This window comes from Enhydra lutris, unplaced genomic scaffold, assembly GCF_002288905.1.
Source record: "Enhydra lutris kenyoni isolate GAN:26980312 unplaced genomic scaffold, ASM228890v2 scaffoldscaffold34, whole genome shotgun sequence".
Lineage (NCBI taxonomy): Eukaryota > Metazoa > Chordata > Mammalia > Carnivora > Mustelidae > Enhydra > Enhydra lutris.
Genome location: NW_019154118.1, coordinates 23,730,660 through 23,874,838, shown reverse-complemented (window position 1 = coordinate 23,874,838; position 144,179 = coordinate 23,730,660). Strand labels below are relative to the sequence as shown.

General features: G+C 42.3%; 1 protein-coding gene across 1 annotated transcript; it reads left to right on the top strand.

Annotated features, from left to right (window-relative positions):
- The first annotated feature begins 78,331 nt into the window (after positions 1 to 78,331).
- On the top strand, positions 78,332 to 124,098 carry LOC111154022 (chromosome unknown C11orf87 homolog). The gene is given in 7 exon segments (XM_022513368.1): positions 78,332 to 78,576; positions 87,157 to 87,344; positions 99,741 to 99,827; positions 121,228 to 121,642; positions 121,893 to 122,053; positions 122,434 to 122,650; positions 122,652 to 124,098. Coding segments are annotated over 7 exon segments (1,965 nt in total). The 3' UTR covers positions 123,304 to 124,098.
- Positions 124,099 to 144,179: the final 20,081 nt, after the last annotated feature.

The following is a 144,179-nucleotide window of genomic DNA, read 5'->3' as shown; positions in this document are numbered from 1 at the left end:
AAAACATGTTCTTATGTTCTTATGTTTTCATAAGAAAGCTACTGTTTTACCTTTGTTTGGTTCTCAGTTTATAATGTGCTTTGACATTGATTTTCCCATGGGCTCCCCCAAGAAGAACTCACAAGGTATCTCCCTGGATTATTCCAACCAGAGATTGGTCTATGTACCTCCAGACTTGTCCACGCAGTTTCTTCCTCCTCACTGCTGTCACAAGAATCTTTGAGAAGGAACAAATCTGTCCAGATCACTCCCTTGCTTAAAACCTTCCAGTGGATAATCATGTTCTTAGAATCTGGCTGTTTTCCACCTCTAGCCTCACCTCCCAACCTCCTACCCCAGCCCTCTCTCCTCACCACATGACTCAGCAGTATTACCTAAGCACAGTCCCCAGAACCCATCACAGTGTCTTACCTCTCTGAGCTTCATTCATTCCCTCCCTCGGGCATCACCTTCCCACCCCCTTGCTTTTCTGTCTCATTCCTATTGTCCTTTACAATTCTGGAACCTGTTCCTGCACAGTTTCTCTGTCTACATCTTTGCTTTGAGGTCATGCTCCCTTAGGTGCCCATCCACATCCTAACACTTAACCACTTGTCCTTAGAATGGTCTGTTACATGTCTTCCCTCCCAGACTAGAATTTTCCTGCCCTGCATAAAGCATATCAAATATCCCTTTGAAAATTTTCAGTCCCCAGGTCTTAGCATTCCTGAATTATGCTAAATAAAGTATGTCAACCTGAACTGAACAGCGTCCCCATTTCATTGATCAGTAAACTGAGTCTGAGAAAGGTTAGATCAACTTCTGCAGGTCTCATGGCTAGAAAGGGGCAGAACTAGGACTAGATTTCAGGACTGTGAGTATTATAGGACTTTTGCCCGAGTTGTCCTGTCTCTCATCTTTACATCAGGGACTGCTCCTTCTTTTCTTTCTGCCTCATTGCCTAACAAAGTACTCCCAGTGGCCCCGTCCGTGCTTGCCTTCTGAGTAAAACACATCAGAACAAACCTCGGTGCACGTGGACAGCACTCTTGCTCAGTTCGTGGAAACCGTTACTAAGCCCCACTCTGTGCCTGGGGCTGGGTGTACTCTGGCTCTCCCTAATTTCTTCCAGTGAAGCATGCTGTCAGCGCCCTACTGCAGCCCCTGTTTCTCCGCGACGTCTCCACGGGGCTGAATAGTTCTGGCATCTGACAGAGTCTTAGCAGGGTTTTCTCCTTCCTACTGTGCGGCGGAAAACACAGAGGCCTTGCGGTCAAAAGGTCTGGGGTTGTGTCCGAGCTCGTGGGCTTCCATTCTCCCATCCAAATGTTGGGAGTTAAAATAGCATATGCTCTATTTAAGTTCCAGAGTGATTGTAGGATGAAATGAGATATTTCCTGTGAAATGTATTTTGTAAATTTCAGATGCACACATGAATATATAACACAGTGGGTCTTTATGATTTGTGGATTCTGTGTGTGCAGATTTGCCTAAAACTTATTAGTCACCTCTGCCGCAGTACTCACCGTGCTTTCGTGGTGATCTGTGGGCACACGCGGGGCTGTGGAAATCTGAGTCGTTCCACCTGCATTTCCCAGCCGAGGCAGAACGAGGCAATGCCCTCCCTGCCTTCTCCTTTTAGCTCTCTTACTGTAAACAAGTGTTTTCCTCACAGTCTTGTTTAAGTGTCACATCTTTTGCATTTTTAGGCCTTTTGCTAGTGATTTCACAGTTTAAAATGGCCCCCAAGCCTTGTGCTGAAACGCCGTCTTGTGTTCCCAAGTGCAAGAAGGCTGTGACTTTTCTTACGGGAAAAGTACATGCATGTGCAGTAAGCTTCCTTCAGGCATGGGTTATAGAACTGTTGGCTGTAAGTTCAGTCTTCGTGTGCCAACAATACAGAATTCAACTAGGTGCCTTTACATGGAAACACATGTAACACAAAGTTACATGTTTATTGGTTGATGGAAATGTTATGACTGGAGCCTCTGTGTTTAGAGAAGCAAGGTTTAGTATTTGCTAGCTCAGTGTTCACAGTAACTTTATTAAACATAACTAGTATGAATAGTGAAAAGTGGGTATAAGATTTTAAGAGAATCTTCTCATTTGAGGCCACTGCTCTTCTGTCTCTGATCACTCCCAGTTCTTAGCCCACGGATTCACAGTTTTTGCTCCTTTAAGGTCTTGGAGGGTCCTGTTAAAATCCGCATTGCAACCACAATCCCAGAGATGCAGACTGAGGGACTATAAATGCAGGTTACTGTCCAGCAGCACATGCGGAGAGGCCCGAACTTAGACAAGGACTCTCGGGGTGATGCGGTGGGGTGGGGGCTGGGAGGACATGGACAGCCACGAACTCATCATGTTAGGTTCACTCAGTTATCCGAAGACCGTCTGTCTAATCCGATGCTCGGGGAGTCTTTCCCCCCTCCTGACCCATATTCCTATAGGTAGCCTTTATATCTCTCACTGAAGCTGCTCGAACCGGGAATAAAAAGAAGGCCTAGGAGGAAGGAATGGAAGAGCCACACTTGGTACCAGTCACTCGAGCCTTTGATATTTTGGAGAATCCCAGGCACATCCTTCTCTTCAACTTTTTGCTAAATGGTCTGTTGAGACACGGATGAGGAGAAGGCAACTTGCATCCCCCTCTGGCCTGCAGACCTCAGACTCTGCAGCTGCGTGGCCACTGTGGTAACAGTAACGCTTCACACCAGTAGGAGGTAACGCTGGCCAGCACTTAAATCCATTGCGTTCTGTCAAGGGAACACCAGCATTTCCTACAAATACTCACTTTTCCAATTAATCTCTGCTCCCAAACATGACAAGAATATATACATACATATGACAAGGACTTCATGTGGTGTCCAGCTTTTTAAGAACTCTAGAACCCAGAGAGCTGGTGGGCCTCATTCTCAGGGAAGGGCACAAGGACTCAAGGAAAGTCTAGTTGAAAAGGTGGTTGCTGGGCCCCTGGGTGGCTCAGTTGGTTAAGTGTCTGGCTTCAGTGCTGGTTGTGATTTTAGGGTCCTGGGATCGAGTCCCATGTCAGGCTCTGTGCTCAGTGGGGAGTCTGCTTAACCCCCTGCCCTTCCTCCTGCTCATTCTCTATCTCTCTCTCAAATAAATAAAATCTTTAAAAAAAGAAAGAAAGAAAAGGGTGATTGCAGTGGAAGATCTTGCACTGTGGGCATTGACCTGCCTAGATTCAAACTCTTGCTTTGCTATTTTCTAGCAGTGTGAGCTTAGAAAAAAGTACCCAAGCTCACAGATTTTCCTCTTTTAGAAAAATGGAACCAATGGCTTCTGTAAGGGTTGGGAACAACACTGAAATTTTCCTGCTCAGTGCACCTTGGAACATGAAAAGAGCTCCATAGATGGTAGTTTTTTCTTCCCTCTTCCCACCTTCTTGTAGATAATAGGAGGTCTTCTCATTTCTTTTTTTTTTTTTTTTTTTTAAGATTTTATTTATTCATTTGACAGACAGACATCACAAGTAGGCAGAGAGGCAGGCAGAGAGAGAGGGGAAAGCAGCCTCCCCGCCGAGCAGAGAGCCCGATGCGGGACTCAATCCCAGGACCCTGAGATCATGACCCGAGCCGAAGGCAGAGGCTTTAACCCACTGAGCCACCCAGGCGCCCCAAGGTCTTCTCATTTCTTGTCTGTCCGTGTGTACTGGCTAAGTTCCAATTCTAGGCGAGGTGCTTCCTCCCCCCACTTCTCCCTTGTCCCTTCCTTTGAAAACTTCTTCCATTTTTTCAGAGCCTTTTGTGGAGATGACCTTGCTGATGAACCATTTCAGTGCTGATGTGGTCATAGTTCAGAGGGAGTTCATGCATCCCCCTTCCCTGTGACATAGTTCCATCTTATCAGAGATTTTCTGGAATGAAAGCAGGGAGTTTCAGACTGACATAACTTGAGAGTGGGGGTTCTTTCAAGTCTGGAGGTGTTTAGCAGATGTGAGGGGGCTGGCCTTGACTGACGTCATTCGTCTGACCTTTACCGCTGGAGGATGATTCAACTTTAAAGAGAGAATACTAGGATTCTGGGTTTTGAAACAAGACAGCCCTATACATAAATCTTGACTTTACCACTTACTGTGTCACCTTGGGCAAAGAACAGCCTTTCTGAGACTCAGATTCTTTACCTGTAAAATAAGGATAACATGACGTCTGTTAGTGAGGATAGGCAGTATTTCATGTAACTGTCTGGCTCACAGTACAAGATCAACAAATGGCAGCTCCAGTTTCAGATCAGAGAAGGTTGAGCTGGAGATGGCTAACAGCTAGGAGGCTTAGTGAGTATGAACGATGTCAGTAGTTTTCAACTGGTTTTATTAGTTTTTACCTGTAATTTCACAACTAGTTGTGATAATTTGGTGTCATGTCAATTTCAGGATGAATCCTAAATAATTTTTTTTTTTTTACTAACAAAGAACCAACATTTGGGATCACTTTTTTTTTTTTTTTAAAGATTTTATTTATTTGTTTGAGAGAGAGAAAGGGCACAAGAGGAGGAGGGTCGGAGGGAGAAGTAGACTCTCCACTGAGCAGGGAGCCCAATGAGGGACTGGATCCCAGGACTCCGGGATCATGCCCTGAGCTCTGAGGACATTTGCTCAACCACCTGAGCCACCCAGGTGCCCCAAGGTCAGTTTTTGGTTATTACTTTTATTTACTTATCTTCTAATATGCTTTCCTACGTGGGACAGAATGGTGTGGATTAACAGCCAGTTACCAGGAAGGTATGTATATGAAAGTACATCTTGCATATCAACATCCTTCATTATGTATATTAAGATAGTAACAAAAGTTGAAAGTCACTGAGGTGAGTCATAGAGCCAAAAGAAGCAGCTTGTCAGGTGGATACTGACAATACCTTTCGGGTTTGTGTTTCTCCCAGCATGTATTTCTTTGTCTGTAGGTAGTCATTTGAGTGCTCGGAGTTGAATAGATGGCCTGTGCTCTCTGTCTCTTTACCCTCATTCCTGTTTTGATTAGTGTGAAACCATTGCTTAGACCTTTCTCTGGGTCCAGGCTAGTTACAACTTTGGTTGTTTGGATAATGCCTGGAAGCTTTCTAAGTGCCCGAGACCCCTGTCTTCACTTGGCTGGACTCTGACCTCATCCTCTGATGTGTGAGCTTGAGAATTACCATTAGTAGAGTGAGCTCCTTCTTAGAGATAGGACTTATTTGTCTCATGGAACAAGTAACAGTGCATCCTTTCCCCAAATTCATTCAAATCAAGCCCTCTCTGAGCTTCTGTTGAAAACAAAGAGAAGTCGATCGACCAGATGAACCATCCACCTTCTCATCACTAGGCTGAGCTGGGAACAACTTCCATAGGTGTTGCCTTTGCCCCTTTATTTCTTCCTCTCTCCTGATTTTTCTTTATAGCTCAGACATAGGCACACAGCAGGCACCAAGCAGGTGCTTCACTTAAACAAATGACCAGGGAAGTTTATGTTCTTTTAATCTAATTCCAGGGAGATTAAATGCAGGAAGACTTGTTTAAGGAAAATCAAAGGAAACTGTTAAGAAGGGTTTCTTATTACACTAACCAAAATGAAGCAAAGTAATAAACAAGTGAAAAAAAGGTTATTGAGTTCTGATTGCTCCAGAAATGATTGCCCTCAGTGACACTGACACGTGATTAGGTAACAGGGAAGGCAGGCAAGAATGGTTATGGAGCAGGCACTACCGGCTGGCGGGATGCCAGAGATCTGCACAGATCTTTTTCCCTGTATTTTCCAGATGTGAAAACCAAGGCACAGAGAGCGTAAGTGATTTGCCCCAATTTCCATGAGTAATAAGTAGAAGATCCAGAATTCAAAACTAGATTTCTTGTTTCCCTCAACCTACCCATTTAATTCTGAGGAACGAGAGGATGTGACATCAGAAACCCTTTACTTGTAAAGGATACAAATAGACTGGGTTGCTCCAATCTAAAAAAAATAAAATAAAATTGCATGCCTCTAACTTGAAATCAGGCTGTGAAATAATATGCATTATGAGGTAACTGCTGTATTTAATGCATCAGTGCTGAAGATTTCTATTCAAGGGGGGGGTCAGACAGAGTTAGCGGACATGGTAGACTTTGAGGATGTTTTGATGTCTAGAACCAAAAAGCAATTCTCATATCTCAAAAATACAAGGAACTTTTCCATTCAATAGGAAAAGACAGGACTCACAGTAGTGAAGGGACAAAACCCAAACCAAACCAACCAAACAGAAAAAAACAGCCTGAATTTTTAAAAATAGATGATATGGTCCCAACTCACTAATAATCAGAAATGTGTAAATTAAAACAATCCCTTTTTTCATTTTTATAAACTTTAGGTGTAAATTGAATACCACTGGGTGTTAGCAAAGATGTGGGGAAGCAGGACCTTATTTGACTGGCAGATCTACAAACTGACACAAGCACTGTGTAAAGCCATGAGCTGGTGCTCAGGGAAGTCACCTAGGCCTCTGCGCCATGACTCAGCAGTCCCACTCCTGGGGATGTACTCCAGAAATAGTAGGTCCACCTGAGGATTTGGCTGACTTGTGGTGGTGAGGTCTTGAAACAGCTTTGTGGTGGATGCTGTTGGACAACACTGGCAGCTGGGAGCAAGAAGCACACACAGCAAGATGGAGAAACCTTAAAAATGAGATGTGACGTGAAAAAGGTAAAGAGAATGCGGTCTGTTATGCAATACTGTTCAGGTAAATTAAAGATATTAGATATTATTCAGGTATTTTTATGAGAAAATGGCTTTTTTGCCTTTATTGAGGTATAATTGACAAAGCTGCAAAATATCCACAGTGTACAATGTGATGACTTGATGTATGTACACACTGTAAAAGGTTGCTCTCCATCTAGTTAATTAACACATCCATCATCTCACATGTTTTTTTCATAGTTTATTTTTTTAATTTAAATTCAGTTAATTAGCATATGATGTATTATGGCTTTTGGAGGTGTCATTCATCATCTCATGTATTTGTATTTTTTTGTGTGAGATCATTTAAATTCTCTCTTAGCAAATTTTAATTAGTCAATACAGTGCTATCCACAATAGCCACCATGTTATACATTAGATCCTCAAACCTTGTTCACATTACAACTGAAAGTTTCAATCCTCTTACCAGCCTCTCTATTTCCTTTAACTCTCAGCTCAGTTTTCAACTCCCTGTTTCTGTGAATTCAAGTGGAAACACTTTTCTACTCTTTGTTTCTATGAGTTTGACTTTTTTTTTTTTTTTTTTAAATGTTTCTGAGTATAGGTGATACTATGTAATACTGGTCTTTGTCTGGCTTCTTTGACTTAGCGGTGCCCTTCAGATTCATCTATATTGTTGCAAATGGCAGAAATTCCTTCTTTTTAAAGGCTGCATGGTATAATATTTTGTGTGTGACATTTTCTTGATCTGTTTATCCACTGGTGAACATTTAAAGTGTTTCCATTATCTTGGCTATGGTAGATAATACTGCAATATGGGAGTAATGACCATTTTTAAGATAATAGTTACATTTCCTTTGGTTGTATACCCAGAAGCGGAATGTCCGAATCATATGGTAGTTCTAGTTTTAACTTTTTGAGGAATGTCCCTATTATTTCCCGTAGTGACTATACCAGTTTACATGACCACATATCAGGTACAAAGGGTTCCTTTTTCTTCACATTCTTGTCAGAATTTGTTCTCTTGTATTTTTGATACTAGCCATCCCTACAGGTATGAGATGATATCTCATTGTGGTTTTGATTTACATTTCCCTAATGATTAGTGATGTTGAGTACCTTTTCATATAACTGGTGGCCATTTGTGTGTCTTTTGGGGGAAAAATGTCTATTTGGGTACCTTTCCATTTTTTAATTGTGTTACTTATTTTATTGCTACTGATTTGCATTGAGTTTTTTATGTAGTTTGGATATCAACCCCTTATGGATAGTTGCAAATATTTACTCCCATTCAATGATGTGCCTTCTCATTTTGTCGTTGGTTTCCTTTGATGAGCAGAAGCCTTTTCATTTGATGTTGTACCATTCGTTTATTTTTGCTTCTGTGGCTTTTTCTTTTGGTGTCAAATCCAGAAAAATCATTGTTAAGACCAACGTCAGGAGCTTACATGCTGTGTTTTCTTCTAGGAGTTTTACAGTTCTAACATTTAAGTCTTTCATTCATGTAAGGTGATTTTTGTATATGATTTAAGATAGGGTCCATGTTCATTCTTTTGCAGGTAGCTGTCCAGTTTCCCAACAGTGTTTATTGAAGAGACTTTATTTCCCCCATGGTATGTTCTTAGCTACTTGGTAGAAAATTAATTGACCATTATGAATGGGTGTATATCTGGGTTCTCTAATCTATTCAGTTGATTTTTTGTGTCTGTTTTTTTATACCGTTTTGATTATTGTAGCTTTGTAATATAGTTTGAAATCAGAAAGTATGATGCCTCCAGCTTCATTCTTATTTCTCAAGATTGCTTTTGTTACTTGGGAATCTTGGTGGTTCTATAGGAATTTTAGATTGTTTTTCTATTTATGTGAAAAATGTCACTGAAATTTTGATATGGATTGCACGGCATCTTTAGATTACTTTGGGTAGTATGAACATTTTAACAATATTCTTTCTACTTAATGAGCATAGAATATATTTCCACTTATTTGTGTCTTCATTTCCTTTCATTAATGTCCTCTAGTTTTCAGTGTACAGATATTTCATCTCCTCCTTGTTAAATTTATTCCCAACTAGTTTTTTTCTTTTTTAATGCTACTGTACATTCTCTTCTTGTATTTAACTTTTGATTATTTATAATGTATCTTGTTGTAGGTCTCTTTAGAGTTATCTTATTTGGAGCTCTCTGGGCTTCCTGATCTGCATGTCTGTTTCTTTTCTCCAGGTTAGAGAAGTTTTCAGCCATTATTTTTTTGAATAAGCTCTCTGACCCTTTCTCTCTCTCCTCTTTCTGAGGCCCCTGGAATGCATATATTGATCATTTTTAAAAATTTAATTATATATTATTAACATATACTGATCATTTTTATGGTGTTCTGTAAGTCTATTAAGCTATCTTCACTCTTTTTCATTCTTTTTTCTTTATGTTTCTCTTTGATGATTTCTAATGCCCTGTCTTTATTTACTGATCCTTTCTTCTAGATGATCTAGTCTGATGCTTAACCCCATATTGATTTTCTTTTCTTTAGTTCATTTATTGATTTAAAAAAAAGATTTTATTTATTTGAGAGAGAGAGAGAGAGTGAGTGAGTGTGGAGGGGTAGAGGGTGAGGAAGAAAGAATCTGAAGCAGACTCCACACTGAGCACAGAACCCAATGTGGGGCTTGGTCCCACAACCATGAGATCATGACCTTAGCTGAAACCAAGAGTCAGATGTTTAAGTGACTGAGCCATTCAGATACCCCTCATTTATTGTATTCTTCAGCTCTGTAATTTCTACATGATAGCTTTTAATATTTTCTATCCCTTTATTAAAATTCTTACTTTATTCATACATTGTTCTCCTGACCCTGATGAGGATCTTTATGACTATTTTGATTTTTTTATCAGGTAAACCACTTAACTCTATTTCACTGAGATCTGTTTGTGGAGTTTTATCTTATTCTTTCGCTTGGATTATTTTTCTCTATTTCTTCATTTTCCTTTACTGTGTGTTGGTTTTTGTGCAATAGCTAAAGCAGCCATCTTTCCCAGTCTTGACAGAGTGGCCTTTTGTAGGAGTTGAGCCTCATCAGTCAGCCTGGCTTGAACTCCTGGTTCTCTTTCAAACTTTGTGATTGTCCCAGCAGCCTTCTTTTTTCTCTGTGACTTCTGGTAGTTGCGGGTATGCCAAGACCTAAGGATCCATTCCTTGGGCAGTAGTGTAAAAGCTGCAGTGTAGACATATGTATAAATTCCTACCAGGGAGATATTCTTGACTTAGAGTAGGCAAGAGAGAAATGGCAGATACACTGGTTTCCCTGCTATCTGGAGGGAATCATAACCTATCCCTAGATGTGTGCTAAATAATTAGAAGCCTGACCATCAGGCAACAATTTTCAAAGTATGCAGATAAATGCCTTTCAGAGAAAGACTGGAAGATAGGCATTTTCCCCCCTGTTTTCTCTGCACTGGGTCCCTGGGTATCAGAACAGCTGTGGCAAGTCCTCACATGCTATTAACAGCTGCATTTTTGTTTGCTGTAGTTTGGTGGTCTCATGAATGCAAACCTCACTGGTTTTCAGAATTAGGTGTTTTGGGGGCCATTCCTTGGGTGGGAGTCTTAAAAGTCACAGTGCTAAATGTGGGATTCAAACCCTTTACTCCTCAGGGAGAAGCTGGGCATTTGGAGTTCCTTCCTAATTGTGTGATGCTATCCTGGGGTGGGGTATATGTTGTGTTTCAGTCTTTCCTATCTGTTTAAGTGTGGGCATTTTCTCATTCACATGATGTGTAGGAGTTGTTCAGCTAATTTCCGGATTTCTTTCAGAAGTAATTGCTTTGTATGTAGCTGTATATTTGATGTGTCTATGGGAAGAGGGGAGTTCAGGAGCCCATGTCACTATGTTGGTTGACGCCCTCCCAAAAACCTTTTTTTTAAGGGAGTAAATAGATGTGGTTTTTAACTTCTAGAAGATCCAGTTTTTGAGGTTTCAAGTCCCGAAAATGGGGATGCCTGGGTTGCTCAGTTGGTTAAGTGTCTGCCTTCAGCTTGGGTCATGATCCCAGGGTTCTGGGATTGAGTTCTGCATCAGGCTCCTTGCTCAGTAAGGAAGCCAGCTTCTCCCTCTGCCTGCTGCTCCTCTGCTTGTGTTCTCTCTCTCTCAGACAAATAAATAAAATCTTTAAAAAATTAAATAAGTAAACTCATGAAAATGCATATGTACATATCACATAAACCTGCCTTAATAGATGCATGAGTCACTTTATCAGATATGTTTCTAATATATGTAAAAGTTGTGTATCTAAAAATCTTCTAAATGCATTGAAGTTTAAGTTCAGTGTATGAAAGGAGTCTATAATTTTTGTATTAGAGTGAAAAAAATTTTTTAAAGGTTTTATTTATTTATTTGACAGAGATCACAAGTAGGCAAAGAGGCAGGCAGAGAGAGACAGAGAGAGGAGGAAGCAGGCTCCCTGCTAAGCAGAGAGCTTGATGCAGGGTTCAATCCCAGGAATGTGGGATCATAACCTGAGCCGAAGGCAGAGGCGTTAACCCACTGAGCCACCCAGGCGCCCCAGAGCAAAAATTATTTTATAAACAGAATAATTATTATTATATTTACTTGTTCTTTCTTTTTTTTGTACATGGGATTTATGAATGCAAAACAGCAATTTTATTTCTTTCCTGAATAACCCTGATATTGACTATTCGTTTGATGAATCCGTTTATGTTGTCTCAAAAATTTTACCATATGCCTCATTTTTCGGGATGATTACTGAGGAATGCTAAAGTTACAAGGAACAAAATAAGAGTGAGCTATAATTGGCTCATTCTGTATGGGTGGTGAGATTGCAAAGTACTTTCCCATTCATGTAGATTTTCTGAGGATGGATTAAGAAAAGTAAATGGATGTATGTCTGTGTGGTGGAAATTCACCCTTATTCTAAATGAAATAAACAGGCATGCCCAGTAGAGTGTGCGGGTCAGAACCTGGTTACAGATGTGTTGCCAGAAAACTGGCAGAGGTGAAGGTAGGGCTCACATGGGGCAGGAAAATCTTAAATGGATACCAGAGAGAGGTAGACCATCTTCATGAAGGTCACTACAAGGCAGGTACGTATGGCTGGAAATGCTCAACACTGATTCCAGGGCAATTACCGAAGTGACTAACTCTTTTTAAACTCTGGAGCCGGAATCATTTATCAAGAACCTGAAATTGGAGGGGGATACAAACCATGAGAGACTGTGGACTCTGAGAAACAAACTGAGGGTTTTGGAGGGGAGGGGGATGGGGGGGTTGGGTGAGCCTGGTGGTGGGTATTAAGGAGGGCACGGATTGCATGGAGCACTGGGTGTGGTGCATAAACAATGAATTTTGGAACACTGGAAATAAAATAAAATGGGAAAAAATTATAAAAAAAAGAATCTGGAATGGTAGCTGCTCCATTTTTGAGGCAAGAAGATAGAAATCTCAGAGTTAGTGATTTCTATTAAAGGGTGACATCTACCTATCATTTCAGGGTGATCTAGCATCTGTACATCACTCAAGAGTAAATCCAATCAGATAGAGCACCCTGACCGCGCAGTGTAGAGTGCTTCCCACATTTGCTGCTGAAGACTTTCCCTTGCACTCAGCCCCGGTTGACACTGGGGGCTGGTGACTGGCAACAACTGTGGAATCTATTGGATTATATGTCATTCATTATATAATGTATATTTGTCACTTATTCTGGCAGTTCAGCATCTTCTCTTTGGAAAAGTCTTACAGGCCTGTCTCCCTCCATGCAAGCTTAAGATGCAAGATGTTCAGCCTGTCTTGCAGTTTGGGCACAAGCACAGATCTTGCGCTCCACCAAGCAGATATAGCTGCCTCGAATCTTGAGGCACGAACTAGAAGTGCTGAGAAGCCCAGAGGGAGGAGCATGAGGAGTAGCAACATAAATTTTGGGGGCAGCAGTCATAGCAGAGTGGCCCGACCCACTGACTAGTACCCAGTGTGGTGCTGGTTGTAGTAGGGTGTCTGGGGTTCAGAGTAATCGTGTTCTCAATGGTCTGGTTTTGTGATATGGGAATTTAGGTTGTGATCCATATTAACACATTAGCTTCCCTTTCTCCTGACTGTTTCCTAAGCCTGTCTTAGAAACTATTAACTACCCAGTAGCCTTTCAGCAAAATTGTTGTCTGCGTATGTCAGCCAGAGTTGGTTCTGTTGCAGCTGATGAAGTTGACTGATGCAGGATGCATCCCCAGGTTTCTGCTGGTAATTGCTTTCTGGAATCAAGTTTGTGGCTTGTGGCTTAGTCACATATGATTTGTCTCTGAAAGGGTCTGAAGCCATGTTATATATAGCTTATGGTCATAATCTTTTAAACTGTGATTTCTGTATTACATCTTTAAGTTATTCACAAAATCAGTATTAATTTTTTAATTTGAATTCCAGTATAGTTAACATACAACACAAAATCGGTATTTAATGAGCACCTACTATGTGCCAGATAGCATGCTAGAAATGAGGTTGACCAGTAGTCCCTTGCTGCCTTGCCTCATAGGGCTCACAGTCTGAGAAGGGAGATGAACATAAAATTGGGCCCTTGCAAATACAGTTATTGTGAAGGAACAGGACCATATAGGAGGATCATCTAATGCAGCCTTATAGGGGACCAAGAAACTGAATAGAGTATATCCTTACCTGAAAGTTCTGCTTTGTTTGAAACTCATTCATTTTTTACCTTTTCCCTCGTTTTGTAATTTCTTCATTATTTTGTTTCCATTATGACACCCTTATTCTCCACATTACCTAGATCTACATTTGAAGGATAATTTTTTAATCTTTATTCTGTATGTTCGCTCAGTTACCCATGCTGCAAACTAAATACACATACCTGCAGACCATGCACGGAGCAGTAGTTTCATGAGATAATACTTTATGTGATGGTCTCTGTTACTTTCTACTGTATTCTATTTTATTTCATGTTTTAAAAAATGCTATTCACAACCCACTACATTGATCTCATGACTCACTTGTGTCTTACCTGTTTTACTTAAGTATCGTTGGTGCACAGTGTTACATTTGTTTTTCAGGTACACAGTATAGTGATTCAACAATCTGCTGTGCTCACCATAAGTGTAGCTACCATCTGTCACCATACAACACTACTACAACACCATTGACTCTATCCCTATGCTGTCCCTTTCTTGTGACTTTTCCATTCCATCACTAGAGGCCTGTATCTCCCAGTCATCTTCACCCATGTTGCCTATCCCCAACCCCTCTCTTCCCTGGCAACCATCAGCAGATTACATCCTGTTTCTGCTTTCTCTGTCCTTAAAAAATTATTTTTAAATTCCAGTATAGTTAACATACAGTATTATAAGATTCAGATACCAATGCAGTGATTCTACATTCTTCACATGACTCAGTGCTCATCATGGTGAGTGTGCTCTCAGTCCCCTTCACCTGTTTCACCCATTCCCCCACCTCACTTACCTTCTCTCTGGTAACCATCAGTGTGTTCTCTATGGTTAAGAGTCCATTTTTTACTTTGTCTCTCTTTTTCTTTGTTCATTTGTTCTGTTTCTAAAATTCCACACATGAGTGAAAATAATTGTATTTGTCTTGCTCTGATTGGCTTGACTGCAAAAGATTTCATTCTTTTTTATGGATGAGTAATATTCCATGGTATGTATGTGTGGAGATATATATACGTACATACACACCAAATCTTCTTTCTTCTTTCATCTATTGATGGAAACTTGGGCTGCTTCCATAATTTGGCTATTGTAAATAATGCTGCAACAAACATAGGGGTACATGTATCTTTTTGAATTAGTGCTTTTATTTTCTTTGGGTAAATATCCAGTAGAAACTCATTTATGATTTGTTAGCTATTTTTGAAAAAGTCAGATTTCTTCTATATATTCAGACTTTACTTCCAGCTAGATCTTTTGTTTTAATTTAAGCATGACTGTTCCAAGCAGCTATATCAACAAGTAAATGTTCCTTAAACCACTTTCCCCTTGTCTCCTCCGTTTTTCATTTTATTTCTTCTCCATTCATTTACATTTAGCTTCCATTGCTTGTGTGCCAGAGAAACTGCTTTTTCTAAGGTCATCAACTACCTCCATATTTCTAAATCCAATGGATATATTTTAGTCTTTTTTCTACTGAGTATCTCCCTCCTTCAGAAACACTTTTTAACATGGTTCTTGTGACCTCCACCTACTGGTTTTCCTTTTATTTCCCTGATCTACCCTTATTTTAGGTCTTCTTTTCAGGCTCATCCTCTTCCATCTGGCCATTCAAAACTTCTCAAGACTCCAACCTAAGTTTTTCTGACTCTGTAGTCTCAGTATACTCACAACTTTAACTTCCATCAACATGCTGATGTCTCCCAAACAGATAGCTTTTGTCCCTGGGCTTCTCAACTTTGACATTATTGACATTTGAGGCTGGGTTATTCCTTGTTATGAAAGGCTGTTCTGTGCATCGTGGGAAGCTTAGCAGCCTCCCTCGCCTTTACTTACTAGATGGAAGTAGCAACCTTTACACCTCCAGTTGTGACAACCAGAGTTTCTCCAAACATTATGAGCTGTCTTCAGGGGACAGAGTCATCCCTGGTTGAGAATCATTGTCTGGCCCTGACTTCTCATCTGCAGATTGGGCAACATTTCCAACCACCTAATCAACATTTCCACTTGGATGCTTCAAAGACATCTCAAATTCACCACAACAAAATGGAATTTAATCCTGGTCCTTTTCTAATAATAAATTCATCTAGTGCCTCAAACCAGAATGCTGAAAGTCATGCTTGACATCTTCCTCTTCTCCCATCACCTTCTTCTCTTCCCAGGCTCAAAACTCATAGAAATCATTGAGAGTTCAAAAACCCTTGGCTCCTTACTTTCGGTTCTTTCTTCTAAATGCTCTGTGCAAGTATCATTATTTTTCACAAAACATCCTCCACACTTTCCCTTTCTTCTCTTTGCTGCTCAGCCGTTCACACTTGAATGTACCAACAAACTTCTTGCTACTCTTCTCTGGCTCCAATCTCTCCTCCCTTCTATATACATATAAGCCCAGACATCTTTTCCTGAGATTCTGGCAATAATTTTAAAGCAACTTTTTCATTATTCATTTCTCTGATCAATAACCAAAAATGGACCCTGCATTTTTCTTTGTTTAGATTCTTCAGTTCAGTTTTTATAGCTCTTCCTAATCTGACACCTCTCTATCCGGACCCATGACTGGCTCCCGCCCACATACGCCCTCTGCAGCGGACCAACCTCATCCGCAGCTTGTCCCTACAGCTACACGTGTTTGTCCTGTCTGCAACCCACCTCTTCTCTTCCGCCCATCGGAGTCTTTGCCTGCAAGGGCCAGCTCAGGAAATCTTTGCTCAGCTCACCTACTCCTGAGGCTCTCCCCTCAATAATCTCCCATTAATACTTTCAGTCAATACAAAATTTACTCTTAATTGCTTAATTTCTTTTTAATTCAGTGCATTCTAGGTTTTCTGCTCCCAACTTGGTGCATATTTCTTGAAAGCAAGATCTTCATCTTACATGTCACTTGTATTAACCATTTCACTGCTCAGAGTGACCAGCATATACTACATGTTTAATAAATATTTGAAGGAATGTTGCTTGGTTTTGAAAACCTTCTAGAGTAGGCAGAAGGACTCTTTCAATCTTTTTTTTTACCCCCTGAAAATTCTTCCTCAGACCTTTATAGACTCCTATTTTGCAGCTTAAACCTCATTGTCTTGTTTTAAACTCATAGAAATAAAGACAAAAACTAACTTTTTAATAAATATAAAAATCTATTTTCTCCTTTCACATTGTTGAAGTTACATTTTAAAAATATTCTATCACAATAAATATTTAAATGTTATTATCAAAAGAATTTACTCCCTACTTGAAAATGTTAGGACTGTTCTCTTGAAATCACTTTTGAAATCCCCTTTGTTTTCTTTTTTAAAAGAGAAATAAGAAATGGAAGTATCTTCGGAAGCCAATTATTTTTGGGATTAATGTCTACTGAGGGGGAAAAAACAAACAAACAAACAAACATCACCAGAGAATGAACCTATCTCAGAAGAGTGAGCAGGCATTCTGTTTAGGCCCCCGAAATCATTTTCTGTGGGGGTGAGTTTTAATATTTGAAGGTTAGAAAGGTGAACTTTGCTGAGCACAGTGTATGAAAACAGCCTACTTTTGCTAAGCAAATTACTTTGGAAGTGATTCAGAGTTGGATTCAGAAAGGGTTGTGCTGGCTCCAGAGGAGAAGGCTGGGAGGGAAACTAGAGTTTCTGCCAGTGAGATGCCAGTTATCTACCCAAGCCCATCAATCAGTTGTCGATGTCAGAAATGAGATGGAATGTCCCAATTCCTTTCATAATGGCCAGGAAAATGAAGATATCCTGGAGAATGTCCAGATGCAGAAAAGGCTTTGAATGTCAACATTCTTCCCTAGAGATGAATTCTGTAATGCTTTCTCTAGGATTGTACTTAGTATTCACTCTCAAACATTCTCTAAAGATCTCAAAAAATCTTGCAAATGCTATCCCATTTACTGTACCTCTTTGGCAGGAAAAACACATGCTGTGGACTCTTTTCCAGATTTAGGATGTAAGTAAATAAGGTTCATTTGCAGACTTTAATAAAATTGATCTGGCACCTACCAGTTATATGTGTGTCTGTGTTGTAGCTTTCATGTGTTTTCTCAACATTCTGAAATAGATGTGGATAGATATAATGGATATTCCCATCTCACAGATAAGAGAATTGAGGCACAGAAAAGTTACGTGGTTTGAGAAAGAAATCTTGTAAGAATCAGTTTTCTAGAGGAAAATGCATGTACTTTGACTTCGAGGGTCATCTATGTTTCATGTTGCTTTGGAGAAAGTCTTGTAAATGTACCAAATTCCATGAAACTCCAGTTTCCTTCCAGCTTAAATCTCACCACCACTTGAGAAAAAGTGGATGTGCTCTTCTTTGGTTCTCTGTTTCTCATATGTGAGCTAAATGGCATGTGGGCCATCTGACTTCAGGTCCAAACTGGGATCCAACTGTAATCTTTTCAGAGTACATGAGCTCACACATCTGCATATAATTGCACATGACAAAATAGTCCTCACAGGTTGTAGACCAGGGCTCTCACATTGGAGGACCTCAAGACACATGAGGGCTCGTGTGATTTCACTGAATAGTGTGGTGTTCTTCTGCTTAACTAGTTTTGAGATTACTGTTCGGCAAGGCAGATATCCCCATAAATTTGTCCCTCGCCTCATCACTCCCTGATCATTCCTTATAGTAAGTTCACACCATTTGTGACATCCCTGACCTTTAAAAGCACTGAGTTTAAATTCTTGATAAAAGGCTTCCGAATCATTATAACTTTATTTTGAGATTTAGTAGTTCTATTGCCTGAGGATTGTAGGCTTCACTACTACAGAGGACAGTATAATCATACAGTTGATTAATTTCACTACAGGCGAGACTCTGCGAGGTGCAGGGATTTGAGTTATATTTAAGACATGGTTCTTAGCCTCCAGGAGCTCATAGACTAGTGAGGGGAATAGATACATAAAATATGTATATATACCATATTATACAGGAAGTATGCTCAGGTAAGGAGAGACTCTGCAGTAAAGGTACGTATAGGTAAAGACTGAAGGCTTCAGCAGAGCATGCAACTTCTGAATTATGTCTTGAAATTATAGGAATCAGGGAAGAAAGTCCATTTTTGATGCATGAGATGGCATAAATGTTTTAAAGTACATGACCTGACGGGGAAGAGTGAACCGTCCGGCTGTGACTGTGACATCACGTGGATAGGGGATGGTGGTGAAAGTTGAAATAAGAAAGGGGAATGTTATATAGACCATCAAGAATGTTGTGTGTTGTCCTGCAAGTTTATGTTTTATTCTATATGTCATGGGAAACTGCTAAATACTTTTAATTGATGAAGTAACATGATCAGATTTCTGTTTTTGGAAGAAACTCTCTGGAGTTAATATTAGAAGGGAGAGAAAGTCAAGATGGAGGTGATGTTAGGAGCTTATTCAGTAGCCTTGGTGAGAAATAAGAGGGCCTGATCTCAAGAAATAGCAGTGGATAAGAAGAAGTATAGTTTCAAGGGATTATTAAGAGATAGAATGGACCAGACTGAGGAAAGGATAGCGGAATACGTTCAGGTCCAGTGACCTCAGCTGAAAACAAGTGGCCACTGCATTGTGGTCTTGCTCATAGATAACCACAGAGGCAGTGGTTGGGAAATCAGGCTTTCAGAGGATGGAACTTTGGCCACTATCCTTGATGAGTCACTTTGTACAGAGAGAGAAGTGGTCCAGGGTAGAGATACATAACCTAATTGACTGTGGTGAATGGTTTGGTTGATTGATCAGGGTCCTGGAAGGAGCAAGGTAAGGATATTGAAGACAAGAGGGTCTGGGGGAGAAACTCTGGAGTCACCTGGAGGAGTGTCTGGACACAAAATATGAGGATCTTCACGTTGTATGTTAATGTCCACCAGAGAGCATCTCCTGCAGAAGACACCAAACAGCCAAATGAACCAGATGTTGTAGATAGTACATGTCAGCCAGCCTCTCCTCGGCTTTCCCTGTGTTTGCCTATTGGGTTCATCAATGAAGTAGATAAAATGGGAGAGAAAGCTGCCCTGCATGGATCTGTTCTCATTAAAGTTGATCTAACTTCTGCTGTTGAATATCTAACCTTCTAGTAACAGAGACCAATGCTGAACCCCTTGATACAATATCGTATCTTGAGGAGACTATGTAGCTACTTAGAAGAAACTTTGATAACTCTAAACTATTTCCTTAGCAAAGATCTTTCATCCTGATTTGGACTGAAACATATTTTGGGTATTTGCCTTCCTCCCTCCTCAGGCTCAGCCTGCATCACTATCTGAGGTTCACAGTTGTCTCCTTTAGGGCTATGGGATGCCACATAGCACTCACTGTCTCCTAATCAAGGGACGGATTTACCTCAAAGAGTCACGGCAGTAGGCATGAGACCAAGGAGAATGCTGGTCCTTTCACTTAGCACACTATCTAGAAGGGCGTTTTAAAGGAAGAGCTGAGACATCCCTTAGGGTGACACCCTGTGAGGGTGAGCAGTTCTCATCCAGGATCCGACTCATGTATCCCGTAATCAAGGAATGAAAATAGGAGTGGTTCCATTTGCCATCATTCCCAGTGACCCATTTGAGCAATTCTGTGTTTCTTATCCCATTGACTTTAAGTTTGTGTGCCTAGAGGTCCTGGGTCCCAGAGGGGCAGATAGTCCTGAGTGGGCACAGTAAGAGTCCTGCAAAGCTTAAAGCCACAGCTACACCTGGGCACTTTGGGATCCTAGTATCGAAGACCACTGACCAAGAGTAATTGAATCTGATTATCATGAAGAGTTGAGGCTGCTGCTGCACGGTGGAGCCTACAGGGATATACTTAGGATTTCAGGGTTCTGCTAGAGTATCTGTTACTGTTAATGGCAAAGAACAAAAACTTTGATCTGACAGAGACCACGTCTCTGTGTCTCAGAATGCTTAGGCAAGGGGCTCCTGGTCATCCAACTAGGCAAACCACTTAGACCAACAGAAAAACTAGCCAAAGTGAAAGGAATCTAATATGCATAGCAGTTAAAGAGGGAGATAATGAGTATCATTTATGGTGTCAGGACCAACTGTAGTAGGGGGGTAGTGATACCTGCCATTAACTCTTCTCTTAGAAGGTTTTTAGAAATTGTAACCAACTAGAGTCCCAGAGAAGCTGTGCATGGTTAGTGTGAATAAACATGAGAAGTAAGTGGATCTAAGCGGTACAAGTGTTTGATTAGTTACCTTATTTTGCACAGATCCCCCTTCACCTGAGTACCAGTCCCACAATTGCCATAAGTTCTCGGTGCTAAGGACCCATGACTTCCCCTTCTCCATAGCATTATCATATGGTTTCACTCATAAGTGGAGCATAAGGAATAGTGTGGAGGACCACAGGGGAAGGGAGGGAAAACTGAATGGGAAGAAATCAGAGAGGGAGACAAACCATGAGAAATTCTGGACTCCCGGAAAAAACTGAGAGCTACAGAAGAGAGGAAGGTGAAGGGATGGGGTAACCAGGCGATGGGTAGTGAGGTCACGTGTGGTGATGGGCACTGGGTATTATGCACAACTAATGAATTGTTGAACACTATACCAAAAACTAATGATGTACTATATATTGGTTAAGTGAACATAGAAAAAAAAATTATCTTTACTGAACTAGAGCCATTTTTTCCTGGGAGATGTATCCCTAGCCCCTCTCTAGGAGAGCCAGGAGCCATAATTGAGTCATATGGGGGTACAAGAGGCTGGTTCCCTTGAGTCAAGGTGATACCGCTTATTTGAAGCAAAATACATATCCTTGTTTAGCATTTTCTCCTGTCTTGCTTTCTGTATTTCCTTTCTCATGAGAGCAGGCTACTAATAAATCACTTGAACAAGAGTCCTAGTTTCAGCCACTGCCCCTTGGGAACCTGACTTGAGTCAGGAGATCTGGCTTGGAGAGAGATAATATGGCATGAGAACCCGGAAGCAATAGCTGATGGTATGAATGGATGAGAAAGCTCAGAGTGAGTATATCAAGTGAGAAGAGGAATAAAGATAAACTTTGAAGAGCGTTGGGTTTGCATGGGAGTCCAGAAAAATAGTTTAGAGCAGAAGATAGTAAAAAAAGGAGGAGAGAAGTGAGAAAGTAGTAGAAACCGGTAAGAGCCTATTTCTGGTCTCCTCAACTTCTCTGGAGTATGAGTGCTAGTAACTCCTTCCTGTCTTTCCATGCAGAAGTCAAAAGATTCACAGTTATCATGGCGAGGGGTGAAAAGAGGCTGTCAGATCTGGTGATTGGAAATTCGCTGGTATCCTGTGAAGAAATAGTTTCATATTTACTATGGAAACTCTGTTTTTATGGATCGGTTGAAATTTATGACACCACTTATGGGATTCTCTGCTCATGCGTGCCTTACAGCACTGTTCAACATATGCCATTTTTGCTAAACTCAGGTTGTAGGAGTAGGGGCCAAGCAGAAGTAGCTGAAAGATTCTGTGTCCTAGTGTGTTACTGAGCATGAAGATTGGGCCATGAGAAAACAATGGATGATTTCACAAGTGATGTTGCAAGAAGTGGCTGGCCATCTGTAAAACAAAAAAAAAAAAGTGAGCTTTAAATTCATTTCTTGTATATAAATAAGCTCCACATGGACCAGAGAGTTAAGACTAAAAAATGAACTATAAAAGTCTCAGGGTAAAAAAAAAGAGCCAAACTTTTTGTAGTATTGGTGTGGGGAGTGTCTATGCAAAACACAACTCAGAAACTGTAGATGAAAACAGTACGTTAAAATTTAAAATTTCTGCAGGATAAAAGTAATAGTATTTATTAAGAGTTAAGATTTGAAAAAAAAAGAGTTAAGATTTGAATACCGTATGTGTGTTTTACAAGTACCATCTCATTTCTTTTTGTAAATAAATACTATTGTTATCTTCATTCTCAGTTGAAGCAATAGAAGCCCAGAAAGATTAGGCAAATACTTAACATTACAAAATAATAAGGAGCAGGGTTAGAACTCAACCCAAGTGGTATGCTTCCAGGGTCTGTATTTTGTATCTAAATTCTTATTTTGAAATAGTTTTGGATTTACAGTAAGTTGTGGAAATCGTACACTGGAGTTCTACACGTCCTTCTCCTATACGTCCAGCTCCCTCTAATGTTGACATCTTCCATAGCCACAGTAAAATTTTCAACCCTGAGAAATTAATATTGTTATAATACTATTAGCTACAGACTTTAGTAGACTTTCCTCATTTTTTTCAGTAAATAGCCTTTCTCTGTTTCAAGACCAGTCTGAGATCAGATGCTGCACTGAGCAGTGGTGTTTTCATAAATTTTTTCAACCTGTAACTTTTCTTCCGTCTTTCCTTATCTTTCATGACTGTGGCACTTCTGACCATTGCTGATTAGATATTTTGTAAAAATATCCCTCAGTTTGGGTTTGTCTGATATTTTCTGAGGATTAGATTGTGGCTCCCCATTTTTAGCAATAGTGTCACAGAGGTGATGGGGTCTTCTGCGTGCATAATATCATGGAGGGTGCGATGCCAGTCATCTTGAAGTTAACCTTTGTCGTTTGGCCAAGGTGGTGCCTGCCAGGTTTTGTCAGTGTAATATTAATATTAATACTTTTCCCCTTTGAATTGATAAATCTTTTGGAGGAGACCCTGGGCTCTATGCAAATATCCTGCTTCTCTTTCCTTGTTCACTTGCTAATTTAGCATTTCTTTGTGGGTCTTCCTGCAGCATTAACTACTGTGGTTTCTCAGTGGTGACATTTCTATTCTTCCTGAATCTATTAATTCAAATTCTTTTGTAAGGAAGAATTTCCCATTCTCTTTCTTATGTTTTTTAAATCATTTATTTAAATTAAGATGGACTCATGGCTATTTTATTTTATTTTTATTATTAATCTAATACTGTAGTTATTTTGTTCCCACTGAGAGCTCCTTTAGATTGGTCTATATGCCCCTTTAAAGTTTTATTTATTTGAGAGAGAGAGAGAGCACGCATAAGCAGGGGGAGGAGCAGAGGGAGAGGGACAAGCGGACTCTGCACCCAGCACAGAGCCCAGTGATGCAGGGCTGGATCCCAGGACTCTGAGATCATGACCCGTGTGGAAATCAAGAGTCAGACACACAACCCACTGAGCCACCCAGGTGCTCTGGCTTATACCTGCCTTTAAAATGCCCTGATCCTCGGCACTTGGGGAGCACAGTTGGTTGAGCCTCCAGCTCTTGGTTTCAGCTCAGGTCGTGATCTCAGGGTCCTTGGATCCAGCCCGCATTGGCCTGTGCTCAGGGTGGAGTCTTCGAGAAGATTTTCTCTCTGCCCCTCCCCAGCAACCTGCTACCTGCTCACCCTCTCTCTCTCAAATAAATAAATAAATCTTGTCATAAAAAAATAAAATACCCTTATCCTTTTTCTTTCCTCTGTCCCTCCTTCCCCTCTCCACTTCCTCCTACCTCCCTCCCTTCGTCCCTCCCTCCATTCCTTCTTCCCTTTCTTCCTTCCTCACTCCCTCTCCCTCCACTCTTCCCTCCTTCCCTCCTTCCTCCCTCTCTCACTCCCTCTTCCTCCTCCCCTCCCTCCCTCTCTCCCTTCCTTCTTCATTCCCTCTCTCCATCCTTTCCTCACTTCCTTGCTTCCTCCTGTCCTTCCTTAGCACTCACAACACAACACGCTTGAGGATAAGCATGTTTTCCCTGCTTCATACAGAGAATCAACCACTTCCCAAAGCAGCTCTGGCTATTTTTATTGGAAAAGAGTATTTAGAAACAAACTACTTGGGGGTTTTTCCCCTTCATTTTTGAAGTTTATTTTTCACCGCATCTAGTATTCTAGGCTGTTTTCTTTTTCTGTCTTATGGAACGTCATGCATGTTGTTCCACCATCTTCAGGTTTATATTGTTTTTGTTTAGAGAATAATGGTGGTTTTCTTTTATAAGTGTTCTCCGATACTCAGTGAATGTTTCTTTCTTAAGACTTTGACAGAGAGAGGCAAGAGAGAGCGCAAGGTGGGGGAGGGGCAGAGTGAGCCTCAGAAGCCGCTTCCCAGCAGAGCTGGGAGCCTGACACCAGGCTAGACCCCAGGACCCTGGGATCATGACCTGAGCTGAAGGCAGATGCTTAACCCACTGAGTGACCCGGCCAGCCTACTCTGGTTGCTTTTAAGATTGTCTACTTATCTTTGATTTTCAACAATTTGATTATATATGCTGGTAAGGGTTTTTTTTTTATGTATATGTGACCAGTGGTTTATTAGATTTTTATACATGTGATTTTATAGTTTCCATCAGTTTTAGAAAAATTTTGGGCATTCTTTTGTCAATTTTCTTTACACTTCATCTTCTGGTACTCCGGTGAATGTGTATTAGACCCATTGATATTGTCCCAGGGGCCACTGAGGCTCTTGCTTTCTTTTTTTCTTTCTTTCTTTTTCTTTTCTATCCTTAACTGATTTCTCTCTGTGCTTCAGTGTGAAGAGTTTCTACGGTGATGTGTTCAAGTTTATCAATATTTTATTCTGCATATTTAAACTGCTGTGGAATCCAGTGAATTTTTTTTCATTTCAGATATTATATATCTTTTATCTTTAAAGGCTCCATTTGTTTTTTTTAAACTTTATTTCCACACTCTATGTATATGCGTATGTATTTTCTTTTAATTAGATATCTGTGTTCTTCTATATATTTTTTCTTTTCAGTCCTTGAGCAGAATTATAATAGTATTTTCAGAGCCCTGGTGGGCTAATTCACATAATCTTTGTTATATATTGGTTTATGTTTCTTGATATCTTCTGATTATGGGTTAGATTTCTCTGCTTTCCTTGCGTGTCTGGTAAATTGTGATCGGATGTGTAATATTGTCAATACCATGTTATTCAGTGACTGTATGTTGTTGTCTTCTTTTAAAGAATTTTAAGGCATGATTTGGTAAGTAATTTTCTCTTAAATTATGTCAATCTGTTTTAGAACTTAAAGACATCATCTTAATTTTTATTGCAGAAATAAAGTGTACAATTTTAACCTGCTTTTTAAACGAACACTCCAGTGGCATTAAGTATATCCACCCTGTACCACCGTCACACTTCCCCGTCTGTGGATCCACACTGATTTCTGTGCTGTGCAACAGTAAGCCACCCGGTATCCCCTCCTCCAAACCCCTGGTAACCACTATTCCTCTGTCCATGTCTCTGCATTTGAAGATGCTATAGGCATCTCATGTAAGTGCAACCGTACTGCATTTGTTCTTCTCTCTGGCTTATTTCACTAGTGTCATGTCTTCAAGGTTCACCCATAGTGTGGCATGTATCAGGATTTCATTTCTTTTCAAGCTTAATAAGATTCCACTGTGTGTAAGTGCCCATGTTTTGTTTGTCGTTTCATCTGTTGGTAGGCATCTGGGATGATTCCACCTTTTGGCTATTGGAAATAATGATGTTCTGAACATTGGTGTACAAATCTCTGTTCAAGTCCCTGGCCTTAATTATTTTGGGTATTTAGCTAGAAGTGTAATTGCTGGTTCATGTGTTTAATTTTCTGGGGAATCACCCAACTGTTTTCCAGTGGCTACACCATTTTATATCTGTACCAGCAATGAATGTGTAAGTGTTCCAATTTCTCCACATCGTTGCCAACACTTACTTCCTGTTGTTTTTTTTTAATAGCTGTATTAATGTGTGCAAAATGGTCTCTCAACTGTGGTTTTGATTTGCATTTCCTTAATGATTAGCGATGTTGAGCATATTTTAATATGCTTATTGTCCATTTGTATATATTTGGAAAAATGTCTATTCAAGCCTTCTGCCTATTTTTAGATTAGGTTGTTTATTTTGCTGCGTTTTGAACTGTAGGTGTACTTCATGTGTTCTGGATATTAATGTGTTATTAGATATCTCGTTTGCAAATATTTTATATCATTTTGTGGGATCCCTTTCACTTTCTCTTTAATGGCTTTTGGTGTACCACAGTTTTGATTTTGAATTTTCTCTTTTGTTGCCTGTACCTTTAATGTCATATCCAAGAATTCATTATTAAATTCAACATCATTGAAGCTTTTCTTCTGTTTTTTTTCCTAAAAGTTTTGCAGTTTTATCTCTTATATATAGATTTTTTTTAAATCATTTTTTTAATTTATTTTCAGCATAACAGTATTCATTGTTTTTGTACCACACCCAGTGCTCCATGCAATCTGTGCCCTCTCTAATACCCACCACCTGGTTCCCCCAACCTCCCACCCCCCCACCTCTTCAAACCCTTCAGATTGTTTTTCAGAGTCCATAGTCCATCTTATATTTAGATATAAGATAGATATTTAGATATTTAGATATAAGTCCATCTTATATTTAGATTTTTGATCAGTTTTGAATTAATTTTTGTATATGGTCTAAGGGTCCAACTTCCTTCTTTTGTATATGGATATCCAGTTTTTCCAGCCTCATTTGTTAAAAAGCCTTTCACCCCTATTGATCGTCTTGGCAATGTTGTCAAAAATGATTTGACCACATATATGAGAATTTATTTCTGTGCTTTGTATTTTGTTCCCTTGGTCGGTCTGTCTTTATGCCAGTGCCACACTGTTTTGATTATTGTAGCTTTGTTGTTAAGTCTTGAAACTAGAAGTGTGAGACTTTCAACTTTGTTCTTCATTTCCAAGATAATTTGGGCTATCCAGGGTCCCTTGTGATTCCACATAAGTTTTAAAATGGGTTTTTCTTACTTTTTTAAAAACGTCACTGGGATTCTGTTGGAGATCGTGTTGACTCTGCTGATCACTTTGGCCAGCATTGATATCTTTCTTGATAGTAAGTCTTCTTACCTGTGCATACAGGATATCTTTCTTTAATTTATGTCTTCTTTAATTTCTTTCATCAGTGTTTTATAGTTTTCAGTGTGTAAGTCTTTCACACCCTTGGTCAAATTTATCCACAATTATTATTTTTTGATGTTTGTCAATGGGATCATTTTCTTAATTTCTTTTTCAATTGTACTCTATTACTCTATAGAAATGTAACTAATTTTTGCATGTTGATTTTGTATCCTGCAACTATACTGAATTTCTTTATTAGTTCTGAGAGTTATTTTGTGGAATCTTTAGGCTTTTATCTGTAAAAGATCAAGTTATCTGTGGACAGAGATAGTTTTCCTTCCTCCTTTCCAAATTGGATGCTGTTCATTTATTTTTTTATGCTGTGGGTTATTCATATAACTTCCTATTCAATAGGATTCATTAACAAAATTCAATAACAGCTTCCATTATGTTGAGGTACTTCTATTCCTAGTTTGTTGTGTGTTTTATCTTTTTTTAAAAAGGTGTTGGATTTTTTTTGAGAGGGGGGAGTGTATACATGCAAGTTGGGAGGGGAGGATCAGAGGGAGAGGGAGAGAGAGAATCCCAAGCAGGCTCCATGCCCTCACAACCCTGAGATCATGACCTGAGCTGAAATCAAGAGTTAGACACTTAACTGATTGAGCCACCCAGGTGCCCCAAGGTGTTGGATTTTTTTTTTTTTACATGCTTTTATGCATTAATTGAGATAGTCATGTACTTTCTTTTTTTCATTCTGTTAGTGTGGTATATTATACTGTCTAATTCTTGATATTGAACCATCCTTGCCTATCAGAAATAAAATCCAACTTTGTATCATCCTTTTAATAGCCTAGTGATTTGGGTTTCTTTTGCTGAGGATTTTTTTTTAAAGATTTATTTATTTATTTGACAGACAGAGATCATAAGTAGGCAGAGAGGCAGGCAGAGAGAGGGGGAAGCATGCTCCCTGCTGAGCAGAGAGCCTGATACGGGGCTCGATCCCAGGACCCTGGGACCATGACCCGAGCTGAAGGCAGAGGCTTTAACCCACTGAGCCACCCAGGTGCCCCTGCTGAGGATTTTTTTGGTCAATATTTCTAAGGTCTATTGATCTGTAGTTTTCTTTTCCTATAATGTCTGCATCTGGTTTTGCTAACAGAGAAATGCTAACCAAATATAATGAGTTAGAAAGTATTCTCTTCTTTTTGATTTTTTGGGAAGAGTTAGAGAAATATTACTGTTATTCTTGAAATGTGTTGTAGAATTCATCAGGGAAGCCATCTGGTCATGACCTTTTTCAGTGTTGGGTGATATTTGATGACTGATTCAGTCTACTTACTAATTACATGTCTATTCAAATTTTTCATTTCTCAGGATTCAGTCTTGGTAGTTTGTTTCTAGGAATTTCTCCATTTCACATAGGTTATCCAATTTGTTGGTGAACGTGTGCTCATAGTGATTTTTTTCTGATCTTAGCAACTTGAATTTTCTTCCTTTTTTCCTAGTCAATCTAGATAAAGGCTTGCCTCTTTTATTGATCTTTTCAAAGAACAAACTTTTGGATTTGTTGATTATTTTTCTATTGTTTTCCTATTCTCCATTCTATTTATCTCTGTTCTAATATTTCTTCTTTCTTTTCTTCTGCTAGTTTTGGGTTTAGTTTGTTATTCTTTTTCTAGTTCCTTAAGGTGTAAAATTAGATTGCTGATTTGACTTGAGGATCTCTCTCTCTTTTTTTAATATAAGCATTGATAGCTATAATTTTCCCTTTATTCATTCATATATTTATTTTTTAACATATTAAAAATGTCTATTATCTTCTTTTAAAAAAAGATTTTATTTATTTGAGAAAGGAAGAGAGAGAGTGAGAGAGCACAAGGAGGGAGAGGGGCAGAAGGAGAAGCAGACTCCCCACTAAGCAGGGAGCCTCATGTGGGCCTTGATCCCAGGACCCTGGTATCATGACCTGAGCTGAGGCAGACACTTAACCAACTGAAACCACCCAGGTGCCCAATAAAAAAAGTCTGTTGTCTTAAATGTCTCTATCCATGTTGAACTACACTGGTTGAAATAATATGCACTGTATTAAAATTTACCTTTTATTTATTTTATTCCATTGTAGTTAACATACAGTGTTACTAATTTCAAGTTTATAAATACCCATTTTGCCACTACTTTTTCCCATAAGTTTTTGTATGATCTATTTTCATTTTTATTTGTCTAAAGATATTTTCTATTTTTCCTTGTGATTTCCTCTTTGACTCATTTGAGGTTACATGTGTGTGCTGTTTAATTTCCACATACTTGTGGATTTTTCTCATTTTCCTTCTCTCAATTGCTGGTTTCATTCCATTGTAATTGGAAAAGATATTTTGTATGATTTCAGTCTCTTCAAGTTTATTAAGACTTGTTTTGTGACCTAACATGTGATCTATCCTGAAGAACATTCCAAGTGCACTTGAGAAAAACATATATTCTTCCTTTGGTGGATGGCGTGTTCTGTATAGGTCTGTATATCCATTTGGTTTAAAATGTTCAAGTCATCTCTTCCTCATTGATTTTCCTTTTGGTTGTTGTATCCATTATTATAGGTAGAGTATTAAAGACTCAAGCTATTCTTGTCAAGCTGTCAATTTCTCTATTCAATTTGTTTCACATGTTTGGGAGTTTTGATGTTTGGTGTTTATATGTTTATAGTTGTTTTATCTTATTGGTGAGTTGATCCTTTTATCATTATAATAATGTTCTTTATCTTTTGTGATAGGTTTTGAATTTAAGTCTGTTTTGTTTGCTATTAGTATAGTCATGCCAGATTTCCTTTGGTTACTATTTGCATGGATTCTTAGATCTAAAGCAAGTCTTTCGTAGACAATATGTAAAGGAATTCATCACTACTAGATTTGTCTTAGTCCTTCAAGTTGAAGTTAAAGGACACTAGATGTTAAATTGAAACCATATAAAGATATAAAAATATCTGGTAAAGAAAAAACGGGCAAACATAAAAATCAATATTGTAATTTTGGTTTGTAATTCCACTTTTTATTTTCTACAAGATTTTAAAGACCAATGCCTAAAATATAGGTAAAAATCTACTTTACTGCATATGCAATGATAAGGATGTAGTTTGTGGAGTTAATAACAAGGGGGGATGGGATAGATTTGTATATGATGGAAGTTAAATTTGTTTCAATTCAAAACAGATTATTATACTATTAGATGTTATATGTAGTCTCCATGGTAACATGAAGAAAATATGAATAGAATATACATAGGAGGAAATGATAAGAGAATCAAAATATTTCTAAATTGGGGCGCCTAGGTGGCTCAGTGGGTTAAAGCCTCTGCTTTCGGCTCAGGTCATGATCCCAGGGTCCTGGGATCGAGCCCCACATCGGGTTCCCTGCTCAGCAGGGAGCCTGCTTCCCTCTCTCTCTCTGCCTGCCTCTCTGCCTACTTGTGATCTCTGTCAAATAAATAAATAAAATATTTAAAAAAATATTTCTAAATTATTTCATTAATATAAAGAAAGGCAGTAATGGTGAAAATGAAAAAAAAAAAAGCAATTAGACATGTGAGAAATAATGACATGGCAAATGAAAACCCTTTCCTCTCAGTAATTACTCTAAATATGAATAGATTAAACTCCATAATCAAAAGACCGAGATTGGAAGAATAGGTTAAAAAGTCTTTTTTGTCCTTCTTTCTCTTCTAACTTCTGGGACTCCCGTAATGTGTACATTAGCCTATTTGATGGTGTCCTTAAGCTCTGTTTACTTTTCTTCATTTTTTTCCCCTATTCCTCAGACTTGGTAATTTCAAATGTTCTGTCTTCAAGCTTGTTAAATTTTCCCTCTATCTGCTCAAATCTGCTATTGAACCCCTTTAGTAGATTTTCGGTTCAGTTTTTGTATTTTTCAGCTCCAGGACTTCTGTCGGTTCCTTTTTATAGTTTCTCTTTGTTGGTATCTTCATTTTATTCATGTCACTTTACTGATTTTCTTTAGTTCTTCATCCAGTTTTTTCCCTTTAGCTTTATAAGCATAGTGAAAATAGCTTCTTAAAGTTCTTTCTTATAAGTCCTATACTTGTGCTTCTTCAGTGACAGTTTCTGCCAATTTATTTTCTTCTTTTGAGTAAGCCTCAATTTTGTTTCTTTGTACATTTTATGATTTTTTTTTAATGTGCAAAAAACAGCCCCCTTTCTCAGTCTTTATAGACTGGATCTGTACTGGGTAGTCATTCACTAAATAGTTAGATATGCTCTGAGCCTAGAGATCATTTCAAGAGAAAAGTTAAAGTCTTTTTAGGTCTTTTCTAGCATGAGTTTTACCTAAGCATATGTATGTCTTTTTCAGTTGCCTAATACATAGGGCTACTCTTGAATTCTTAATTTCCCGAAGCACCTCACCCAACTCTTCTTTGGGTCTTCAGGTGGTCTATTGTAGGTCTCCACCAAGAATAGGCACCTGTGGGCCTGTGGTACCTCGGCAGTTTTTGTGAGCCAGACTGCCACTTCTCCCAAATTTGGTGAGACAGAGACATGGTCTCAGGCAGCCCTCTGATGGGTTAGGCTGTTGCACATAAAATCAACTGTCTTCCCTCTGGTTTGAGAGAGAGAATTAGGAACTGGGATGCCACCTCCTCCGGACCAAGAGCACACTGTGCCAGAGTGTAGGTGGGACAAGGATGAGTAAAAATGCCACAACACTTCCTCCTGATTCTAAAGTAGCTTTTTCTGGATTGTGTGTTTGTTAGTTCCTGCAGAACTTTGACTGTTTCCCAGAGCTCCAGGTAAAGTTAATTTGGCCACTTTCTAGTTGTTTTTGTTGTTTGTTTTTATTTTATTTATTTTACTTTTTTATTATTTTAATGTTATGTTAGTCACCATACAGTACATCATTAGTTTTTGATGTAATGTTCCATGAGTCATTGTTTGCATATAACACCCAGTGCTCCATGCAATCTGTGCCCTCCTTAATACCCATCACCAGGCTCGCCCATCCCCCCACCCCTCTCCCCTCTAAAACCCTCTGTTTGTTTCCTAGAGTCCATAGTCTCTCATGGTTTGTCTCCTCCTCTTCTTCTTCCCCCTTCATTCCTCCCTTCTCCTAAGGTCCTCCATGTTGTTTGTTTTTAGAGAGAATAAGAGCTCAAGCGGGGGTGAAGGGCAGAGGAGAGGGAGAAGCAGACTTCCCATTGAGCAGGAGCCCAATGTAGGGCTCTTTCCCAGTACCCTGGGATCGTGACGGGAGCCAAAGGCAGATGGTTAACCAACTGAGCCACTTGTGTGCCCCCCTCTAGTTGTTTTTAAATATTTCTATGGAAAAATGAGGGCTTGAGGTATCCTAGTCCACCATTTTATTTGTACCATTTTTCTTGAGGACTGTTTGAGTTTTGTTTTGACAAGTTGTTTGATGTTATCCAAGGTGTAATCATTTTGGGGTTATTTATTGTGTCCCTGTTTGTTAAAAAAATCTCTCCCTTCTGACTGGCTAAAACTAGCATGTCTGTAATCTCTGTGATTTGTGGAAATTGTTCAGTTTAGGATTTCTTGTGGATTTTTGCCCAATATTTTGTTTTTCTACACACATCCTCATCTTTATATTCAACAGTAGATTCAAGAGAAATCTTGTGCAGATTTCTAGAGATATTTCTTTATGTAAATTGATCTTTTCCGATAACATATCTTTCAAATTTCAGCCCTGTCAGGCCCCCTGGTCTCTAATCTTTGTCTCCTCAACTCAGTGAGCTCATCATTGGTTCCCCATCCTTGAACCATTGTTCAGAGAATAGCTCCAAGCCGAAATACAGAGCTCACCTGTTTTTTTTCTTTCATTGTTTACATTCCTTAACTGATTGCCTATTGTCCACTCTCAGAAAAGAGCTACTTCACATGTATTTTCCTGTTTTCTAGTTACATACAATAGGAAGGCAAATTAAGCAATACCTACTTGCTTATGGTTAGAGGGGGAAGAGATCTACAAATGGCTTTTACTGCTGTGAATACATATTCAACTTGTTCATAATTAAAAAAAGTAAAATTGTACATTTATTACATTTACAATTCTGAAATTGAGACCTTTTTGTGTGAGGTAGTGGTGGAACACAGTTTGACGATCTTCCCTGTCCACAGCGCACAGAACAGAGACTCACATGTAGTTAGCAGTCAATATGTATTTGTCAAAAAATCCTCTCAGCGGTCAGAAGACAGGTCTATGCAGAACACAGTTACAGGCGAAGTAGATTTTGAGCCCAGATATGTCGAACCACCTCAGCTCTGTAGTCAGTTTGCTTCTATTTCTAACTCTGCTGCAGCGGGAGGTCCTGCATTGTGATTTGTTCTCTACTTGTTCATCCTTTAAGGCCTTTACTCTTGAATTGTCTTGGAGCACTCTAGAAAAATTACAGCTTCACTGCTATAGCTAATATGTTAGAGAAGGAGACCTAATTATTTCCTGCAGAAACTGGACTGTAAGTATAAAATATAAGAAAGGCTGGAGTGCATCTGGGGTTTGCCATCACCATTATCTTTGGGTAACATAATGCTTATTAAATTCCCAAGGGGTGTGTATGTGTGTATAATCATTTTCATCACTACTGGGGATGTCACAAAGCCCTGAGATGATGAAGGAATTGGTCTTGTGAGAAATATGGTTGTTGTATTTTTAAAATCATTTAAAGAATGTTTATATAGAGTAGTCCTGGCATTGGATTCCCATAGGTCTTCTCTTTCTGCCACTAATGTACCTGGAAAGATCTTACCACATTTCTAATATTAGCTCTGACCTCAGCACCTAAAGATTACTCTGTCTCCTTGATTGGTTGCTCACTTTTTGGAGATGGTGGGTACAGGAAGTAATTGGAATAGTTGCTTGGAATTTAGAGTTGGGGAAGATTTCACAACTTAGTTTAATCCATTTTAATTCTGTCGCCTTGGAAAAATTATCAATTCTTTCTGAGATTGTTTCTTCATTGGTAAAATGAGGGTAATAATTCCTTCTGTATAGAGCTGCTGTGAGGATTAAATGGAATAATTTATGTAAAGCTCTTAGCACAAAGTTTGGAATGTTATTAGAAACCAAATAAGTTGAAATTATTATTATTAGTGGCACCGAAGATGTATTACTAACTTCCAAGTAACAGTACAACAAATATTTTAGCCATAATTGCTGCTTTGTTTTGGTTCCGTCCTTCACATAATAGCCTATGAAGATATTTTTAGTTTTAAAGCCATTTTTTTTTTCAAGGCAACAGATATGCAGCCATTCTCTGTTCAGAGGACCCCATAGCATTTGGCACTGGAAAGACCCCCCCCCCCCCGCGACAGGAGTCTCTGAAGTTACAGCCATACCACAGTCCTGTTGCCACTTCTGTCTCCTCTCCTCCACAGCATTCCCCTGTCACACGGGTCCACTGATGCAAGCGCGAGCTCATCCTAAGGCTGAGGTTAGGATTTCAGGGGCAGCACTGCCAGAGAAGAGTTCTGACTAGTTTGTCACCGTCCATCCACATGGGACGCCATTCCAGTAATAAAACCGATCTGCATCTCTGCTGTGCAGGCAGATGGCAATTGATTGTTTTTACTAAAAATTACCGTCAGAATTGTTCTCTGAAGACACCACTGCTGAGCATGTGGCCACAGCCTAAACAGTTCAGATTATTGGCTAGTCACAGGCTTCAAGGGTATTGGTGAGGGTTCCTTGAAGCAGCCTGACTCTGTCTCCCCAGTGTGTGTTGATGACAGTGAGGAGCCTTGCAGAGTACAGACAGTTCTCCCTCATTTGGATTAATGCCTCTGCTCTCCTGAGGGGTTTGGGGGAAATTCTAAGTTGGTTGGCGATTAAGATGTTTGCCCTTCAGCTTCTGTGGTAGGTTGTGGAAATTACAGGTGATTTTTTTCCATTCCAAGGAAGTGTTTTCTTTATTTATGAAAACAACACGTGATTATTGTAAAAAATTCACAAATATAGCACTTGAAAAAAAAAAAGATGAATCTCCCTCCCCTCTCCCTACATGCGCGCGTGTGTGCAACGTGCACGCACGCGTGCGCGCACACACACACACACACACAATCCTGTTATCCTAAGATACTCACACTTCGACTTGGGATGTTTTTCCTTCTAGACTTTAAAATTTTTTTTCTGAAACCAGATGTTTGTGGCAGACATATTTTGTCACCCACTGAGCAGCTATTAGCCTTCCATTCTTGCTATTAGAACCCCCAAATTGTTTGAGGGACACTGTGCTCAGTCTTAAGTGGTGAGTCATAATTGTGATAGATTTAGGCCACTTCTGACCATTCTTTTCCACTTTGCTAATGATTGAATTAAGGAGGAACATGTGTCCTGGGACCGTGAAATGCACGAGGATGTCTCCCAGGCATGGGGTTAGGGAAAGACGCTTCTCTCTGATTAAAAGTAGAACCAAACAAAGAGTTTAGAATGTTGACTTTTAAAGACCTTCTGTCTGGACTATTAACAGCTACTTGTGTCCATAGAGCTATATGCCTTGGGAGGCAGGTCAGTGCCCCTAGAACGATGGAGTGAGGGGTTGAAAAGAGCTGGGTCTTTGATGACGTGGCTGCAGAGCTTTGGCTAACCAAGCTGGCATCTTGTTACTAAACAATGGATGTCAAAATGGTGCAAACCAGTGTTAGTTTTCATTGTTGTTATTGTTACGTGCTATTGAATACATACTCTCTGATGCACAGTTGTTCTGAAAAACCATGCTGAACAAAACATCAGCTGTGAGGCTGAAGAAAGACTTGTTTTTTGAATCAGGGGAACAGCTGGAATCTTCTGGATTCAGGGAGGTGTCCTAATCGAAGCTTTAGACACTACCTCTTGATTAAGTGTCATTCTAGTGAAGGAAAACACAGTGGAGCCGAGACCGCTGTGTCCTCATGTGGCTATGTCTTTTTGGAGCACACATTCTTCATAAATTATTTGTATTACTGGCCTGCTTAAAATATATTTTGCAAAGTGTTTGAAGGTTGGCAAATGTGATGGTGGAAATTAGGCTGGCCACATTCCATTCTGGAATAGGTGACTCGCCATTTGTCTACTCCTGGAAATGGCAGCACACAATTCATCTGCTTTTGAACAGGTGTTGTAACATCCTGTTAGGAATGTTGCTCTGGCTACTGGTCAAGTCTTATCTGATTCTATGGGGCATGGGAGAAGTCAGATAGAAGAGAAAAATGATGACCTTTTTCTCTGTAGGAAAATAAAAGAGTGGAAAGTGTCCTACTAAGATGAGAATTTGATAACCTACAGCATTCTGAACAGCTGTTTGTTGGGGTTGACCCTAGCTCCAGAGTGATAACAGCTACCACTTCACTTACCAGCGTATTCCTGCTATTTTACAGTTAACTCTTTCCATTTAGTCCTTACAGGTAAAGGTCTCCAGCTGGTTTATAGGAGAGTGTTGGTGCTTTCCACTTAAACACGAGAAGGGGCCTCACGTCGAATCTGCTCTACTTAATGTTTCTTCCCCATCATTCTCTCCTGTAATTCCTTAAGTATTCATAAATCCCCTGGAATTCTGCTGGTTGACTATGTGACTGATTCAGTTCTACTGATCTATTATTCTGAAAAGAGTCAGGAATCAATATGCAAAAATGAAACCTGATTCATAGTATACACAAAAAGCCAATTTCCAAGTAAATTGTCTCAGTATGCAAAAGAAACATATGGGAGAACATCTTCATGGATTTGGGTATGGAAGGATTTTTGAAGAGGAAATGAAATGCACTAAATAGAAAGGCAATGATTATTAAATTGGACTATACTAATACCAAGAACTTCTGTTTCCCAAAAACACCATTAAGAGAGTATGGTAGACCTTCTGAAGTGTCATTTAGATTCCTCTCCAATGAAGAACTTGTTGCCTCACCCCCTGGGAGTGTTGGCAGCCAGACTGCTGCTTATAGGTTGTTCAGGAATTGTCTCAGCCATGGAGATCTGCCTTGCCCAAGACACCTCTTTCTGGGGTGGCACATAGCCAGTGAGTGATGGATGAATGCATATAGAGATCTGGCTATCTTCACCAAAATCATGACAACTCTGAGAGATATTCTCATTCTAAAACTTCCTCTAGAGTCAACCTAGCTTTTTATTGGTCCTTTATCACCAAGTAACTTCTGCCCAATCTTGATTTTAGCTTTTCCCTTCTATAGTTAGTAAGCCACTCAGTGGGGGAACGCCTTAATAAATATCCTGTAATCAGAGTCTGTCTGGGTAACCCAGTCTGTTTCAGAAAATAGAAAAAGCACAGAGTCAGAGAAAATATTTGCAATTCATGTAACTTAAAGGAGGTCATAAGTGAAATTTATTAAGAAATTCAAGAAGTCATTAAGAAAAGGAACCCAGTATGAAAACGGGCAATAGATTCAAGTAGTCTGTTCACAAAAGAGGATATCCAAAATGACCAATAAATCTGAGAAAAAGCATTCAACCTTATTAACAACCAGACAAATACAATTTAAAAAACAGTGAAATACTACTACATGCTCACCAGAATGGGTAACATTGAAAAGGACTATCAGTAGGAAGTATTGGAAGGATCAGTAGGAACTGTTACACACTGCTGTTGCTAACGTAGCATAATCACTTTGGAAACTGATGCAACAGATTGGTATTATGTAATGAGGTTTATATGTATACACTATGATCAGCCATTCCATTCCTAGAAATGCCCCCAGAAGAAATTTGTGCATACGTTTGGAAGTCAAGATAATGGTTATCTTTCCAGTGTAGTAATAGGAATGAGGCATAAGCTGACAGTTGGGGTTCTGATGATGTCGTATGCGGTAATTCATTGAGGTGTACATTTATATCTTCTGTACTTTGCTGTATGTGTGTTAAATTCCACAATTAAAAAAGGTAAAAAGAATTCATCATGAAACCTAAAAAACTAACTCTAGTAAGATTTTAATACTGGAGTTACAAGAAGTTTTCCTTCCCCAGCATAACAAGAGCAAATCAAAGAAATAATGAGGACTGTAGAGGCACAAGCAGTGTCCAGAATGTTGTCAGTATTGCAGAGGAACAACAGCTAGAAACATGTGATGATGCTATCAAGGCAAGATCTTTGTTTCCTAGAGTTACATCAAGGTCATGCTACATCATTAAATTACAACAGGTTTCAGCATCTCAGATTATATGGTGGTGGAAAGAGGAGTGGTTCTATCACACCATTTCCATGGATAATTTATTTAACCTCTGAATCTTTGTATCCTTGTTGCTAAAGTGTGAATAAGACTCATCTTATTGCGTTACTGTAAAGAATAAAGAAAATAGATACATAAGCATCTGCACATCATAGATACCCAACAATAATAGTTTGTCACAACGTCCCTTCCCCGGTCTTCTTGCATTGCTGGCTCACCGTAGTGTGCATTCTGACATTGACAGTCCCCTGTTCAGTCTCCTCCCGTCCTACCATGAGGTAATGATGTGGCTTTAGAAATATGTTCTGGTTCCAGGATTGGATTCTGATTAGTCAAAGATATTCATGTCTTTCCCATATTCCTCGCCAGTGATTGGTTCAAGAACCAAGGTTAAACTTTCCTGGGGAGCTCCTTTCCTAAGACTGTGAAAAACTCACTATGAGCGTGAAGATGACCCATGGCAGAGGGCATTCCTGAGAGAATTGTAAAAAAAAAAAAAAACAAAGGTTAAGTCCTACTCCTAACACACCTGAAGTAACCTCCTAGTGCTCGACTTCTGGTTATATTAACAAATAAAATTCTATTTTTCTTAAAGCCTGTATGGATTGGGTTTCTATTACAGTCAAACCGTTCTAACACGCTCAGACTGATTTATGACCAAAATTGTTAGATCTTTTTTATAAGAAATGTTTTCCACATCCTGTATCTTTATAGTTGATTTGGGAATCTAAGGGAAATACAGTCTAATTATCCTGGGAGTTGCATGCCTATTAAATACTGCTTAATTGAAGTCAGGCTGCTCTGATCTGTTTGAAGTCTCTTTTCTAATCTAACACTCATATGAGCAGTATCTCTTCACAAAATCCCAAGGTTGATTAAAAATCCCTGAATGTGGCTTTGGCCTTCCCAACACAAAATAAGTAAGGTCCTGCTCCCTTCGTCCTTTCTAGTAACTTCTTGCTCAGTGTCGCTTTCTCTCTCTCACTCCTTTCTCTCCGGTCTGGTTGTGAGTCTCCCACTGTCTTTGCAACTCTGTCTTTCTGCCTCTATCCGGCTCTTTCTGTTGTCTTTCCTGATCTCTTTTTCCTGTGTTGCCAGCACAAGGAGACTGCTTTTCTTGTCCAGAGTAGAATAATTGCTAGAAGAGTAAGTGACTGACGTGTGTTTCTGACTATTCTCTTCTAACCTGAAGGACTGTGGGTGGGATGATGTGGAATAACATATCAAGTGCTGGGAACGCAGCAGGCACTCCCCATGGCTCTTCTCTCTTGAATCCTCTTCTTGGGAACAGCCAAAAGGATGTGCCGTGTTTTCTCTCCCCTTTGAATAACTTGTCATTCTAAAGTGTGGGTGATCCGTGACTGAGTAGACCTGATACTTCATTTCTCATTTATTGGGAACTCTTCAGAGGGCTTGGCTGCCCTCCCTTCTAAAGGTACTTCTCATTTCCACTGATTAACTCATTTTTCTTTTTTCCTGTGATGTGAAGGAGAATAGCGGGAGTCGACAGAACATGGTCATAGGAGCAATATACTCATGTGTTTCCTCTGTCCAGGTGGTTTGTGGAGTATTGCCACAAAAATACTCAGTTTTTCTGCTGTTTATCTTGTCCTCAAAGTTCTGTCTCCACCATGAGCTTCCGTACCCAGGTCCTGCATTTTATGAAAAGAATTTGTCATCTGGACTTAGAAACCTCTTTTTAAACCCACCTTTAACCCATCCTGTTTCTTTTAGCTACTGTATAGCCCTTACTTATGAATTCTAGTCAGGGTTTGAATGCTAGTCATGATTTCTGTCCAGTCAAATCTTGGGAACACTTGAAATATTTTTATTCTTAGATAAAGTATCAAATATCATTGATTGATGTAGTCTCTTAGTCTGTGCAGTGGTAATTAGACAATTCATTTACTAAATATGTATGTATGTGATTACATTTATATAAATATGTATATGTATATTTATCCATATTTAATTAAGTTCATCTCCTTCTATGTGCTAACACTAGGTGCTGGGGCACAATTGTGAATATGGTCAACCGTGTGTTTTCATCCTTGTGTTACCTCCTATACTGGGTTGTTGAATAGTGTCCCTCTACCTCCTCCAAATCTGGAATCTAGAACCTGTAAGTGGTGGAAGTAGGGTCATTGCACATGTAATCAAGTTAAGACGAGGCCATGCTAGATTAGGACAGGCTCCAAATCCAGTATTACATGTGGCCTTACACGAAGAGGGAAATGTAGATGCACCTAAACACACGAGGGGGGACACCAAGCAAAGATGGACAGAGAAGGAGGCCATGTGAAGTCAGGGGCAGAAATCAGTTATGGGTCCACAAGTCAAGGGATCCCAAAGATTCAGAAACTACAGAAGCCAGGATGGCCGCAGGGACCAGATTCTCCCTCAGATCTCTGGTGGAAACCAGCCACAGCGACACCTTGACTGCAGACTTCTAGCCTCTAGAACTGTATAGTCCTATAGTTTTAATCTACCTAGTTTATGCTTATTTGTCACAGCAGCCCCTCGGAAACTAATTAGATATAGAGTCCTTCCTAAGCTTTTTTTTTCCTTCTAATTTTTTTTTTAAATGGGAGGAGGTCTTTTATCTACTGCATCCCCTCTATAGTATTACCTTGGCGTTTATCTTCATTTCTCTTGGACATTTGTTTTAGAGCTTCAGGATTAGGATTGTAATCATTTTTTTCTTATTTTTCATGGGATGTGTCCTTTGCCTGCCAGTAGACTTTGATTTTGGCATCATAAATCACAGTCTGGAAACTTGTTTTTTGATGCCATCTATTTAATCAGCAACAACCATTTCCATATCTCGCAGCCCTAACCTAAAGTCTGACCTTCAACAGGAAGAAAAAAATGTACATTATCCTTTCTGTCATTCAATGATGTACTCGTTGCCTGTGTCCCCTTGACAAATGTCATCCCGTTTACTGTTTACTGCAGTTTGACTTGTCCCCTCTCTGTTACTTCTGTCCTTCTGGAGAAAATGTGTGTGCACTGAGGGTGGAAAATACTGTTTTCTCATTTTCTTTCTCCTCTTTTCCCCTTTCAGAATGTTGAGCACTGAGAGGAGCACAAAGCCAGAATGTAATACTTGGTTGACTGATGCGCTTTGACTCTTCTATTTTCCCAGGGAACTTTTGGCCAAGGACAGATCTTCTGAAGCTGCTGGGATCAGTGTACCAGGCTTCATTGTTAGTAAAAAATACCGAAATACTAATTTCTGTCAAGTGCTTTGCCATGTGCCCTAGAAGGTAGGGCCAGCTTCTAGACATGCCCTTTCGACTACTGTCATCTACACATATTTGAGGTTCTGGGAATACTCCTTGCACCATTATAAACATTCCTTCTGGAGTATGGTCTTCTTGGTAGCTTGGAGAGAGTCTTACAAAAAGTAACCAGTGAACATGTTCTATTCTCCACCTTCACATTCTCCACTTCCATCAGACTTTTTCTCCATGGAATTAATCCAAGCCATGTATTCACTTTGGAGATTTTCCCATCTGTCTTATACACACTGATCAATGGATTTCAACTCACAGTTATTTCAGAGCTTTTACGTGTGTCCAGGATGAAGCCTAAGTAGTCAGAGACTCTTCTTTCACGCATCAATCTGAACGAGGACCAGGCGTTACAAAGCATTGTTTACCTCCCTTGGAAGGCTGTGGGTTCTACTTACAGTCATGACTCCCTGTGCATTATGATTATGATTATGAAACTCTGCCATCTTCCCTCCTACTGTCCTCTAAAATGCCCTTAAAATACACCTATATACCATGCAATGCTAAAAACTCATCATCTGTTCAGTCAAGTATTGATCTAGCACAATATTTGTGTGATATGGTCATTTGGCTTATTATTTTATTTTGCAGATGAAAGGATCTTTGGGGATAGATACTGTACTTGTTTTATTGGGCTTGAACTATGTCTCTCCCTTGGATAATTTTAATTGAGGGTGATCTATCTATTCCAAATACATTCTTGACATGGGTCCACAAAGAAGGTAATGGACTTTTTATTTTTTTGGTATTTGATTTTTAAAAAGACAACATCACAACATATATGTATATACCTATGAACATGGTTCTCTTTCACTTTCTCAAGATTGTATAAAAATGGATGGCAGTTTAAAGGATGATTTGAGAGTCTGAGGTATAAGTATAGCAGGTTAATGAGAGATAAGATTGAAATGCTGGATTGGGGCAGTTTAGAGAGAGGTCTTGATTCTTATTCACACGAGTTTAGACATCATGTCATAGATGTAGGGAACGTGTTCAGGGTCTTTGAAGAAAGAAGTGATGTACTTGGAGTGATTATCTCTGAGTATATCAGTTATGCAGCCAAGTGAGGGTTGGACTGGAGAAGGTCTAAGTGTGCAGGTGAAAGGCAATGAGGTCCTACTGCTCTAGACACTTCTCTGAATTGCTGACCTGAGCAAACATGACCAAGAGTTACATTGTTGCAGACCTTTCCACCTAAAGGTTCTTGTTATTATTTCAGGACTGAGAAATATTATCTAGTTGCCTACAAACCAAAAGCTAAAACTGTGTTGGGTTTCCATTTGCCCATGGAAAATTGGGGAGCTAAAGGTGATGAATGAAGAATAAGTTGCTGGTGAGCCAGAGAATATGACTGGGAATTCTACTGAGCAGTGATTAGCCTTCTGTGGTATACATCTTGCATGCCTATTTCTGTCCCTACCTACACCTCCACAGGTCTTAAATACACATTTAATAACTAGGGCTTCACACAACCAGACAGTCGCAGAAGGGAGACTTTGAAAGGGAGGACGTCCCCGAGAATGGGCATTTGATGACACATGAGCAAGTGAGGAAAAGCGGAGGTCCTTGTTTTCTCACGGGTGGGGGGTTATCTGAAGATGCGGGAGTGGACTGAATAAACAGGCCTGGGAGAGCTGGACAGGAGAGCACTGGCTTTTACCCATGTCTTGGGCTCTTAGAAAATAGTGTTCGGTAAGAGATCTTCCCCATTCGCTTCTAATTAGGGAATTAGTTTTTGCAGAGAGCTTTTCTCCCTTATATAACTTAGATAAGACTGACATATGCTTCTCTTGGTTACCTGTGACAAGGTCAGACTCAGACCCTCTAACTTACCATTCTTTACCTCGTAAGTGATTAGCGGTCTTGTTTGTGCCCACTGCCAGACTGTGTAGTGGAAAGAGCATCTTCTGGCCTAAATACATCTACATTCGAGTATTACTAAATATTGGTCTTGGGCAAATAACTTAACCCCATAGTCTTCAAGCCAGTTCAGCTAAAAAAGGGCATAGTCATAGCTACCTCACCATGCTTTTATGAGGATTAGAGAAAACACAATGTGTGCATCACAGTGCCTGCAACATGGTAGGTCGTCAGTAACTGGTAGTAGCTCTTACTAACACTGAGGCATCAGTATTAATACGCTCTGATAGATACTTTGAGGAAATCTCCATATTGCCAGAATTTACTTCAAAAAAGAAAAGAAAACTTGCTACCTTTTCTTTTGACTGGACTTAGTTAAGCTTTTCTCCTTCCCCAGGCCCTTGAACTCTGACCCACCGTCAACCTGAGCCAGCCTGGACGCTCCTCCTTATTGTCCTGAATATAGACTGCCTGCAGGGAAAAAATTCCCCTTCAGCAGTCCCAGCAATCCAGCCCTTCTTTCCAGTTACTCATATCCAGTTCTCTCTCGCCTTGTGCGCTTCTCTTTATAAAATAATAGCCTTTGTCTGCCTGGCTTTGAGACACTTGCAGAATCTTATGGTCAGAACCTTATCTGTTGCTATAGTCTCCCTGTTTTAACAGTCCCTTCCCTCCCTCTTGCAATCATCCTTCCAAATAAAGTCTCTCTTCATCTAAGTCCAGACTTTTTTTTTTATTTGACAAATGGGATATGGAGAAACTCTTGAGAAGAGCCTGGAAAGGGGCTTCTGCTGACAACCTTGTTCCTCTCCTTCTGGAAATCCCAACAAAAAGGAGATCCACAGTGATGCCTGGGTTGAACAACCTATTGTTTTCCTAGAATCTTCTAACTAGAATGAATCTTGGGGATTAACCCCAATTTGCAAATAAAGAAGCCATGGCCCAATGTATCAGTTTTCTAGTCTTCTAACAAGCCACTCGAAACTTAGTAGCATAAAATAGTCATCACTTATTTAGCTCAGGATTGTGCTGGTTGGTTATCTAGGCTGGTTCCAGCTTTTCTGGGCTGGTTCACTTGTGGGTCTGTGGTCAGCCCCAGATCAGCTGGGGCCTGGCTGGTTTGGGAGAACCTTGGCTGAGACAGCTCACCTCTGTTCCGCATGGCATCTCCTCTCCCAGCAGCCTGGCTAGCCTAGTTCATAGGGTGGCTGGACCGGGTTCTAAGAGACTGAGTGGAAGTGTTTGAAAGTGTGCGAGGCCTCCTAAGGCCTGGATTCAGCAGTGGCTTGACATTGCTTCTGGCGCATTCCATCGATCAAAACAAGTCATAAGGGCGGCCCCCGTTCAGGAGGTGGAGAAACAGATTTCATGGCCTGATGGGGGCACTGCAAGGTGCTATGGCCATTTCCACAATCTGTAAAATCCCATGAGGTAAAATAGTTGGCCCAAATTTGGTTCACCCAGTCAGCGGCCAAGCTGGTGCTGAAAATACTGGTGTGTGTCTTAGTTCAGTACATTTTGCTGGTCTCAGCTTTGCAGTTTCCAGATGACACTGTTCTGATTATGCCTCTTGAACTAGAAGGAAGAGGGAGACAATCTCTTTTCAAAGGTTTTACCAATGAAGGCATGTGGAAAGAGGGAGACCGAGCGTCATTACTCTAGTTGAGTCTGCATGGGGGTGACTGGCGGTGAAGAGGGCTGGGAGCTCCCACTCAGTCGGTGCTCTGCCCCAAAGCCACATGCTCTTCTATGGGGAATTTTTTGCCTAAAGAAAGGATTTCCTTTAACTAATTTCTACAAAGGCACTGCAACTCAGTAAGCCCGAGGGGATGCCTGTCTCTAATCCTCTCAAAGCTCCCTGTGAGCAGGCTTTGGCTTTGGACAGACAGCTCTCAGTATTGCTAAGAAGCTGGATATAAAGGTGACTGTCCCAAGGTCTTCTCCCAAATCGACCATTTTGATGGACAGACCCGAGATGTTAACATTTGGAAAACAAGCATAGGTTCAGAGAAATAATTGATGGTAAGAGGCAAATCCAATTTTGAAAGCCTATAAAGGAATTTCAGGAACAGGAAAGGTCCTCCTCAGTGTTTTTGGTTCATCCCACACTTGGCTTCCTGTTCCTCTTACCACTTTCCTCCAGCCCCAAACCTCTCTAGAAATAGCAGTTCTGTAGGTGTTGTCGACCACATTGGTTAGAGCTTTGTCTCAGTCACCTACCCAGCGACTCATTCCTTATGTTCACTGATTTCTGTGGGCCGTTGGCTTGAATTTCCTCTCTGCACGTGGTCTGTTCCCCTATGAAATCTGATCTCTTCTGTGACTCCAAAGGAAAATGATTTCTTTGCAGGAGATTGATGATAAGAACAAAGTGAATGAGGGCACCTGGGTGGCTCAGGTGGTTAAGCAACTGCCTTCAGCTCAGGTCCTGATCCCTGGAGTCCCAGGATCGACTCTTGCATTGGGCTTTCTGCTCAGCGGGGAGTCTGCTTCTCCCTCTGACCCTCTCCCCTCTCATACTCTCTCTCTCATTCTCATTCTCAAATAGATAAATCTTAAAAGAAGTAAAGTGAATGATGTCTTCTCAAACTGGAAGATCTTCTTTAAAAAAAAAAAATCCATAAGTGTTTTCAGGCAATTGGTTCTGTGCTACCAAAATGTGCTCTGTGTGACCCTCACCCCAGGAGGCAGCTCCTGCAGTTAACTGAGTTTGGGAGACATTCCATTTTTGGTATTCTTCTCTTAGAGGGTCATATGTACAGTGGTATCTTAGAGGAAGGTCCTCTAGGAACAAACCCAATTTAACATTTTAAAAAATGTCCTGAAATATCTTTGTGTATGAAGCCCCTTATTCTCTTCAACCTGCTGACCACCTGGTAGATCTCGTATTCTGTGGTACACACCGGGAAATGCTGCTCTAGCTGATACTAGAGCATACAGAAACAGGGGCATGGCAGGAACTAGGTCGGATTAAGGACCACGTGGCCTGAATTCTGACCACACGTCACTGCTCACCATCTTTGTGACCTGGGGGGGCTAGTCACTCAGCTCCTCTAACTTCGGTATTACCTCCTTCATGAAGCCTTCCCTGATCACCCTTGGCTTCTGTGGCTTCTTATATTTCTGAAATTCTCTTGCATTCATTGGGCTACTCATCTTATCTTTGTCTTTCCCGCAGAGACTTACCGCATGCCCTGGCTTTACTCTGGCCCCTCTCTCCTGTTGGCTTCTGCAGAATTCTAACTGGATCCTTGCTTCTGTTGTGCAACTTTCACCCCCCACAGCATGTCTAGGTGACCTTTACTCTGGCACTGGAAGGATGATTCTAAAAACAGAAACTCACATATATAACTCTTTTACTTTAACAATCTTTTGTAAGTCCTTGTTGCCTACAAGAGAAATTCAAACCTGTTACTCTGTTCTACAAAGCATACACCAAACTGGCCCAGTTGAACTTTCCTGCTTGACTGCTTACTACTCTTGACCGAACACCTGCTAGTCTACCTACCCTGGACTCTATTGTTTCCTGAATGTGATGAGCATGCAGACATGGGACTTTCTGCTTAGAATCTCCTTATCGTCCTTCAAGGTCAGTCTAAATGTCACTCCCCTGAGCAGCATGCTCTCTCTTTGATGTTCGTATAATCCTCTGTGTTTACCCATGTAATACAGCAGTTAATCACATTGCATTACAGGTGGATGGGGGTCTGTATTTATACTATGAGCTCCTCGATTGCGAAGTCTGTATCACAGCCTTCATGGTGTCTCAGTTCGTAGCACAGCATCAACCATATTGAAAGTATTCATTAAGTCTGTGTGAACAGAGTGAAAGTGAACCAGCCCCTTCCAGCTCATGGTGATCTAGTCAAGGGGATTGCCTGTATATGGCTCTCCGTCTCTAACAGTCTCCCCTTTCAAACTCATGGTAGTCATTGCTAATCAAAAATGACACTTTTCCCACTGAACCCAGGTGTATTTTGGAACCCGTATCATCACATTGCTCTAGAAAGTCACTATTGATTGGTTAGAGTCGGCACTTAGCTTGAAATCTATTTTCTAACCTTGACATGTTTGGTCTCTCTTATGGATGAGAAGAGAGATGTAATGAGTTGTCTAAGAGGTCACACAGAAAATAAATATCAAACTTGAATCCAGCCTTCTTTATTACTGCCCTCGCGTTCTTCCCGCTATATCGAGATGCCCACTTCGTGAATTTTTATTTTATCCCTGTACTTCCTGGGCTCTTTAGTAGGTTCGCCACCCTCTGGGTGGGGAGAACTAAGGGTTATGCGTTCGGGCCTGCCTTCTGTTGTCTTGCACATTGTGGGAGCTCCGTGTGTATTTGCAGGAGCTGAACCGAGAGACGCGCCTTCTCTGTGCTTCTTGGATCTGCCAACCACTTTGCAGCATTGGCTCTGGCATCACAATGACTCTGCACTTAGGAAATTGCCAGACTTTTTGTGAACACTCCGTTTGCAATCATGGTTTCACCCAATACCCCCGCCCCAAACTCAGGAGGCTGTAGTAACACCTTAGTCGTCACAGCAGGGGAAAAAATAAAACACATTTGTAAATCATGCAACACATCAAGCGCACCCAGTCTTCCCTTCCCCATATGGGACTTGTGAACATACATTTAAATAGACAAAAAAATAATCTTTACCCTTTATATCCCTTTTTTTGTGTGTGTTTAGAATCAATGATAGATTTTCTTTTTCCTACAGCAGCTGCTTACGCATAGCTGTGAATCAGGAAGGCGCTGGGAAGTGTGATGATCCTAGGGCTGCTAATGTGGCTCTCTGCTTCGGATTATCCTTTTCTTGCCCTGACTGGGACGTATCAACATGCTGAAACGTCCAGCCCTGGAGTCATTTTTCAGGCCAGTGCATGTTTCCAGAAGGCAATTGCGAGAATACCACGAATGCCCATGAAGATTTCAGTATGGAAATATTTGAACCAGCCAATTTTCCTTGGAAGGATAAGAGTGTGGGTCCCTGGGTAGACAAGGTCTTCCAGTTTTTCAAAAATTGTTCAAGAATCGGACAGCAGGGAAGTCTAAAGCTTGGGAGTTTCCTGTGGATGGACTTTCCAAGCACCCATAGGACAGCACATGGGCAGTGGGTACCTATAATAGGAGGGTATTGAGTGGGGGACCCCAACACAGATGCAGAGATGCAAAAAACAATGGAAAAAAGGCTTGGTCTCAGGGCACATGGCTGGTCCAGTTGGTTAAGCATCTCACTCTTGGTTTTGGTCAGGTTGTGAGCTCAGGGTTATGAGGTTGAGCCCTGCATGGGACTCACAGGAGAGTTTGCTGGAGATCCTCTCTCCCTCTGCCTTTCCTGCTCTCTCTCTCTGTCTCTCTCAAATAAATAAATAAATAAATAAATAAATAAATAAATACTTGGGTGGGGGAAAGGATTGGTCTGAAGTTTAGCTCATGGATTTGATGATTAAATGGTTAGCAATTTGGGGAGTTATGGTATTATTTGGGGGATACACTTTTTACTATTTGTGTTTGGATTTATACAGAAACTTCTACCACTGACAGTTTGGCTCTTTTGTTTCTCACCTGAAATATTGTAGGTGATACTGTGGGTTTGCTGCCTTCTGGTGCCCCCAGCATGGTTCCACCCTATACTACCTCCAGGGTTAGCATTCTAAAATACAGACCTGATCAGGACACTTGGGTGGCTCAGTCAGCTCAGTGTCTGCCTTTGGCTTAGGTCCCAGGGTCCTGGGATTGAGTCCCGCTTTGGGCTCCTTGCTCAGTGGGGAATCTGCTTCTCCCTCTGCCTGCCCCTCTCCCGGCTTGCTTAGTGTCTCTCTCTCTCTCTGATAAATAAATAAATAAATAAATAAATAAAATATTTAAAAAAATAAAATACAGACCTGATCAATATCCACTTTGCTATCTTTCTGTTCCCTCTCCCTGGTGGGTTCCCCCTCCGCTTTGCCCGCTCCGTTCTGTCCACACTCCAGGCCCAGCGTGAATGCTACTTTCCCAGTGAAGAGTCCCATATCCACCAGACAGTTAAATGCTATCTTTTCTATGCTCCAGTTGCATTTTTCTGGCAGTAATTTTGTGGCATCACCACGTGGCATCCTTTTCGGTGGCCCATCAATCTGTTTTTCCCCATCCAAATTATAGACTCCTGTTTTCCATTTTCTATAGACTTTTGGATGCCTGGACCTTAGCACAATGCCTGACACATAGTGCGACTTTATTAACTGGTTTTGGAACTGAATTGGATGCAAAGCATTTGAGGATTCATAGAACAGACCAACTTGCAATTAAAAAAAAAAAAAGAACTGTACGTTTTGGGGGATTCTCAAGAGTTAGAAGCATATCTTTCAACATGTAACGTATTCATCTATCTCATTTGGGCATTTACAAATCTTTTTCAACTGGCTAGAGGAAAATTGAATCTGTTTGCACTGAATTCTTTCTATCTTGCTTTTTCTCGTTAGATCACTTTGGCTTACTTTTTAGAGATCGTTACTCCCCCTCTTTCTAAAGAGTTTGATCTATGTTCCTTCCCCTTCCTCCTCCACCTTCTCTCTCCCTCTCCTCCTGCATCAGTGCCGTTGCTGTCCTCAGTCATCATCACCATCGTCCTCTCCCATTGCCCTTATTCTGTGTGCCAGGAGCTTTACAGACACCAGCTCACTCTTAATCCTGCCAGTGTTTTGCGGCAAAGGTCTCATTTTCTTTTTTTAAAGATAAAGAAACTGGCATTCAGGAGGCTTAGAAACTTGCAGAGTCTCACAGAGCTGGGATTTAATGTTAGGACTCTCCCTCCTCCTCTTCCTCCTCCCAACCCCATTATTATAAAAGAACAAAGCTAGGATTTTAAATTCTGCTCTTTTATTTCTGGAAGTGAATTCCTTTGGCTGCTTAATACCTGTGCATGGTTCGGGCAGTTCTTCACCCACTTGGACAAACACGCTGCGGAGTCCAACTCAAGTTGCCAGGCTGGGTGGACCTCACTGCTGCAGGGATGGACCCGTCTCGCTGCAGGGCTTGCTAGTTCCCAGCCCTACATCCGGTCCAGGGCCGCTGCCTATTCGGGACTCACCGTGTGGGAGGCTCTTCCAGACACAGATTTTTCTCTTCACTTCGCTGGTTTGTTCTTCCTGCTCCCTTATTTTAGATCCAAATGTTTTCTTCTGGAAATATTCTATTTCATTGTGGTCTAGTTTCCCCAGTGCAATAGCAAATGGAATTTTTGTGGATTTCCGGACAATTAGATTTGAAACAACAGCACCAAAACAAAACAAAACAAAACAAAACACAAAACAAAAAACTAGTTTATGTCCCTAAAGCTAATTCTTCAACTCGAATGGATTGCCAGGGACCCTTAATCTAGGGATTCGGGCACACATACCAAAAGTGGGTTATAGATGATTCTCTAAGTGGGAAACATCCCAAATGAAGCTCAACAATTTTCCTTCTAACTTGTTAAATTCTGAAGTATCACTGACCCAGATAATGCTAACAGATGGGCCGAGAGCTAACTTAAGCCTCAGTGTGGCCGTCCTCACAGCCTCGTCTGAGCTCACAGATACTCTTAAAGAAGGGTGCTGGCACTGAGGAACAGCACTCTCTCTCCTCCCAGGGGGCATGCAGTGTAGACCGTGTGATGACTGATGCCCCTTCTCTCTGTTGACATTTTGTCCCCCAGGGCTTCACTGGCCCCAAACTCTGAATGTTCATCCAGCCGCCGCTCTTAAATCACTGTTCTGTTGCCTTGATTTCTTTTTCAGAGGTGGGTACTTCCTGCCGGGAGACATCCCTGGTGCCAGCATTCTTTTCTTCCGACCTGCCATCTGCTCCTTGAGTAGTTCTCCCATTTTCTGTGGTTTGCTTCATTGTGTTTCCAGGCCCCTTACACTGTGCATGATTTTTATGGAGTTGGTGTTTCTTGGGGAGGAGAGCGGAAAGGAAGGGGGGGGAGGTTTATAAAAATAATGAGACCAAGCTTTGCTTAAAGATGTTCCAAATCACCCACTTGTAAACTGACTGTTTAGAGAGGCAGCTTTCAAAATTGGCCAGGGAGCTAGGAGGAAAAGAAGTAAAAATAATTCAAGCTCAGCAGATATATATTTAGATAACAAATTCAAAGAACGGCAGATGAAGAAACCTGGATAAACAACTAAAACCCAGCAAATGAAAATAACATCGCAATTGGGCCACGCAGCTGACACATGAATAGTAAATCCTGACAAGGAGACGTTGCAGAGGAGGCGGCTGGGGGACGCAGAGATGAGCTGGGGAGACGGGGTCTAAGAGCACCGAAGCCGCAGTGTCCCCCCCTTGAGGACAGCTCTGCAGGCAGGGTAGTGTGACATTTCCTCTTTGCCTGCGCATCACAGGAAGATAAATGTACCACCCTGTCATGCCAGCCTGGGTTGCATCCTGGTTCCCCTCCTCTGCGGCCCCCCACGGGGCTTCAGGCCCTTCTCCCACAGCAGCTTCATGGCAGAGCTGCGTGCTTTCGTCCTCCCATCTATGCACCTAGTTGCCTGGAACCGTGCCAGTTGCATGGGCATACTGATTCCTAGTTGCAAGTGTTTTATGGGTTATGTCTCAGGATGTCCCAGGGTGTTCCCATCCAAGTATCCAAGCAGCTTGGGAGTTAGATTATAATGCTCTCATTTCATCGGTGGTTAGAGATCGGGGAACTCTCCCAGTGAGTTTGTGTAAGATTTACGGCTCTCGAGTGGTGGAACTGCCATTTAACGTTTGCCGTGCATTAGACAAGGCACAGTGTTTGTTGCCGAGACCCAAAAGGTGGATAAGACGTGGTCTCTGCCCCCAGGAAGGGAGAACAAAGAATAAAGATAAATAATAAAGGGATACCGAGGAAGAAACTAAGGATGCTAGGAGAGGTATACATTGAATAGGGCTGACGAGATTTTCAGGAATCTTCCCTTCCAAGGGCATTTGAATTACAGTCGACAACAGCTGGAGCCAGAAGCAAGCCCTAAGACCCACAGGAATTAGTCACAAATGGGGCATTTCAGGTACTGATGACTGGTGGGTGAGGAAGATACTTTGGGGCAGGAAATCCGGCCGACTGACTCCTGATTTGGACAATGTGGAGAGCTTTTGTATTGTTAAATCTGACACTGTGGCTTATGTTTTAGAGGCAGGTGGCTAAGGATAGACTCCCCCGGGAGTAGATTAAAAGTCCATCATTGGAAGTTCAGACTGTGGAAGTCATCTCCTCCTTAGACCCTGCTCTGAAATTGTGTATGTCCTGGCCTGTACTTGACCGTGTGTGTGTGAGCACAGTCACCCAACGGCTTACACACCCATCCCTCTGCAGTACCTCCCCTGGGTCTCCTTCTCTAATCCCATCCTCATGGCTTCTGCTCCGGCAGGGTCTCATTTTTCAACTACACCATGACCATGGCCTCCCACTGCTTCCCTCCAGGCTGTGAGCTCCAGGGCTGCTCAGCGACCAGTCCGCTCACAGCCACAACCCACAGCCCTGCCACGTTCAAAGATATCAGATGACTCCCCTGGTTAAGAGAAATCTATCCATGGTGTGATGCTGACGACCGTGCTTCTCAGTTTGCCTAGAAGCTGGGACATTTTATACCTGTGTTCGCAGCATCACAGCTCTGCCCTCAAATGTGCCCTGGGTTGAGTGTCACCTTACTCTCAGTCTTCAACCACCTGCTCGCTGCCTGCCTTTCCGGACCCATGGTCCACCCACCCCTGCTGCCTGGCCCCCGGGGCTATAGATCCAGGTCTTTTGGTCATTACCAGCCAGGACCTGTATGTCTGCAACTTGGCATGTTTGTGCTGGAGTGGCCTTTTCGCCTGTTCTACACTGTCTTATCTTTCAAACCCAGCTCCGATGCCACCATCTCCTTCTAGCCAACCCTGCTCACCCCAGAGTTAACGCTTTCTCCTCCTGGACCCAGAATACCACTTTGATCTCTGTCATAGCTATTGGGGCCTTAGTCCATGCATTGTGATTATTGTCTGTATATAAAGACCCATCCACTAGAGTGTGGGTTCCTTAAGAGCGAGGACTATGTTAACCGTCTCTCTTCCCATTTCTGTCTTCCTGGCCCAGGATTTTGTATATAAAAGGGGCTCTACAATGATGCATGACTTAGATGTTGACTGGTTCGGTAAGTTGGAAATGAGTTCAGTCCCAGTAGGATTTTCTCTTTTCCAACAGTTACATTTTCAGGAGCCTGGGGGACCCTTTGCCCTTTGCCAGAGAGGGGCCTCATAGAACTTCTTCTTACAGAACCAGGTCATGGGTTTCAACCACAGACACATTATCCTTCACCGGATAGCCCTTGCATCATTAATAGCCACTATCACTTTCTGTCTGCTTGGTTTATGGAATACTTGTGTCCTACTATGAGTCAACCAATATAGTCAACAAGGATCTGAAATATTGTAAGGGGTGATTGATTGGTTTGTGTAAGGATTCTTCATAGGATGGCTTTCAGTAGTCAATCCTGTTGGATTTTCTATTGATTTGCTTTGAAAATAGTTTGAAGAATGCATTTATTAGATAAAGGCAGAGCCAGTATTTTGAAGACTCTGAGTGGATTCGTGTCTTGATATCAGTTATCCCTTCTTAGACTCTTGATTGTTGTGAGGTAAATTCAGCTCATGTTTGACCATTCTGGGTTTCCGACCCTGTTAATTCTTTGCTTTTACGCAGACCAGTTCAGACTTCAGATCTAGTTGTTCCTGAAAGATCACCTTGCCAGGTGAACCCTTCTTGTTCTTTTTGACCATCTGGCATCTTCTAACACACTTCCACGTTCAAGGAATTTCCTGCCTTATATAGGTCAATGCCTGTCAGTGTAGAAGACACAAAATAATTGTTTTCTTATCTTCTGTTGTAGCCAGGGTTTTGGTGTGTGCCCTTCATGCATGCAAGCAGGATGTCTTCCCCAAACCTCAACCTGGAAGCTAGTGCTACTAAGTAAAAGGCCGCTGAGGGAAAATCACTGTGGCTTCGAGGGTGGCAGTCACATCTGCTTTTCCAAAGCAGCAGAGTCCGTGGCCTTGCCATGGTGGAGACGCAGCTGTGGGGCCTCAGGCCAACAGTGAGGGCAGCAGTGTTTCCAATGAAATGGACTTGTAGAGTGATTTGCCATTATCCCTGGCTGCAGAGCCTTGTCTTCTGCTTCTCTGGCCTTCCAGAACATTCTGTGAATGACCCAGGGCCCTTTAACAAACTAGCTAGAGTTAGGTTTTGTTATTCACAACTAAGAAAATCCTGATGGGTATAGAATCTGCATTATGTCTGGTGCTAGTTCATACTGTTAATTCTGTCTCTGAAATAGTCTGTCATGACAGAAGGGATGATGAGACAAGGGTGATCCTGCTGTGGCTGGTGTCTCTGTAGTGAAGCTGGTGTCTGTGGAGTTAAGTCCTGGAGGCTCTAATTTTTAAGTTACTCTCCTATCTGTTAATTTTTCTCTATCTCCACTGCCATCATCTGAGGCCAGGCTACCACTGAGCACTTCCTAGGCTATGGCACCTATCTGTGCACCTGCCTTCCTGGGTGCAGTCTTAGTCCTCTGTAATTCATCCTCCTGCTGTAGTCAGAGGGTGCTTCCTAGCCCAGGCCTTTGGTCCTGGTCTCCCACTTTGTGAGCCCCTTTAATGGCTCTCAAGTAAAATCAAAGTCCCCAAAATGGCTTCAAGACTTGAATGTTACAGTTCTTCTACCTTTCAAACTTTATATCTCACCTTTTTCCCTCTTACAATGGAGTCTGTGTCGGTTCCTCAAACATGGCTCTAATCTCTGGGTCACTCTGTTTCTTCCACTTAGAACCCTGTTCCCCTCCTCACTCTGCCTTTTTTGTTTGGCTTACTCTTTGCAGTGGGCAAGGTATTGCTGGCTCCCATGAAAATGCAAATTCAGACCCTCAAGAGACTCAACACAGTGGGAGCGCCTTTTTCGTTTGCTTCATAGTCAGTCCAGCGATGGCATTGCTCATCAGTAAGCTTTCTCCATGGCCATCTAGGATCTAAGCTCCCTCTCTCCCCATGGCTCCCATACTCTCTGGGTCCTCGGAGATGCCCCCTTTCAGTGGCGCAAGGGAAAGGGAGAGAATGAAGAACCTCTGAAACAGGCCTGAAGGATACATGACACTGATCCTAACTACAAGGGAAGTGGGGACTCCAGTCTGTTCGTGTACCCTGTCGGAAACAGATGTGGGAGTCTCTGCCACAGAACTTATTAATTTTCAAGGTTTCAGCTGTGACTGCCTTTTAAAGCATTTCTTTGATCTATTCTGTATCCCTTTCGATATTCTCAAACTAGCGTGTTTTCTAAGAGAGATGTTAGAACACGGAAGCTGAAAACAGAGCATGGAAGTGAGCCGCAGATGCACATGGATTTGCATCTCAGTTTCACTGAGTAGTCGCTATTGGATTGGAGCAAGTTGCCTAATTATGTTTTGGCCCAATTACCTTTTCAGTGGAACTGGGGTATGGCAGCCCTTACTTCAAAGTGCTAAAAAGTCAACGAGGCGACGTCTGTAGAGTCATGGGCGCCTTGCTCGCAGACACGGGGAGTGTTTGATGAGTATTACTATGCACAGTTTTCTCACTTGGGCACCTTGGCTCGTGAGAGAGTGTAAAGCACACGCTGGTGTGGGATGCAGTGTTGTGGGGCATGCTGACCCTGGTCCGTGAGGCCTCACTGCATTTATCTCTTCCCAGCTCTACTTTCAGTGACCCCCACATTGGCTGGCAGAAACAGGCCATCGCGTGAGGATTTATACCGTAGGAGCGAGCAAACACTACCAACTTTTTCTAACCTGCACACCCCTGCTTCTACTTGTGTTCTTTACCTTCTTCTGTGGGGGAAGATCTGTGAAGCAAAATGCCCCACATAGCCCCCCCTTTGTAGTAAGTGCTCAGCAACTGTATTTTGAGACACTGGCTCAGTGTTGGGAGAACAGGCCCTGGAGAAGCGTAGAGAAAGTGGAGCAAAGCCCCAGGAGCCCTGGAGACGGAGAGTGACACAGGACTGAAGAGTGACGCGTCTGCAGTCTCACTGGTGGGAAGAGGGCTTTCCTGTCTGAGCTGGTTCGGAGCCACGGACAGAGACAGCGAGGTCAGAGCACCCCAAGAACACAGATTCGTGCCCCCCATGTGTTGCATAGGGGTGCAGAAGGGGTATCAAGGAGAAGTTTTTCAAGAACTAAACGAGCTGGTAGTTCTCTGAGTGAGACGATGTGAGCAGTACAAGGAAGAGCAAAGCCCATCACTGACCAGATGTTGCCTCATTCTTTCTCCTCCTGGGGCCCGCTGAGGGGACACATCTCATCTTGTAGTAACTATTTCCCATGTTTGTACTTGTGTCAAGATCAGCTTGGGCCAGTCCCTTTGTTTTACATATACTGACTGAGCATGAGGAGAGGCTCAGTCGTCTTACATTATTTTAGTCCTTTTTGGAAGTATCATAGTGCTTAGGGGCAGGACCGGAAGCTGTTGCCTGGTTCCGTCCCCTGCCTCTGGTCAGGCTCAGCTTTGTTTTCTTCACAGAATCTGGCCCATGTTCAAAAACTATTAGTAAAAGAATAGTATTGACTGATTCCCTCAGAGCACTTTCATGCAAGAACTCAGTCTGATCTATTAGAAAAGACAGAGCAGCTTTCCTATCCTTACCCACTTATGTGAGGGGTTTTCATCCTTCCTTCCTTCCTTCCTTCCTTCCTTCCTTCCTTCCTTCCTTCCTTTTATTTCTAAAATTTCAACCTAACTCCATGTGTGTTACTTCGCAGATGTGACAGGGAGGGTGGTAAGTGGTGGTTAAATTTTATCCTTTATTTATCATCTCAAGCACAGTCCTTTCTGCCCATAAAGACAAGTTCAGTTTCAACACCGTCTTCTCCGAACCTTCAAGAATCCAACTCCCCCATCTTTTTTTGTGAGTTAGAAACCCTGCAGTGCTCAGACTCTCTGTTACGGGACTCGGGTCTCTCCACAGCCCTCCTGTCTTCGTGTTGAAATTTCTTCTGGGCCTGTCTGCTGATCTAAGCTCTGACTTGTGTGAGAGCTGGGGCTTTGCTTTATGACTCTGGGTTTTTCCAGCACAGTACGTAGTACCTGGCACACAGGAGGAGTTCTAGAAATAGGTACTGAATGTCTGTATGTTTCATCAGTGATTGAAAAGGCTAAGCCTTATAGTGTGTCTGAATGCCTTCTAGAGCAGAGGATATAGAGTTCTTAGACACCGAAGGGGATTTAGAAATCTTTTAAGTTCCCGAATTCTCTTTCACAGATGAAAAACCCAAAGGCTCAAAAGAACGGATCTTAAAACCGAAAATCAGTGAGTTTCCTGAGGTCACACAGCTAGTACTTGGCAGAGCTGAGACTTGAACTCAAGTCTCCTAGCCCCTAAACACACTCTAGGCGCCTTCTGGTGTGCACATTCTGCTCGACTGTCCCAGGCAGACTACGGTGATAAATAACAATGGAGCCAGTCCCCTTGGGGAGCAAGCGCACTTTTTTAAAGGTCCATTTGGCAGAGGAAGGGCCATGAATTGCTACTCAGAGGTTGCAAAGGTGTTTTCATTCCCGCAGGAAAGAGGATATATCACAAAATGGAGACTCCTTCCCACTGGGCGCTGCTCCTTCTGATCCATTACTTCAGCTCCTGAGTTTATCCTCGAAAGCACAAAAGACAAGGGACTAAGGAGGAGTTATTATTTAGAAGATTTAATCCAATGTGGGACTGTGGAAATGCCAGCCTTGTTCCTATTGCAGGGAGAACATATCCATTTACTAGGAGATTAAAGTAATGGCTATTTGCATTTCTTCCAAATAGTCTTCTAAAACCTGTGACGGAGTAATACACAGCCACACGAGAGAGACGCCTGGCCAGTCCTAAGTGTGTAACAATGATAAGGCAAGAACTAGAAAACCCTGAGCCCACCCCCATTCTGACTGCCGTGTTTGGAATCTCCTTTATTGAATGGAGACTCTGCTGAGCTCCTGACTTTTCTGAGTACAATGCCTGCTGGCTACAGGGTTATTGCTGCTGTTTGGTTGTTTTAGCATAATAATTTCCCAGGAGATAGGGGCTCTCTCTGATACCTGCTGCCCCATCAGCCAGCAGAAGTGTTTCTGAAATGCATCATTGTTTTTAACAGTCTTCCATAATTAAAATGAGGGGAGGGAAGCACACATCACATTTTTGCTGATGCATTTAACAAGTGTGTTTCATTGTTGATTTCACCCCCCTTCTACCTCCCCGATTCAATGTCCAGAGCTACTGGGCACTGTGGCATAGGTACTTGACAAGGTCAGGCTGGGAAACGTTACAGAGTTGTCAAGATAGCTCTCTCCTTTAGGTAACCTGTCGCCTTTTGAAAATTTCTAGGTACCCACTATAGATGCCAAAATCATTTCGGAACCACCAGTACAGCTGGTTTATGGGCCATGGGGTATATTCTTTTCTCTTCCTCTAAGTGCAGCACACAGTCCCGTACTTAACAGGTGGTCAGTAAATATTTGTTAAATGAGTAAATGAATCCTCTAGGTTGTTTTGGCTTTAAAGTGTTTTCACTGACATTAGTCAACTTGCTTTGTATTTCAACCTTAAGATCTGGGATCTATTAATGACATGTTACAGCTGTGAAAATTCAGCGTCAGAGAGATTAAACTACTTGTCGAAGTTGATACAAAAAATTCACAAAAGAAGCATAAAAATAATTAGTAAACATATTTAAGTGATTATAATTTTATTAATAATAAAAATGTACCAAATTGAACCCACCATTATTACTTATATTAGCAAAAATTAGAAAAAGCAATATTGAGTATTGACAAAAGTAAAAGAAAATGGGAACTGCTTATATACTTCTAGTATAAGCATAAGTTAATACAACCTTTTTAGAGGGCAATTTATCAATATGTAAAAATCCTTGAGAATTTGGAAACGTTTTGATCTAGTTATTTTGCTTAAAGACATTTATTTTAAGAAAATAAGTATACAAAGTATTTATAGGGTGATTATTAAAACATTATTTATGTTAAAGAAAATAAAAGTAAGTTAGAAATCCACTGATAAAAGATTGGTTAATTGATGTATGTATTCATTAATATGTGAATATCCATGTATTAGAATACCATTCAGAAATTTGAGGGGTACCTGGGTGGCTCAGTGAGTTAAAGCGTCTGCCTTCGGCTCAGATCATGATCTCAGGGTCCTGGGATTGAGTCCTACGTTGGGCTCTCTGCTCAGTGGGGAGCCTGCTTCCCTTCCTCTCTCTCTGCCTGCCACTCTGCCTGCTTGTGATCTCTGTCTGTCAAATAAATAAATAAATCTTAAAAAAAAAAGAAATTAAATTTGACGAGTTTGATAATTTGGGTATGGAAAAACTCTCATGACATATCGTTAAGTCAAGGAGGCAGTTTACAAGATAGGTGGTATAACATGAGTTTTCTTTTTGGTTAAAAAACCTTCATGTCTGCGCTTGTGAACATGTGTAGATTCTCATATGCTTATGTAAATGCTTTTCGTGTATCTGGAAGGATACATCAAATTATATGTTAAAAAATCCTTTGGTGTGTTAATCATTCTTTTCATTTTCTATAAGTTCTTTTCATTTTTGAAAGATGTTTTGATATCTCATTGTGGTTTTGATTTGTATTTCCCTGTTGCCGAGTGATGTGGAGCACTTTTTCATGTGTCTGTTGACCATCTGGATGTCTTCTTTGCAGAAATGTCTGTTCATGTCCTCTGCCCATTTCTTGATTGGATTATTTGTTCTTTGGGTGTTGAGTTTGCTAAGTTCTTTATAGATTTTGGACACTAGCCCTTTATCTGATATGTCATTTGCAAATATCTTCTCCCATTCTGTCAGTTGTCTCACCTCACACCAGTCAGAATGGCTAAAATTAACAAGTCAGGAAATGACAGATGCTGGCGAGGATGCGGAGAAAGGGGAACCCTCCTACACTGTTGGTGGGAATGCAAGCTGGTGCAACCACTCTGGAAAACAGCATGGAGGTTCCTCAAAATGTTGAAAATAGAACTACCCTATGACCCAGCAATTGCACTGCTGGGTATTTACCCTAAAGATACAAACGTAGTGATCCGAAGGGGCACGTGCACCCGAATGTTTATAGCAGCAATGTCTACAATAGCCAAACTATGGAAAGAACCTAGATGTCCATCAACAGACGAATGGATAAAGAAGATGTGGTATATATACACAATGGAATACTATGCAGCCATCAAAAGAAATGAAATCTTGCCATTTGCGACGACGTGGATGGAACTAGAGGGTATCATGCTTAGTGAAATAAGTCAATCAGAGAAAGACAACTATCATATGATCTCCCTGATATGAGGGAGAGGAGATGCAACATGGGGGGTTAATGGGGTAGGAGAAGAGTAAATGAAACAAGATGGGATTGGGAGGGAGACAAACCATAAGTGACTCTTAATCTCACAAAACAAACTGAGGGTTGATGGGGGGAGTGGGGTTTGGGGGGGGTGGGGTTATGGACATTGGGGAGGGTATGTGCTATGGTGAGTGCTGTGAAGTGTGTAAACCTGGCGATTCACAGACCTGTACCCCTGGGGATAAAAATATATGTTTATAAAAAATAAAATTTAATAAAAAAAAATGTGAGAAAGATGTTTTGACATCTCAGGGAGCCTTAGAGCCTGGGGGAGAGACTGTCCTTCCCAGGAGGGCTAGCTAATTCCTAAAGATAATAAACAACCTAGAAACACATGTTTCATTTACAAGCAAACTCCCCTCCCCCATACTCTTATCAAACTCACACACACCAAGCCAATATTTCCCCTGTCCCAGATCAACCCAGGGCCAGGCACTGGACAGCTAGAGACCCCCCCACAAAGCCTAGAGATCACTGACATTATTCAAACTGGCCATTCCTAAGATGTTTACTCTGCCCTGCCTTGCTTGTCCCCCAGACATCCCAATAAAATCTCAGGCCTAGGCTTTCCCCTCCTTCCTCCTCCTACCTCTGACTCAAACCTGATGCTCCCCTGTAGGCCTGCTTGGCTTGGCATGCCCCCTTGGGAAATATAAGTACTGAGTTCTTCTTTCAATAGTATTGACTTCTCCATGTCATCACTAGTCATCACAGTAAATTAAAATCCTGTGGGTACAAATGAGATGTCTGGGTGGTAAGAATTCAGGTTAATTTTACTTTATTCTTTCTTCTTTTCTATATTTATGTGTGTGGGCATTAAAAAAAAAAAAGCATCCTTTTTTTTTTTCTCCCTTATGGTTTTGATCTCTTCATATATTTTAAAATATTCTTCTTTTAAGGATTATCTGAGAGCATCTGGTGTTTGGGGAAATCTTATTCCTGTTGCTTCTGAGTTTGCTGGCTCACTCATGGCAGATTGTTTTCCTGTCTGGTTGATAGCTCTGTGGGCTCATCTTACCTGGGCCTTAGCAGAGGAGATCTTACATAGCTTCCTAGGATTGTTTCCCGGAAGGAGTTTTCCATTCTAACCTAAGGGTATCACTAGCTGCTGTTTCTCTGTTTGAAGCATTTCTGGCCACGACGGAGGTGTGCCTCCAATCATTGATGTGGTACATGGGCAGGGGGTTTTGAATTTCCTATCGAGAACACATGAAGCTCCACACAGACTTCATGTGGTCATCCTGAGCTGGTGATTCCTTCCTTTCCTCTTTTCTAGCTCGAACTTCCATCATCATTCAGACATTTTGCTTCTGGTCTTTTTTATCTTCACCTGGATCTCTTCCTCTTCCTCCCCATTTCCTTGTCATGATGACCTTCCTCACCTTGACCTCCTCTCCATTCATGCGAGAACCTAGCTCTCCACCTTGCTGGAGCCCAGGGACTCATCCGCCATATTCATTTGGGCATTCAGTGTCAAGATTCTTAGTTCCTGAGGATGGCCGGCTGCCTCACGGCCCATCATCACTGCCGTAATATCCGTGGCCACTTGAGCTCACAGACGGGCTTCTTTCTCTGGTTTTTAGTTTCATCTTTGTTTTTTTCCTTTCTTGGTCTTGTTTTTTTTGTTTGTTTGTTTATTTTTCTTCCCCACTCCTGAGGATTTCCCATACTCTTTTAAGAGCTCATCCTTGTATTTTTTTTTAAGCCCTATTTTATTAAGCTTTATGATGTGTTTTGGAAGGTGAGCTTTAAAATTATGTCCTGGAAATGTAACTCTTATACAAATAGTGAGAAAAACAATAAGCCATTTCATTTTGGAAAATGAAATGGTTTGTCCAGTATCATAAATTGGCAGAGGCAAGACTTGGGTGTAGGTCTCTGGCTCCAAATTCTATGTACTTTTCCATCGTCTGCACAGTAAGAGCATAGTAAGGCAGTGAGCACCATATGAGAAGGCAGAAGACCTAGATTCTTTTCAATAAATATACCACCTGCATGATCTTGAGCAAATTTTATTACTTCTCAGATTCTCAGTTTCACTACTGGCAAAATGGGAATAAGATCTACTCAGCTTGGAACCAAACCTGCCATTAGGGTATCCACTAAAAAAACAAAACAAAAACAAAAACAAAAAAAAACCCCAAACTTAAAGTTCTTTGAAAATATTCAGAAAAAAGGAAGGAAGAAAAAATAAGCCATTTGTAAAAGGATGTCCTATGATCCTTGTGAAGAGGTGTTGTTACACATTGATCCTTTATAGGTAACCTTTATAGGTAACCTTTTATATTACTTTATAGGTAACCTTTTATATTCCATTTGATCCTTCATCATCAAGATTTCCAGTCTCCATATGGTCCTTTCCTTGCTTTGTCTTCACAGTGTCCTCTGTAAACTGAAAACCTATTTTCCTCCTATGAGTTATTCAGATGTTTGTTAAAACCCCGTCTGTGGGTCCAGAGAGTTCTTTGACCGCCAAGGGAGTCATGAGTAGACACAGTCAGTGCACTGAGATGAGTTTGTGGAGGGGAGCACAGGGTGCTGGGAGACCCTGGGGGAAGGGAATCCTTTCCTTCCATCTGTCCCTCATTCGTTCATACTGGTTCTGTGTACTAGTTGTTGGGAGCCCTCTGCCCAGCTGGGTGAGTGGATGAGCCCGATGAAACTGACTGGTTTGAGGCTGTTGACTTGTTATTCTTCAGGAGCTGGACTTCCTAGAGATAAAGCCCCAGACGGCAAGGAGGACCCTGGTGGTGGGGGGTTCCGGCAGCCCTGGCAGGGAGAGGGACTGTTCTGGAGCTGGCAGTCTTCTGATGCATCCTTGGATCATATGGTTATTTGTTAGCTGGATCAACCCATGACCCAGAGGGACCCCAAATGGACAGCTCACGCGAGTTTCTCTTTAGAAGGACTATCTGACCAGCACTGACGAGATTTTTTTTTTTTTCGGGGTGTGACTTCATGTATAGGAGGGAAAATTTTCATCCTTGAAATGCTATTCATGTTTGTCACATGTACCCTTGGAGTGGTCCCGTCGAACAACACCATACCAGTGTCAAGTGCAAAATCACCTGTGTTGTGACCTTTCTGGGTGGCTTGAGACGCCTCTGCCTTTCAGGTCTGAGTTTATCAAACTTAGAGGCCACATTTATTTGTTCTGAGGAACCTGCTCAAGGAAACGAAATCAGGGGTGAAGAGAGTGGGGATGGCTGAAAGGGGGCGACTAATCCTAGAATAGGTTAAAAAAGCAAAACCCTCAAAGTAGAAATATTAAAAATAGAGAAGCCTCCAGGACCAGATGGTCAGAACTGTGAACAAGCCTGGGGACAAATTTAAATAAGCCCTTAGGGAAATATTTTGTCATCTTGTTTGGAAGCCTCTGTGGGCACTTGGAGCTGCTAGAAAGCTTCCCATGTCCCCTTCTCCATGTCAAAGCTACGGTGGCAAGAGCGCAGATCTGACCTACTTTCCAGGAAACGTTTTTTGGTCAGAAAGGAAAGTTGAAATGATATTGAGGCAGTGGGGTAAAAGATAAAAGGACTGGATTTGCTGCCAAGAAATCAGGACAAAAGTTCTGACTCTGTCAATAAAAATAAAATAATAAGATAACTAATATTTATTGAGTATCAAGTGAGCCACATACGTCACCTCATTAAATGTTTACGAATCCTGATATAGCGGGGCTGCTCTTATCCTATCCATGTGGATACCCTGGAAGAGGCCTAGCAGAGCAAAATTTCCTTGGACCCTCTTAGCTTCTGTGCTACCTTAAGAATTAAACTGATAGAAGATAGATTAACAGGAGAAAACATACAAATTTATCTACTATTTTCACGTGTACACGGGAGTCTTCAAAAAAGAGCAGGGAGAAGGGTTTCAGTAAGTGAAGGAGAGGAGGAAGGACAGTCCCTAACAGTCCCTTTCTTCCTCTTCCAGAGAATAGAGGGCTGCACACTAATTCCTGCTGGTCTCAGTAAAAAGGAACCTTGAGCTCCTGTTCTTACCTGCATGGTACAGTGTGCCATGGGGAGTACAACCCAAGGAGGTAGAATTCACTGCTGTCATTGCTCTTGCCTTGTAGATCAGAAACTGAGGCACAGACTGGTTAGCAACATGCTCAAAGGAAACGGCATTTTGTAAGGGGTGGAACCAACATTCAAGGCTGAGAACCCGGCTCACAAGATGTGTTCACGGGAGAAGAGACCGCAGCGTGGGTTTGTGGCGAGGACCTTCCCGGCTTTCAGGATGCCCTGCGCTGGAAGATACAGTAAGTGCCCTCCTTAGAGCTGGGCTTCTGTGCCCTTCGAAGCCTCTCTGATTTCAGCATCCTTATGTGTGTATTCTGTCTCTGGAAATACAAGGAAAGTGAAAATCGCAAACTAGATGGGGTCCTAGTTTGCAGATCAGAATTGCAGAAACCCCAAGGCTCAACTAGAATGGCCACAGTGGCGTGTGGTTTGGACATGCCTACCCTCATCAGGATAACCTCAGAAACTATGCAGATTAGGAGGGGGGTTGACAGACTCATGAGCTGCCAGCAGTTCAGAAGGGACTAGCCACTAAAATTACAGAAAGTGAGTGACATGTTGCTACCCCATCTCACCCCCATGGGAAGGGGATGTGTTTTTGGAAAGGCATTGTGGGGAGTTCTCCTGGTGAAAAGTCAGCATCATTTGGGACAGCCTAACAGGAAAGTGTCTGACACATGATTTATAGGGGTCCTTGGAGTGAAGAGAAAGGTGATCTGGAAGGTCACAAAGCTAAGGAAGAAGATGAAATGGCTCAGTGTTCCTCCTAGTTAGTGTCACTTTTTTTGGTTAGGGCATGGCTCTGCCTAGGCTTGTCTCAGCAGTGACTTTGCTAATGGCTTTTCTGTGTCTATAATGGGAAGCCTGCAGTTGATGACTTCTGTCTGCATTTAAAATGACTCTGAATTAGTGTGCATTAAGATCATAGAAGCCTTTTTACATGTGGGTGTCTTATATCCTTAATTTTGTAAATTCCTGAATGACCGGTACTGTACCTTAATTGCCTTTTACAGTCATTGTGGAACGGATGATTTCCAGACTCTCTTCAGTGCTAACATCCTGAGATTTATAATCGGTTCTACCCAGATTTTTAGGGGGTCCCTGGGGTTGGGGTAGAATAAAGAAAGCTGGGAAATATGTTGTGTCCTGGCAGCTGTGACTGTAAGAATCTCTTCCATTAGTTATCACTGTTAGGGATGAATGATGAGAAGCGGATGTCTGTTGTTTCACTATCTTTAAGGACCCAACTTGTATCTCATTTTCAAGTTCTATGTTGAGTTTAATGGCCAACAAATCTCAGTTCAGTTTAGGGGAGGATTTTTAGGGTTGTGTATAGAATTGATTTATTTCTCTTCTTGAATTTTCCTTTAATGCCGGAAGCCCAATTCTGAAACATTAGGTGATGAATAAAACATGCCTGCTTGTCAACATATGAATATGGAAAACCCTGTTGTTTTAATATTTTCCCGAGAAGATCAATATCTACAGTCACTTTCTTCATGAACAAAGAACATCTCCTCACTCTTCTATTAAGGAAGGGGTTTGCTCGCTGAAGGCAGGGCTGAGGGGGAGGGCAGAACCCATAATGACAAGAGCGACAAGATTAATGTATTTATATTGTGTGAATATCAAGCGCTGGTGTCTGATGCTCTTACTTCAGTGTCCCTGTTGTTGCTAAAAGTGTATTAAAGGAGACATATTGATTCTTCAGCCTTCATGTTCATAGTGTTTGCCTCTTTGCCAACAAATTCATTCTTGTGTATCTGTTGCTTCCAGTCTGTCCCCATAGCTCTCTTGAGCTGTGTCATAAAGGGCTCAAATGTCTGTCGATCTTCTGTATAATATTTGTGGAAACCGAGGGCCTTTGAGGGGGAAACTTGGTATTTTTCTCACTCTGAGTTCATTCTTTTGCATTGCTCAGTGACATTGGTGGTAATAGATATTAAAGTTTCGGAATTTATTGTTTGTTTGTTTTTTACTGTTAACCCACCAAAGAACATCTGTGTTGTATTCTATTTGGGGTGCCTGTAAGTGAAGCTGCTGTGAACATTTATGGACAGGTACGGCTGAGTATAAGTTTCCACTTCTTTTGCATAAATATCTAGGAGTGCAGTTGCTGGGATGTATGGTAGTTGCAAATTTAGTGTTATAAAGTCTCCCAAACTGTTCTCCAGAGAGGCCCAGCTATTTTATATTCCCACCAGCAGTGTGTGGATTTCTCCACATCCCTGCCAGCATTTGGTGGTGTTACTATTTTTTAATTTTTGCCATTTTGTAGGTGCATAATGATATCACATTGTAGTTTTAATTTGCATGTCTGAAATGGCTAATGGTAGTTAACACCTTTCCATATGCTTATTTGCCATCTGTATTTCTTCTTTGGTTAAATGTCCCATCTATTTCTTTGGTTAATTGATCTTTGAGATTCCTTTTTTTTTTAAATAAAGTATCTGTTCAACTTTTTTGCCTATTTTTTCTATTGGGTTTTCAGTATTTTTATCTTTCTAGCTTTAAGATTTTCTTATATATTCTAAATTTAACCCCCCTTTTTTTGGATACATGAATTACAGATATCTTCTCCCATCTGTGAATTACCTTTTCACTCTCTTCATGGTATCTTGTGATGAATGGGACATCTTAATTTTGGTAAAGTCTGATTTATCAAAACTTTCTTTTATAATTAGCACTTTTTTTGGTGTCCTGTGTAAGAAATCTCTGACTGCTGGGCCACCTAGGTGGATCAGTGGCTTAAGCCTCTGCCTTTGGCTCAGGTCATGATCTCAGGGTCCTGGGATCGAGCCCCACATTGGGCTCTCTGCTCAGTGGGGAGCCTGCTTCCGCCCTCTCTCTACCTGCCTCTCTGCCTACTTGTGCTCTCTCTCTGTCAAATAAATAAATAAAATCTTTAAAAAAAAATCTGTGAGTACCTCAAGATTGTGAAATGTTTTCCTGTATTTTTTCCTCAAACTTTTAGTGTTGCATTTCTATTGTCTTAAAGATTTTACCTATGAAATAGTTGGCAGAATTCATCAGAGAAGCCCTCTGGTCCTGGGGTTTTCTTTGTGGATAGGTTTTAAATAAACGGCCAAATTTCTGGGGTGCCTGGGTGGCTCAGTTGGTTAAAGCCTCTGCCTTCGGCTCAGGTCATGATCTCAGTGTCCTGGGATCAAGCCCTGAATTGGGCTCTCTGCTCAGCAGGGAGCCTGCTTCCTCCTCTCTCCCTCTCTGTCTGCTTCTCTGCCTACTTGTGATCTCTCTCTGTGTCAAATAAATAAATAAAATCTAAAAAAAAAACAAAAAAAAAAACCAAAAAATGGTCAGATTTCTTAACTAAAACAAATAAGTAAACTTAAATAAAACAAATTTCTTTAATAAAACTTAAAATTTTCTATTTATTTTTCTCTTGGCTTTGGTAACTTCTGTGTTTTGAGGAGTTTGTCTTTTACTTAAATGTAGCCTAATTTTTGGTGTAAAGTTCATAATAGTCTGATTATTTTTTTGATGTCTGAAAAATCTGAAGTTGTGTTCATCTTTCATATCTGTTAATGGTAATTTGTGTTTTCCTCTCTTTTTTAAAATCAGAATTGGTAGTTTATCAACTTTATCTGTAAGAAAACATTTGAGTCTGTTTTCTAATCCATTAATTTCTCTAATTTGTTTTCTTCTACTTTGCATAGATTTGATTTGCTATTCTTTTTTTTTTTTTTTTTTTTTTTTTTTTTTTTTAGAGAGAGCATGGGAGGTAGTGTGCAGGGTAGGGGAGGAGAGAGGAGAGAGAATCTTAAGCAGGCTCCAAGCCCAGTGTTGAGCCTGAGTAAGGCTTGTGCTTGATCCCACAACACTGAGATCATGACTTGAGCTGAAATCAAGAGTCAGATGCATAACTGACTAGCCACCCAGGCTCCCTTTCTTCACCTCATTCTTCAAATGAGTACTAGGAGCAGCTGGGTGGCCTGTGCTCAGCAGGGAGTCTGCTTGGATATTCTCTCCCTTTGTCCCTTTTCCCACTCAGTCTCTCTTTCAAATACATAAATAAATCTTTAAAAAAAAATCTTTAAAAATAAAGATTAGTGTGATGAAGCTTTAATGATCGATTTTCTGCCTTGCTTTTATAATATAGATGTAAAAAGATAATAATCTCCCTGAAAACACTACTTTAACTGTATTCCAAGAGTATTGATGTTTTACATGTTGTGTCTTCATCATCATCAAGCTCAAAATGTTTTCTGTTTTCTTTTTTTCCCCTTGAATCACACTTTATTTCTAAGTATATTGTTTAGTTTCTATGCAATTGGATTTTTTCTGGGAATCTTTTCATTACCGAAGCTAGTTTAATTCCATATGGCCAAAAATACGTTCTGAGTGATGTCAGTCTTCTGAAATCTGTTGAAGCTTTCTTAATGGCAAAATAATACTTTTTGTAGAAGGTTAAAATGGCTAGAATTTTAAGAATGTATGTTTTACGAATGCATGGAGATGCAATAAAGCAATGTAATAAGAGATAGAGAAAAATGACCAGCATGGATTTCAGGATGGTGATGGTTACCTTCTATGATGAGAGAAAGGTGTGTGTAAGGAAAGGACCGTGCAGTTGTGGCTGCGTCCTAACCACAGAGTAAGAAGCAGATTATTGTAATATCCCTAACTTCCATTTTGAATTGTAGACTCCTGGTGTTTATCATGTTTAATATAACCAATCATTATGTTTATCAAAACCTGCTTTGGGGGCTAAAAGCTATTTCAAACATAAAGAAAAGGGCTCCCCTCCCCCCCACAGGATTAAATTATGTTAACTATTTTGCTTTGTTTGTTCAGATCAGATTTTTCCCTGCATGCCTTTTAAAGAAATAATATGTTACAGGTACCGGTAAAGACTTCTAACATAATTTTTTCTTCTCTCTACTCACAAGGCAGAACAGTTACCCAAAAATGGTGTGTCTCATTCTCATGCAAGTTTATATACTTCTGCTACATTTGCATATATTGATGTTATCATTCCATTGTTTTGCGTGCTTAGGTTTTTTAAAAAACTAGTGTTGTATTTTAAACCTTATTGAAGAGAATATATTTAGCTTCTGCATAGAAATTCATTGTATTTAAAAAAATATGTTTAGACATTCCTCAACTTTTTCATTATTATGAATAGTAAATACTTGGTATGTCTTCTTAGGTATATTGATACATCTCTGAGTTAAGCACCTAGTAATGGAATTTTACTAGGTTAAGTAAGATTGTTCTTCAAAATAATTTTAATAAGTTGAATGGTTATCGGCAATGCATAATTAGTAACATATCTTATATCCTTGTCAACACTCACTCATTTAAAAAAAATTACATTTTACTGAAATCCCGATAAATTGAACATCTTTTCAAAAGTTTAATTTTTTTCTGCAATTACATTTCTATATTTTCCACCTTTTTTTTTTAGTCTATTTGACTTTTTATTTTTCATTTGTACTGGTGTGTAAATACATATACATATTGTATAATCTATATACTAATCTTCTGTAGGTTTCATGTATTAGAAATGTATTCTTCTAGGCTGTGTCTTATTATACTTTGTTTATGATGTCTTTTGTCATTCAAAAGTTTTAACTAACATAGGTGGATTTATCACTTTTTATTTTATCTTTTTAATGTATTACTTAATAAATCCTTTCATGCCTGCATATCATGAACATATTTTTATGTGTTTTCTTCTAAAAATTTTCAAGTCTTATTTTTCACAGATAGCTTTTTTTTTTTAAGAGAGTGTGCGTGCACACATGTACGTGGGAGTGGGGGAGCGCAAAGGGAAAGAGAATCTTAAGTAGTTTCCATGCTCAGTACAAGCAGGCTCCATCTCACCACCTGAGATCACGACCTGAGCTGAAATCCATAGTCTAATGCTTCACGTACTGAGCCACTCAGCTGCCCCCATATATAGCTTTCGAATCTGTTTGGGATTTGTTTTTACATGTCATATAAGGAAAGCCTTTTTCCCCCTCCTATTGATAAACTGTTGTCTGGTCACTATTTATAGGGACATTCCTTCATTTCCTCAGTGTTTTATAATGTTAGCTCTGTGATACACCCCGTTTCCATATACACGTATGTCTGTTTCTTTGTTGGTTCCAGTGATCTAGTTATATTTACATGAAAAAAAACACAAAACTAAAAATCATTATAGCATTATAGTGATTTATACAAGCAAAGAGTCCTGTGTTTCTCTGCCTCTTCAAATTTATCTTGGCCTTGTATTTCTAAAAATAAATTTAGGATCAACCTGTAAAGGTTTTTCTTGGAAATGAGATTAATTTGAGGGAGAATTACCTTCTTCATAATATAGTCTTCCCAGTCATGAACAGGATATGCCTGTTTATTTATGTTGCCTTATGTTTTATAATTTTATCCATAAAATTAAAGTATTAGTTTTTGTTATAATTACTTGTAGTTACTACATTGCTTTTGCCTCTATTATAAATGAAAATAAAATAGTAATAATTATTGGTTTAAAGAAATGCTATTGATGTTTTTTTCTTAATCTTGTATTCATATATTCTGTGTCAGGTCTATTGGTTTGTCTTTTTTTTTTTTTTTAACAATATCATAGTCTCTTGATAACTGTAGCTTTAGAGTTAACCTTGAATTCAAGTAATGTTAATCTGCTGACTTTCTTGTTTAGCCTCAATGTTGACTTGGCTATTTTGGGTCTTTTGCCTCTCCATGTAAACTTTAGTTCTGTTTGTCAATATCTACAAAATCACTTGCTGGGATTTTGCTCTGGTTGTTTCAGATCTATAGATCAAGTTGAGAAGTGTGGACATCTTAACAATATTGAGTATTCCTGTCCATGAAAGTGAAATAACCTCTCCATTTGTTTAATTCTTTTTTTATTTCTTTCATCAGAGTTTTGTAGTTCTTCTTATATAAACCTTGTACATTTTTTGTTAGAGTTATACCCAAGTATTTAATTTTGCGGGATACTAATATAAATGGTATTTGTAATTTTAATTTCAAATTCCATTTTTTTATTGCTGACATATAACAGAGCAATTAACTTTTCTCTATTAACCTTGTGTCCTGCAAACTTGCTATAATTGCTTATTAGTCCCAGGATTCTGTTGTTGTTTTGTTTTGTTTCATTTTTGTCAGTTCTTTCAGATTTTCAATATGGGCAGTCATGTCACCTGAGAACTAAGACCATTTTTTCCTTCTCAATCTATATATATTTAATTACCTTTTCTTGTCTTATTGCATTAGCAAGAACTTCCAGTGTGAAGTTGAAAAGGAGTGATGAGAGCAGACATCCTTATTTGTTCCTGATCTTAGTGGGAAAGCTTCTAATTCCTCATCATTAAGTGTGATGTTAGCTATAGGTTTTTTTTTTTGTAGATGTTCTATTGAGAAAGTTCCTTCTATCTTTAGTTTGCTTGGTAGTATATTGTGAATAGGTGTTAGATTTTGTTAAATGCTTTTTCTGTACCTAATGGTATGATCATGTGATTTTTCTTCTTTATCCTATTGATAGATTACACTAATTATTTTTTGGACATTTAACCAGCCTTACATATCTAGGATAAATCCCACTTGTTTATGGTATGTAGTTCTTTTTATACATTGCTGGCTTGATTTGATGATATTTTGTTGAGGAATTTTACATGTGTTCAAGAGACATGTCTTTGTCTAGTTTCGGTATTAAGGTAATATTGGATTCAGTGAATGAATTAGGAAGTATTCTTCCTGCCTCTATCATCTGGAAGGGATTATAGACAATTGGTATAATATCTTACTTAATTAAATGTTTGGTAGAATTCAAAGTGAACCTATGTGGATCCTCCCTCCTTTACTTTTTAAAGATCTATTTTCTGGGGGTGCCTACTTGGCACAGTCGGTTAAACATCCGACTCTTGGTTTTAGCTCAGGTTGTGATCTCAGGGTCTTGAGATCAAGCCCTGTATCAGGATCCACACTAAGCATGGAGTCTACTTATGACTCTCCCCCTCCCTCTGTCCCTCCTCCCTGAACATGTGCTCTCTCTTTCTCTCCAAAATAAATAAATGAATCTTTTAAAAAACCTGTTTTCTGTGCCTGTAGTGCACTTCTTTATCATTTATTATATCTAGAAAACTATGACTTACCCTTTAAAATTGTTTTCTCTTAAAAAAGTTTACCATATTTCTTTTTTTTCTGCCCAAAGATCCTGGCTCTGTGTTCCATTTCTACCACTTTTTGTTTTGCCTCCTGAGGTCTTTCATTTTATAAGCTTATCCACTGTATGAGGCACAATCCCCAACTACTTCCTTTCCTTTACCTTTGAAGACATGTGAACCATTCCTTTTTTGTGCAAGAGGCTTTATTGCTTATCACTGCAGAGAAAGAATGAGGTGGCAAAAATAATTAAGTACAAAATGAATCTTTTATAGTTCTTAGATTAATAATCTCTGGGCTGTGTTTCTTCCTCTTGACTTCTTATGTTTACAAAACAAAATAGACTAGGTTATGGTGTGGTAATAAGTAACCCCAAATATCAGTGGCTTATCACAACAAAGTTTATATCTTCCTCACACTACATATCTATCATGGCCACTCAGGGACCCAGACTCATGAGCAGCAACCATTTTTAACACTGCTAGCTATAATGCTGGAGGCAAAAGGACCCAGAGTGGAGATGGGGTCTTAAGTGACACATATCTTCCTTAAAATGCATTTGCCAAACTTAGTCACATGGCTTTGTCCAAAAACAAAGAATCAGGAAATATTTGGGGGAACAGCTTTAATAATAACCACAGTGAACAAAATTCTCCTTATATTTCCTAGGGAGAAGCACACATCTTAACTTCACCCAATCCTCTCTAGTCTCAGGGGCAAAGCATGCCAACCTCCTGCTTTCCTTCACAATATGAAACTAGCCTGCTAGAAGTATTTGGGTAAAACTATACATGTCTTCATGTTTTATTAAAAGACATTTTTTTTCACTTCTAAGAATATGAGATCAAGAGATACTTATTTCAGGAACTCTGATTCACACAGAAATCATTCCCTTTATGTATTTGAATTCCAGTCTTAACTGTAACTATCTCTACGACCTGGAATTGATGATGATGACAATAAATAGTGGTGATGATGAAAGCTGACAGACATTTGGTGATGACTGTATTCCAGACATTTTCTAAGAAGTCTACATGCATTAATTCATGTAATTCTTACAACAATCCTCTGAAGTAAATTATATGCAGTAATAATAGCCCATTTTATAGATGAGGAAAGTAAAAAACCAGAGAGTTAGGAACCTTGCCCAAAGACTCATAGCTCATAAGCCTGTGAGTAGGACTTCTATTTTAAGCAATCTGACTCAACCGCCAAGATAGTCTACCTTTCTCTTCTCTAGTTTCTGAACCATACTACTTGAGATGGTCTTTTATTTTACTTTGTATTATTCCGATGTTGTGACAATTTCCTTTTTTTCTGTATTAGTGCTCATGGTATATACCAGAATGCAAACAATGGCCATCCTGAGTCAGTGTCAAGCTTTACTGTTTTTTCCTTCTTTGCTTTCAAATGTATTATCTTTTGGTCTATTTTTAGGGGTTTTTGAACCATTTGATAGTCCTGGCTACATTGAACTAAAGGCACTGATAAAATGTCATGGCCCATGACTCTGACTCTCCACTAATATCCAAAAATATATTATGGGCTACAATATCTCAGTTAAGGTCTAATCAGAAAAAAGGTCCCCTTTAAGCACTTCATACAGAGAATTTGGGGAGAGGAAATGGCTGGCTATATAAGAGAGAAGAGGAATCAAGTAGGAAAAGGTGAGGTAATCAGAGCAGAAAACCACTAACACCCTGAGGACTAAAAAGACAATGGAAGGAAGTTTGTTTTCAGTATCCAGAAGGCTGGACCATTTTGGAAGATTTGGGCATAATGAGGGGCTGCTCAAGGACCTTGGAACACAGGAAGGGCTGACTGTCTGGAGGAAAATGGCTTTCCGTCAAACATGCTACCCAAGGTAGACAAGAGAGGGAAACAAAAATCATGGCTTCTCCCTGTCTCCTCTTCCTACTGTTCTACCAGTTCCTCCCCTTGGCCGAAAATTTCCTGATGCCAGCTGACATGTCCAAGACATATATTTCCTTGGGATCCAGAGGAAACCAGGGAAAGGGCAGGTAATGGTTTTGAGAACAAATAAACAAAAGTCTGATATACCGAACATCTCAGTAATTCTCTCTGGAAGAAAGGGATAAATTTAACATAGCTCAATCAGCACCATTAAAAATTCATTTCTCTCTTAAATTTATGTTATGTGATACCATGGGCTTGAATGAATTTTTCACTTTTAAGATGAATGGCTTCACATCATGTGTATGCAGTCATACTTACTAATAAGATTTACTAATTATTTAGGATTTGTAATTCCTGTAACATAGCAGACAAAAGCTAATTATTTATGGTCTGTTGTATATAATGATATGTCCCTTTCTACCTCTCTTCCCATTCTAGTTGCCTGAAATAGCAACATTTTCTCCCAGGGTTACTCACTCCGTTCTCCAGTGAAGGCCCTGGAGTAAGAGTTGTCAGCTGATGTGTTGGATTATGATTCTTAAGGGCCACATGGAGGTCTATGACTGTGTCTGTGTGACATAAAATTACCTTGTTAGAGGGAGAACAAAACCATCACAACTAGTTATGGTGAATCATAGACAATGATTGCCATGTTGTGTCTCTAACAGAGATCATGCAAGATGCTCTGTGGGAAAAACAAACTGCAGTAAAGCAACTTTGCAAAAAGCTCATCATGCGTCCCCTTCGAGGAAAGTCACAATGTCTAATAAGGGGTTGGTAAAAAAAAATAATTGTTTAAGCCAGCATTCCAAAACTTTTGAGTCTGGCTCCCATCACTGTCTAAGTGAGAGGGAGTAAATGTGTGAATGAGGGCTGTGACCACAGGCATGGTGTGAGAGATGGAAGTGACATTGAATTGAGGGAATTGCCCTCAGACTGGACTAGGGTGGTGGTACACTGAAGAGAGGAGTCACGAGAAGCAAGTGTTTTTAATGATCAAAAGAATAGTTGTGTCAGTAATACACATGGGGATGTGTAAGGATGTTTCTGAAGCATCATTTATAGTAGTGAAAATCTGAAAACAAAGAAATGCTCATCTATGGTAACTATCGAATAATATATGTTGCATATAATATTACATATAATAGCATATAATACACTGAATATGTTGATATACACACATAGAGACATATAGGATTGTTACCTCCCTATTAACAAGAATGGGTAGCCTCTATGCTAATAGATTTGGAAGAATATATATCATGTTCAGTGACAAAGGCAAGTATATAGAATATGATCAAATTTTAGTTAAAACAAAATATGAGAATGTAAAAATTATATTCATCATGAGAGGCTCCACTGTTTTAACAACTCCAACAAAACAATAGAGGTTTAAGATAAAAAAAGTTTATTTTTTTGATCTTGTCGTGGACTAGTCCAATGTGGGTCCATAGGAGTTCTTTGCTCTCTCCTTTCAGCTGGCCAGTGGGGCAAGAGGACAAGTGTCGCTTGTAGAAGTACGGTTTACTTCATTTTAGGAGTCAGGTCTGGCCATGGTGCATATTGCTTTCACTTACATTGCTTTGGTCACACCCAACAGCAAGGGAAGCTGGAAAAGGAAATCCAGGTACACGCTCCGCAGGGAGGGGGGAACATGGTGTTGGAAGCATTAGCCGTCTCCTCTTCAGAGCTATCACTAATAATGTAGCCGTGGTGGGGACTGAGAGACAAGGGAAATAGAATGATTATAACAGACACTGAGGTCAGGCTGAGATTTTGGGTATGCAGATGGGAGGTTCTAATGGTTTAACTTTGGGAACAGTTGGGGTACTGGTGTGTCCTTACTGGTGAGAATCTGGAGACCATGGGGAATGAACGTGGGTCATGGAAGAGAAGTTGGAACTACAGTGAAGTACAGAATTATTTCCCTGAGATAAACACGTGGATGTTGAAAAGGCTACCCAGAGACTGAGGGTAGAATGCTCACTGACTTCTGTAAGGAAGTAGAAAAAGGAAGAAAGCCAAGGAAGCAAGGGTGCACTAGCCAGAGAAATAGGAAAAACCCAGGCTTTTACAGGACCGTGGATGCTGAGCTTGATAAACTCTTTAGGTTCTGAGCAATAATGGCCGCAACGGATAATGTGGTTTTACATTTATTTTTCAAAATTTTTATTTTTTAAACTTTTATTTTAAATCCAGTGTAGTTAACATAGTGTTATATTAATTTCAGGTGGATGATACAGTGATTCAATAATTCTATATATTACTCACTGCCCATCAAGATGAAGTGTGCTTTTCATCCCCTTCACCTAGTTCACCCTCCCCCAGCCCCCACCATGTCCCCTCTGGCAGCCATCTGTTCTCTGTAATTAAGAGTCTGCTTTTTGGTTTCTCTCTCTTTTTTTTTTTCCTTTATTTGTTTTGTTTCTTAAATTCCACGTATGAGTGAAATCATATGGTATTTGTCTTTCTCTGAATTTTTTCATTCAGCATTATACTCTCTGGATCCATCCATGTTGTTGCAAATAGCAAGATTTCATTCTTTTTTTGTAGCTGAGTAATATTCTGTTGTGTGTGTGTGTGTGTGTGTGTGTATACACACACACACACATATGTGTGTATACATGTATGTATACACACATATATTCATATAACACACATATATGTGTGTGTATGTATACACACACACATACACACACACACACACACACACACCACTTCTTCCTTATCCATTCATAAATCGATGGACACTTAAGCTGTTTCCATATTTTAACTATTGTAAATAACACTGCCATAAACACAGGGGTGTATGTATCCCTTCAAATTAGTGTTTTATATTCTTGGAGTTAAACACTCTGCAGTCAAATTACTGGATCATGAGGTAGTTCTGTTTATAATTTTTCGAGGAACCTCCATACTGTTTTCCGCAGTGGCTGCACCAGTTGGCATTCCCACCCACAGTACACAAGGTTTCCTTTGAGATACGTTTTTATGAAAGAATTTAGGGTTGAAAGAGAGCTGAAGAACTCATCTCAGCAGATAAGAGGAAGAACCTTAAGAAGAATTAGAATGGTTTTCTACAGTAGAGTGTGCCTCTAGCAGCAAATGGTCTCTTGACTTAGCATTCCTCTCCCTCCCAGTCTTTTTTTGCCTGCTTCAATTCACTGTTCTACCGAGTGGCTGCCTCTCTTTCTCTGTGTACCTCACACTCGTCCCTTCCAGGAGAGCAGTCACTGATCGGGGAGGATGCTGTGTAGCACAGGGGGCTCGTGGAGGCAGAGGTCCAGGACCGGGCTTCCGCGAGAGCTGTTGGCAGAACTCGTGCTGCAGACATGGTCCATTAGCTCAGTAATCGATGCCTTTCTTCTCCAGGAATTAGCACAGAACAAAAAGAATTAAATAACACATACACAAGGTTCATTTTTAAAGAAACCAAGAGCTACCTTTTGTGTAATGCCAGCCCGAAGTGTGTGTGAGGCAGAGCTGTGGGAAATGGGTTTGGGGGTGGTGGGGCTGGGGTTGGAAGCGCCCAGGCCCAGGGTCTTGAGTGGGAGCGAGCCTCATGAGGGACCAGCACTGCGGTTCCTCAGGAGAGAAGCCAAACCTGCAAGTGAAGAGCTGAAGCGGCTCAAACAGGACAGGGGTCAGGCGGTCATCACCTGCCCAGGGACACATGAGCAGCGCAGGGGACGAAGTACCGCAGAGGACCTTGAGACTTCGGGTTGTAGAGACGCCAGGTAAATCACTGTGGAACAACTCAGGAAGAAATGGTTTTCTGAGTCCTTCCTAAGGAACCTACTAAGAGAAGAGAAGCAAGAGATGATGGAAACTTTAGCAGAAGACTGGAGGCAAGCACTGAGTGTACGCCATAGAACTGAGGGTGGAAAGCGGAAAAGAGCACCATTGTGGACGAGGAGGTGAAGGTCTTCATAAGCTCCTTGGTTACTTCCTCCTTGCCCCAAACAGATCAGCGGCATGAGTATGTTGCTTATAATTACTGCTCCAGGAGAAAAAAAGATTTAATGTGGAAAACGAACACTGAAACAAGGTGATCACAGGGGTGTCTGACAGAATATTCTAGAGATCTCTGTGTTTTGCAGGCAGAGTGGCTTCATCGCCTTAATTACAGCTGCGGTAACTTGTGTTTGCCCCTCCAGAGACGTATCAGGGTGGATGGGAGCTAGCACGTGACCTAAAGTCCCAGCAAGATCTGCCCCAAAGCCCGGCTTCCTGGGGCTTGCTTGGGATCCAAATGGTGGTTCTTCACAACCCCTATCTTTTAAAAAAGATTTTAATTATTTATTTGATAGAGAGAGAGCTCTGGGGGCCGGGGGGCAGGTGCAGGGACAGAGGGAGACCCAGCACAGGGCCTGATCCATCCCAGGACCCTGAGGTCACAACCTGACCGAAGGCAGACACTTCACTGACTGAGCCACCTGGGCGCCCGCAGACTCGCCTTCCTTTGTTCACTCTCAGGTGAGGTCTGGTTGACTGAGTACAATTATTTGTAAGGCTGATAAGTATCTGCTTTTTCTCTCTCCTTCTCAGCCCTGTATGTCCTCGATGGTCCCCTTGGACCCCTGCATCCCAGGCTTATGAAGATCTGAGGGCAGTGATGGCAGGATGGCAGGATAGATGCCCCGCTATCCCTCTGAGGAAACTTAGTGCTTTTATAGTATCTGCTGCTGATTTGTTATAAGCTGATTTTAATTAAGCCACATAGTGAGTACTGAATTGGCTTTACAGAAGTTCATGTGGAAAACAAACAGGAAGAGAAAAATGGCCTGCTAGTTTATTTCCCAGTGGCACCGCAACAAATTGGTCAGCTTAGTTGAATCAACCTGATTTTATTTCCACAAAATAAATGTATCAGTTCATTTGCTGGGCTCAGTTGATTGGTTCAGTAAGTGTCGTATGCATGAGAATGGAAAAGCAGTTGGCCTTCCTGCACGGCCAAGGAGTGACAGGTAGAGGGGAAGACTTGGCTCAGGGTGGCTAGAGTTTCTGTTCAGCCCTGAGTGATGGGAACTGTATTATCTGTGTAATTTATGGAATGGAGAAAGTTCACCTTGCCCATAAGCGGCCCCTCTGTGCTTAATGAAACCTTAACAGTCTGTCCTTACATTCTTGGGCCCTGAGGATGGAAACACAAATATAAACGATATGCAAATGAGAAATATAAATGCCTGTGGAATAATGCATCAAATCACTATGATGTAGTCATACCACAGCTCAAAATCACGCGCGAGTAGCTTCCTGGGCATCTACCAGGGTCCCAATAAATGGGTCAAAAGAGAAAGATTTTATTTTATGTTTTTATTATTATTACTATAACTTTTTTTTAAAAAGAGAATGATTTTAATGGATAAATGGGAGGCAGGAAATTGCAGAGGGCACAGGCACTACTTGAACAAGGTGCTACTCTAGTGAGAATTCGAGCCTTGGGACTGGGGCTAGAAAGAAGTCCCTAAACGGGAGCTTGGAGCCAGGGATGAGGTTGATTTATTTTATAATTCTGCAAAGGGCCAGAGCTGCTGCTGCCAGAAATGGAAATTTCACATCCACTGCACTGACCTCCTTTCCTCACATTATCCTGAAGGCCTCTTCTATTTGGGCTAAGAGGTGAGAATAAGGAGGACAAAAGAGCAAAGAAGGGCCAGTTATTTTGGGTAGGCAGAGAGAGAACATATGAAACAGTGTGGTTAAAATTGGACAGAAAGAAGCAGCAGTTAAAAGTCAACCTGTAGGAAATTAGACCAAAGGGTAAACTTCAAAGTTCCAGCTTTGCCTCTGTGGAGTGTCACCCCTCTTATCCCTTTTCAGCAGGGCTGGCCAGGAACCAGGCACGGGTGCTTAGAGTGTGATATTGTTTCTGTCTCAGGATAAAGCCCTGTGCCCTGGGCCAAGCCAAATGATGCATAGGTAGGTCCACAGAATGGCAATCTAATTGTTTTTCCATTGGGAAAGTCGCTGGAATTTAATCCTTTGCTTGGAGGGATCGTTGTGTGCTGACTGCTTTGTGGAGGGCCTGATCCTCTGAGCCAACATTCTGAAACGTCAGGTTGAGGGTACTAATGAGGGCTGAGGAGGGAAGCAGAGCCCCAGAAGTACAACCCCTCGGGATAAAAATACTACCACCACGCCTGTAAGTATGAGCACGTGGGGACAGGAGCTGTGCCTTCAAAGTTATTGTAGTTGGGTTCCCTGGAAAGCAGGCTGTGAGATGGAGATCACCTTGCAGCGTGATTCTTAGGGAGTGCTTTTGAGATCCTGGCATCCAGGGAAGGAAAAGGAAAGGAAGGGAAGGGAGCAGGATGGAACAGAGGGAGACGTTGAAGGTGCCCATGGGGAACTCCAGGGCTGCTGTGGCCATTCTGGTGACATGAGTAGGAGGGAATGAATGGACCTTTATATCCCCACAATGATTGGATTCAGACGCCCTGTGAAGAGGTGGGACCTTGGGTAAGTGGGTTTCTCCAGCCAAGGCAGCCACCACTGAAAAGGGACAATAGCTTAACGATGTCTTCCAGGAAAGCTCCCAGCAGCTGGGAGATGAATCTAACATCTGACATCCTCAGCACCTAACGCAACACAAGGTGTACAGTCAGGGCTGACACATATTTTCTGACCAGATGTTGAACTGGTTTCTTAAGAAACGAAAGAAATCACCCTCTCCGGACTCCATCTCCACAGCACCCTGGGACATCCCTCCACATTTCTCCTTGGCGGGGTGGGGTGGGGTGGGTTAAAGAAGATTTCTCGGAAACCACTGCCTGGACGTCACTGAAATTAGCAGTACCGTCTCTGAATACATCCGTCCAAAGTGAGAGTCAGGTGGCTCTCAGATGGCGGCAGTTCAGCCCACTGAAGGACACTTGCCGTGTCTGACAGACGAGGGTGAGTAGAGGTCAGGGATGCTGCTGCGTGTCCTACACTAGACAGGGCAGCACTCATAACAAAGACCCATTCAGCCAAAATGTCACGAGTGCCGAGCTTGAGAGACGCTGTCTTAGTCCGGAGAGTAGTAACGTGAGCACCCGACGCACTCACTCTCCCCTCAGCGTGCACCCCGTCCCCCTCACCACACGTGTTTGGCGACTTCCTGTCTGACTACAGCTAGCTTCTCAGTGGACTCAGTGTTGCTGAGGCCTCGTCTCATTCCCTCAGTAGACCATGAGCGCCTGGAAAGCCAGAATGGTTCTTATGCACCCTGTGTCTCCCGCACGTGGTAGGAGCTGGCTGAGTTGTAGTGAAACACTTTGGGAGAGCATTGAGTTCGGGGGCTGCTCCCTCTGTGACAGACAACACTGGTGTTCCTCTCAGGGTATCAAGGACTTGCTAAGAGATGTCAGGAGGTGGGTCCTGTGTGGGTTGTTTGTTGAGGGCGATGGAGGACGATGGAGCATTTGCAGTGTGCCCTGTAGACGGTGGCTAACCATGCTTTGGTTTGACTTTGATTCCCATTTATATGTCAGGGTAATCTGGGATGCTGGAATCCTGGCCTGAGGGGGCTGTGTGGTTGTTTTTTATTTCCCGGGGTCTCAAGGGGAGGCTGAGCAGTAAGGCCTCTGAAGCTGAAGACAGGAGAAAGCATCTTGGAGAAGATCCTAGGAAAAGAGGACTGTCTTGTATTGATCCTTTATTCCTTTGATTCCCCTGCGCAGAATCCAGGGGACAGATGGTCCTGTTCCTCATTTCCTTGTGTCTCTTAGAATCAAGACAGCTTGGAAGTTTATGTAAGGGGCTGCGTGCAGGGCTGCAGTCCTCTATGTAGAAAAAAGGGTATAAAAGCTTCTTCTTTTCTCTACCTGGGAGGAAAAGCAGAATTACTTTTAAAAGATAATGTTTTTCTATTCTATTCTATTCTATTCTATTCTATTCTATTCTATTCTATTCTATTCTATTCTATCTTATCATAAACTCCTGTGTAGTTAACATACAGCGTTATGTTAGGTGTAGGTGTGCAATATAGTGATTCAGCGATTCTGTACGGTGCTCAGAGCTCATCGAGACAAGTGTGCTTTTAATCCCCTTCACTGACTTCCCCCATCCCCTCTGGTGACCATTCGTTTGTTCTCTATAGTTAAGAGTCTGTTTCTTTCACTCTTTTTTTATCCTTTGTTCATTTTTGTTTGTTTGTTTCTTAAATTCCACACAGGAGTGAAATCATGTGGTGTTTGTCTTTCTCTGATTGATTTATTTTGTTCAGCGTAACACTCTCTAGCTCCATCCATGTTGTTGCAAATGGCAAGATTTCATTCTTCTTTTCTGGCTGAATGATATACCAGTGTGGTATGTGTGTGTGTGTGTGTGTGTGTGTACACACCACATCTTCCTTGTCCATTCGTGGCACTTGGGCTGCTTCCATAATCTGGCTAACATAAATAATGCTGCTGTAAACACAGGGTTGCCTCTATCCCTTTGAGTTAGTGTTTTTGTATCTTAGGGCAAATACCCAGTGGTATCATTACTGGGTCGGGGGTAAGCTCTATTGAGGAAGCTCCACACTGTTCTCCACAGTGGCTGCACCAGTTTACATCCCCACCAGTAGTTCACGAGGGTTCCATTTTCTCCACGTTCTCACCAGCACTTGTTGTTTCTTGTGTTGTTGACTTCCTCCATTCTGACAGGTGTGAGGTGATACCTCATTATAGTTCTGATTTGCATTTCCCTGATGTTGAGTGATGATGAACATGTTTTCAGTATCTTTTTGCCATCTGGATATCTTCTTTGGAGCAAGATCTGTTCATTTCTTCTGCCCATTTCTCATTGGATTATTTTGGTTTTGGGGTGTTGCGTTTTATAAGGTCTTTATATATATTTATTTTGAATACCAACCCTTCATTGGATGTGTCCTTTGGAAATATGGAAAAGCAGAATTCCTAATCAATTTTCAAAGCTTGCCTTAGAGAGAGCCTGGATCCTTGTCCCCATCAACAATAACCCGCAGTCCACGACTGTATCAGTGCCCCCAACCACTTGTCACTTTAACCTGCAAGCTTATTGGACCAGCCAGTACAGTTAGTTCAGAGTATTAAAATTCCTCGAGATTTAAACTGCTTCAGTAGAGGGTATGTATTACTGTTCATGGAGCAGTTTACTTTTCTGGAAGCAAACTGTAGGTATTTCCTACCCGTGGGGGAGCAGTTTGGCCTAGAATCCTAGCTCTGGAGCCTCATGGGATCTGTCCTAAGTGGGACTAGAATGCTCCTCCCTCTCCAGTCCTTGAAGACCTGCTTTTTGGCCTTCAGCCCTGGAGGAGACACTGGAGGCCACGTTTTGCCCGTGCCAGTAAAGCACATGTCTCCTTGTCCTGCGGAAGAATATGTCATTTACATAACACATTCATCCCCGTTGGCACTTAAGATCTATCATTCAGTTAGGTGTTTATGTGATATCCTAGTCTAGTCATAATAAAACCATTATGAAAATCCAGGGAGAAAAACATTTTTCTTGGGCAGATATTAGTTTTTAAATTGGAACATCTCCCTCTGTTATTAATTATTTTTGTATGAAAATACCATAAGTGATTGGATCAAATTGTAAATCAGTCACCTGCCAAATTAAATTCTTAAAATCACCATCATTACTGGGTTATGCTACTGTGAAACTCAGGAAACATTAGAATATTCTTACACATCTAACAAGTAGAGACATAGGCTGATGTTTCCCAGATGCCTCATCTCCTAAGCCACTCCCCTCCTTGCCATCCATCTAGTGAATGTTCATGCACGCACACACTCACACTCACCATAGATCAGAGTGATTAAAGCCCTAGATCCATGTCTCGTCACATTTGGAATAATGACTTGCAAGCCTCATCATTACTGATCAGTGATTCCAACTGGTTCCTGTCACTCTGCAAGTCTGATCCCAAATCTATCTGGTCTTGTACTTGGGGAGATACACAGAGCTATAAAGTAATTTAAGGCAAGGTGGGTAGGGGGAGTGTTCTATTAACAACAAGAGAAACTTCAGAAGACGTTAAGTGCAATTTATTTATTTATTGCTCAGAAAAATTAACTTGTTTAATATAAATTGTGTGTGTGTGTGTGTGAGAGAGAGAGAGAGAGAGCGTACATTAGTGAGCACAGGGAGGGGGAGGGGCAAAGGCAGAGGGAGAGAGAGAATCTTAAGCAGACTCTCTTCTGAGTGTGGAGCCTGACACAGGGCTTGATCTCAAGATCCTCAGATCCATGACCTGAGCTAAGATCAAGAGGCAGACGCTTAACTGATTGAGCCACCAAGGCACCCCTGTTCAATATAAAATTAAAGCAAATTGTATCCATGAAATTTGGGTACAACCTTCTGAAAACTTTATTTTTTCCAGATTTATTGTGATATAATTGACATAACTACATAAGTTTAAGGTGTACAACCTAGTGATTTGGTACATGTCTATTTTGTGAAATAAGCACAAGAAGATTGGTAACACACCCATCACTCCACGTAGTGGCAATTTTTTGTGTGCATTTGGTGAGAACTTCTAAGATCTCCTCTTAGTGGTTTTGCATATACAATACGGTATTGTTAACTGTAGTCACCATACTGTGTACTATGTCTCTAGAACTTACTCATTTTTTGCACCCTTTGTCCACCTTCCTTCACTGTCCTGCCTCCCATCCCTGACAACCTCAGATCTGCTGTTTCTCATGAATTCTTTTTTTTTTTTAGGTTCCCCATGTGAGTGAGATTATACAGTATTTGTTTCTCTCTGGGAAAGGTTTTAAATAATAAATTTATTAATATATGAATAATATAGTCAAGTGATTATTTAGAGACAGAGGCCAACTCGGAGTTCATAGGCGGTTACAGACGGAAGGAAGAAAGATGCCAGCTGTGGAACCGGAAGCTGGGGCAGGAGGCGGTGTTACGGGACAAGGTGGAGGCCGGAGTCAGAAGGGCCAAGTTAGCGATTCACTGTCTTTGAGACTCAGCTGTGAAACCAAATCTGCCTTCTAAGTTAAGATGGGAGTGAAGGAGGTGTGTGGGCAGGCGTTCATAACCTCCAGGGGCATTTCGGTTATGACTTAAACCATCATCGTCAGTACGTTTTTCAGTATTTACAATTAGACTGATTTTAATTGAGCGGGGTGCTGAGTTTTGGTCTCTAGAATCAGCAAGCACAGATTTTTTGAAAGGCGGGAATAATCCCCTACTCCATCTGACTTACTAGGAACATCTCTTTTGACAGATGACCTCTGATTTCCGTTCCTGAGGTGGCTTTTTTTTACAATGGCAGTAAGAGCATCTCTTATGGACTAGGTTGTCCGGGCAAGAATTTTCTAAGCATCACGCATTTTGCTGAGGAAAAGCCCTGTCTCTCAGGGGACACGGGAGTGGTCCATTTGGTAAGGAAAACGAGGCCATGGCCACACGAAGCCACCTGTGTCTTGGGGGGTATTGGGAATGGCAGAGAGTTAGGGAGACCAGGGAGTCCTGGCAACTGAGATTCTGGACAATATATCAGCAGGAGAGAGCTCAAAGCCCACTGCATGGCACCACGGGCCGGTTCTGCTCAGGAAGGATTTATACTGACGCGCCGCCAGTATCTCCCACAAGGAAAACCCTGCACGGATGTGGGTTTTACAAATCTGGCCTTCTCTAGCGCCTTCTATGTGGCTATTCCTGTTTGCTCTGTTCTTCTTTGGTGAAAGAGAGAGAGGGAGGGAGAGAGAGAGAGAGGCTTTCAAGCAGCAGTACTGACCAGCCCAGAGATGGTGATCTGATTCCGGGTGAGTCCGGGCTTCCGGTCCTGGCAGACGGAGGCTGAAGACCTAGACAGGGAACAGGCATGGACTAAGGGCCAGGAACTTCAGCTTGATGATGTTGGGATGGAGCCGAGAGGGTTAATTCTTTGATGCCGAGTCAGCAAAGGTGCCCAGAGCATGAACTTGGGGGAATCTGACGGAAATTGGCAGTTTTCCTCAGCTGTCCAGAAGCGTGACCTGATGTCAGGTCAGGGCCGCACGAGGGACGTGGCTTAGTGACGGGCTGCCGGACTCAGACTGACTGGATTCCAGAAAGGAGGTGGCAGCAGAGGATGTTGCCCACGTCTGCATGGGTGACCGTCTGGGCAGGGGCCTGATAAGCAGCCTCTGACTGGGATCGGATGGCCCCAGTGTTGGGGTCTCCTTGGGTGCTGGCATCTCGGTCTCTCAGCCCTGCCTTGCCTCACACAGCTCCTCGGTCTTGCATCTTTTCTGCTTGGTCACCCGGCCTCTCAAGCCCTACTTTTCTCCACTCCTCTGTTTGGGAGCCCGGGTCCTTCACTCCAGTGTGTGGACTGTCCCAGTGGCCCTTCCCTGCCTTCACAGCTGCCCCTTCACACCCTTCTGGAGCTGCTCGCGATCCCCAGACGCACAGGCCCCAGCAGGACAGGCATATTCCAGTGGCGCAGTCTTATCGCTGGGACGGAAGGCAAAGACACGCAGCCAGGAGAACCGATTGCATTTCTGCGAGATGCCACCAAATTCGGTTCAGCAGCCACTCAATTTGGCCACGGGTGAGGGAGAGCATGCGATGGAAATAAATCAATTAAACCAGTTGGATTAAATTGACTGGTCATTTTGGCCCAAATGCTCGATTGCTTTGCACCGGAGAGACATAGCCTTAGAAACACAGTTCCCATAGCAACCATACAAAGAAGAAATGGCAATAAGAAACAGTGCATGTGAAATTTATTTTATCTTCTTTTGCCTGACTTCCTGTAGGCCCATCTCATACTCCCTTAGGCACTGGCCATCTGGGCTTGTTCTCTTTTTTTTTTTTTAGCAGTTTTCTCCAACAAAGGACTCTGCATAAAATGCCCTTTCTTATCTGCCTTTGACTGACAGATTGAGATTGTGATTTGCAATTTTGAACTTCAGTCCTTTGTGTCTCTAATGAAATCCTGCCTCAACCTGGCCCTGTCCTTCTCCCTTGAATTTTACTGGTTTTCTTAGCTATAGGATTAAGGAGTTTATTGCAAAAAGGGATTCAGATTTTAGCTTCAGGACTTGTTCTGGATGGTTTCTCTCAGGGAGCACATCATTTGGCTCACAGTGGCTCCTGTGGCTCCAGACTCCAGACAGTTTGAAGGGTCTCTCCTTCTCCCACTCCCTGCCCCCCTTTTCGTCAGTCATGAGGAGGTGATTCAGAAGATCCCATGTTTGGGCAATTTACAGACAGACGTTTAATGCAGCCTCCTCTACCGGTCTGTGTCTTAACTCAGATGTCCGTCTTCGGAACCTTGAAAATGTCTTCATTACAGAGCCACTCAGGGTCCCTTCACGTAAACACGTGACCCAGCAGAGCCACCTCTCTGTATGTAAAAGGATTGATTTCCTCTCCTTTTTGATGTCACTCTCCTGGAGAATCGCCTCCCACTCCTCTTTCTAAGACTTGTGCAAAGAGCTTTGGCTTGAAGTCGCCTGTTCAGCCCCATCTCACAAAAGCAGCTTTAGCTTTTCTTAACTGTCCCTCCTGGAACACAGGTCACTTTTCCTTAGGCTGACATTCAGAGTCTTTCACACGCTCATCCCAACCCAGCTTTGGAGTTTATGCCAAACAGGAAAACTGTACAGATCTCTTGCTTGAGCCGGAATGGCTCCTTAACGGGCTCCTCACCGGGCTCCTGGAGCTCCTCACCATTTCCAGCTACGGATCTTTGTTCTTGCCAAGCCTTTCACCTGCAGTGGCCTCTGTCTACTTCTGTGATATTAAAAATCTTTCTCTCTGTTATCCACTTCAATTTTTTAAATCTCCTTTTAAGGCCAGTTTTTATCATACGTGTGTGTGTGTGTGTGTGCGTGTGTGTGTGCGGAAGCACGCATGTGCAGTTGTTATCAGGAGCTGCTCGTTTGGTGCTTCTGTCTGTGCAAATGCTGTGTGAGAAACCACCGCAAAAACCAGTAGCTTAAAACAGGAGGCATTTACTCTTGGGCCCAAGGGTCTGCTCGTCTATCCCTCCCACTCCAACCGCCGCTGAGGCCACCGATCATCTTTCTGTCTCCGTGGTTTTGCCTTTGCAGAATGTCATATAGCTGGGATCATGCAGTAGGCAGTCTTTTCACCTTGGTTTCCTTCCCTTAGTAATGTGCGTTTCAGTTTCCTCCCTGGCTTTTCATGGCTTGGTAACTTTTCTTCTCCTTCTCCTTCTTCTTTTTTTTTTTTTTTTAAGTACCGAATACTCTTTTATTGTCTAGATGTACCACAGTTTATTCATTCGCCCACTTAAAGCACATCTAGTCACTTCCAATTTTGACAATTATGAATAAAGCTGCTAAAAAACGTCCATGTGCTGGTTTTTGTGTGGACATAAGTTTTCAGCTCCTTTGGGTAAATAACAACAAGTGCAATTATTGGATCATATTATAAGAGTATGTCAAATTTTGTGAGAAACTGCCAAACCATTCTGCCTTCCCACCAGCGAGGAATGAGCTGAGAGTTCCTATTGGCTCCACAGCCTTGCCGGCCTTTGGTGGTGTCAGTGTTCCAGATTAGGGTCGTTCTGCTAGGTGTATGGTGATTTCTGATTGTGATTTGATTTGCATTTCTCTGATGACATGTGACATAGAACATCTTTCGATATGTTTGTTGCCTGCCGTGTATGTGCACCTCTACTGTATACCCAGAGGTAGTCCAGAAATGGGTCTGAGAGCTCTGAGAGTAGACCCAAGGGCTGCTCTTGGTTTGGAGGAGGCAGTGAGTGAGTGTTCCCAAATTCACAGTAAGGACTGTGTCGTGGCACTGTGATGAATTGAAATGGTCAGGTGCTGGTATCTTTATTTGGATGGAGTATTTACTGGGTTTGCAGGGAAAGACTGGACCCTGATCAGAAATTTCCCTGAGAGTCATTTAAATCTATTCAAGGGTAAAACATTGTTTCTTTATCTCCATCTTTGTAGAAATAATTGCAATATATTTGGTCGAAGCCTTCATTTGCTCTTGGCAACAATAGCTCTCTTTTCCTTTTCCTTTCTTCTCTCTGTGGCCTCAGTGGCATAGACTCCAACGGTCTTCCTGAGAGAATTCTTGATTGGCTTCATGCAGACTCGCAGTGTGTCTGCTGGGCCCTGACACTCTCGGTGCTCTCTCTTGCAACTGCCTTGCTGAGGTACATGGAAAATCTTTCCCCGGGTGACTGTTGTTCGCCTGAGAACGTGGAGACGCTACAGAGGACTTCCCGGGTCATATCTATTGTAGAAAGAGTGTGGGTTCGCAGGTAAAGCTGCCCTGAGTTTGAGTCACAGCTCTGCTGTCTTCCGTCTCTGTAAACCCAGGTTAAGTACCCATTATGAGCTTTATTTCCTTTATTTGAAAGTCAGGGTATTATCTCCCATAACTGGTATTGCTGTAATTGATAATACTTACTGATTGCTTATAATGTACTTGGAAGGGTAGCTACAAGGATTAGGTGAAAGACTGCATATTTTTATGTACAACATCATGCTTGGCAAGTACGAGGTATTTATATCACATATCGGTTCTCTTACTCTTGACTTCTTAGGAGCTTCTGTTTCTGACACTGTGCTACTGTTCCTCTCCCGACCAGTTCATCCACACATCTATAGTCCTTCATTTCATTGAACTTTAACCAAAGGATTAATCAACCAATGAACAAATCATAAATAAATATGTTAATGAGTTCATGCTATCCTGGGGCCGGCAATTAAGTATTTACTTCTATGATAGGCCAGGAAAATACATGTTTTTGGAATTTATTATTCCAGAAAGTCTCAAGCTGTACCTCTCTCCACCTCAGTGGTTTCCAGCTGGAGACAGTAGATACTTGGGAATGTCTGGAGATATTTTTTATTGCTGTAGGTTGGAGGGGGAGTGAGTACCACTGACATCTAAAGGTTAGACGTTTAGGATGCTGCTACGTAGGCCACACCACACAGGACAGTTCCCTGTCCACAATAAAACATTATTTGGCCCAAAATGTCAGTAGTCCAGCTGGAGAGAGGGGATTCTTTAAGGGAAGAGAATATTTTGCAAAATCCCACCCTGACTTTAAGAGTCATGCTGCATATGGACTTAGGCAGGGAGGTGTCTAGTGGTGCTGAACAGTCTGGGTAATTCACATTAACGTTGTCTCTGTGGAAATCTGATTAAATACACGTAAGGAGCAGTTTCTCTCATCTACTTTCTGACAGATTAAGGTAAATGACTCCAAATTCTTGGCAGGAATTGCTGACAACAATCTTGTCTTCACGTGCTCTAGCACCTGGGATTAAAAAGTCCACAGACATGAGCTGACAACCAAAACCCAGCCCTGAGCTTTCCTGCCTCATACTCGCTCAGGCTTTCCTTATGTTCGAAGCCTCAATGCTCAGACAATGACCCATCCGTTCCTCTGGAGCTCTCAGGGGTGGAGGTGTTTGCACAGCCCCCCTGGACAGCTGTCTCGTGACCGTCCCAGGCCCCTTCTACCCACCACCCACCCTGATCTCTCCTTTCCCTTCACCACTTGTTCTGTGGAGTCTGGGAGATCCTGCCTCTTAGGACGCATGTGGCACTTGACGAAAATGAGTCCTGGAATTTCAGTTTACCACCCAGGCTCAACCTACCAGAAGTTGTTTCAAATAACAGAACTTGGCTGAATTATCCCATGAAGGGGTCAAAAAAGTAAAAATCAGGGAGGGAGCTAGGCTGAAGGCTAGAGAAAATAATGTGGTAGAGTCTGGATAGCTACTCACCAAATCCATTTCCTTTTTTCTCCTGAGCTCACAGTTAGACATTTCTCACCTCCCTTGCAGCAGTAAACTTTGGTCGTGTAACTGGCCGTGGAACACAGGAGTAAGCGTCATTTGTCACTTCATACTCGACCCAGAAAAACTTGCCACGTATTTGCCAACTGGATTTGGATGTGTAGAGCTGCCTTGAAAGCCGTGTGTTGACGACGGCAGAGACTCTTCCTCCCAGAGTAATGAACGAGCCAGGGGATGAGAAGCAAGAGCATGTCCAGAGTCTGGATGGAACTGGATGGAACTCAGCTGGGGCCAGAGAAGTCAGTCAGCAACTAGCAGGGAGCAGACACTGGAGATGATAAAGAAGGGGGATGTGGGATCTTTACTAAGCACGTGTGACTTGCTGGAAAGCTTTCACTCTGGCCGAATCTTGCAGATTTGTTTCCTGGACAGTGATTTTGGGCAGTCAGAGAGGGATTTGACAAACCCATAAGACTAAAGAATAATTATGTTCCTGTGATTAAAAAGCACAGCCCTCACTCTGACCCATCGGCCGGAGGGGAGGGGCAAGAATCAAAGAAAGATGATTTCACTCTAGGAAACATCATTAATGTCCTCATCCTGTCCACACCTTCCACTTACTCTAGCCAAATATTTTTCCTCCATTATGCTCTTTAGGGTAAAAAGGAGTCCTTTTTACCTAAGAAAAAGGCATACTGATGAAAAAACAAATAATTATTTCCTGAACTATCTATTGCAAGTACCCTCAGGTTTTAATTAAGAGTCTGTTTTTTTCCCTGTCTCAAGCCTGGCCTTCCTGAGCAGCACAGGTGCCCATAGAAATCATCTGGAAATGGCCTGGGAGCTTGTTTAATGTCACTGCCTAATCACTTTGCTAAATGTCACTGCTTCAGAACATGCATTTTTATCTTCCGTTCCTCCTCTTCTCATCTTCCCTCTCAGGTAGAAGCTTTTTAGTAAATCTTCAAGGAAGAACAAAAACTTCTTCAGTTGGCTTTCACTCTTTTTTATCCCCCCTAGTATTCGGGGAGAGATTTTAGGCAAGGAGCCCTTACATACACGGCCAGAGAGTGTTTCTCGTGCAATGAGGATGTTGTATTTTGTGACAATTAGGATTCCTTCTAAGGCAGGGATTGAGAGTTTCAGGTTCTCCTGTCACCTCCAAACTCCCACAGGTTTAGCGAGGCTGTCTGCCCCCTTGGTCTCCAACTCCCACCCTCTTTACATACCTGAGAGCGTAAACAGCTCTTCTCAGCTTTCTGTACATGTTTTATTAGTGTGGATAATTCCTTTGCTTTTCCTTTCAACTTCCTCCCTTACCCCCAACTTTTATCCCATGCTCATTTTCTCCAACTGGTGATAAGTAAAGGACAGTAGCACATTTAAATGTATTTTAAGCAAACCATGAAAAAGAAAGTACAATATTACTCATTCTTTGGGGCCGTGGCACGGAGGAAGGTGGCGGGACACTGAACATCAGAGCACTTAAATATAAAAAAACAGACATTGACAGAACTGAGGAGAGAAATAGATGTCAATGTAATAATAGTAGAATTCAATATCCCACTTTTAACAATGGCTAGAATATCAGATTGACTACCTATAAGGAAATAGTAGATCAAATGGGCCGAGGAGGCACATACAGAATATTCCACCCAATAGCAGCAGAAAAGGGCACATGGTTAGGTCACGTTAGGCTACAAAAGAAATCTTTTTTTTTTTTTTCATTTTATTTCATTTTATTTCTTTTCGGTGTTCCAGAATTCAGTGCTTATGCACCACACCCAGTGCTCCATGCAATACGTGCCCTCCATAATACCCACCACAGGCTCACCCAACCTCCCACCCCCAGCCCCTTCAAAACCCTCAGGTTGTTTCTCACAGTCCATAGTCTCTCATGGTTCGTCTCCCCCCTCCACTTTCCCCCAACTCACTTCTCCTCTCCATCTCCCCATGTCCTCCGTATTATTCCTTACGCTCCACAAATAAGCGAAACCATATGATAATTGACTCTCTCTGCTTCACTTACTTCACTCAGCATAATCTCCTCCAGTCCCATCCATGTTGATACAAAGTTGGATATTCATCCTTTCTGATGGAGGCATAATACTCCATAGTGTATATGGACCACATCTTCCTTATCCATTCATCCATTGAAGGGCATCTTGGTTCTTTCCACAGTTTGGCGACCATGGCCATTGCTGCTATGAACATGGGGGTACAGATGGCCCTTCTTTTCACTACATCTGTATCTTTGGGGTAAATACCCAGTAGTGCAATTGCAGGGTCGTAGGGAACTCTATTTTTAATTTCTTAAGGAATCTCCACACTGTTTTCCAGAGTGGCTGTTCCAACTTTCATTCCCACCAACAGTGTAAGGTTCCCCTTTCTCCACATCTTCTCCAACCCTTGTGGTTTGCTGTCTTGTTGATTTTGGCCATTCTAACTGGTGTAAGGTGGTATCTCATTGTGGTTTTGATTTGAATCTCCCTGATGGCTAATGATGATGGACATTTTTCATGTGTCTGTTGGCCATTTGTATGTCTTCTTTGGAGAGTGTCTGTTCATGTCTTCTGCCCATTTTTTGACGTGATTATCTCTTTTGTGTATGTTGAGTTTGAGGAGTTCTTTATAGATCTTGGATATCAGCCCTTTGTCATGTCATTTGTGAATATCTTCTCCCATTCTGTGGGTTGCCTCTTTGTTTTGTTGACTGTTTCCTTTGCTGTGCGGAAGCTTTTGATCTTAATGAAGTCCCAAAAGTTAATTTTTGTTTTTGTTTCCTTTGCCTTTGGAGACATATCTTGAAAGAAGTTGCTGTGGCCGATGTCAAAGAGGTTACTACCTATGTTCTCCTCTAGGATTCTGATGGATTCCTGTCTCACATTGAGGTCTTTTATCCATTTCGAGTTTATCTTTGTGTATGGAGGCTACAAAAAATCTTAACAAATTTAGCATGATTGAAATCATGCCAGGTGCCTTTTCTGAGGAAAATAGAAGGACACTAAATATCAATAACAGAAGAAAAAATTAGAAAATCCACAAATAGGTAGAAATTAAGCCACATACTCTTGAACAACCATCAGGTCAAAGAAGAAATCAAAAAGGAAAACAGCAAATATCTTGAGACAAATGAAAATGGAAACACAATATGCCGAAATTTATAGGACAGAGCTAAGTCAGAACTAAGTGGGACATTAGAGTGACAAATGCCTATATTAAAAAAAAAGAAAGATCTCAAGTTTATAATGAACTTTACAGTACAAAGAAAAAAAAAATAAACTAACCCCAAGTTTGGCAGAAGGAAGGAAAATTAAAGATAAGAACATAAATAACATAAAAAAAGTGGAAAAATCAATAAAACTAAGAGTTGGTTTTTGAAAAGATAAACAAAATGGACAAATGTTTGTCTAGAATAACAAAAAAGAAGATGGAGATTCAGGAATGAAAGAAGTGACATTGGAACTGATGCTCCAGAAATAAAAATGGTGAGACTGCTTATGAACAGTTATGTACCAGCATACTGAAGAGCCTCAAAGAAATGTATACCTTTCCTAGAAACACACACCCTATAAAGAATAATGAAAAAAAATAGAAAACTTGGGCAATCAATAATAAATATGAAATGGAATCAATATCAAAAACCATACAACAAAGAAAAGCCCCGAACCAGACGGCTCCACTGGTGAATTCTACCAAACATTTAAAAAAGAATTAATTCCAATCCTTCTCCTACTTCTCCAAAAATTAAAGGAGAGCAAACATTTCCAGATTGATTTTGTGAGGTCAGCATTGTTCTAATTATCAAAGCCAGTCAAAGACACTTATTTAGAAACGTGGCTTCGGAGCCCGGAAGGAATTCTCTGAGGGTAACAGGGGTTCACACTTTTTAGATCCCCAGAGTAAGGTGGCTACCACTTTGAGACTAAGTGACCTAGTACTGCAGAGGCTGGAGCTGGTCAGGTCTGCCCAGGGAAGGAGAGTGGAAGCATTTGGGATGAAGCAGGTGGGTCAGAGGGGACTGAATCAGAGTGACTGGAGGATCCCCAGCTGACCCTTTGTGAGGTGAACTGTGGGGGTGGTGTGCAAAGAGCCATGAGTTGGGGGGTATTGATAGACAACCAGTCTCTGTCCCCTTTCTGTGACTTTCTGTGCTTTTTCTCTGCTTGAATCTTATTCTCTGCTGTCACCCACACATTTCCTGAGCAAGCTTGAGCTCATTCTTCCAGAATCATCCCCAGAGTCATCTTCAAGAATCCTCTTCTAGGAGACCTCCCCTGGCTCCCAGAAGAAGGTGCTTTCTTCCCCTTGTGTCTGGTGGTAGACACTACAATGACAAGATTAAACGTTTAGGCTTACCACATTGCCTCATTTCCCCCGGCAGATTAAAAGGCACCTTATAGTTTTTCAATAAATCACCACAAATTATGTAAGTAATAAATTGAGTGATGGTGGGAGCCGAATATTTCTGTGAAGTAGGGAGGCCTGGAGAAAGAAGCGTTATAGAAGGTGGGCATGATTGCTACACAGGTAGTTTAGAGATCTACAGACGTTTACTGCCAATGAACCAGGACGTCTAGGAGCATGAAAGTCAACAGATAAAATCATATCTCGGGTAATTTAAAAGTAGTTGATATATTCCTAAAATCTAGCAGGATAAGCTTGGTTGTCCTGGGTGAAATTACCTAAGGAAACGGAATCTTTTTTTTTTTTTTTTTTAAAGATTTTATTTATTTATTTGACAGAGAGAGAGCACAAGTAGGCAGAGCAACAGGCAGAGGGAGAAGCAGGCTCCCCACTGAGCAGCGAGCCTGATGTGGGGCTCAATCCCAGGACCCTGGGATCATGACTTGAGCTGAAAGCAGCCACTTAACCGACTGAGCCACGCAGGTGCCCCAGGAAACTGAATCTTAAGATAATTCTACCTGCTATTTTTTAGATACCAATAAAACACAAAATCCGGAATGGGGAAGAGTTTTTTTTCCAGACAGGAAGCTGGTGATCTGTGCTTAGCTGAGCATCGTCTTCCTGGAGTATCCTGTCCTGTCGTCTAGCCTTCATCTCCCTGAATACTTAGCACATCTTTGTATGTTTCTATACAATTATAATTGGGCTATATATGAAATATATATGCTTACAGGTACCGTAATTGTGGTTATGGATTGTCTTTATGGCTAATCTCCCCTAAGGTATCTAGGTCATTGCTTTTTATACAAGAGATATGAAGTCACAGGATGTTAGCCTATAACCTAAAACTCTCATTTTGCATAAGAGAAGGCTGAGCCCCAGAGACATTGTACAAACTCATTCTATATGTTTGTTTAAACAAGGAATTATCGCGTCATTCATTCAACAAATACTGCAGTGACTTAATGTCCAAAAAACATAGAGATGTTGGATGCAAAGATGAATGACACCCTCCCTGACATCAAGAATGCCACAGTTTGGGATGCCTGGGTGGCTCAGTGGGTTAAAGCCGCTGCCTTCAGCCGGGGTCATGATCCCAGGGTCCTGGGATCAAGCCCCACATCGGCCTCTCTGCTCAGCAGGGAACCTGCTTCTTCCTCTCTCTCTCTCTCTCTCTGCCTGCCTCTTTGACTACTTGTGATCTCTGTCAAATAAATAAATAAAATCTTTAAAAAAAAAAAAGAATGCCACAGTTTTCTTGGGAATAGACATAGGAACAGCAGTATACTGTCAGTGGAGTGTATCCTTTGGGTTAAATCTTTGAAAAGCAGTTTGCTGATATATACTTTTTTTTTTTTTTTTAATGATTTTGGTCCTTCAATTCTACTCCAAAGAAATGATTCAGTGGGAATAAATTTGGATGTAAGCACGGATTTATAGAGTGGTTTTCCCCCTTTTTAAACAATAATGTTGCTTATGAGGGTGTTGCTAGATTTCAGAATAAACTGTGGTTTACGACGCATGGTATTCTTTGCATTCATTAGAATGTATGCAGAGGGGCATCTGGGTGACAGTCGGTGAAGCATCTGCCTTCAGCTTAGGTCATGATCTCTGGGTCCTGGGATCGAGCCCCTTGTCTTGCTCCCTGCTCAGCTGGGAGTCCTCTCCCTCTTCCTCCGTCCCCTCCCCCACTTCCCCTGCTCGTGTTCTCTCCTCTCTCAAATAAGTAAATAAAATGTTTTTAAAAATTAAAAAGTATGCTGAGGGAGAATATTAACATAGAAAGATGATGGTGACGTATTTATTTTTTGAGAGGCAGAAAGTAGTTACCATTGCATTCTATATTTTAGGAACCTATTTTTTAAACGTATATCTTTATTTGTGCCTAGGAAAAAGCTTTCAAAGTATTAATAGTCCTCTCCAAATGGTAAAGGACAGCTACTGTTCTTTTCCTTGTTTCTCTTGGCTGTATTTTTTTAAATGTTTGACAATGACTACACGTTTCCTTTAGAAGAAAAGAGAAAAAAAATGACTTCTAAAGAAAACGAAGTTATCGGGAAAGCGAGGCAGCACTCAGTCCCTGAATATCTGAATCTCTTGACGAGGAGCCAGAGAGGGAGGGTCCGACCGGCCCCGACCCAGTCGTCAGCGGCCCCCGGACCTGAGCAGCTGTTTTTCCTGGATCGTTCAATTGAGCACTAACTGCAAATTCCTTTTTCTTTTTCTTTTTTTTATATTTCATGGAGGAAAGCCTAGCACAAATGTTTTCCCTAAGCCTCCGTGAAGCAGAAACAAGCAAAAAGTAAACATGTCAGAGTCAAAGATGTTTCGGAAAAATACCCGGAGCGCCTGAGAACACGGCTCCGCTCGCTCTCTTCTGCGGCTGAGTTGTGACCTCCTCCGTGAGCTCCGCGTCCCTGCCAGCCTCCAAGGGGCTCCCAGATCACCAGCAATGTCTTTGTGTTCCATGCCGGTCTTGTGCCTCATTGGGTTCTATTCTTTGAAAACGGGTAATTCAGACACACGCAACGGCAAGTTACCCCGAACATCCCGCTTTCTCGTCGTCCGGGCTAGCCGGGCATTTACGGGTTATTGGATCTCACTGATCTCTGTTCTCAACCGAGGGCTTTCAATCTATTAGAAAGGCAGCAGCCTGACACCGAAAGGACAAACTGAGACAAATTCAATGGGAACGCTGCGCCAAGGTCAGAGCGAGAACAGTATTTACCTCGCAAAGACCTTGAGGCACTCAGACAGACTAAATTAGAACAGGAATGAGTACATGCTCTCCTCTGTTTATGTAGTTGGCAGGAAGTGCTTTATTTTATATAGATCACATAACCATCATTGAAAATGTATTCAGTTTTTAAGTGTCGCACCCTGTCAGAGAGAGAAGCTGGCTTCTTAAAGGACATGGTATAGTCTAAGCAGGCACAGATTGACCATCTCTGGGCATCTCCTGTAACTCCCACCCTGGAATTCTCAGTGATCCCAACTCTGTGTCCTTTCAGGGAGTTATTATGATTCCCATTTCACAGATGAGAAAACTGAGGTTGAGTTTCAGAGTGCTTAAGAAATACATCCATGGTTGCATGGTTGGTTAAGCGGCAGGGACAGATTTGAGACCCATATTCGCCAGAACCCAAAGCCGGTGCCTTTCGTAAAGCATCCTGCCGTTCCTGCAGGTCAGACAGAATGAAGGCCGTCATGTCATGGTTAATCAAAAAGGAGGCAGAGAGATCAAGTGACAGAGGAAAGCACACTTGGTGTTTAGATATTGAAAGCCTGCTATAGAGTGTGACATACTTTCCCATGCGATCAGTGGAGCCTGGGAGACGGGGAGGAAGGCAGGAAGAGAATCTGATTGGGTATTTGCAACTTTGCAGACAGACACTCAGTGGGACTGACCCCCAACAAAGTCAAGGTGGAGATGGTCATTATCTCTGGTGTTGACAGGCCTGCTGCTTCAAGGTGGGCACCATGTGCTGGCCTGCGGTGGGAGGCCAGTGCCCAGGAGATTCAGCCGAGATGAGACATGTTCCCTACCCTCAGCGTGCTGCTGGCCCATTCCTAACCTCCCCCTGAACCCCGGTCTTTGTTCTTCAAGCTTCAGATTTGAAGTCAGCCTCAGCTCTGGCTTTAAGAGCTTATAAGCAGTGATTCTACCATTAGAGATTTGTTTCATTTGTGGGGAGTGGTGGTGGGATTGGCTTGTGTTTCTGATTTAGAGAATCAGAACTGAGTTCAAGGTAACCCATTCTTCACTGACCTCCTTCTCTCAAAAGCTGTTCCCCTTGAAGCTTTTTTGGATCCTGACCCCCTGCAGACCTTTCTCCAGGCACTCGGGACCATGCTGGGTGTAGCAGGATTCTGCACCAAGAGAACCGGTAGGTCACAGCCCTCCAGGCTGGATGATTTCAGTAAAACCTAGCTCTTCCATATCCCATCTCCTTAGGTGCTGCAAGGTAGCTGGTTACATTTGAAAGTCTGAAATCATGGAATTGCAACTTCGACTTTAGAAGTTACTAGACTTTAATCTTGGGTGTCTTCCGGTTCAACTACTTCCCCATTCAGCAATAGTTATTTGAAGTTTGGTTTTAGGTTCGGTGGGAATCATTTGTACAGCTCCTGCTCACTGGTGCCAAGTCTGCTCTCCATGATTAGTGTGTAGCCCACAAAGCCGCTGTGTTCAAAAATGCTTAACAGAACTGAGTACCTTAATGAGATTGTTGCGAGAGGCTCCTTGGAAGGGGAGGTGTAGTAGGAAAGTCAGCGCTAGGCAGGCCATGTCCATGAGTTGCCTCCAAATGCTCACGGATCCCATTCCTTCTGTTAGGTGGTGTTTGGGGTTTTTGTTCTTTATGTGAAGCCGGCCAGGAGTAGGCAGGCCTCCAGTTCCAGGCTATAAATCATCGGAGGATAGGTTCTGTTGCCAAATATTTAAAGAGGATGGGCTATGTAAGAAGAAAATCTCAGGCTCCAGTGTGGTCCCACTTGACATCTCAGACTGAGCCAACGCCCTGGCTGGAAGAAAGAGGTGAAAGTAAATTCTTTGTGAGTTTTCTCCACCATTGGCTTGCAAGTAGACACATCCTAATTAGATAAGGCCTGGTGTAGAGCGTCGAACACATTTTATCAGTATAGAAACAAGCAGTAGGGACTCGGTGCACTGCGTGAGGCTGACTATAGCTCGCCCACCCACTGCTTGTGGAGAGCAAAGCAGCCACAACCTCAGCAAAGAGCAGGTCAACCCTGGGTCCTAGGGAGTAGCCAGCCCATAGCAGCTCTGCCCTTCCTACAACCTGAGCCTTCTGGCTTTAGGGCTCAAGGGACCCAGACAAGGTACCACTGCTGGGGCCAGGGGGTCCGGCCCACGGAGGATATATCCACAATCCAGTGGCTTTCTACTTCGTACCTTCCAAAGAGGCACATTGGATTAGTGGAAGGAGCAGGCCTTGAGGACAGGCAGACTTGGGTTAGAATGCTGTTGCAGCATTTAGTCATTGTCAGCCCTTGAACAAATTATTTAACCTCTCCTTTTCTTCCTCTATAAAATGGAGATAATTCTCTATCCCAAAGCCATGTGCCAAGGATTAAGTAGGGTCATGTTTGCAAATGCTGCATATTATAGTAGTGGCTCACTGAGCATTTTTTCCCTGTCCCTTTTCTACTGATGGCTTCTTTGCCTGTCACTCTTTCTCTAGCCTGCAGTTTCGGGTAAGGACATGTTAGGATGCACTTTTAGCTAAACCCCGCACACACCTTGCCTTTGGGAGCTCTGCCTCCTCCTTTGACCGTTTTCATCCTCATCATCACCTCCACAGAAAGATGAGCCAGAGGACATGGAAGAAGCAGTCTCAAACCCATCTGCTCGGTGCTCTGTGTGCACAACTTCTGGAGCGAGGCTGAAAGCTATTAAGGGAAGTGCATGTGTACGAGGCTTTTATTTATGCATTCTAGATAGTAGAGAGAGAAACCAAACATGATGCCTGCCTTCCAGGGCCTTGCTGTCCAACGACTGAGTTGTATTTGTAGGTAAACAACTTCAGGACTGTGAGAAATGTTGTAACAGAGGTATGCCCAGGTCTTTGGGTCAGTAAACTCCACAGACTGATTCTCTGTCTCTCTCTCTCTCTCTCTCTCACATGTAGAGTGCAGCTGAAGAGGGTTCCTGCCTTGTCACTGTTGAATTAGCAACTTATTATGGGTCTGGGAAGGACATTCGCCTTCTTAAATTCTCCTTGGGTTCTGCCGCAAGTGAATTAATTCCTAGGTGGTGGTGGAGAACTAATAGGGCAACTTGCTATTGTTAGCGAAGAATGACAGATGTGGAGATAATTTTGAACTATGGTGATGCTCTGAGACACAAATGAGCTCCTGTTGACATAACACTTGATTTAAATAATGGATGACAGTGTGTTCGTTTCTGTGTCCTTGCTGGAAAGCTCAGTCTAAGACCAAGAGGCGCTTGTGAGATCCGATACTATCATAATCCCAAGAGTTTGCTTCTTTCCTCTCATTAAAGAAGGAAAAAAGTCAGTTTCTTTGGACTGTCTAATCAAATTCCTAAGAATAAAAGCATTACTCTTGAGGCACCTGCTGAGCTGAGGACAGGCAGGTGGGCCGCTCGGAGCATGTGGGGAGGAGAGGGCTGGGCCGGCCAAGGGCAGCGGAGGTGCCTCACCTTCTGTGCCACCCCCAGCCGTGTGTGGAAGAGCGGTAGACCTGCCTTTCCTCAGGTTCCCGCAGAACGCTGCCAGGTGCCAGAGGTGGGCAGGTAATTGTAACGAGAGCAAACTTAGATGATGAAATGACTGATCAAGTCAATGAATGTTATAGATGACATACCAAACACTTTGAGACCTCTGTGATCTATAGAACCAGTCCTTATAGGACAGTTCTTCAAGATTTATTTTTAGTTTTAGAGAGAGAGAGAGAGAGAGACTCTCAGGCAGACTCCCTGCTGAGGGGAGAGCTGGACATGGGGTCAGTATCGCAATCTGAGATTCACATGACCCGAGCTGAAATCAGGAGTCAGGTCACTTAACTGACTGGGTCAGCGAGGCTCCCATAGGACGGTTCTTTAAGATAATGCCATAAGAGAGGTATTGGATCTTGCCAGACATCTGAACAACTTACAAGGTGGACACAGAAAATGAGTAAAAGAATTGGGTGAAGATGAAATCAGGACACTGAAACAGAAAAGAGAACTTATGAAGCTTCTAAAGAGCAACAGAAACGAAGAACTGACAGCGGGTGCTCGGAACCGCAGTGCAAAAGAAAGGGCCAAGAACAGGATGAAGACATCATCTTTAGCCCTTAGAAAGAAGGAAAACAAAGACTACTGCAAATGTCTATTTGAAATTTTGATTCTTCTGGGAAATCAAATCTTACCTACCTCTGGAGGGGCCTGAGGCTGATGAAATTCCAGAAGTTGTCTACTCCTGATAGCATCCAAGCCCTGCTGTGGTGCCAGACGGATTTGGGGGGAACGGCACTGAGGGGGCTCTCTGACACCCCAGCGAGGAAGAACAGACACAGGTGCTAGACATTGGTGAGGGCTGCGTCTGGGAAGAAACCCTCAGGGACGCGAGAGACCATCCCTTGATTTCCGGGATCACTGACTGTGTAGCTGATGTCGCAGAGGAGATATGCCTGCCCATGTTGGCAAGGTTTGTCCACAAATCCATAACCTGTGCACTCCTAACTTATGAAGCCGGCGCCAAAATGTCAGCTTCATCATTTCACACTCTGATGACTGAGGAGTGGGGATTAAACATGGATGTGATCGTAGCCAGGTTTACATTGTGTCCAGTGGATTTTCTTCCAAAATTGAAGCTGTGGCCTTCAGGCTTTTAGAGAAATAGTCCCAAGCTAGCTACACAATCTGCTCTTCCTGGGCCTTAAATATGTGCTTGGCAAAAGCAATGTTTGTTGTGGGACTATCTGTTGTATTGCATTAGAAACAATTGACAAAATTCATTGTTGTTGTGTTGTGTCTCGCCCCCTCCCCCCACAATTATCACACATGCTTTTAGAGCATGGCAATATAATTTCTGTCCTGTTTGAGAGCAGTGAAGAAAGGGACAAAGAACAGAAGGAAATTGGCCCTCCTCAGTGGACAGTCTGGAATGATGGTTTCGAAATTTTAGTGGACCTCCTCCACGCACTTGTTTTATGTTCCCATAGTGACACCAGTCCCGGACAGAATGACTACGGCTGTGTAGGCTTTTGTGCTCTGTAGTGCAGTAACACATTTCAATTTCATTGTTAGCACTATTGTTCCAGAACATGTTCTGTCTTTTACAAGAACCTTTGGGAAAAATATCCAAGGGCAAACCTCTGATGTCTTCTTTGCAGCCAGTCATTTGACTGCAGTGCTTTGTTCACTAGACGAATTGATTGGACGTATTGAAGCTTATCATAAACTTTGGTTTGCTGAAGCCACAAATTTGGTTCCCAACCTTGGTATTCAGATGAAACTCCCTGAGCATGTCCGCAGAGCCCAGCAAGGCAACCTGGAATCTCAGCTGGTGTCTGAGAGGTCCTAAGGAAATTCTAAGTGTCCAACAGTGGAGCACACTGTTCAGGGACTGAAGGAGTCTCAGAACAGCACCTGAAATCTCTTCAGTGCTTATCTCTGGTGCCTTCAGTCATGGGGCAGATCCCATTTAATATGCTGTGGGAGGGCCATGCTGGTGCCTACAGAAGTGGCTTGCCCAGTCCTGGCATGCTCTCAGCTCCGTTGCACTGTTAAAGAAACAAGTGGGAACACAGAGGGGAAGATACAGTTTCCATCAACCACTTATGAAGCTCTCCATCTGACAAGCATCAATTTTTTCCCTAATGTTTGTACATTGCTGAAGGTCCCATGTATTTCTGTGATGAAGGTTGAGAATGAATACTATGAAAAATAAGGCCAGGTGTCGCAAAGCGTACCTGAAGAACACTTTGACAGGCCAAAGGTGAGGTTACTTGGCTTTGCGTAACATGAGTTTTGACCTAAAACATGACCTGAATTTAATAATGGTGGACACATATATCAGACTCAGAACAGTGAAGTCAGAGCTTCCCACAGATAGTTCAGAAACCATTGAGACTACCTAAGAGACTTTAAACATAAGCTTTCGCTTACATTTGATACTTGAAAAAATATGAAAGAAATTTCAAAACAGCTTCCAGAGAAGCTGTAGATGTATGTAAGCCCTTTAATAACTGAATATCTTGACCTCAGGCCTCTCATTGAGGACAGTGGCCATTGGTAATCTACATTTAATGGCCCCTGTTTGAACTCTTCCCACTTTGAAGACCTGTTTTTCCAGAAGACAGCATTAACAGTGACACATCACACTTCTGTGAGATCTTTGCTAATGGCACTTTGGAATTGGTTGAGGTGTCATTTTAGATATTTTAACATTTATTTTTATTTTAATTTTATTTATTTACTTATTTGAGAGAGAGAGCAGGAGCAGGGGGTAGAGGCAGAGGGAGAAGCAGATTCCCCCACTGAGCATGGAACCTGACGTGGGGCTCGATCCCAGGATCCTGAGACCATGACCTGAGCTGAAGGCAGGCGCCCAACCGACTGAGCCACCCGGGTGCCCCTAGACTTAATGTTTATTATCATTGTAGAACTGATTGCTCGGTATTAGGTTATCAGTTCTTTGAAGAAATGAATTTTGAGGCAGTGTGGGAGGAAGGAATACATTTTATAAAATGTTAGCACAAGGTTCACTACTCAGCTCTGAATAGTAGGAGTTTTAAGTATGTTGTTAAATATCTTTAATGGACAGTTTAAGGGAATTACCAGACGGTGAGAGAAACACATGAGCTCCCCAAACAAGAATCTCAGAATAGGTTTTTGTTTTTATGAAATGAACTTAAACAAGTTACAGTTAAAGTTTGAGTGGAACAGCCTGCTTTTGCTGCCAGTCCACATCTGCTTGCTGCTATTCACATTCTTTTGTTGAGGTTGTATCTTCGTAAGCTTTTCAGCTGGTGTGAGTCGAACACTTCTGTTGCATGGTCAGGATGGGATCCGAGACCCTGGATATTGACAACTGATTTGCCTGTTTTCTTCTGTCTTTTTCCATGTCTATCTACTGCCTCGTCTTAGTTTATAACGAAAACTCAAAAAACCTACAAAAATATTTTGTGGTTTGTCTAGGAATAATACAGAAAATATTGCTCTTATTTTTGGTGAAGACAGTAAGTTTTGTATAGTTTATTTCAATCTAAGTAAACTATGAATTTTGTTTTTTAAAAAAGTATTACCCTTAAAAGGTTTTTTTTTTCTTATTTCTTTTCGGCGTAACAGCATTCATTGTTTTTGCACCACACCCAGTGCTCCATGTAATATGTGCCCTCCATAATAACCACCACTTTGTTCCCCCAACCTCCCACCCCCCGCCCCTTCAAGACCCTCAGGTTGTTTTTCAGAGTCCATAGTCTCTCATGGTTCACCTCCCCTTCCAATTTCCCTCAACTCCCTTCTCCTCTCCATCTCCCCTTGTCCTCCATGCTATTTGTTATGCTCCACAAATAAGTGAAACCATATGATAATTGACTCTCTCTGCTTGACTTATTTCACTCAGCATAATCTCTTCCAGTCCCAACCATGTTGCTACAAAAGTTGGGTATTCATCCTTTCTGGTAGAGGCATAATACTCCATAGTGTATATGGACCACATCTTCCTTATCCATTCATCCGTTGAAAGTCATCTTGGTTCTCTCCACAGCTTGGCGACCATGGCCATTGCTGCTATAAACATTGGGGTACAGATGGCCCTTCTTTTCACTCCATCTGTATCTTTGGGGTAAATACCCAGTAGTGCAATTGCAGGGTCATAGGGAAGTTCTATTTTTAATTTCTTGAGGAATTTCCACACTGTTCTCCAAAGTGGCTGCACCAACTTGCATTCCCACCAACAGTGTAAGAGGGTTCCCCTTTCTCCACATCCTCTCCAACACATGTTTCCTGTCTTGCTAGTTTTGGCCTTTCTAACTTGTGTAAGGTGGTATCTCGGTGGGTTTTAATTTGAATCTCCCTGATGGCTAGTGATGATGAACATTTTTTCATGTGTCTGAGAGCCATTTGTATGTCTTCATTGGAGAAGTGTCTGTTCATATCTTCTGCACATTTTTTGATATGATTATCTGTTTTGTGTGTGTTGAGTTTGAGGGGTTCTTTATAGATCCTGGATATCAACCTTTTGTTTGTACTGTCATTTGCAAATATCTTCTCCCATTCCGTGGTTCGCCTCTTTGTTTTGTTGACTGTTTCCTTTGCTGAGCAGAAGCCACACTAATCCAAAAGAAAAGAGAGAAAGCCCAAATTCATAAAATTATGAATGAAAAGGGAGAGATCACAACTAACACCCAGGAAGTAGAAACAGTCATCAGAAGTTATTATCAACAGTTACATGCCAATAAGCTAAGCAACCTAGATGAAATGGATGCATTCCTGGAAAACTATAAACTCCCAAAATTGAACCAGGAAGAAACTGACAACCTGAATAGACCGGTATCTAGTAATGAGATTGAAGCAGTGATCAGAAACCTCCCAAAAAACAAGAGCCCAGGACCTGATGGATTCCCTGGGGAATTCTACCAAACTTTCATAGAAGAAATAACACCTATTCTCCTGAAGCTGTTTCAAAAAATTGAAGGAGAAAGAAAACTTCTAGACTCTTTCTATGAAGCCAGCATTACCCTGATCCCCAAACCAGACAAAGACCCTACCAAAAAGGAGAATTTCAGACCAATATCACTGATGAATATGGATGCTAAGATTCTCAACAAGATCCTAGCAAACAGGATCCAATAGCACATTAAAAAGATTATTCACCATGACCAGGTGGGATTCATCCCTGGGCTACAAGGATGGTTCAACATTTGCAAATCAATCAATGTGATAGAACAAATTAATAAGAGAAGAGAGAAGAACCACATGGTCCTCTCAATTGATGCAGAAAAAGCATTTGACAAAATCCAGCATCCGTTCCTGATTAAAACGCTTCAAAGTATAGGGGTAGAGGGAACATTCCTGAACTTCATAAATCTATCTATGAAAGACCCACAGCAAATATCATCCTCAATGGGAAAAAGCTTGCAGCCTTCCCGTTGAGATCAGGAACACGACAAGGATGCCCATTCTCACCACTCTTGTTCAACATAGTATTAGAAGTCCTAGCAACAGCAATCAGACAACAAAGAGAAATAAAATGTATCCAAATTGGCAGTGAAGAAGTCAAACTCTCTCTCTTCGCAGATGACATGATTCTTTATATGAAAAACCCAAAAGACTCTACCCCCAAACTACTAGAACTCATACAGCAATTCAGTAATGTGGCAGGATACAAAGTCAATGTACAGAAATCAGTGGCTTTCTTATACACTAACAATGAAAATACAGAAAGGGAAATTAGAGAATCGATTCCATTTACTATAGCACCAAGAACCATAAGATACCTGGGAATAAACCTAACCAAAGAGGTAAAGGATCTGTACTCAAGGAACTACAGAACACTCATGAAAGAAATTGAAGAAGACACAAAAAGATGGAAGACCATTCCATGCTCTTGAATCAGAAGAATAAACATTGTTAAAATGTCTATATTGCCTAGAGCAATCTATACTTTTAATGCCATTCTGATAAAAATTCCACAGTTATTTTTCAAAGAGCTGGAGCAAATAATCCTAAAATTTGTATGGAATCAGAAGAGACCCCGAGTTGCTAAGGAAATGTTGAAAATCAAAAATAAAACTGGCGGCATCACGTTACCTGATTTCAAGCTTTACTACAAAGCTGTGATCACCAAGACAGCATGGTACTGGCATAAAAACAGACACATAGACCAGTGGAACAGAGTAGAGAGCCCAGATATGGACCCTCAACTCTATGGTCAAATAATCTTTGACAAAACAGGGAAAAATATACAGTGGAAAAAAGACAGTCTCTTCAATAAATGGTGCTGGGAAAACTGGACAGCTATATGTAGAAGAATGAAACTCGACCATTCTCTTACACTGTACACAAAGATAAACTCAAAATGGATGAAAGATCTCAACGTGAGACAGGAATCCATCAGAATCCTAGAGGAGAACATAGGCAGTAACCTCTTCGATATCAGCCACAGCAACTTCTTTCAAGATATGTCTCCAAAGGCAAAGGAAACAAAAGTGAAAATGAACTTTTGGGACTTCATCAAGATCAAAAGTTTCTGCCCAGCAAAGGAAACAGTCAACAAAACAAAGAGGCAACCTTATAAGGTTTTTAAAAAGTTTTTTATTTGAATTGGAGTTTGTTAATGTACAGTGTAATATTAATTTCAGGTGTACAATATAGTGATTCAGCACTTCCATACCATACATACCCAGTGCTCATCATGACAAGTGCCCTCCTTCGTCCCATCACCTGCTTCACCCATCTCCCTCCTACCTTCCCTCTGGTGACCATCAGTATGTTCTCCATAGTTAAGAGTCTCTTTCTTGGTTTACCTCTCTCTCTCTTTTTTCCTCTTCATTCATTTGTTTTATTTCTTAAATTCCACATATGAGTGAAATTATATGGTATTCGCCTTTCTTGGAATAACTTATTTTGCTTAGCAAATACTGTCTGGCTCCATCCACATCATTGCAAATGGTAAGATTTCACTTTTTACAGCTGAATAATATTCCATTGTGTTTGTTTGTGTGTGTGTGTGTGTGTGTGTAACTCACATCTTTATCCATCCATCAGTCAATGGGCACTTGGACTGTTTCCACAATTGGCTATTGTAGATAATGCTGCTGTAAACATCAGGGTGCATGTATCTCTTTGATTTAGTATTTTTGTATTCTTTGGGTAAATACCCAGTGGGGCCATTACTGAATCATAGAGTATTTGTATTTTTAACTTTATGAGGAACCTCCATACTGTTTTCCACAGTGGCTGCACCAGTTTGCATTCCCACCAATAGTGCAAGAGGGTTCCCCTTTCTCCACATCTTCACCAACACCTGTTGTTTCCTGTGTTGTTGATTTTAGCCATTCTGATAGGTGTGAGGTGCTATTTTGTAGTTTTGATTTGCATTTTCCTGATGACGAGTGATGTTGAGCATCTTTTCATGTATTGTTGGCCATCTGGAAGGCTTCTTTGATAAAAGGTCTATTCCTATCTTCTGCCCAATCTTAATTGGATTGTTTGGTTTCAGATGTTGAGTTTTATAAGTTCTTTATGTATTTTGGATACTTATCCTTTCTTGGATATGTCTTTTGCAAATATCTTCTCCCATTCTGTAGGCTGCCTTTTAGTCATTATTTCCTTTGCTGTGTAGAAGCTTTTCATTTTGATGAAACCCCAACAGTTTATTTCTGCTTTTGTTTCCCTTGCCGCAGGAGACAAATCTAGAAGAAGTTGCCATGAAACTTGCGAAGAAACACTTGAAAGACTTTTGTAAATCAAAATAATCATGTAATAATGTATTCTGTGATACAAAAATAATGTAAGCCTGTCTATTGGACTATCTTTCCTTTTTTGATTTTTGGTTTCTTATTGTTAATAATGACCATAAACTTATTTGAAAGAAAATTTACCTGTGTTTCCAATAATCAAATGGCATTAAAGACACAAAAAAGCAACTCATGCTTCCCTTTCTCACTCGCCTATCAGACCCTAGTGTGCAGTGGCCATCTCTCCTCTTCCGCGTGGCGTTTTTTTATCCATTTAGGGTTGGAGTCAGGCAAAGATTTCTTTCATGTCACCAACCCTCTATACCTCCATAATTTTAAATAATCCATGAGCTCTGTGTAGAACCTTATGTACTCTGGATGTTCCCATCATCTTCTACTTTCCATGCAATAAAATCATTGGGAATGGAGAGGGAGGCTTAAAGAAAGGAAGAGGAGACAAGACTAAAATCCCACTGTACATGGGAGAATATAAGAATTTCCACTTGCAGAATGCCTTCTGTGTGCCAGGAAATTTCTATATATGTTTTTGAAATCATAAAGTAGAAGTTTGTTATCCCCATGTTACAGAGATAGAAACTGAGACTCACAGAAATTAAATCATTCATCACAATTTTCAGAATTAGTGGTGGTTGAACTAGGGTCCATACCTGATTGTCTCCACTCATGTTAGTCTAAATCAGCAAACTTGCAGGCCTGAACCCAGTTCAAGATCATGATATTTTGTTTTGCTTGGTCAGCACTGGGATATGCTCCTCTCACCCATTTTCATTCTCTTATATATCACACATGTACTTTCTTTTCCTGGATCAGTAGCATTTAGAGTTTGCAATTTCTGTCCCTGGTATAATGGATGATTGTGGGCTCTGGAGCCAGACACTCAGGCATTTGAGCTGGGGCCAAACCAGTTACTAACAGAGTGTGTGTTTCAGGCAAGACTAAAACCTAATCCCTCCATACGGACAAGGTTAAGACATACCTAGGTCAAACAGTTTTGTAGAGATTCAAAGGAAACCGATGTAAACTGCTTGGCATTTGGTAAATATCCGTGCCGTCTACAATCCCCTCCCACCCTTATCACCATCCATTGTAAAATCACTTTGAAAAATTTCTCCATACTCTGTTCCTTTCAAAGACTTTTTCTAGAAATAGAGACTATGTCTGCGTTTAGAGACTGAGGCTACAGTCTCCATTGCTACTGTAAGAGAGTATCAGGCCAGCATTCTTCCTGCCCCCAGCTCTACTGAGGTGTGGAATTCCTACAGAGAATGTGAGTCCAGTCTTCATTTTTATGTGTGATATAACAGAAATATGCAATAACCCCTTTCATGAACCTTGGTCTCTTAACCATACCAAAGATAGATAGATAGATAGATAGATATAGATAGATAGATATATCTATATATATATAAAGAAGAGTCATAACGGGGGAGATGTGGAAAGGTTGGTGAACTATTTCCTGGGAGCTGGGTGTTGCTATGCTGATTTCTACCCCTTCCCTCCTCTGTCTTGGCCAAATGAGGATTGACTTCTATATGGAAAAGCTCTGTGGACAGTTAGATGTATTGTTGCTGCTGTTGGTGGTGGGGAGGAGAACTCTGTATGTAGGTCACATCCTTAGGCAAGAAATCTAAAGGACAAAACTCTGACAGATGTGTTGGTGGCAGATGCAGAGGAGGGCTGCTCAGATGGCGTGAATCTGCATTCCTTGACCTCATTCTGGGCAAGGATCCCTGAGGGTCTCCCGCTGAGTGCCGTGGGCCGCACGGGGAACTTGTAGCAGGCAGCCACGGAGCTTCCCACCGTTTCCTTAGAACCTTCCCTTTCAGTGAGCTCCTCCTGACTTCTAATAATGAACGACTCTGTTCCTGAGGATTTTTCTAGAACAGGAGCAGGCCACTCTCCCTGGGGCGCAGTAGGCTTGGTGTGTCAGAGAATGAAACGCTCTGGAGCAGTCGTCAGATGGACTTGAAAAGTGACGTTTGTGTGTTTGTGTGTTCATGTGTTTGCAAATACCCCGATTCCCTGTTTCTGAGCTGGGATGATTCTAAGGCACGCATCTGATAATATTCCCCAAATTTCCTTGTGGGATGAAACTTTAGTGCTAAAGGGCTTTGTGTTGTACTCCTTTCCTGGATGTCTCCTCTTCCCTCATTACCTTGGCCCTTTGGGAGGGCTCTCAGCAACTCCCAGAGAAATTACTGGCATTCACAGCCTTCCCTCTGTGTCTATTTCTGGAGGAGCCCAGACTAGGACAAGAGGCACTAGGAGAGGTCCAAGGAAGAATATACCCTTATGATAAGATTCTGGAACTTGCCAACCAGATCACAAAAAGGGCTCTATTATTGGTGGTGATAAGAGAGGCGACGATAAGCCCTGGCAAGCCGAGCATCACAATTATGAATATGTTCATCTGTGGTGAGCTGGAATGGGAAACAGGCTTCCAGAATATCTCCAGCATTTTTTAGATATGGTGGCAGTGGTAATGATGACTGTGGAATTGGTGTTAATTATCACGGTGGCACTGAAGGGAAAAGACCACCTCAGGTCAGCTGACCATCAAATTATTCTCCATGTGAGGCCCAGAGGACTTTTAATTCAGCATTTACAGGATGCGTATTTCCTGTAGTCGCAAGTAAGACCCATCTGAGTATGAAAGAAGTGGAGTTGCAGAGACTTGATTCTTAGCCCTGGCAAGTCTCCTCTGCTAAGGTCTAGGGCCTTGGTGTGGGAGGGGTGTGGGCCTGAGACCCGAAATGGGGAGACTGGGGAGTGATGTACTTGAGAACCTTGAATTAACACTTTCTCCTGAATTCCTTTCTCTGAAAATGGTTCCCTTCCCCCTTTGTTACCGGGGAGCAGATTCTCCTTGCCCAGAAATCATGTAGAGACAGATACCTCCTAAGATGATATACTTACCTTCTTCAAGGTTTTCCTATACTTGCTTCAGAGATTCTAGGACCGTAACTAGGGTCAAAATTCAGCTTGAAGTCCTGAGAAAATATTTTCCCTGCTCCAGGAGAAAAGAAAAAAGGGACCCTTAACAACAGAGCTGCAAGGCTTGGCTAATATGTCCTGGCAGAATCAGGAATATTTTACCTGTACTTTGAGGGTACTGCCCCAACTGTGAGGAGTTTAAGGCTGCAGAGATAGAATGTTTTAAAGGCAAGCATTCTCCCGTGACATCAGCTTTAGTGTCCTAGACAGGACTACTCTCATGGGCTCTAATACGCTGCTGGGATAGTTCCTCCAAGTTCGGAAAATGATAGCTTGCAGCAAATGAGATGCCATTAGCGTGTAAATACCCAGCTCTCTTGCTCCTCATGTGGGGAAATTCTTAGGCGGGTGGTGAATGCTCAGTCCCACAGTTTTTCCTTAAGATTAAGGAGCTGGAAGCTGAGAGAAATACCAGATTCCTGGGGATGAAGAAACAGTCACCAGAGACAGCTGAGTGAAGGGACAGTACAACAGGTCAAGGAGGACATTCTCCATCCTGTGTCAACCTGAACATCCCTCGGCCCCAGGAGTATAGTCATCTTGGGACAGAACAGTCCAAGTGAAACTTTTCTATCCCTGTGCTATTTTTTCCTCCGCTGTGACACTAGAGAGATAAGAAACCATCTAGCAATCTAGGGATGGGTGGTGAGGGAAAAGGAAGAGATAAACAAGTCAGAGAAATACAGAAGAAGCCAAATATTACTCCTTTTCGTGCCCCTAGGCTTGCAGTCTAAAATAAGCTAAAGTTGTGAAGAAAGAGAAAATATGTGATTAATTGGTTTTTGAATTTTTATGAGTGTCTGAGAACAGATATTTTAATTACTGAATTGACCTTGTATTCTGATTTAAAAGGATATAAGAATATCTTTTAACTAACAGTTATCCAAACAATTATGGTACCTGTCAAATTTCTACTCAGCAGTGAGAAATTAGTACAGGGGAGTCTCTAAAGATAACAGTGAAACAAACCAAAACACCAAGTTTCATTTGAGTCCCTCAGATGTGTCTGTTCAGCATGTCCTACTACATTGTTGCCTTTCTTCAGAAACTCTCCAGCTTTTCTCCCCATATGTTTTGTTACAAAAATAAAAAGCATAGTTAATAGCAACTGACCTAGAGAAAAGGTAACATAGGGTGCAGGAAGAAATCTTAGTTGTCTCGTGTGTATTTCCTAGGCCATCATCCTTGGTGGTTGATAACTCCCAGGCTATTTTAAAGCCATATTGTAGCATTGTTTCATTTATTTTCTTTTGCAAGCATAAAATGACTGTATAGACAATGGATGGGAAAAAAAGGAGTATAAGAGGCAAAAGGTTGTTTGGCTTTCTTTCTTGAGTCTCAAATACAGTACTGTTTGCTTCATAAGGAAGAAAGAAACAGGAGGGTTTGAGATGGCCACCCACAATGTGCATAAGTCACTTACCATCACTTTGTTCCCTCAGAATCTTCAAGAGCACTGAGTGTGCCCAGGAGCAGAACTGTGACCTAAACCAAGTGTTTCTCTCTTGCTGTGTATTTTTGTGTTGTAGAAAACACAGTCCAAAGCTGTAATCAAATCTAGCGAGATCACTTCCTCTTTCTTAGCATGAATCTTTGTTTAACATGGAAGGCAACAATTTTTGTTGGAACACTGTATGCTCCATCAAATGCTCTTGATTGATCCTTGAGACTTGATTTTTTTTTTTTTTTTTTGGAATTTGTTATAGATTGACTTATTAGAGAATTCCCGATGGTCTCATTCCATCTTGATCAAATTCAACAACTCTGAGAAAACATTAATTGAAATTGTCATAAAATATGGGTAGGGCTCAAGATGCCCATCTCTTCCTTTGGACCAATGTTTCCTAACTGTGCAGAGAGAAGTTGTATGTCTAGGGCAGTGGTTTTGAACCGGGGGTGATTTTGTACCCCATCCCTGTGACAGTTGGCAATGTCTAGAGCTGTTTTTGATGGCACCCCAGAGAGGGACACTACTGGCATCCAGTGAGTAGAGGCTGGGGATGCCTCTAAACAAATACATTAATTTCCTATTGCTGCGCGACACGGCAGCTTACAGCAGTGCTCCTTTATTAATGCACAGTTTTCTAGGTCAGAAGTCTGGGAGATTGGGAAGGGTGCTTGACCAGGCTATCTACTTAGAGTATCACAGGGCTGAAATCAAGGTGTTGGTTAGGTTGGGCTCTTATATGGAAACTCTGGGGGAGAATCCAGTTTTAATCTCATTGATGTTTTCAGTGGAATTCAGTTCCTTGTGGTTTTAAGACTGAGGTCCCTATTCGCTTGCTGGCTGTCAGACACTCTTAGCTCCTATAGAGCACCCACCTGTGTTTGTGCATGTCCCCCTCCAACTTCTAGGTCAACAACGGCATGTTGAACTCCCCCCAATCCCTACCCTGACCTTGTGCTTTGAATCTCTGACTTCTCTTCTGCCACCAGACAGAGAATATTCTTCTTTTAATGGGCTCACCTAATTGGATCAGGTGTGTCTGAACTATCTCCATAACTGAAGGTCACCTATTTGGAACTTTAATTACATCTACCAAAGTTTCTTCACTGCAGCCCTCATTAGCTTTTGATTGAATAATTGGAAGAAGTGGGGGACCATCTTGAGAATTCTGTTTACCACCACAGTCTATAATGCACAAGACAGTCTCTCACAATAAAAAATTATCTGACCCCAAATGCCAGTACTACTGAGGCTGAGAAACCCTGGTCTAGATAGACCTTTTTGCACATGGTGGAAATATTTTCAGCTTCTCTTTCTCATGAAGGGCCCCTGAAAGAAGCACTGGCTTTCTGATCATGACCCCAAACTCTCATTTTCCAGGAATTGTTGGTCACAAAGATCTTATGAATTATTTAACACTGGCTGGTCCATCTGGCTTTACCCATTGACCGCTCTAGCCTCACGTCCATCAGTCCACGCAGTTCACAGTCTTCTGTTCTTTGATGCAAGTGATATTTGATTTACATATATTGGGAAAAGAGAAGAATTGTAGTATTTTTTGTTTTTGGCCAGATAATCAGAATATAATCATGCGTGTAATTAGAATGCAAGTTCCTGATTACAGAGACTTTTCCTTGGTCACTGATACCCTGAGAACCTAGTGCAATTGGTGGCATGTAGTAGGGACACACTGTTGAAGGAATGACTTCTGCAGTCAGGGATAATACAGTAAGACAAATCTAGACAAATCGTGACTTTTGGTGCAGATACCCAGGTTTAAATGGGTCTGAGGCTTGATTAGACAATCCTTTATTATGAGGCATAAAGGGTAGAGCATATGTTTATGTAACTAGAGATTAAAAATATCTTGATAGGTATATAAAGGTGTGTAGGCTCTCAGCTTTTCTAAAACTTAGAACAGCCACCTGGTTTAAACTCTTACCCCCATATGAAATCTTTATAACACGCCTGATGGGTCATTCTAGTTTGGATTTGAGACTTTTCAGATCGTGTCACAGGATTTGGATGCTTTGGAATAGAAACCTTCAAAGTTTTTTGTTTTGGGTTTTTTTTTTCTGCCGAATACTCCCTAAAGAATTTTGGAAAATCATGGATTCCTTTGGGTATTTGAATTTGACATCTAAAATTTTTTAACCATCATATTTGTAAGGAATTAATTTCTGGCATTTCCCATATCATGTATATACTTTAAATATCTATTTCAGAACATCAGATTGATAGATTTAGTTCATTCAGTTTGTATAATATGACTTCCATATGATCTATCAGATAAATGCAGCTCAAATTGTTAATCAAAATAGACAAATGAGGTTTACTTCTTGTGCAAAAAGTCTGGATTCATTTTTTAATTTAAATAAACTGGGATCTTTGTATGCCTGTGACAACTTCTCACTTCTAAATTCTCATTCTAAGATAAATCAATATACGGATAGACCAGAGCCTTAGAATGAGTCTGTCACCTGGATGAAATAAGGCATTACCCCATCAATATTTCTTACAGATGATCTTTATGCTTTGCTGTCACCATATCAAGAATTATACAACCTCTTGTTATTCCTTTGTTTTTATACCCTAAGTAATGCATGGTTGGTGAGGACTGGCGAATGTAAAGTTGGAGTGTTGACAAAGAATAAGTTTTAACCTTAGATTGAAACATTTTAGGGAAAAGGACACATAGAGGTTGTGGATTTGGGAAATGATTCCTTGAAAGATATACATACCCATTTACCCCTGGGAAAAAATCTTAATGTGCTCTCAGAGATCTGAGTCCCCCATTTTGGAAACTGCTGGCTTTGATGACCGTCTTCGGCATGATTAGAAAGGGCTTTCCAATACCAAAGTAGTGAATGGAAATATGCTTTCTACCCTTTATCTGTTCTACTATATTTAAGCTCTCTCGTAAGTACCTAGAGTAGGATAAATTCATCTTCTGTTGATGATGCTCCAAACATTTGAAGATTCTCTCCTGCATCCCTTATGTCTTTCTATCTCTAAGATTCATATTCTTAGCTCCTACAATTGTTCATTGTCTGTTACTGTTTTCAGTTCCTTTGCCCTTATAGTTATCCTCAAACTTATCATAAAGGATGCTCAAACTTAACAAAAATTACCTGAATTTTGATGTCCAAAACAGTATAATGCTTCTACTGTCAGGGATAAAATATTAATCCTAGTAATTTTCTTTGTAGCCTAAGGAACTACCATATACTGAATGTTTAGTGTATGCTTAGTGCATAAAATAGCACTGCAGAGAAGATACTATTGCTATTATTCTCATTTTACAGATGAGAAAACTGTCTAGAACTTCAGTCATTACTTTGCTTATTAATTAATCACTGGCTGGGCCAGCAGTTGATTTAACAGCAACATAACAGCTTACAGAGTGGAGGGATGCAAGGGCCCAGGTTCGTCCAGATAGATGATTGGGCAGAATGTCTGGCCCTGAACATCCTCTGACCAGGTCCCAGTCGATCTGTGAGGAGCCTCACATGTGTCATGTTGCTGTGGTCCAGAATGATGTGCCTAGATAACCTGGGCCTGGAGGCTTTTCCAGACTGGACTCTGCTCCACTCAAGGGAGTGTGTGTCGAGTGTCTGGTGGACTCGTGCCAGGGGAGGGGGGAGACCTCCAAAATGGGGCTTTGCACATCCCCTCCTCTGCTTTAACCAAACAGCTGTGCTTTTTTAAAATTTTACTTGTTCATACTTGTAGACAGCAACAGAGATAGAATTGAAATAGGGATAGAATTAGAGATACTGTGTGTGTGTGAGAGAGAGGGGTGGAAGGAGAGAGAGAAAGAGACCACTAGCTATGAAAAGAATACTAATTTTGGAGTCCACTTACTTAGTTTTGATATCCATAATATACTTACTATTAAGTGATCAAGTGACCTGGGCATGGTCTTTAGCTACCCTGAGCTTTCGTTTCCTCACCTGACATAGCAGGGAGTCACAGGGTTTTGTTGAGCAAATGAGCCAATGAATGAATGAATAAATAATTTTATGCTTTGGCAAAAGTAACTTTGCAAGGTTGGGTTGAGGACTAATGCTACTGCAGCCCGGCACATAGTAGGTGTTTTGTTGATAATAATAATAGTAATGGCACTCCTTGTCATTATTGACTCAGTGGTATTTTTCTGGATTGATATAACAGGTGCCTTTATGGTACATCTCTCTATGCTAGATGGAGATCCCTCATCAAAATTGAGAGCAAATCCTGTATGTTGCTGAATATTTGGAGTGCGCCTAAGTCAAGAGGGCCATTCCTATTAGAAAGGGAAGACACTGGAAATCTCAGAAGCTTCTTGGCCCTCCAGTCTTGAAGGTGTGGCTTGAGAAGTTTGGGGGCAAAAACAGTGGCAGCGTTTTGTCTGGGAGAAGTCCTGCCATTGTCCCAGATGTTCCAGAATCATACAGCAGCTCAGTGAGCTCAGTGCCTGCAGACCCAGAGGTGTGCGTGCTACTGTCAGTGGTGTTCCTGGGGTTTGAATTCCACTACCCAGTGACATCTAAGTCTGTGAGCACATTCGTTTTCTGGGTAAAAACAAATTATGAACCTACAGCCCATTCTTCTTGAAAGAGAAGGGGAGGTGGAAAGTGTGCTGGGCTTTTGACCTAAAAATTGATGTCTTTACCTAAATCATTTCCAGTTAAATACCATTGTCTTGTGGAACACATTCATCTGCTGTAGACTGTAAATTCTCTAAGGTAAGACCTTGTCTTTCCATAGGTTGTGGAAAATGGTGCACTTTTAGCACTCGTGGTGTAACAGATGGTTATCATTTATAACAAAAGAAAAAGAACAATGGCAACCTACTCACACCTGGAAGCTTGGGGTGAAAAAGGAACCCCCTTATATTTATATATATACTTATATTTATATGTATATTTATATGCAGTAATCCCATTACAACATATTGTAAAGGTATGCATGTTTCTCATTGGGAAAACCGGATAACTCATTCTTCCAAGTCTAGAAAACAGACTAGTGAGAGTTAATTCTAATTATGTAAAGATCCTTTGCTTTACCAGACAGTTTTTCTAAAGAGTCTCTTTAAATAGCTGCATCTCTTTTTGGAGTATTCAAAATTGGATTTTCCTTACAAAATGTTGATTAAACTCAACTTTTCAGGAGCAAAGAGATTGTACAAAAATGGGGCATTGCATGTCAAGTGTTATTGGTGAAGTCTCACTTAGTGATCACGAGGCTCACCATTCCGTCCACTGAGCCCATCTGAGTCAGAATGGCCAAATATGGCCCGTGGGTTTCTCAGGGCATCGGGGGTCCTCATTCTAGGTAGGAAAGCTAAGCCAGCATTGAGGTCACTGGCCATCATTAACCATGTGGGTCCTGCAGCCACGGGCATTAATCTGTGCTCTGAATGATCTTGCATGATTCAGCATGTACTGGTATTAGCTTAAATAGGGATACTTTTTTTTTTTTTGATCGAGACAATTATGAAGAAAAATCTGATGGCTTTTATTCAAATAAATGAAAACCAAAATTTGGAAGAGAGATATGCATTTCTTTCTTCATATGTAAATTGTGAGCAAGGAGAGGAAAAGGAGAAATTAGAGTAGGACCAGATAGGGACACAGGGTCCAAAGGCACCCCCAGATGACAAACAAACTTTTATTCCCTGTGTCATACCCTCTTTTTTATAAAACCCTCTACTTGCAAGCAGTTAGGAAGGTGTCAGTCATTCCTGCTATCTCCCAGTTTGGATGGATAGCAAGAAAAAGCACTATTTACTGCACCACTCAATTTTGCAGGTAAATATTGTACAGGCACTAAATTAGACTCAAAGGTGGGAAGAAAAGAAGACAGGGAGAGAAAAAGGAAATGCATATTTAATAAGACAAGTGAATGTTTCCAAAGATCATATGGTGTCTTTACGTGCTATTCCAAGCTGGTTTCTCCAATAGAAAAATGAGAATACTTCATTTTAAAGTAGCCTACTGTTAGCGAGGTGCACTATTCATACATTTGCAAGGGTCCTAAAGCAAGAGTTGATTTATCTCTGCCTGGATGTAGGTGGGGTGACCAGAATCTTTCAGGAAGTTCTGTCCAATGTGCTGAGAGGCTATTGTTAACACTGTAGCAAAGTAAGGGGGTATGCACAGAATTTTCATAGCACGGTTTATTTCTCTACTCCTCTAAGTTATTTTCACCTTCCTGCCTTGTAAGCCTTGTGTGTGCTTTGTGTGCTCACAAGTGTCTAGATTTCAAAAGAGAGTGTTTAATATAGGGAGTGAGTCTTGGGCCTGGAGATGTGTGTGTGAATGAGTGGAGGGGGAACCATGAGTCAGGCGACCTGAGAGGTAAGTTGAAGGCTCTTGTGGAGAGGAAAACAGTTAATTTGCATTGTTCAATGTTAAATACACGTTCGGGTTTGTATTTAATGTTTTGCCACTTGTGTTCAGAAATGCCCCTCTCATTTCTCATATTCACGCAGTTTCTGTTCAGAACCAGGCCAGCATAGACAGGTTTGCAGGGGAGAGCAATCCTCATCAGCCCAGGGAAAGGAGGAAAAAAAAATCGAATGTGTACCCTGCGGGGAGATGGCTCTCTAGAGTGTAAAAATGTGTTCCTGGGACCATGTGGAAGAGGGTTGAGGGTGAAGAAGCTGGGGAGCTGAAGCTTCCTCCCTTCCCAGGCTTAGGAGTGCCGAAGGTGGGTCTCTCACTGCGCCGTGCTGGGGTCTCTCCTCGTACCCAGCCCCAGGGAAGGGAAGGACCGGGAACTGGGAATGTATGGCAGAGGCTCACTCTGCCAGGATGAGATGTTAGGGTATGCGGGTGGGGTGGGGGCCTGAGGGGTGGCTTGGAGCCCTGGCAGTGGCTGCCTGACGTCACCGGCCTCTCTGGCAATAGGCTGTGAGCTGAGCTCCCCGAAGCGGCGGCGGCGGCAGCAGCGAGGCTTGGTCTCTGGCCCCTTCACTCCGCGCCTTCTGCAGCCGCCACTGCAGCCGCGCGGCGGGGGCTCCCTCCCTGCAGCCAGCTGGTGGCCCCAGGTAAGGGACGCGGTGCGGCTGAAGGTTCCAGGCTGCTGGGTGGTGGGGCGCGAGCGGGTCGGACAGCCCCGGCGGCCTGCGCAGGCACCCCTGGCCATAGCTTCGGCCCCCACCCTGCCCAGACCCGGCTTGCGCGCCTCGTCTGTGCTCCGCAGTGCAACAGTTTGCAGCTGCCTCTCGAGCACGGCAAGGGGGCTCTGCTGTGTGCTGCGGGTCTACCTGGCTCTGGTCCCCGGGAAGAGCCTCGGGCTGGGGTTGGGGAGGCCGGAGGGAAGGTCCGTTCCCCAAACTTTGCAAACGAAAACCCAGACCCTTCCATTTCCAGTCCCCCTAGAAAGAAGCAGGATACTGCCGAGTGCGGGGCACAGGAAGATGGAGAGAAGGGGGCGTTTGCGGGGATGTGCTTTAGCTGAAAAAGGTGTTTCAGCTGCTTTTCTTTTTCTGATTGGGGGGCGGGGGTACCAGGGAAGAAGACTGTAGAATGGAGGGAGCGTGATCCAGCGCGTCAGCTGTGGTCACGGACAGAGGCGGAGTGGGATGTGGTTGCTGTGGTGCCCCCTTGGGAATGGGACTTAAGGGGCCTGAAGCCGGCCGGGGAAGAGGAGTCTGGAGGGGAAGGGAAGAGAAGGCAGTACTGCGCACCCGGAGCCCGCTTGTTCGGCGCTTGGGGGTGGGTGCTGGGAAGGGTGGGATGCACAGGAAGACATCCACTAAGAGGGCGAAGGAAGGAGGCGAGTCGGTGCTCTGGGAAGCGGGGACCGCGTTCCCAGGCGGCTGTGTGTCTGTTCCAATTAGAAAGTTGTGGAGGGCCGAGGAAGGCTGCCTTATCTGCTGAGTAATCTGTCTCTCCGCGGTGCCGGCGCAGACCCCTTCCCAGCGAGTGGCGCGGCGCGAAAGCTGGCGGCTGGGGTGCGCGGCCAGGGGCGGGCGGGTTGGGGTCCCCGGGCTGCGGAGAAGACGGGCAGCGCCCGGCCGAGACAGTGTGCCCAGAGGGCCGCTTTGCGGTAGTGGCTGATCCTTCCGGTCCTCCGCACTCCCCTGGGCAGCGGCCGGGATCCTAACTAAGCCTGTTCTCTTTGCAGCGTGGTGCCTTGGGAGAGGAAAAGGGCGCGCGGACACGCGTTCCAGGCGGGGCCAGAGAGGACCTCCTGGGCACCGCTCGCTTCCTGGCCGGCTTGCTTGTCCGCGGTTGCTCTCTCAGCCCTTCGCTCGCGCGTGCATCCCCTCCCGCACCAGGGAGTAGTTTTGGGTGGCGTGGGCTCGTCCTCTTCTTTCCTGGTGGGAACGGTTGCCCAAGAGAGGAAGTCTGGTGGGCCCGGCCCCTCCCAGCCCAGCGCCGATGAGTGCCAGGGCGCCCAAGGAGCTGAGGCTGGCCCTGCCGCCGTGTCTCCTCAACCGGACCTTTGCTTCCCCCAACGCCAGCGGCAGTGGCAACGCGAGCGCCCGTAGCCCGGGCGCGGGCGGCAGCGGTGGCGGCACCTGCATCACGCAGGTGGGACAGCAGCTCTTCCAGTCCTTCTCCTCCACGCTGGTGCTGATTGTCCTGGTCACCCTTATCTTCTGCCTCATCGTGCTGTCCCTCTCCACCTTCCACATCCACAAGCGGAGGATGAAGAAGCGGAAGATGCAGCGGGCGCAGGAGGAGTACGAGCGGGATCACTGCAGCAGCAACCGCGGCGGCCGGGGGCTGCCACCGGTGGGCGGCCAGGCCCCCACCCATGCGAAAGAAACCCGGCTGGAGAGGCAGCCCCGGGACTTGGCCTTCTGCACCCCCTCCAACGCCTCCTCTTCGTCTTCGTCCCCTGGCCTTCCACGCCAGGGTCCCTGTGCCGCTCCACCTCCCCCGCCGGCCCCCAGTCCGCAAGGAGCACACGCGGCCTCCTCCTGTTTGGACACAGCTGACGAGGGCCTTTTGCAAACGGTGGTCCTGTCCTGATTGTTTAGCCCCCGCCTTCCCCTTCCTCATTTCCAGCATCTTTGCCGTCCTTGCTTTTTCCCTCCATCTTTCTTCTTCCACTTTTCTCTCCCCCCCCCCCCCCTTTCCCTGTCTGCCCTCCCCTTTCTCTGTTCCTCCTCCGCCGAGGCACTGTGCGGCATTTGTAAATACTGGGCGAGGAAAGTCTCAAAGAAGAAATAATGCTGATAATACTTTATTATTAATATTTATAGTAATTATATACTAATAACACAATCCAAGCGCATGACAAATCACCTAATTTCTCATTGTTGATGAAGGATGCGTCTTCCCTCTCCACCCTGCGCCCTCCCCCCCACAATAAGGAGAAGAAACCGCACAAGCTACCAAATATTTTTAAAAAGGCGTTGATTCCTGGAGCAAAGGGAGGGGAGGGGGCCTGGTGTGTTGTACATAGCTGTCAAGTTAAGGTTCACTTACCTTCCCCCCACCCCCAAGCTTTCACTTTTCCTTCAGCTTCCCTCCCTTCCCCATATCCACCCTCCGCTGGGCTCAGGCAATACTATATGATAAAGAAAACGTCTACATTAAGCACCAGAACTACAAGAGGCCACAGAGACAGTCCCAGAAAAATGTGTGTGACATGTACCCATCTCTGGCCAGCCCTCTTCCTCAGCCCTTAGTTAACCATTCCCCTTTCTAGGACCAGGCATTTAAATTTACTTTTAGAAATGTCCCTCGTTGGCTGAAAATCTTTAAATGAGTTGAAAGAAAGAGGAAAAAAAAGAGAAAGAAAGAATGAAAGAAAAAAAGAAAAAGAAACTCTATTGCTTTAGCTCTCTGCCCCGCTCCCAGCTGTCCACCTGTGACTTGGGGCGTCTTCAGGATTCACTGAGGATCCAGATGCTGTCCAGCCAGGTGTGGTGCTGAAACTGCTTCCCTGGACTGGTTACTTTCTTTGCTTGAGGAGGCAGAGGAGGGGCTGTTTTGAGAAATGACTATTTTAGCTTTTTGTTGGTTTCTTTCTTCTTTTTCTATAATCGGGTTTGCGTGTACTATTGGTTTTATTATTATACATTGCATAAGTTACCTTTTTTGTAAAAAAAAAAAATTTACTAGGTGATGTACAGTACTGAAAGTGCAGTATCTAACCAACCAGAATGTTTCTGTTTCATTCTTAGAGCAAGTGCACCTTTGTTATATATTTATTATATTGGTACCAAATACAGAAGCAAACTATAGTTCTGTACTACATCCCCCAAACTGTATAGTCTTGTTCTTCATTTCCAGCTGTTGATACAACGGTCACCACTGGATGAGCAATTCAGTGGTGCAGACCCGGCTTCTGCTGTTTCCAGAGGTGTTCTTTTGTACCTTATTCTGTAGTCGACTGTTATAAAAAGATAACACATATGTTTTCTTTTTTTCTTTTGCGAATAACAGAAACAACCACAACAGAAAACAGACAAATAATGGATGTGCAGGAATGCCATCTATTAAAACATGGTTAATATTTAAACAGTGCCTGTGGTCCTGCCTGCGTGCAGTTACCCCCGGAGGCAGATGGGGGGGTGCTTGCTTGTACTGTATGTGTTTGGGGGCGAGGCTGGTGGGGATATCGGGCGATTTGGATGACAGGACGTGCAAATTTCAAGGGAAGTTAAACCCGGTAACTACTTGTAGGATGACAATATTTGAAGCCTGTTCAGTTAAAAACTTGTGCCTGCATCCGAGGTGCAGTGAAGGAAGGGCTCCTTTCTCTTTCTCAGTCTGGCTTACCTGTGTTGGCTGGATACACCAAAAAAGATTGAGAGAAAAGCAAAGTGAGAAAGAAGAAGATCAATGCTTTTCTTCTCCCTCCTGATGCCAGACAAGGCCGTCTGTGTTAGAAATGGGGTCCACTTATGGTTATTTCCCACTTTGTTCCCCTTGGACTGGTGATAGAAGGGGCCAGAAACGTGTTACAGTCTTAATTATATGCAGTGGCATCCTTTCTTGGGAACCAAATCTTCGACAGCTGTTTAAATGTTTGGACAATGTAGGAATGTGGATGTTCCACAGAAAGCTCGACCGGAAGAGTTCTTATTAACCTGCAGAGTGTAAGGCGACCGTGCCCCTAAGTGCATCCCTCTTTGAAATAACTAGTAATTCTAGGTTCTCTGTCTTGGTTCCAGGCTTCTGTGCTCTTATGTAGAGAAGAATATTACCTATGAGGTTTTAGGTCAAGTTCCGTCTGCATCTTTTATACAAATAATTTAACAAGCTTAGTTTTAACCAAACCCATTAGATATTCACTCACATCCTTTCCTGAAGCACAGAGGATCATCATTTAAGCATGCCATGTTGTAATATTAGGAAGACCAGGTAGAATCTTTGGGTTCACTATATTAAACAATGAACCAGACTCTCTCCAGTGCCTTAGTCACTCCCTAGTAATAGGTAAAAGAATGCAGTACCTCCCTCAGGCCGCTAGGGAATCCTTTAGTGCATCAGAGCTCTACATTGTACATCAGAATGACTAAGGCACTGTGAAGAAGAAAGTCCATTAATTTTTGTAGCTCACCCTCATCTAGCTGTAGCTCTTTAATACCTTATTACAGAATGGCTTTCGGACTTGAAATTTGAATAGAACCAGAGACTCAGAAGGGAGCTTCCTCATTTCCAGTAAGCTCCCCTAAGTGCGTGGATATTACCTTCTTCCCCTTGTTTGGGGGCACTTCTTGCAGTGAATAATTTCCCATTTTACTAAAGCAATAAGATGTTCTGTCGTGAGCAGTGCTGGATGATGATTCCATTTCCTTGGTGCTGAAGCCACTCATACGTTCTTGCCTTATGAATCGCAGTGCATTCAAGGCATGCAATAATAACCCCTTCCAGGGAGAGCCGGTACACTCTAGCGGGTCATTATTGAGCGTCCTATGTCGGAGTTCCCCAAAGGAATAGAGGACACAGGAGAAGTGAAAGCGTTATGTATACCATTTAAAAAGCATCTTGATACCTCTAAACATGGCACACATCCGTAACATGCTCTCATTGTGCACCTTTAAATCTGTATGCCTTTCTCCATTAACTGACTGTGGCTTAATATTTTTAATAGTGCTCTTTGTAAAGATGATGTGGTTTGTGAGTCAAATTCCATGCTGAGTTTAATATACTCAGAATTCTAAGCTTCTGGTGGTGTCACTTGAGATTTTTTTTATGAGATAGTGAATTACATGAAATTCTAGTAACACCAGTCCCCACACCAAATTATTGCAATAAGCACATATCCGAGCAATTTGCACAGACCCTGTTTAGAACATTGCATCTTATTGAGCTCAGTTGTCAGTCTCAGGAGTTTGGGATGCTACCAACAGGGCATTTCGGATTTCATTTATATGAAACAAAAGGCAATCTGGAAATAGCTGCATTTATTTTAAGGATTTTGTTCACTGATGTCCCGTCAAATGAATTGCTTCAAATCCCTGCAGCTACAGCTCAACTTCCGCACTTGCTGTTCAGTATTAATAAGGTGGCATGCTTGATTCTTACTGTTTTTAAAAAATGAGAAAATTGGAGTGAGAAAACCATCATGTCAACTGTATGGGACTCTGAATCTTAAAGATGTAGATGAATATAATCTTCTTTAGAATTTATATACACCCATAGATATGTATTTATATATGCATACATTTTGTACAAATTTACAATGGACTTTTTGTATTCTCTTTTCTGTCATTACAAGAACGAGATGGAAACCAAACCATTGTGCCATCCTCTTATCCAGAGAGGATGCTGAGAAGTCAGATATATGCATGTACTTATTTCTCTGGGGTTAAATCCGAATGACTTTCTCTTTCTTTAATGGAAGGGAGAGTCTTGTTTGGCTCGGGGAGTTGGTAATTAGATAAGCTTCCTTTCCTAGTTAGTGACTCAAATGTAGCAATGATAATGAATTTGTGACCATACCTATGTGGTTTAAATATCTAGATGGGAAGTAAAAATATCTAGAAGAGCTTTTGGGCTGTCCAGACCACAAAACCTGGATTGTGGCTTGATTTTTTTATTTTCAACCTATATGTTGTGTGGAGATACAACTTATATCTGCATAGCTTCAAGGTAAAGTGAAAATTTAACCATTATCTGTTTAGTTTGGAATGGAGTTTTTGGATAATATGGATAAATTAGCTTAAAAAAAACTTTGGCATCGATCTTTTCTACCATTTTTGTCTATATCAATTGAATTAATTAGATAATGGTTAAAATTCCATTTTTTCCCATTGTGTAGACATGTGCTTTAAATGCTTTTCTGTGGGTAACAGTTGAGCAATTGCTAGCTGATATTATGTGGAAGTTGTAGGTTAAATTAAAACCAGGAACTTTAATCTGGTCAGGCTCCTCGGGTCCATTCTCCTGTGAATCTGGACTTTGAATCTGAATTTGGAAAACCACTTCTCTGGGCCATCCTTTTTGGGAATTAGTGATTTTGTCTCATAGATGTTTTAGTTCACGTTTGAATGAACTAAGCTATCTATAAAGGGGTTGAACTGAACCTTAATCTGACTCTGATTTGGTTTCTGATTTACTTGATAACATTTGAGAAACAGATTTGATGACTTGACATCAGTACTTACTAATGTCACCAACCAGTTGGTGCCATGTAGGAATGCTTAGCTAAGAATAAGAATTTAATTAACTTTAATTGAGGACAATGTCTTGTCAAGGTAGTTCTACCTGTTTGAAGCAGGGACACTTGTGATTCCATTGGGTTGTTCCCATAGGGGGATAAACAACAACGACAATGACAAGAGCAATGAAAAAAACTGATTTTTTGAACTCAAATATAACCAACAAACAGAATGAAACAGATATTAGAATTCATGGAAAATTTGTTTTGCTTTTCTATCAATAAAAGAGTTTTCTTGTTAATTGGCTTTTTGGACACTATTTCCTTCCTGATGTAGAATATAGTAAGATTATAAAATTACTCATGCTATTGCCCTCAGATGCTGAAAGAAATTAGTTTTTATTTTGAATTATTACTCATCAGAACTTCTTCACTTCAGATCAACTGCCTCACAAAACGGAAAGTTTATAAATTTAGTATCACCCAATAAACTGAGATTAGCAGTCCTTTGAGGCAGAAGCTCCAGGTCTCTAGGTCATATACTTAGTCTTTCAGATCTCCTCTTTTCCTGCCTTCTCTGGTATAATCAGGTATGTGCGGAAAGGATATGGCTGACATGATTTTGTGGCAGTGAGTGAAATGGGAAGCCTCACATTCATCTACATTCTTTGGGTCCTGGCTGAACTCCACTGGGAAGTGGTTGAATAGGACGGCTCTCCCGTCTGAAGTGCTGTTGTCCTTTCTAGCTTTCGTGCTGACTTTCACCGCTGAGTCTTAGACCCTGGGCCTTTCTCCTGAGTCTCAAGTCATTTTCCATAGGAGTCTGTGTATCCTGCACCCTGCCCCCACTAGGTCCAGCAGGCTGTCACACTTTGTCCTCTTGTAGATATGGGAACTTCTGGGTATCCTGCATGCTGTTGACCTACTATTCAGAGGCATGGCCCCACCCGCCCTTGCCACCCCAGTTCAGCCAGCCCTGCTCCATGTCAGATGGTGCCAAGAGCAAGGTTTTACTGCTCCACTCTGGTCCATTCCAGAGGGTGGGGTGGCCAGTATGCCCTAAGCCTTGGACTTCTCCAAGACTATGTACATGTGTATGAAGCAACACCCCTTCTTCTTGTGTGTAGAGGAGAGAAGCTCGAACCCCTAAACAGCTTCCTGCCCCCCCTCTTCCATCTCCTCTTTTTTTTCTGGGAATTGCTCCAAACGGCAAGAAGCAAATTTTCCTCTCAATGCCTCTTTTTATCTACCAGAGCTTCCTTCTGCCATAGGTGGCATCCCGTGTCTGCAATGGGCTTTGTCTCTTTCCTGATTTCAGCCTTATGACGAGCCTTTAATGGCGGTTAGAGTATAGCAGAGAGAGAGAAGCTTATTGATAAGGGATCCTAAACTGGGAGATATTTGACTCATATATTACTACATACTAAACCTTTGTATTCCTGAAAGGACGTTAATTCATGATTAAGGTCCTACTCGCTCATTTTCCTAAAGGTGAGAGCTTGATTATTATCCTACATGTATCTCTTTGTGAACTTCTACCCAGTCTCTCCACATTTGGATAGATAATCTGGGTATGGATTGCATCTTTTTTTTTAAAGATTTTATTTGTTTATTTAACAGACAGAGGTCACAAGTAGGCAGAGAGGCAGGCAGAGAGAGAGAGAGAGAAGCAGGCTCCCTGCTGAGCAGAGAGCCCCATGTGGGGCTCGATCCCAGGACCCTGGGATCATGACCTGAGCCGAAGACAGAGGCTTTAACCCACTGAGCCACCCAGGCGCCCCTGGATTGCATCTTTTACCTTGTATCACTGTTTGGCTTCCAAGAAGACACAGCGTCTTCCCAATACTGGTTCATTGCTTTGCCCTACCCACACCCGCCCCCCCCCCCGCCCCTGCCCCAGAACTGCAGATTGCACGTTGGAAATGTTTTCCCTGAGCTGGGAAAAACTTCTAGTGGCTGTTGAATTCTAGAGTGGAAACGAATAGCTTTCTCTACCAAAAGGTGGCAGGAAGTATGGATTAGTGCCACAATCTAATCTCTAATCATGGTCTGCTTTATGCCCAGGAGGTAAATATTTTTTAACCTCAGTTTTTTGGTTCAAGAGAGGGGATGGGTATTGACTCAGCTAGGTCTCATGAGACTGACAAGGGACCCACTCACTGACTTCTTGGTTCTTCCTGAGTCGACTATTAAACACTAGCTGGGTATTCTCTTTCTGATTAGTTGCTGAAGTCCAATCTCTTTCCAATGATTCCTCTCTAAATATGTCCCAGTCTTGAACTGATGTAGACAGTATCGGGCATGCCTCTCTGAAAAGTTAGTTCTACTTCTCACAACTTTATAGACCAAGAAGGCGCTCTAGTGGTAACTTTTCTTATCCCCTCTTTCCTACTTTATGCTGACCATTCTTTATCTGCATCTGCAACTCTTCTCCCTCCCTAGGTCATGGCTTTGACTTAGAATTTCTAATTTTAACCTAGAGGTTTGTAGTGACCTTTTGGTACAAAGCTTCACACAGATGCTTAAAAATTCTGAGAAATACCCTGAAATGCACTGAGAAGTCAACAATACTCACCCTTCACATACAGATGTGCAAAACAGATGTGGCGGTTCTGTCTTCCTATGGTTCATCTTCTGTTTCTCACAGGGACGAACTTGCTGGGTAGTCCTTTTGAGAATATTTTCAAACTCTCCAATTCTCTTCTTTTCTGCTTCTTTCCACTGTAATGTTTAGGAATGCTTCCTGTTACATGATGGTGACTGAGGAGGAAGGTTGCTCAGACCTGTGCAGTCTAAAACGGATCCTTTCTGGTTTGAGCTGCAGAGTGGCTGGTCCCATCTGCTTCCTGGGTTGTACCCAACACTGGGACCTAGGATTCTGGACCTTTTTTATAGTCTCCCCAATTCTGAGTCTGCAGTGGCTCTTTTGTGCCAAACATAGGATTTTGCTGTTTTTGCTGTGCGTAAGCATCTCTGGGCCCCTTCAGTTGGGCCAAATGAGTATCTCTGAGTCCCTTAGTGCATCCCATTTAGACCATGGGAAATAAGAAGTCTTCTAATCGCCTGTGGTCACCACCACTGTCACTGCCTTTCTGTAGGAGAGAGGAGAGTACTGTACTCTCTCTAGTAATGGCTCCCCCCAGTATGGCCAGAGAGATTTTCCAAAGCCCCTGCTGGCCTCCCAGTCCATGGACTCTCTGATCCAATCAGAACACTTATCACTGGACTTCTCTCCATAGCTGTTTGTCTCTGAATCAAGGGCATTCAAGGGCTTTGGGACCAAGAGCCTTGGAATCCACCTTCCTCAAGCAACATTTGGAGCCCTTTCTCCCCCAAATTACCTGGAAATAGAAGGGATAGATTGCTTCTCTGCGGTCCCTTATAGGGCCCTCTGATGCAGCCAACAAGAAGTGTTAGACTTGGGCTATTTTGCTTTCAAAACAATTCCTGTGCCATGACTCAATCTTCACAGCTAAGTCTTAAATGGAGGAAAGGGTGTAGAAGAGGGACTGACCCACTAATAAATGGGCCTCCAGTAAGAGATGCTTAAAACATGCTTTATTCGTTTTACTTGTTTACACATAGGGAGTTATTTCACGTTGAATGGCTAGAATTTGGTGATGTCCAGAAGATAACGTCTCCACCTTCTACTTAGCAGTATGTGAAGTCCCCCCATTAAGAGCTTGGTCCTAGGGGTTTGTCTTGTAGACCCCAGACCAGTCTCTATGAGGGAGATGGTAAGTGTCGGTGCCTTAGCCTGGATCAGCCTTTCTAAAGATCCTGCCATGAAAGGAGAGGAGGATGTGGACGTCCCTAGGCTCCAAAGCTGCCTGTGTCATCAGGGAACACCAAAGCAAGGAGAGGCCAGGAGACCCCCTTCTCTATCTTTGCCCTTGTGCACCTCACCCCCTTCCTTCTGCCACACTGCATCCTGTGGGGAGATGTACAAAAGATCGTGGTCATGCCCAACATGTGAGAGTGGCTGTCATGTGACAGGCTTGTTCGCAGAGTCCACCAGGTTCCTCTTGTTCTTAGACTCACCCATAGGTAGCATCTTTTTTTTTTTTTTTTTTTTTTTTGTTAGTAGCATCTTTTTTTCACTCCAGTTACACTGCCCTGCTTCCGACTGCTGTTGGTCAGCCTGTGCTCCTCACGGTCTGACAGCGTCCCCTTAGCAAATCCTGGCTTGGCCAGTCATTAGGTGTCATTGACTTTTTTTTTTTTAATCTGGTTGATGATCCCTTTGAGCCTTTCACCCCTAATACTTGAGAGCTCATTCAGTCAACAGATATTCACTGGCAGACAGTTCTGTGCCAGGTATCACTTTGGGTGCCAGAAATGTAGGATTACATAATATAGGTAAATGTCTTGCCCTCATGGAAATGTCTGTCTTTTTTTCTTTTTCTTTCTTTCTTTTTTTTTTTTTTTTTTTGGAGAGAAGTAAACAAAACACATGAGTAAGTTAAACTGTGGAGTACGTTATAGGGAGAAAAGAGTTATAGAGACAATCATGCACTATAGGGGGATACGGAATGTGCCAGAAGACGGTGTTGGGTTTTAAATAGGGTGGTCTGAGAAGCCGCACTGGGGAAGTGTTACGTAAGCACAGACTTCAAGAAGCTATGCAAATACATGAGTTAATTGACAACAGACTGTTTGGCTATATGGATTTGTAAAACCCATTTCACCCGCGCCCCTAATTTTGTAAGTAAGCAAATAGTGATCTGGGTAGGCAGAATGATGCTTACTGAGCAGTATGTTAAATGACGTACCTCAGGTAGCGGGGAGGGGTAAAATCTGACCCTGGCCTCGAGGGGCTTGTAGTGATTAACAATACATTTCAATTGAATTCAATTGTGGTAGGAAATACATGTAAAAATTACTTTGGGAGCACAAAATAAGTAGCAACAGTCTGTGTGATAGGGTTAGGAAAGATTTCCCAGAGGAGATGATGCTTTTGTTTGGTTTTAAAGGATGAGTAGGAGTTTATCAAGAAAAGGAAAAGTATAAGCAGAAAGAAAAGCATGTCTGAAGGCACAGAGGTAAGAATGTGGTGCCTATTTTGAGAATATTACGTTTGCACTGGGAGTGACATAGAAGAAGGCTGATACTAGAAGAAAGCCAGATTATTAAGGTCCTTCAAGAGCAGCTTTCGAGAAGATGCTGTTGTGGTGTTAGTGGGGAGTCCATAGGAAATTTTGAATATAGAGCAGAGTTATATGTTTGGATTGTTAAAATATTACCCTGGCAGCCTCAACATTCAGGATAGATGTGATGGCGGCCACAGAACTGGATGGAGAGACACCAGATGGAATACAGCTTCATAAATCCTGCAGCAGGAGATGAGGGATTGAACCAATAAGGGACCGTATATTCAAGAATATTCTTGTTAGGTTCTGGAGTTGATGGATGATGGGTTAATAGATGCTTCCTGTGAAGGAGAAGAAGCAAAGAGAGAAGGAAAAAGCAGGGAGTAGTTGGACGGATACTTTCTTTTTTGTTGATTAGGGCAACCCTGGTGTGGGTGCTGCTTAGCTGTCGTGAGTTGGGGACAAAGTTAATCATTAATAATAAAAGTTTAGATGGAGGTCTGGGCTTTGCTAGCACAGCCTGAATGGGTTCATCCCCAGGCCATGCTTAGACTGTGGTGAAGCCTACCTGTGTGGAACAGCCTGCGATGTCACATATGAGCTTCAAGAAATAGCACTGTCGCTGTCATGTAATTCCTGGATGACTCCTCCTTGTCTGTCAAGTTGGAGGAGTTCTCCGTATGTCTGGAGGTGTGTGTGTATTCTGACATTAGCTTCTAGGGCATTTGCTGCAGTTCTGAGACACGCCTGCAGAGAACTGTGAACTTGTACAGGACCTACGATAAACCTTGCTTGGCTCTCTTGGAAGAGAGAAGTGATCAGACAGTGACACCATTGGCAATGATAAGAATCTTTATGCTGGTGAGAAGGAATCCTAGGGTGTTGGTGAATTTGTTGAAGTATCAGTACAACCAGTATTATGGGGAAAGGCATGGTACTCTCACTTGGTGGCCATGATACCTTGGACAAGTTCCTCACCTTCCCATGCTTTGGTTTGTGAAGGCTTGTTGTGTGCATTACATGAGAAAATAAATATGAAAGTCTACCAACAGTGGGCAATGAGTGCCTGGTGGTTCCTCTTTTCGCTTCTTTTATGGGGAGTGGCCAGCAGAGGGAGGGCATAGTTTTCTGGTAGATCATTAGTAGCAAACTCATGTGCTCTGTGCTCTAACAACACATTCTAGTTTCTAGCAAAGTGCCTGGCATTCAGTAGTTATTCAGTATAAATGTTGTTGACTAAACAAGTGAATGAATCAATTGAAATTCTATGGACACATGCCTGATGAAGTACTTGATACTACTGTAGGAATCTAGCCTGAATCATACCAGCAGCAGCAAAGCAAAAATTAACAGAGTATTTGTGACAGTCACTAATTTCACTTGACTCCTGGATGAGTATGGCAAGGAGTGTGGCATCATTGGAATCTTGGGCATTTTCAATGATCTGTATCTTCAAAGAAATACTTGGCAGATGTGGTGCTTCTCCAACACACACTACCCCTATTCTGTGCTTGTGGGAATAGCCCAGCAAATCTTGTTTTTCTGACCTGAGCCTTAATACATCTCAGGGCTGGTGTTGGAACAGTGTGTCAGCCATAGGAACTGAGGCCAAATGAACATTTATTGAAGGAAGAGAATCATAAAGCAGTCAGTCACTGGGCATTTCTCAGTGCCCATCAGTTCTTCCACACTGAGGGAGATGCTCAAGAAGAAGGTAGGACTCAGTTCTCTCAGAGAGACTATGACTCAGTTATAGAGACAAGACTTCCAGAATGAACTAATACAAGCAAAACCAAGTTCAAGTTGTAATTACATAAATAATAAGCCAGGTTGAATGAACACAAGCGGATCATTTATTATATCATCTTCTTTCACTCTCTTGTCCAAGAAGGAAGCCATGGGATCCCACTTACATGCAGACAGAGAAATCTTGATCTGATGGCAAGATTTGGAGTGGAGGCAAAGAGAGGCTTAGATCCTGTCCTTTTGGACTAGAAAGCGTGTCACTGTCCCTTAGTGAACAGCGTAATGCAAAACTACAGGCCCTTGGCAGATTTGCCACAATTTATCATTCCTCTCTAATCCTCTCACCTACTCCAGCATGCTTGTCGGCTCTCTGAACTGCTCAGTGTCCCACTCTGTGCCCTACTTCCACTTGAAGATCTGTTCTCCTCTTCTTTGTTTTGCTGGACTCAATGACAGCCTATGGAGGGGGACGTTTCTGGTACCGGGAAAAAGCTGTTCTCTGACTTCAGCTCAGTTCTAACACCGTCCATCTGGAGAATACATCGGCCCTCCCAGGTCCCGTGCTCTGTCCTGCAAGAGTGTTGCCCGCCCCCCTTCCGACGCTGCCAGCAAGCACAGGGAACGACCAGCAGTTCCAGCTACAGATCAACAGTTCCCAAGACCTATTTCTCAGGTTTAATTAATTTGCTAGAGCAGCTCACAGAACTCAGAGAAACATTTTACTTACTAGACCATCAGTTTATCATAAAAGGATGTACCTTAGGAAGAGCCAGATTGAAGAAATGCATAGGGCGAGGTATTGGGGAGAGGGTGTGGATTTCCATGCTCTACGAATGCACCGCTGTCCCCAGATCTTCACATGTTCACCAGCCTGGAAGCTCTCTGAACTTCACCCTTTTGGGCTTCCACAAAGGCTTTGTTATTTGGGTATGATTGATTAAATCATTGACCATTGGTGATTGATTCCACCTCCAGCTCTTCTCTCCCAGCCCCCACCTCGCTGCTCCCCAGCTTGCACTGAAAGTTCCAACCCTCTAACCACAGGGTTGGCTCCACTGGTGAGGAGCCCCCACCCTTCTGTGCTTTCCCAGAGTCACTTCATTAACATAACAAAAGACACCTTGATTATTTACCACACTTTGAAAATTTCTAAGGCTTTGGGAGGTGTGAGCCAGGAACCTTGGATCCAGACCAAATACATATTTTCATCTGAATGACCAAATATATGTTTTTCTTATAAATTATGATATTGTACTTCCCAGAGTACAATGCAATTTAGTATTCTACAGTACTTTTGATTTAGGACCATTGCCTGTCTCTGAAAATTTAGTATGAAAGGGTGTTCCTCCTGTAACATTATCTGACTTTTCCTTCTCAGGACTGTACCCTGCTATATCAAGCATGTGTAACTGATATTACTCAACAATGACTATGACTAGGAATAATTTAAGATGCTACTCTCATTCTCACAGAAACCTACAGGGCCTTGGATAGGAGGGCATGTTTTAAGGGAGGACTTTGGGTGCAAGAATGTTGGTTTCAAGACCCTTAAGATCTGATCAAGGAAACCACCACCTACTCAACTCCGTGCTCAGCAGGCAACCCCCAGGACGGGACTGAGACCTACAGAGACCTCTGGCCTTAAAAAAAAAAACAACAACAACAACAAAAATGTGGCTTCCCAGTCTATCCTCATCATGTGGTTCAACATAAAAATAATGCAAAACCGTAAAATCAGTAAGGAAGCCCATTAGTAAAGTTCTGATTTTTTCCCTGTGGCAACGATTTTAATGCTTTGTTATGCCAACAGTTTTTATTTTTTCACGCTTTGTCTGCCTGACAGGAAATCTAGCTAGCACCAAGCCAACCTAATGGAGCGAGTCGGCAACCTAGTGCCCCCTCTACAGAGACACACATTCTGGGTCATGACTGAGGGCCTGTGTGTGGAGAGTTTATCAACCAACCGTCTCCACCCTCTGGGCTTGGTCCTCAAGGAAGGGACGTCTTTGGCTTCACATTAGGGTGCTTCCTGCCACGCAGGGAGGAAACACTGGGGTAAGGGTCTTGTCTGGTCTGGTTGACACGGATTTCTCTACTCTCTGTTGGGATTGAGGGTGGAGCGTAAGAGTATGCTCACATCTCAGTAGGCTCTTTGCCTCTCTGGATGCCAGATCTACTTCAGGAGCTTGTCTAGGTGACGTCAGTCACCACCGACGTAGGCTCCCTTGGGTCACTCCATCTGTGGGCCTACAGTAGAGTCTTTGCAGGCTTTGTCCCATTCCTTGCAGGAGAAAGACAAGTCAGGGGCAAAATCTCCAGGAAGACCCCATCTTAACCCAACAGAGCATCATTGACCTTTATTCTCATTCCTTGTAAAAATGTGTCCACTTCATTTAAGCGAAGGGACACTTCAGTGTCACTTAAGAGCTGTCCTGTCCAGACTCCAGGTGGGTGCTTTCTTTGTGCCTGTTTTGTATTTAACTGGGTTATCTCAGTTAACCCTCAGCGTAAACTTCTTGGGGGGTTATTATTCCCATTTTATAGATGAAAAACTGAGGCTCAAAGACATTAAGTAATTTCTCCAAGATCGCCCTGCTAGTAAGTGATCGAGTCTGGATTTGCATTAAGGTTTGCCTAATTCCAAAATCCCTCATCTTTCTTTTCCCTGCTGCTAGAAGACAGTACCGTTCCTCTGACTTTTTCTTATCAGTTTCAAATAATTATTTCTGTGACACTCACCTCAATAACAAAGGGACATGACAAAACAAAAATACACAAGCGCATTCCTCAGGCTGTGGTGCAAGAACCCATTTACGTCAGATCCTGAAAGAGTGTGGGTGGAGGAGAGAGGGGATTTTCAGCCTGTGGAATTTGCACGTAACCTGGGCTTGACCCAATACTCACTAAATCTGAATCTCTGGAAATGCGTTTTCAGAAAAATGCATCTTTAGCGAAGTCCCCATGTGGTAGGTAATGCAAGTGAAAGCCCCCTTCCTAGAGGGGTGCCTGATGAAGCAGAATGAGGACCTTGAGGGAAAATTTCATCAAGTTCAGGAAGGGAAACAGTTTATTTTTTGGGATTCTGTAGGGGACATATACTCATTATTTTTTGTGTATGGGTGGAACAGGGATGCTATTTCTCTGCGTACTAACACACAGCACTGGAACCAAATGGAATTACCCAGCTTTTTGAGCCTGGTCCTTTTTTGTTGGCATGAAAAAGACCAAAGAACCCCATGGCTCTCAGACCCTGATGTCAGAGTCAGTAGATCTGGCAAGGTCCTGGTCTCTCCTTCACAAAGACAAGTAAGTAGAATTATGCAGATTGGGTTGGCAGAATCATTGCCTCTAAAACAAGCCCAAAAGCCACAGACACCCACCAAATTGCATAAAACAGAGCTGTGGCCAAGAGGAAGTACATGGCAGCTCAGAAAGCAGTAAAAGAAAATGCTACCAATATCGCTGTTTGTGTATTAGCATCACTGGTGGAAATCATCAGTTTCTCCTTCAGGGCCAAAAAAGTCATATACTATATCAGAAATACTAATCATATCATTCTCTTCCTAGAAGCCAGATAGAGAGGGGAAAATTTTCAGATTAGGCTTCTGGAAGGGAAAATGAGTAAAGGTGCTTTCATTAAAAAAAAAAAAAAGAAAAAGGAAAAGTGGCACCGTTAGCTAACCAGCATTGGGAGACGCCGGTGTCAAGTGTTTGGTGGAGATTTGAGCTCGCTTGTTTTTTTAAACAAGTCATGTAAATGGAATATTTGGAAACGTTTCACTGTGATCGATGCAGTAATAATGAGCTGCTTACATGATGCTAAGAATTTTACTTTTATTATCTCATTCATTCTTCACAAAATGCTGCAAAGTAGGGATTGTCCTCATCCAAAAACTGCTGGGGAGAAAACAGGGCCTGGGGAAGGTGAGTGTCTTGCCTATCGCCGCATGGTAAGTCGCAGAGACCATCTGGCCCCACAGCTCTGATTCTGGCTGAGTCACCCAGTTCCTCCATTGCCTCTGCCTCCCCATCCCGGTTTTTTGCTAACGCAGGGGATGCCTGGTCCAAAACGAGAGTTCATCCTCTGTGCATGGCTACTCCGTGAACGTTGACTCTGGCCAACATCTCTTACCCCTCTTTTGAAAATGGGCTATGCCCAGGGGTTCAGATTCCCTCCCAGCGTATGTACTGTACCCGTCCCTGCTTTCTGACGGAGCAAGAGCTGGACAGGTGCTGATGACTCATTTTTGAAGTGTGATAGTCTGTGGCAAAGGGCATTGGGTGTGGAGGCAGACTGCCTGGCTCCGAGCCCTGCCCCGTGACTTACGAGCTGTGCGCAGGTGACGCTGCAGGCTACCAGGTTGTCTCTTCCCCGTTCCTCTGGTTTGCAATACTGATGTGAGGATGAAAGAGTGGGAGGGCGGGAGGGAGGGCTGAATGAGTTAATATATTAGGTAAATTCATATGTGCTTAGAATGGTGACTAGCACCCAATGAACACTCAGTAGACACCGTTGCTGTGTTTGTCATGGTCGTGAAAGACGAGTAATGAGAGCCCTTGGGCCGTCGGTGCAGCAGTGTCATGTCACCCAGACCATCCACAGCGAGTGAGCAGCAGGCACTTGCAGACAAAACGGGGAGGCTAAGAGTGTGGGTGCTGAGCCAGACCACCTGTCTTCTTATCTCAGCTTGACAATCACTAGCTGTGGGACCTTGGGTGACTCGCTCAACATTTTCTTGCCTCGGTTTTCCCACTGCAAAAGAGTAATGATAAGAGTATTTCCTTCAAAGGCATATTATAAGGGTTAACAGCCAGTGAACATTTCCAGAGTGTTTAGAAAATGCTTGGGACATAACAAGAACCGCCTACGTGTTGGGTAATAAACAACGAAAAATACCACCTTTGCCAGTTGTTGAAGTCAGATTTGTTAGCAAATTCTGGGAATGTGTGAACCTCAGCTCACGAGCGCCAGATCTCAGTAACCCTTAGACTGAAGGCCTTAGTGGCTCCCGGGATCTCGTACAAAAATAGGAGTGAGAACTGAAAACTAAGGTTTACAGTTTGGAGCAGTTCTTGGACCATCAGGGAGACTCTTGCAGAAATTCGGGCCTCAAGCTGCTGATCTTCCTCCGATGGGGTGAGAGTCCCCCTTCACAGCTTGGGAGGCGTGGGGGAGGGCAGCAGCGGGCACAGCCTCCCACTGATGGGCACCCCGATGACAGCATCCTTGGACAATGCTGAGCCTGGCTACACGCCCAGTGGATGTGGGCATTTGGGTGAGCAGCTCTGCAGGCCACAGGAGGAAGCATCTTGTGGTGCAAAGGGCATAGACTTTGGAATTAGTCAAGCCTACCTTGAATTCCTGCTCCCTTGTTTACCAACCATGGGACCTGTCACAATTTACTCAGACCCTCTGAGACTTTATTTCTTCAGCCTTATAATGGGGGTAATAATGCCTCCCTATACAGTAAGTTTGATTTAAAAAAAAATCCGTATCGTGCATCTAACACAGCAAGCAGAACACGCGCTGTGGTTCCCCATCGGGAGCGACTGTCCTTTACTGTGCACCGGCAGTGTGTCTGGGCTCTGTGTTAGGCACTTAGGATCCATTATGACACTTTATAAGGTTCTAGGAGATAAGTTCTATTAACTCTTTTCTCTATAAATGAAGAGACTTGGGGTGGGCAGGGGTAGAATAACCTACCCAGAGCCACACAGCTGGGACTGGTGGGACTCGTGCTTCCATCCTGGTTTTGTCCGACTCTAAACTCTCTCTCACTGCCCTTTGCTGGCCGTCCCCTCTACTTCATTCCAGTCTGTTCAGAGGTAAACAGGCAGCATTAAAGACCACCTACTCTGAGAGCAAACACACAGACTACAGTGTTAGTGGTCCCAGGTCTGTGTTGGTCCTCAGGCCTTCAGTACGGGCCAGGGCCGCTGGGGGTGAGCAGAGCAGAGCCAGACAACAGAGCTGACCCATCCCGTTGGACGCACCTCATCTTCAGAAGGAAGACGCACTTGAGGGGCTGACTTTCAGCCCTTCTGATCCCAGAGTTCCAAAATAACCTGCTCCAGAAGAGACACGCTGTCTTGTCCCCCAGCAGAGGTCTGCAGGTGTCACACTGGCTTAATTGAAGACCTCTGATTAAAACTCTAGCACGCGATTGCCAGTGAGGTTCCCACTCATTCTTTTTTTTTTTTTTTTAAGATTTTATTTATTTGACAGACAGAGATCACAAGTAGGCAGAGAGGCAGGCAGAGAGAGAGGAAGGGAAGCAGGCTCCCCGCTGAGCAGAGAGCCCGATGCGGGGCTCTATCCCAGGATGCTGGGAATCATGACCTGAGCCGAAGGCAGAGGCTTAATCCACTAAGCCACCCAGGCACCCCAGGTTTCCACTCATTCTTATCCTTGAATGAGGCCCCCAAACACGTCCAGTAGTTCTCTGGCCATCTTAGCTCCTTTTTGACTTCTATTACCCCTTCTTATATTAGAAAATCCTGGGAAGGCTAGTGGGCCTCTGCATTTGGAAAGTAATGCACCTGGACATTCAGTGAAACAGGGGCTTTACAGTTTTATAAGAGCAGCTCATTTAAGCAGGGAATCCCCCTAATAATGGACTTCACCTACCCTGGCTTAAGAGAGAGAGAAGCAAATAAAATAGCAAACAAAATAAAGCAAAACAAAAAAACCAACCCATAGCACAGGCAGTGTTCTCTAGTGGGCTTCGGGGTCTGGGACATTCTCCTTAGACTTGAAACCAAAATGGAATTGGTATGCATAGCACACACACTTGCACAAATCTGATGCATCTCACGTTGTGTGAGGCATTTTCTTTTCTGGTTAGGAGTACCTTTGTGGGGAATGAGCCTATTTTCTTCCAGAAGAATTAGGGATATTTATCTTCCCACTCTGGAAGTAGATAGGTATTATTGCCATGTTACAGAGATGGTCTTAGAGATGGCACAGATACTGGTAAAAATGAGTTACCAGGGATGCCTGGGTGGCTCAGTTGGTTGAGCAGCTGCCTTTGGCTCAGGTCATGATCCCAGAGTCCTGGGATGGAGTCCCACATCCGGCTCCTTACTCGGCAGGGAGCCTGCTTCTCTCTCTGTCTCGCTTGACTCTCTGTCTGCCTGTGCTTGCTTGCTCGCTCTCTCTCTCTGACAAATAAATAAATAAAAATCTTAAAAAAAAAAACTGAGTTACCACTCACTATACTGACCATCTGCCATATGTGTCCCTGTTAAATGGGTCCGAAACACCATTACAAGTTGTGTATTTCTCAGCGGCCACTGGCAGACTTCTTCAAAATCACTTCAGGCCACCGTGATTTGCTTGCTCTGCCCCTTCTCTCTGTGTCCTCTTTCCAGCTGAATATTGGCTCCATGCTGTGTCTCCTCTTCTCCCCTCCAGCCTTCGCATCCATGACCCAGTTTCAGTCTTGTCGTCTCTAACAGATGCTGGCAGTGTCTCTCCCAATTCCCTTGACACCCATGAATGTCATGTGGGTTTCCTTCCACGTGAATGGCTTCTTACAGAAAACACCACAACTCTCTGAGCGCTTTTTCAGGCTGCAGAGAATGCCAAGACTCCTCGCCTGGTAGCCAGAAGTCCCAGGGACTAAACACCCCTGGGAGCAGACAACCACCAATGACACATGGGAATTGGCAGATACATACTGTGGCCTCCTTGCTCCTAGAGTGGATCAATTCTGAAATGTATTCTCTAGTCTCCCAGAGATTCTTTTTGACCTATTTTTACCCTGCCCTACAGATACTTCCTGGAATCACCGTCCAAATAAACTAAATCTTACTTCAATCCTGCCTTGGGCTCTGCTTCTCAGAGTACCCACCTTATGGTGCTAGTCCAGTTTGAGACACCAGCCGCCTCTAGTACCTGAACTAGGAACTGCCTCTGGGGAACTGGCGTAGGAGATCCCAGCCTCTCAGAGCTGCGTAGCCCCCTGAGAAATGCCCCAGGCAAGTATGACCTTCACCCGGGTTCCTCTAGGCAGGAGGGGCTTGAGACATTGCAGTTAACTAGATTGGTGGAGAATTTCATGATTTATTCAAGTCAGCAGACAAAGTAGACAGTTTGTGAAGAACTTTTCAATTTACTTGAGCGTGTCAGTATCGTTTTGTGTACATCTGGCTTTTAAGGAGAAAATATAATATGGTGGTTAAGAGCTTGGGCTCTGGGGTCACAAGAACTGGGTTCAGATCCTAGTTCTGACTCTTACCAAGTATCTGACCTTGGGGCAGACTAATTAGTCTCTGTAGGTCACAGTTCCTTTAACTATAAAGTGGGGAAATAATAATAGAACCTACCTCAGGGAGTTGTTGGGAGGGTTAAATGCCATAATACTAAAGCCCTTGTCATAGAGCCCAGCACATCATACACACCCAAATAGGTACCTGCTATCATTAATACACCATAATCTGTTCCAGAGCATAACATAGCACACTATGCCCTTCATCAAGAAAGAGAAAAATAAGTATGGATAGACACAGAAATCTGTAGATTTCATTTTCCTGCTACATAATAAATGCAGATTTGGGTCGGTATTTGGGAAAGGGGATATGATTCCCCTGGATTAACACATTGCTCCTGATTTGGGGACTTGTTGCTTGGAAGTAGAGCCCATCATGGGCATGCTTGTATAAGTAATTTATTGTTGGGGAGGCACTGAGGTAAAACCTGTAAGGGGATGAGGAAGGCAGGCAAGGTAGGACAGAGGAAGTGGCTGAGTAATGATGTAGATTCATTTGAATTTAGACTCAACTTAATTCCTGATCCGAGGAAGCCCTGGTCTATGAATGGCTCTACAGAGTTCCTCCATATTGAGGCCAGGAGGCAGCTCTTTTGTACCCCATGTCAGTCAGTCCCCGAGTAGTACACCTCTGGGGGAAGGCATAACCTCCTCAGTATTTCCAGGGGAGGGGGCTTTCATTTGGCGAGAACACTTCTCAGCAGGAGCGTGCGTCTGTGAACTGTTAGCAGCCAACATTCCCAGGAGTGGGGGGACGGGTGCGCTGGTAAAGGGTCTCTAGGTGAGACCTCATCAGTTACTGTTGAACCTCTCTATTTCCATAAAATGTATATCATATTATGTACAATATTTCTGCTGTGGTAATTAGGAAAAAAAAAAAACCCACCAACGCTTATCCTGCTTCTTCATCAATTGGTAACTCAAAGTATCCCAGTAATCTGCTTCCTCCACCCCCAGCCCTCCTTGCCGGACTTAGTCGTCACGGGCTCTTACGGAGGAACACTTGTTAAGGCATCTCTCCCTCTGGTAACCCCCTCTGGTAACCCCCTCTGGTAACGTCCTGCTCATCTTGGGGTTTCTGAACTTGCTCTCACATCTCATCTCTGCATCTAGAAAAGTCTTGGTTTATGAGAAACCCACCAACCCATGTTCCCCTTCACCCCATAACTACTGTTTATTGATGGC